The sequence below is a fragment of the Dreissena polymorpha genome, chromosome 2 (genome assembly GCF_020536995.1).
Source record: "Dreissena polymorpha isolate Duluth1 chromosome 2, UMN_Dpol_1.0, whole genome shotgun sequence".
Taxonomy (NCBI): domain Eukaryota; kingdom Metazoa; phylum Mollusca; class Bivalvia; order Myida; family Dreissenidae; genus Dreissena; species Dreissena polymorpha.
Window position 1 is genome coordinate 140,802,392 of NC_068356.1, and position 121,098 is coordinate 140,923,489.

The 121,098-nt window shown below is 35.5% G+C and overlaps 2 protein-coding genes and 1 long non-coding RNA gene across 3 annotated transcripts in view; all 3 read left to right on the forward strand.

The window, feature by feature from the left end:
- The first annotated feature begins 3,087 nt into the window (after positions 1-3,087).
- LOC127869224 (uncharacterized) lies at positions 3,088-77,577 on the forward strand. The gene is made up of 16 exons (XM_052411601.1): positions 3,088-3,313; positions 20,477-21,044; positions 37,482-37,625; positions 52,183-52,295; positions 53,503-53,561; positions 55,216-56,396; positions 58,005-58,630; positions 59,503-59,573; positions 59,912-60,069; positions 66,282-68,653; positions 69,028-69,095; positions 69,848-69,990; positions 70,216-70,385; positions 70,900-70,974; positions 71,594-71,785; positions 75,522-77,577. Exons 2-16 carry the CDS (start codon positions 20,837-20,839, stop codon positions 75,639-75,641), a joined length of 5,700 nt encoding a protein of 1,899 aa, XP_052267561.1. The 5' UTR covers positions 3,088-3,313; positions 20,477-20,836; the 3' UTR covers positions 75,642-77,577.
- An 8,170-nt stretch (positions 77,578-85,747) lies between these two features.
- The window catches only part of LOC127869229 (ras-related protein Rab-27A-like), a 39,020-nt gene continuing 3,669 nt past the window's right edge, over positions 85,748-121,098 (forward strand). The window contains exons 1-5 of the mRNA XM_052411610.1: positions 85,748-85,822; positions 94,798-94,869; positions 95,828-95,934; positions 115,699-115,784; positions 120,142-120,369. Coding sequence (XP_052267570.1) covers positions 94,806-94,869; positions 95,828-95,934; positions 115,699-115,784; positions 120,142-120,369 — 485 coding nt within the window. The 5' untranslated portion in view covers positions 85,748-85,822; positions 94,798-94,805. The remainder of the gene's footprint in view (positions 85,823-94,797; positions 94,870-95,827; positions 95,935-115,698; positions 115,785-120,141; positions 120,370-121,098) is intronic.
- LOC127869230 (uncharacterized) lies at positions 103,518-105,225 on the forward strand. The gene is made up of 3 exons (XR_008044481.1): positions 103,518-103,808; positions 103,967-104,141; positions 104,529-105,225. It is a non-coding gene; the product is annotated as an uncharacterized LOC127869230 (long non-coding RNA).

Genomic DNA, 121,098 nt, shown 5'->3' on the forward strand with positions numbered 1-121,098 from the left:
AATAATGGAGCTCCAATACTAAGAGAAGCTTCGAATATCGATTCCAAAGTGCAAAAACATTATCACAATTTTGTAGAATCTCAATCATGTGCAATTTTGATTTCAACTGTTTTATTATGGTTGTACATCGGCTAATAAGGTAAGCTCAAACCTATTTTTCCACTGGATAGCAACGAAAGGTAGGGGCTTATTAAGACGCGCTCGAGTCCATTTCCTGGATAGAGCAATTAGAAGGCGTCATCGGGGAGATCTAAAGAACGTCACTTAAATGGGGTTTGAAAGCTGGAAAATTAATTAGTTTAAACCTATTTATTTTAGTTCGATTGCATTGAAAGTACAACTATTTATTGTAAACGCTTTTTAGTCCGTTTCCTGGGACTAGAACCCGTACTTGGTGTATATGGAGGAAATCTAAAGAACGCTCCCATAGTGGAGATCGAACCCTAGACATCTCGATCGCTAGGCGGACAGCATATCCACTTCTCCACGGCAACCTTCGCGATTTTGGTGCGTTCCGTTGTGTGCATTTAGACTAGTCTGCTTTTGCTAATTCAAATTTATCAGAAGTCGAAACTTTGTTTATTTAACGACAAACAACGGTGCATAGAAAGTTATTTATATTATAACATATTATTTAAATGATAGCAATATATACATTATACAATATATCAATATATAACATACGTTTGCAAATTTGAGGGCGATAGTACACTTTGTTCCCGGAGAAAAGTAGAACAAGAGACAAAAATATTTAAAATGTACAGTTGTAATTTTAATTTAAAAGTCAATGTTTACAATACAGAGGTATGATCGATCAGAAGTCAGTGGTTGTTCAAACACGCCCGACGACTTCTGTTGTGTGTATTTGTACGGCTACTGAACACAATGCAGGATTAATGAACGAATGCCCAAAGCGCTATCAATACCTGAACCGGTTTTACTCAGCCGAACTTCCAACCTTACACTCGATTCAGAGTGTTTAATCTACAAGAGATTCTTCGTTCCAGCTTGTAATTTAATTGAACCAACGCAGAGAATATACGATCCCCGTCTAGGAAAACTGGGCTTTATTCATGTGCGTCAAGTTTCGGCCCAGATTTGCATGTGCAGTATGCACAGATTTATCTCGGTCGACACTGTCCGACTAAACTTGATTTCGCTAAGAATAGACTTCTTTAAACAAAACAACAACAACAAAATAAACGCGAAAAAGTGTCGTCCCTGCTTAGCCCGGCGGACTGATAATACACTGCCTGCATGTATATTAAGCCCCGTTTTCGCAGAACTCGATTCATATACTATGTACTGGGCCTCACGTTTTAGCCTCTCCAATGTATGAGCCTGTTTGATGAAGCATGGGTTAAGCATGAGTTCCTACCCATGACATTGGTCTGTTTGAAGTAGCATGGGTTTAGCATGAGTTCCAAGCCATGACATTGGTCTTTTTGATGAAACATGGGTTTAGCATGAGTTCCTACCCATGACATTGGTCTGTTTGATGAAACATGGGTTTAGCATGAGTTCCTACCCATGACATTGGTCTGTTTGATGTAGCATGGGTTTAGCATGAGTTCCAAGCCATGACATTGGTCTTTTTGATGAAACATGGGTTTAGCATGAGTTCCTACCCATGACATTGGTCTTTTTGATGAAACATGGGTTTAGCATGAGTTCCTACCCATGACATTGGTCTGTTTGAAGTAGCATGGGTTTAGCATGAGTTCCAAGCCATGACATTGGTCTTTTTGATGAAACATGGGTTTAGCATGAGTTCCTACCCATGGCATTGGACTGTTTGATGTAACATGGGTTTAGCATGAGTTCCTACCCATGACATTGGACTGTTTGATGTAACATGGGTTTAGCATGAGTTCCTACCCATGGCATTGGACTGTTTGATGTAACATGGGTTTAGCATGAGTTCCTACCCATGGCATTGGACTGTTTGATGTAACATGGGTTTAGCATGAGTTCCTACCAATGACATTGGTCTGTTTGAGGTAGCATGGGTTTAGCATGAGTTCCTACCCATGACATTGGTCTGTTTGATGAAACATGGGTTTGGTTGAAACATTTTTATTATAGAATGTGTGTACAAGATATTTTACAAACATCTTAAGTTTATAGGATTTGAACGGTAGCAAAGCTAGTAGGGTTCCTTTCCCCAGTAATATATTAACATATTTCGAGGTTTAACAAGTATGTGAGTATCATTGGAATCAAAATTGTTTTTTTTAAATATTGAAACAGTATATTTAAGAAAACAAAGTAGAATCAAAGAAATATTTGTTAAGAAAAGAAAATGTAAAAAAAATAGAGAAGGGATAGTTATATCATCCCGAACCTTCCCGAGCCTTCGATCAAACTATGGACTGCATCAAACACAGCTAAATTATCTATAAAGGAAAGATTATCATCGCCATACAATAATGTGCGCAATGCTATATCCGTGTATTGTTCTATAGTTCTCACTAAAGTTAATCTTACATTTACATGTAAAGGACAGATCAGAAAAAAGTGAGTAGTGTCTGCTATTTTTCCGCATTGACAAAGCGACGATGGAACTAGCATGGGTTTAGCATGAGTTCGGTCTGTTTGATGTTGCATGGGTTGTGGTTGTAATCCCAGTATCTTACAAACTAAACAAAGAATCCGCCACGTCCATGACCAGCAAAGAACTGGTTTAACAATTGCACAAAATCGCATATCCGCGTAGTAAGCTGATGATTAAATGCAGCTCAACCTTATTAAACCTTTACGTGCTCCCTCGCAACGCACGTATTTTATACTTCAATCGCATTATGGTTTACCAATAAATCGGAAGTTTGGTAGAGTCATTCTGTGGCAATTTATAATAAAATATTGTATTGAACGTATTACTCAAAACCGATGATCCATGACCGGTCATGAATTGTTTAATATCGGTTTTTTCCGTAACAGAAGTCGTTAATTTCCGAGACCGGTTTCGCTTGAGAAAGCATTCAAAGTTCAATCATCGACGGAAACGCACGAGTGGTTTGTCGTAAAGCGGGACTACAAGATTGTCGTCTGAACTCATTAGGCCTTGAGAAATTTTCTCAATGAAATCTCGTTAAAAGATCTCAAAGATTTCAGGATCTGAACGAGACTTTGAAACAGGTTTTGTGAATGACACGCCTTTAGATATTCAGGCGGTTGAAGCTTTCCAATTTAATTTCGTTTGTACATGTTTCCCTAATACAGAAACTGGAATTGGGATAATTATGTAATTGGATTTTAAAGTTGAATACCTATTTGAAATTTACTGTGCTCTTGGATTTACACATTAGTTCAGGTAATTATTCATTTTGTATTTTGTTATATTTTTTATTAATTTATATATAATAGTTTACTATGTTTTATTGTATAGCGGTATACACATATCCGATATTGACATTGTTAACGCTATCAGTAACTGTTATTATTAAATCCTAAATTGCTTCATGAAGCGTGGCTTTTATTACGTTATGAAATAAAGATCAATATAAAACTGTCACATTATGTGAGTATAACTTCGTGGGAAAGTTTTAATTTGTATTGGGCTGTTTAGTGTTATAGTATACAAATGCCTTTTTGATGGATGATGCGACTTATTTGAGAGCGGGGAAATTAAGTCATTTATGTCTAGTAAGGCATTTAGTGATGATTTAGGTGCAGCGAAAAGGACATTAATTATGTATTTATTTGTTTATGTAATTATTCAGAGCTAGTACTAAACGCAGTATAATACGCGTATACATGTATTATATTAAATAGGTTTATGAACGGGTAGAAATGTTTAGCGAAAGGGAAATATTTGCATATGATTTTATTACAGCACACAACACGTATATTGCGCCATTTTCGTTTAGAGAATAAGACTCCAAATTGGATTTTGCATCGAGTAATCGCTGGTCAATCTGTGCGGACTGCATAGGCTAATCTGGGATGAAACCTTACGCACATGCATTATGCTACGTTTTCCCAGAACAAGGCTCAAATGAGTTGGCGCGACATTTTCTTCCTGAAGAGAACGAGGAAAATATAAAACAGTCGTGAACAAAGTAGACTTGTTAAGGGATAAGAGATATCCATGAGATCGAAATCATTTGGTAAACACTCATATTACATTTCCGCTCTGGTATTAACTGTTCATTTAATACCTGACCCGTTCAATACTGCTTATCGGTTAAACAATACATTTCTTTAACAATACCAAATAACTGCCGTTCGTAAATTACTGTCCTATTTGCACAGTGTTCACATAAGCCAGTGTAAGCCGTTATAAATTCGGGGTGGTACGAGGAATGAAACAGTTCAATGTGTAATAACGTTTCATTTACTTTGAAAGCGAAGACAGACGTAAGATAAAATTGAATAATTGCATGAAGATTGAATACGAATTTGTAAATCATTAAAGCGGAGATTGAACATTTTATGAAGTTGTTTCTGTATAGAATTGTCTCCTTATTTAAGTGCATGTATACTTCGACATATCTACTGTTTTGTAAGTGATAACATAGAATTTCTCTTCAAAGCAATTAGAATAACACCGGAGCGTTCACAATTATGCTGCTTTTTATCATAAATATTTTGTACAGTTGCACATAAGAGATACTCATGCAAATGAAGGTGAATTCAAATTCAAAGTTTATGACTCTTTTTTTATCTAGATAGTCGTTTTATTATGCAAATTTCTTTCGTAAATGATATGTCTCGCCTTTGTCATGATAACTAAGATTTTGCGAGTGCTATGAAAGAACACGCTAGTCACCACTGATTTAATAACTTTACAGGAAATTCCTTTTTTATGAACATTTATATAGTTTTAAACTTCCCTATATATTGTGACTTTGCACTTATTTGTTTTAACATTTTTAACTGTCTGACGCTTAAACATACATCTCAATTAAATCGTCATTACAAGTTTCTAAATTAATAAGTATGTACTGATATAGCAGGCGTAAAACAACATAATAAACATGTTGTTTTGCGCCAGCTGATCTCACCGCGTTAATCATTGTTTGACGATTAATTGATGTTGCAGCTGTGTTTTATGCGACATATGCTGATAAAGATGCTATTGTTATAACTATTGGTGCTGTTGCTACCATTACCACTCTGTTCACAGTTCGTTACGTCTGATGGAACGGAAAGAACATATCAAATGTAATGCTGTATATCTAAAGCACTCATAAGATGTAACGAAGAATTATTGTAATGGTATCGTTGGATTATTGCAACCAGAAGGTAAAATGAAATAACGTTTAACTATGCTGGATGGATGTGTGGGATGAGGTTGAATTTTGAGGGGGGGGGGGGGGGGGGTGATGGTGTTTAAACGGTCGGGCTGGTATTTAGCTATTGTGTAACACAATGAAAACATTCGGCCACTATATTTTTTTTTAGTTTGTTGTACTATTATATCAATAAACATTCGTTATTTTTAATAGGAAGTCATTGTTGTGTTAAGAATATCAAAAGCCTACTATTGTTCGTAATGCTTGCACCGTAGGATTGGTGCTACGTGTGTGTATTGTTGACACGCCAAGATTGGTAAGTTATATCATAACTATGTCTCGTTCTGAGACAATGGAGCTTAATGCATGTGCGAAAAGTTTCGTTCCATATTAGCCTTGACATTCCGCACAGGCTTATCAGGGACGACAATTTTCGCTTTTATGAAGTTTTTCATTTCAAGAAATATATTCTAAACGAAAATCGAGTCAAGACTGAGCCGACTGCACATGCTTTAAGCACCGTTTTCCCAGATCGCGCATCATTAAAAATGTTTAATACGGTCGGTATATCGCTCAAGTTGACCGGGTGAAAGTAAGTCGAGTGAATGGAAAACAACCGTTATGTATAGTTGGTAGTTTGCAAGTTTGAATCATTTGCTAAAAAGTCCAATTTTCGAATCGATCCAACCAACACAGGCGACTTTTGTAATTGTCTGTGGCTGCAGGGTACAGCTCAACAGAGAATACCGTTAATGATTATCAGATGGTGTTTTCCATTTAGTGGAATCACCTTCAATCTTAAACTTTAATGCTATCACTTAGCAGCAATCACTGCCACATCAACGATAATTGCTTGACAACTATAGATTTTAGTCATACTCTGTTTATTACTATAAATGAATTATTGATTAGGATACTGGCAACTTCAAGTACTGCCGTTTGTCATATCATTAATGTTAAAAATGTTTGCATTCTTTCATTTTTCGAAGGATATGAATTCTAATGGTGACTTTTTACACAATGAAGAATATTATTATTATAATCTTAAATCAATGGCATGTTTAAATGACGTTGTAATATCTGTTGACTGAGTTCATGGCGGACGCGAGAACTTTACATCAATGAAAGTCTTTTTATGGGTAAAGTAACAATTATTGCTTGCACGTGCTTATGATTTTTAAATAAGGAATTCGGTTTTGAGGAAGTAAGCAATATAAGAACGTGGTATAAAACATATTATTCGATCACTCAGGCTTACATTAAATATATTTAGCCGATTTTCATATTCGGTGACCACTAGGTATAATATATTACATTTTGTTGGTATTTTATTCGGTGGATCTTTTCAAACAATGTACGTATATATACTCGAACTATTGCTTATTCTATTACTATCGCAATGCCCGGTAGTTTTCGACAACAGGTAAGAGGGCAAAGCTAAGTTTGATGATTTTAAATAATAAGATAACTATCCAAAACTATTTATAAGGTACCACGACTTACGCGCATAATACGTGCACTTCAAATAAAACACGATGGAGCCACTTAAAAACATAATAAATATGGTTACAACTTAACACTTAAGTAAAGGTTCTATAAATATGTACGCGTCCAAAGACAGTTTTACGAAAACCATGATTTATTTTAAATATGTGAAGAGCCAAATTACAACACTATAAGCCGATTAAATTTTGTAAACATTTAGAAGTTCCAAGTCAGTCCAGTGTTTAGTTGTTTGAACTGAGGCGGGTTTAACTCCATATTAGCCGCGTCACGCGAAAATGGGGTTTACGCCATACATATCAACGCAGTCTTGTCTTGAGCTACACTGCCGCTATAAGATCACGAAGGGTTTCATCGTATCAATCGAGGACAGGGTTGCCTCTGACCAGACTGCGCGAATGCGTGAGTTGGTCTTGATCTACGCTGGTCGCATATGACATAACCGCAATTTTGCTTTGACGCGGGCCATATAATATTAAAATATTGAAGGTGTACTGTTATTATGTCCCCCACCACTATAGTGGGGACATATTGTTTTTGCCCTGTCGGTTGGTTGGTTTGTGTGTTTGTTTGTTCTAACTTTATAATTTGCCATAACTTTTGCAATATTGAAGATAGCAACTGCATATTTGGCATGCATGGACCGTATCTCATGGAGCTGCACATTTTGAGTGGTGAAAAGTCAAGGTCATGGTCATCCTTCAATGTCAAAGTTCAAATATATGTGTCAAAATCGCTCATTTAATGTACACTTTTGCAATATTGAAGATAGCTACTCGATATTTGGCATGCATGTGTATCTCATGGAGCTGCACATTTTGAGTGGTGAAAGGTCAAGGTCATCCTTTAGGGTCAAAGGTCAAATAGATGGTGGCATAGTGTTTCACAAACACATCGCTTGTTATAAGTTGTATTCGTCATGAGATGTATTTATCAAATTAGTGATCAGCTGTATTTTTTTGCTACTTTATTAAGACGTCGCATATCAGATTAAAATGTTATGCCAGTGCTGACTGACACAACAATTAAACTGCGCTCCGTTCGAAAACATTACTAATTTTCCAATAAGACGTTCCAATAAGAAATTCACTGAAACCCAATTTAATGTAATCTGACACCTATGTTTTAAAACTTATTAAGTGTTTTATATTCAGAAAGCTTAAATTTCTTATGCACACGTAGTATTTTGTGTTATCGATATTCCGCTCATTGTCCGACAGAGTGTCAATGTGTCTATACTGTTGTTAATGAAGCAGAATCATGTCATGACAAATTCAGTGTCAAATTTACATTGAATGTTATTGCTTAAAACAGGCTGGGTGGTATATAGCTACGTTGTACCACAATTACGAAACTTTCGGCCACTACGTTTTTTGTTGCCATGATAGAAGCTTGTAAATGCACAAGGCATTGATTGTAAGATGGCAACAATGAATTTCTCCTCAAATCAGTTGAATATCACAAGACCGTTAACAACCATGCTGTTCTTTTATAATAAATCGTTTGTACAGTTGCACATAATAGATAATTATGCAAATGAAGGTGTATTCAAATTCAAAGTTTATTACACTTTTATCGCTTAGATATTCATTTTATTATGCAAAGTGCGTTCGTCAATTTAAATGTTTTGGCAATGTGTAGATATCCGATATATTTTGCGAGAGCTATACAAGGACATGCAAGTCTTTACTGGTTGATACAGATGACAGGAAGTGCTTTCTTTATATACACGTATATGTATTTAGTTCGGAACGGGCCTATGTATTGTAACTATGCACTTATTTCTTTCAACATTTTTAACTTTATGATCCAGGTGTTAATGTTACGTTTAGGCTTAGCTTCTGGTACCCTTAGTTTGGGATATTGTTAATTTTGGAACCCGCATATTTTTTTATTGCAGTTTTGATGATTCAGATGTCCGTTATCCCTTATAGAACTGCATCCAATAACCATATACTTTCGGGAGCTATAAAATCGTTTCACGTCTTCTTAATAAGTAAAATATATCAGCTCAATTAAATCGTCAAAAAAAGTTTCGCCATTAATATTTATGAAGTGATATACCAGATTTAAAAATCCAACTTAAGGTAGCTTTGAACCATCTCGTGTAAATCATGGTTTGCCGATTAATTGTTGTCGCAGCTGTGTTTCCTATAACATGGGACATAAACAAACTTACAAGCCTCGCTCTGTGAAAACCGGGCTTAAAACATTGTCCTCCCTGATTAGCCTGTGTGGACTTCTGTGTAAGGATAGCAGAACCATGGACGTTTTCGTTTAAAACAAGACTGTTTTAAACACAAATCCCGTTTGGGCGGAAAGTGTCGGCCCTGATTAGCCTGTTCCTACCCTACAGGCCTATCTTGGACTACATTCTACGCACACGCATTTTGCCTTGTTTTCCAAGATCGTTACTCATTAAATATCATTTATACGAACGGTATTTGGCGCAAGTTGACCGGGTGAACTTAAGTCAAGCGAATGTGTAACAATAGTTATGTCAAGTCGGTAAATTTCACGTTTGAATCATTAATTAAATGTCCAATATTCGAGTCGATCCAAGCACTAAAGACGATATAATAATTTCATGTGGTTTCAACGTACAACTCAACAGAGAATCCCGTCTATGTTTATCAAATGGTGTATCCCTTTTAGTAAAATCAACTTTTATCAATCAATTTTTATGCTAGCACTTAGCAGCAATCACTGCTTCATCAACGCAAATTGCTTTTCAACTATAGATCTAAGTCATACGCTGTTCATTAATATATATGAATAATTTATTAGGATACTGGCAAGTGTCAATACTGCCGTCGTTCATATTAAACAACAACAACAACATACTATGCCGCTTTTGCTTCTAATGCTCGTCTACTATTCTAATGCTTAATTGTAATATACTGGTACACCTATCATTACTATGACGATACCAACAGCAGCAATTACAACTTTCGTGCCACTGACGTTGATTGCTGTTGCAACGATAACCGCAACTACTTCTTGATCTACGACTTATTGATGATTGAGTGTTCTTGTTATGTCTGCTTATTAGTTCTATATGAGATACAATAGCTTCACGCTTTGCCATCGACATGGTCATGTTTATAAATCGAAAACTTGACTTGCGCACCATACTTTGAATTATACGATTAGAATGCCTTGGTAGTGAACAGTTGTCGGGCTTTGGTGCAACCGGATGTGCAATAATAGCCGATAACTTTGGGTAATAATTAATCATTCGATGATACGGAACATTTGGAACGAAGGGACACTTGCAAAACGATTTGTGCTAGTGATCAATTTTAAGGGAAAGGCTTTATTTTAAGAATATTTGGTTTAAAGAAAATGGGTGTACTTTGAGGATAATTGATATATGGAACGCTGTGCTGCTAATTATAACTTAACTGAATGTGTAAACGAAGAATATATAATCATGCTAATCTTATCGCAATTGAATTGTTAAGGGGTTGTAATGTCTGTTAATTGAGGTCATGTCGAAAACGAGAAGTTAATATTGATGAAGACGCTATGTGATAGACAACATAAAAGTATAGCTTGCACATGCAAATTATGTATTGACAAGGGAAGAGGTTTTGAGGAAGCTAACAGTTTAAGGAATTAGTACAAACAAAACTACAAATATATTATTCGATATCATTATGGCTTGACTTATTATGTGAATATGTTGATGTATTTTCAGTGGCCGCTAGTAATAATACATTAAATTTCGTGTGCATTATATTCGATTGATCTGCTAAAACCTTCTACGTGAATATACGTGAAAAATGTTAATTCCATCATTATCGCACGTTCCGTTAGTTTACGGCAATGTGTATGAGGACGACGCTATGTTTGCTTATATTTAACCAATTAGATAACTACCATAAATAATTTATAAGGTAACTCGACTAACGTGCATGTTAAGCGCACTTCAAAATTAAACATAAGAGCGCCACTCGAAAACCTAATAAATATGTTTACATCTTAACAAGGAAGTAAAGGTTCTATAAACCTGTTCGCGTCCAAAGACAGTTTTTCGAAAACCATTATTTATTTTAAATATGCGATAAGCCAAATTATTTCACTATAAGCAGATTAAATTGTGTTAACATTTAGAAGTTCCCAGTCAGTCCAGTGTTCAGTTGTTTGAATCAAGTTGTCTGATTTACGTCAATTGGTCTAATTGAAGCGGGTTTAACTACACATGAGCCGCGTCATGCGAAAATTGGTCTTATGTCATATACATCCGCGCAGTCTGGTCTCGAGCTACCCTGCCCGCTATAAAATCACGAAGGGTTTCATAGTATTAATCGATGACAGGGTTGCTTCAGACCAGACTGTGCGAATACACTGGTCGCATATGGCACAACCCCTATTTTGCCTTGACGCGGGTCATACAATATTAAAATATTTAAGTACAAACGTTATACTGTTATTATAAGTTGATTTCGCCATTGGGTATATTTATTAAGTTAGTTATCAGCTGTAAAGTTTGCTACTTTTTGTAAAGACGACACATATCAGATGTTTACATTTGAAGTTAGATGTGACTGACAAAACTATTAAAATTTGCTCCGTTCGAAAACATTAATATTTTCCCAATAAGATATTCACTGAAACCCAATGTAATGTTATCCGACACCTAGGCAATATGTTTTTTTTTTTAAACTTATTAAGTGTTTAATATTCAGATAGCTTAAATTTCTAATGCACACGTAGTATTTTGTGTTATCGATATTTCGCTCATTGTTCGACAGAGTGTCAATGTGTCTATACGGAATTTAATGAAGCAGAATCATGTCATGACAAATTCAGTATCAACTTCGCAATGAAAGGTATTGCACACATTGAAATCTTTGTTTAGATAGTGTTCTGCAACTCAACTAGATATAATGTGGTAAGGTAGATTTGCCCAGTGGACTCTTAAATGCTTATATGACATAGACACCCCTGTGTGCTGAGGGAAATTAAAATGAGCCGTGCACTGTAAAAGGGGGGTTTCTCGCATGTGCGTAAAGCGTCGTCCAAGATTAGTATAGGGACGACATTTTCCGCTTTCATGATATTTTTCATTCAAAGAAAGTCTCTTATTTGCAAAAATCAAGTTTATACGGAAAGTGTCGTCCCTAATAAGCCTGTACGGACTGCACATGCTAATCTGGGACGACACTTTACGCACATGCATTAAACCCCCTTTTCACAGAGCGAGGGTAAGTATCCATAAGTGTCCGTCTTGCGACCAGACGGTTCCTTGTTCGATCCCCAAATTGGAAGCGTCCTTAAGCCTTTCCCAGATATATTAATTTGAACGTGGCTTAATGCATGTGCGTTTAGTGTCGTTCTAGATTAGCACTGCACGGGTTCTATTGATATTTAACACAAGGGGTAACTCCACATTAAGTAGCTTTGACCAGAGACTCGAAATTCTTGTATCTTTAAGGTATTCTCATCAAACGAGGATTTTTAGTGGAAGTGTCAAAATACAGTGTAAATACTTGAATGTTCTATGGGTGTAAGAAGATTCATATTAGAACAAGTTAAAACTGTTTTTCTGGGGACCATAACTACCTACCCACTGTTAATCTTTTGATATATGTACATAATTTTTGTTTAATGGTATACATGCATAAATTATATATAGCGTGGTTGAATTGTTGATGGAAATAATGCTGATGCTAGGGAAAATTACAAATGTGGTATTTCTGCTGCTGCTGCTGCTGCTGCTGCTGCTGCTGATGATGATGATGATGATGATGATGATGATTAATAAAATGATCATGCCCATGATCATAACGATGATAATGGCAGTTATGTTGCTACTGCTGATGGTGATTGCGATTATGTAGATGATTGTTTCATTTATATAAAAGACTTTCTAATAGCCCTTCTTTTCTTTTTTTTTTCAATGAGAAATCTTGACGTCACTGCTATATTTTTATTATCATCGACATATTATTCTAGAGTTTCACAATGGCAACATGTGCTGTTTGACAAATGAAAGGAAATTCACGAAGGCGACACAAGTTGGCAACGCGGGTATGTTGGGTTGATTTAAATATGTTTGCATTACGATAATATTCCCCTTTCGGTATATGTAATAATTGTGGAAATTCTCCACTCGCAAATGTAAGTCTTTTTTTATCTCATTTTCGATGGTTCTTTAAGGATTGTAACATACAAAATAATAAGGACAAAGATGCGATTTGCGTGTGATTTAAGCCAAGGACCAAGTAGAAATTGGCGTGTGATATAACGCGCATGTTTACATTACATATTTCTAGTTGTGAATTGAACGTTGCGTGTATATTAGTCCGTTTTAAATATACAGTTTTAATCTACATATGTTTCTAAATATAGTGTTAATAGTAAAAACCAAATGTGGTACGTTTTCTTAACAGGTCACCACACAAATCATTATGAAAGTCCAGCTGTAATCTAGAAACACGCTGGAGGGTAGAACAACAAATTAACCACCATAAACACAGAAATGAACATTTAACAAATAAAACGGATTCATGCAAATAATTAGACCATCAGGTATTTTGTTAGCTTTTGATTAACATCAGTGGTTTTTTTGTTGTTGTTTTTTTATAATTCTAATTAAGATTCGAACAGACACAATTTATCATTAACACTGTTATCCATGCGTCATGCAAACTAACTTGAAGACAAACCATATACGTAACTTTCTGCGTCCTTTTGTTGTTTTATACTACACTGACTCATACCTTTAAACATATTTTTCTCAATGTTCTTCATTTATCCGCATGCCACCACTATTTGCATGTCAGTTAGTTAATCACACTGTATGTATCATAAAATATCTCCATTGTACATTGTTTAATAAGAGACATGTACTGTCTGCATACTGAGGACTTGCCTAAACCCTTACACTACGTGAGTGTAACTTTCATATAAGCCGCGCTCTGTGAAAAGGGGTTAAATGCACGTTCGTAAAATGTCGTCCCAGATTAGCCTGTGAAGTCCACGCTAATTAGGGACGACACTTTCCGCTTAAACTTATTTTTTGCTAAGAATAGACTTTCTTGAAATGATAAAACATCATAAAAGATTAAAGTGTCGTCCCTGATTAGCCTGTGCTTACTGCACAAACTAATCTGGGACGAAACTTTACGCACATGCAATAAACCCCTTCTTCACAGAGCACGGCCCATATGGAAATGCATTGTGTGGTTATGTATAGGCTGTTTTATTTAGTGTGGTAAACTGACAGCAAGCTCTTTGTAGTTAAGGTGGATTTCAACTGCAACCAAGAGTTTTATTATTTTGAAAGAGGTTATTGTAATGTGTTGTATAGCATATTACTGTTATAAATGAATGAGCAAAGCTGCGCATTTCGTTTTGTAATCAGTTCTCGAGTTTTATTTGGCGATTAATTATGAACTATAAAAAAGGCCTATTCCCTTGAATCGTCATTATGACCAAATGAGCCGTATTCTGTGAAAATAGGGCTTAAAGCAAACCACAGAGGCCCCATCAAGGACGACAATGACCACCTAAACTGGGTTTTCGTTTAGAAGAGATGTCCTTAAACCGAAAAATTCCATGAAACGAAAAGTGTCGTCACTGATTAACGTGTAAGGACTTCGCAGACCTATCTGGGATAACGCTGTATGCACATGCATTAAACCCGATTTTAACACAGCGAGGCTAAAATATTGAGTTAAGATTAACCGGGAGACGGACTCGAGCCGCGACTATAATTGAGTCGTGTTCTGTGAAAATTGGGCATAATGCATGTGCGTATTCCGCTTTTATGGAATTTTTAGTTTCAATGAAGTCCCTCCTTACCGAAAATCAAGTTTAGGCGGAAAGTGTCGTCCCTTTACGACACTTTACGCACATGTTTTCAGCCCAGTTTTCTCAGATCGCGACACAATTAATCATCTAGCTTTCAATAAAAACGAAATTGAGACCAATAGCAATAACAAGATCACCGAAGCCGTTCGCAATTATGTTGCTCTACTCTCGTTTATATCTTTTGTTAAGTTGCGCATAGAAGCCATCTCATGCAAAGGAATGTCAATTGAAATTCAAAGTTTATTACTGGTGTTTTCTACAGATGTACTTGTTATTATGCAAACTGTTGTCGAACATTAAAATGTCTCGCCGTTTTATTGATACAGACAATCGTGCTGAAAGGGCAAATAGATCATAACTGTTTGAGAAACATTACAGGAATACTTTCTTTATGTACGCGGATGCTGAATCAAATACATGAGTTGTGTTCTGAGAAAACTTAATGCATGTGCGTAAAGTGTCATCCCATATTAGCCTGTGCAGTCCGCACAGGCTTATCAGGGACGACACTTTCCGCTTTTATGGTATTTTTAGTTTCAAGGAAGTCCCTCCTACCGAAAACCAAGTTTATGCGGAAAGTGTCATCCCTGATTAGCCTGTGCGGACTGCACAGGCTAATCTGGGACGACACTTTACGCACATGTATTAAGTCCAGTTTTCGTAGAACAAGGCGCATGTATACACATGCCGAACGAAACATACACATTTACTGAACAAAACATGCACGCATAAGCATTAAAGGTATTTTTATTCCGGATTTTTCTCAGGCCCGTGTTTAGTTGTTTTTTTTACAAAGATTTCGAAAACGCCTTTTTATTGCAATAATTCAGTCGTTGATATTTAACACGTAAGCGATATTAAAAACGCCTTCCCTTTATCCGTAATTCCGTCATCGATAAAACGAAAATTATATCCGGTTTATTCGGTTATGACATATTCAATAACAATAGGCTTTGTAATTGTATATATATAATTTGTTTATATTCATATTTGAGTATAAATTACGTGTTTATATTATTGCATCAATAAACGGTGGTCATGTTTGTATAGGATATAATTGTTGTGTTACGGATATTAGATTTATGGGACATTCGGAATGTCATCACCGTGAGCTTTGTGGCATTTACTGCATACGCGCCTCTTTGAGTGGGCATATAAATTAATATATTTTAAAATAACATATTTCATTTGATCGATATTACGCATAGGTTGACTGGGTGAATATAAGTCAAGCAATAGATGGTGCCGTCTAATGAATGTTGGTTTTCGATGTAACGCAACATTTGAAAGGAATAAATAGTTGAAATATCTCATGGTTTTTATTAACGGAAAAATAAACTTACGCAGAAAGTTGTAAACCTAATACATAAATGAGAAAAAAATGAAATTTTACTAATTGAATTTTAACGTGCCTCACTGTTTGCAATATGTAAATTCAGTGAAATAAAAAAGCGGGAAGTTAATACGTATGAACGAGTTGTTTAGTCAAACGATAAGGTAATATATTGTACTTGCCATTGCTTAGGTTATTAAGAGGGTGAGGTTTTCAAATTATTACTTTTATTTTTTTTTCAAATCATCTCTTCTGTTAATGTTTATTTAAACTGTGAAAAACGTTCATGTTCTACTGAAAAAACAACAACTTTTGTCAATTTTATAATGGTATTATGGGCTATATTTACAGATTGTTGTTGTTGATGTTGCTTTGTAGTTTTTTATCCTTCTTTGTTAGAGGTGGGGATTACCAGTGATAATATTATCTTCCTTATCCAAAATTCAAATGAAATTCGACCTTTGTTTAGAGAACAATTCGACGTCTCGATCAACTCCACAATTAACTTGTTCTGTTCAATTGCGTCTTTTAATTACTGTTTATATATAAAAGTCATATTATGTATTTTAACATGTATGGTATACATTTTATCTGTACGTTGTTGGATGTTATAAAATAAGAACAATAACGTTTACGTTTCAATTTTGTTGAATGGCGAGATTTTATTATATATTGTTATGTATTTCGGCAAAATGTAGATTTCACGAGTCTGGATAATATGTCTTGTCCGTTAATATTATCAATTTTACAAGACGACGTAATTTGTAACCCAAATTATAGCAACCTTACACCGCAAAAATACATAAAGACTCTTTTAAAGTGTTCAATATTCAGAATGCTTCAAGTGATTATGCACCGGTAATATATTTTGTGATCATTTTCGCTAATTTTACGACAAGATCTAAGAATTAAAATGGAACATTTCAAACAGGATGTAAAATTTAATGTAAAATATACTTTAAATGCGCAAGTCTAGCCCAGTTTTTAGACTGCAAACACGTGTGATTGAATATGATAAATAACACAATTTATATCCGGAACGGGATGAAAGAAATAAAAACGAGATCATGTTAAAAAGTACATAAAAAGGGATTTATTTTATATAAATTATTTATCCATAATCTTCATTGTATGTATGTTGCTAATTGTTTTCGTAACATTTCAGTTTAACTTTGACACTAATGATTTAAAACACGAATATTCTCATATACAAGACCCGTTCTTGAAAAAAATGTGCTTAATGCATGTGCGTAAAGTGTCGTCCCAGATTAGCTGGTCTACCCTGGGAAGACACTTTTCCGACTAAATTAGATGTTCGTTACGGAGAAACTAAATTTATACGAACAATTCCACAAATTCTGAAAGTATCGTCCTTGATTAGCGCGTGCATTTAGCCACGTTTTCCTAGAACGATGTTTATTAGTTATACCATAACGATTGTTTCTAATTAAAAGTGGTCTATTTTGCAATGGCATTCATACAAGACAGAACTTGGTACTGATTTAACCATTATTTGAGCTGCGACTGACAACAGTGGTTCTTAATCCAAATGCGGCCAGCGTAGCTCCAGACCAGCGTTCGCAGTCTGATTATGAGCTACCCTGCTCGCTATAAAATCACGCAAGGTTTCATGGTCTCAATAATGGACAGCGTAGCTACTTTATAGACTGTGCGAATGCGACGGCTGGTATGGAGTAACGCTGGCCGCATTTTTCATAAGAAACATTTTCGCACGACGAAGGTCATTTAAACAATACAGAGAATAGCAACCGTCTTACAGCATTTTTCGCGTTTCAAAATCAGCAAATTGGATATACAGTAACATAAACCGTTCATTCGGTAATAGACAAGGCACTAAGCCCACGTATACAATTGGTTTAGTTTAAACATCTTTTATTTTAGCTCGATTGCATAGAAAGACTAAAGCTTTATTGAAACGCTCTCGAGTCCGTTTCCTGTGACTAGCACCAGTACTTGGTGTCTCTGGAGGAAATCTAAAGAACGCTCCCACAGTGGGGATCGGACGCTTGACCTCTGGGTCGCTAGGCGGACACCATATCCACTACGCCACGACTGTGTTCATGACTGGTTTACAAAATGTTTCATGGCACACATCTTTTTGTAATATTACACAGGAGGAATGTCATTTCGTCGTATTGGTTTAGGCTATCCGCTCGGTTCAACTTATTAATTAATAGTTAATGTTGCTTTATGTGCCTTGAATTAAGATTCGCCCCCGCTGTTCAAATGCTATGACTGTAAGCAATAGGATCAACTCCACTTACCGTATCTGTGACCTGTGACCTGAAATTCTTGTATTGTTAATAATATAGTGATTATCATCGCGCGTGGATTGACCTTGTTCCTGTCCGATAAGTACAAACGCGAAAATGTTATATGTGTGTCAGGGCATTAGGTAGTGAAAAGAGTTATTAAATTAAGGGGTTAAACTCGACCGCCGACTGTTAAATTCGTATACCGGTACATCTGCAGTTTTGTGTATGCATGTAAGCTACTGCTGATGATGATGGCGGCGATTATAATAACGACAATATGTGTATAGATGATAGAAATAATCAATTATCAATGTATGATATTGCTGCTGTTTTTATTCATAGTGATGGTACTGATGGCGATATAAATGCATATGTTTCAACTTGAAAATATGATAGCAAAGCTCTCATTCGATACCTGAATGAATTACAACAATAAGATAAGATCAATGTTTTTTTCGAGACAAAGGCGTGCCTTCACGATTAATTCTTATTCTGGTCGACATATTGTTGTAAAGTTTTATAGTGGTAACATGTGTTGCAAGACAAACTCCTCGAACATTAGTGAAAGCTACACAACTTTACAACACCGGCATGTAGAGTAGTTTTAAGATTGTCGGCTATACCGCAATCCTGTCCTTTTGGATATACTATTTAATTTTGGATAATCGCGATCACGTACAAATATGAGACTCAGATTATTTCTACGACGAAGCAAATGTTTATTTATAGATATTTGGGCAAAGCTAGGTTAATGGAAGTTACATAATGATATGAAATAAGATGGCCTTTGTCAGTGTCATGCGCGTTTTGAATAATAAAGTGCATGCGGATATTTGTTATATGTTCCAATGTGATTTTTTCTATGTTCCGATATGATATTGTTCATATGTTCCGTTGTGATATTAACCCCATGTTACGATGTGATATTTTTCATATGTTCCGTTGTGATATTTATCATGTGTTCCGTTGTGATATTTGTCCTATCCCCCACCATGATGTTTGTTCGAGGTTCCTATGTACTACATATTTGTTAAACTTAACTAACTTAAAGAAAAACTGTTTCAATCAAACACCATCTCGGTAATGTTCGTAGTCCCTTTTTAGCGTTGAAAATGAGACGCGTTCTTGGAAAACGGGGCTTAATGTATGTGCGTAAAGTGCCATCCCAGATTAGCCTGTGCAGTTCGCACAGGCTAATCAGGGACAACACTTTCCGCTTTTATGTTTTTTTTTCGTTTAAAGGAAGTCTCTTCTACACGAAAATCCAGTTAAGGCGGAAATTGTCGTCCCTGATTGGCATGTGTGTCCAGTTTTCTCAGAATGCGACTCACATATTGCACCGACTGATCAATTTAACATTTTTCTCCACATGTTGCCATTGATTGTATGACAGCTATTTAACCTCCTAGATTGTTGCATAATACTTCGCCATTGTTTATTGTGTTATCAGAGATTTATTTCCTTCATACATGCGTTTTCCTTACAGTAAGTGAATAACGCTTTCATATTTGAGAATTAAATGTACTTATATACATGGCTGTTAGAATAAATCAAATTTGAGTAAGTATTTATTTACAATGGAATGCCTTTTAATGTGTCGGGTATAATTTTCATTTTTAATTATTAAAACAGTTCTGGACAATTTTAATTAAGACGTCTGTACTCTTACTGTTTAAATATGTGTTGTTGTTGTTGTTTATTTCACTTACAATTTTACTGTGAAGAATGTAAAACATTTGAAATCATCCACTTATCATGCCGAGCTGACGTTGTCATTTCCGATTGAAGGCACAGCAGGGGTGGTGGGGAATATCTCGCAAATGCAGCAGGCTGCAATCGTTGTCTTCTAAAAAGTTGTAAAAAACAAACACAAAATATCATCAATACCAAACAGCCTTCTGTAATCCTTTGACAGCTCGCTCATTGTGTCCGAACTAAATTGATTGCACTATAAACATTTCTAACCATGCATTTATGCCATACTATGCAATGCATTGTTATCCACTCATTGTAGGCGGGCCCACCACAGGGACATGTCTGTTAAAACTGGTGAATCAAATCAATGTTGTTAAATTATTACGTTACATGGGTGTTGACTAGCACATAACTACACCCACATCTTTTAGCTGGGACGTAGAATAGACCAGTGGTCCTTTCAATTAAAAGTTGTGACGGAATTTGAAGGCGGAAGTTTGTCACAAGCAATAGCGTGCATTCAACCTAGATTGCGTTTATTTTATTATACAATACGGGCATTATCATATCAATTGTCGCATGCATTATCGATTATGTGTTCAATTTTTCAGGTACGGATTAGCGCTAATACATAACAAGCCTGTTCGACCAAGATACCGACGAGGCCCAAAACCGTCGAATTAATCCTTTAGAAGAGTAACTTAGCTACTTAGTATGTCAACTATGCGATGAAGAAAGAAAGGTGTAAACGTTTCGACACTTTAAAGTAGCAAAGTTTACGTAATTATTACTGGTAGTTTTTACTTTCTTCGTTTAATATTGGTCGACGAGTTTGTGATTAATAAGTGTGTGTTTTTTTCGTGGTAAAACAAGTAGATTTATTAACGTGTGATACAAGTGTTCACGTGAGCGGGAAGTGTTAATCTAGAAGAAGACACCCTTCTCAGAAAGTGAGAAGCTAAGTATATGAAATGATGTTGCATTGGAAAACTCAAGTGGCGAATTTTCGGACAGAAATGAAGTCGACTTCAACAGGTGCGTCAATGTCAAAATCAAGGACTACAGTGTCACCTTTGACCCCTGACTCAAGGTCAGGGTCAAGGTCATGTAGGCGGAGAGCGGTGATAGTGCTAGTATTACTCGGATTATGTGCGAATGTGCCACACTCAAATGCTCAAGGTAAGAGTGGACGTTTTTGAAGATTTTATTGTTAAATGTTGTATCTGCATAGTACACTAAACTAATGATGGTATACCAGTTAAGATTCTCGTAAAATTTCAGTTCACCTAATGTCGATAGGACTTTTAAATATGTGTCGCCCAGCTTCCACCAACATCAACAACTTAAAATGTATCATCTTTCATCACAATCATACTCATAATAATTGTAATGATCATCAGTATTTTCGTCTTTGTCATAACCCTCCTCTTCAACTTCTTCCTGATCATCAACATTGCCATCGTCATCATCATTATAATCCTCATCAACGATATTATTATCGATCGTCTTAATAATTGCCACCACCATTGCCACCAGATCGGGTTCGATCTAATGTCCGAAGACTGATCCAAGAAAAAGGGCATAGTCTTCTATTTTGAGAAACAATTTTCCAATGAAGCATTTTTGTACAAACTTGAGATTTGTGGACAAATGGCATCCCTTGACCCACAATCTTGGTTGGAGGACCTTCATTCGGTCCATCCGAATTAATGATAAAAGCCAAGGGTTGTTATTTGGTGTTTCTTAAGATGAATACAATACCTCTACATATCCTGGCTTTTGGGTTTCTCTCATTCGTCAAAAAGTTAAGTAGGCAAATTATCGCTATCTAGAAAATCAGTTTTGATAAAAGACTTGTGTTCTGTTTAAATACCGTTTGACAAAACTTAGTTGTTCGCAGTCAATATCCCAGACTGTATCGAATATCGATATTAAACGTTTGTAGGTCATTTAAACGTTTTGTAACAGTTATAGTGGATTGTAACTTATACTGGGTTATCAATTGATAATTTTTGTTGACAGTAGTAAGAGGGTATTTGCGTTCAGGGAAACCGGCCTTAATGCATGTGTGTAAAGTGTCAATCCAGAACACTCAGTCTTGCGTGTATAGTTGTTTGAAGAGACTTCCTCTAAACGAAAAGCACATCTTACTAGACCTCTGGCTTAGAAAGATTTGTTTATAATAAACGTTAATCACGTGAAAGTATTGTCTAAAATTTATCATTCTCTGCAACACAAATCTAGGAAATACTGCTTCAATCAAACTCCATCAATCAGTTCAAATATCGGCTACACGGTTTGATTGAAACCGGTTATCTGCTGTTACATATTGATGTATGGAAAGACATATTAGAACCTGTAAATATTGATACTGATAAGGCCAAGATTTACGATAACTTTAATGTCGACATGCGGGAATGATTGCAGAGCGTTTGCTTATAGGTGGTAGCACCTAATTTGATTCCATATTTTAATATTTATCATCCCCCTCCTTTTCATTCTCATTCTCACCATCTTCATCCTCCTACTCATCTTCTTCCTCCTCCTCATCATGATCATCATCATCAACATCATCATCACAACGATATTGGCATAACAGAGGCATCGACATCATCATCCACAGCAGAAGCAGTAGCAGGAGCATCAACCTCATAATAATGATCATCATTACAACTCTCTTCAAAACATATTCACCCAAAAACAACATGACTTTAGGTAACTGCATTGGGCAAATAACGAATTTCGGCACATTGTTAATTTGCAATATTTCAATTACTCATCATTAAACGATCAATCATGTCTCACACAAAAAGTACAATGAGTCACACAACGCTTTTTACAATCCACTAAACCCTTTTCAATTGCTAATTCTACACATCCTTTTAGCTGCAAAAGCACCTTAAAACCCCGAGACCTTTCCATTCACGGGCGAAGCAACCAACTGCGAGCCATTGTCCCTTTATGCGCAGCATTTTAGACCACAGATTAATCACCGTACAATTTCTGCTTTATCCTCAAGGTGGTTTTGTCTAAATTTGGTCACTTCTTATTGTACTAAATCACTGGAGATTTCGGTTTAAATCTGTTTTATCAAAAATGTCGGGGATTTGTCTCAATTTGTACAAGATCGTTAAAAGATTTAGAATTTATATCTCTAACCGCATCATCGCCTAAAGAAAACCAAAAACATCGCTTTGGGATGAGGTTTGTGTTGAAAAGTCTATTCTCCTGCTGCAAATGTAATTTGCACATTGAACCGAATTTGAAACTAGGCTACTTAAATGATGAACATACACGTATAGTTACGTCTTTCGTTCGTGAAAACATAACGTTTGACACATATATATTTGGCAATGTGTTTGCGACATCCAGTTGTTTTGGCATTGTGACATCAACCGCGTTTTAACTAAATGTAGATCTATTGCTGTCAGTACATATATCGACGTGTCGTAGTCCTGTGCAAAGTTTGTTGAAATAGATGAGCCGTGCTATGTGTTAAAGGGGTTTTATCCATGTTCTTAAAGTGTCGTCCCAGATTAGCATGTGCTGTCCGCCCAGGCTAATCAGTGATGACACTTTCCCCCTAAACTGGATTTTTGCTAAGAAGGGACTTTGTTTAACCGAAAAATATCAAACAAGCGGAAAGTGTCGTCCCTGATTAGCCTGGGCGGACTACACAGGCTTATCTAGGACGACACTTTACGCACATGCATTAAACCCCCTTTTCACAGATCACAACCCAAATATGTAAGACATAATGTAATGCCGGTCAAGTATTTTTTGTCTAATATATAAACGCCAATAATCATGTTTACATCGATCAATATTTTAATGATCTTAACAAATATGAATCTGTATATAAATTATGTTATATTTTAAGGCAGAAAAGGCGGATGCGTGTGGTCTTTTATTTCAAGGAATTTCAATGGGAATTTTTACCAGAACTTTCAGTTGACTTTTTAGGACTTTAAATAGGTATTCAATACCCCTTTATTTTACTTTTTCAGACTTTCAATAGATGACTTTTAAAATTTTCAATAGGTATTGACTATTTAAGTCCTGTCACAGGACTATATGGACATTCTTGGATGTTCAATATACTGTCAATGGACTTTCAAGGACTGTCAATGGACTTTCAAGGACTGTCAATATAATATAGAACTTTAAATGGACTTTCTAGGACTGTGATTGGATTTTAAAGGACTTTCAACAGAATATAGAACTTTAAATGAACTTCTTAGGACTGTAAGTGGACTTTCATGTACGGACTTTCTTGAACAGTTACTGTCAATAAAATGTTAATGGAATTTCTTGGTCTGGCATTGCGTTTTCTAGGAAGTTCAATAGAATTGAAATGGGCTTTCCTGGATTTTCAGTGGATTTTCAAAGGACTTTCTTGGTATTTCAACGGACTTAAGGGGATTTTGAATGACTTCAAATTCACTTTTTTAGGAACTTCTTGGACAAAAACTGTACCTTGGAGGACTTGGACAAAAACTGTACCTTGGAGGACTTGGACAAAAACTGTACCTTGGAGGACTTGGACAAGAACTGTACCTTGGAGGACTTGGACAAGAACTGTACCTTGGAGGACTTGGACAAGAACTGTACCTTGGAGGACTTGGACAAGAACTGCACCTTGGAGGACTTGGACAAGAACTGTACCTTGGAGGACTTGGACAAGAACTGTACCTTGGAGGACTTGGACAAGAACTGTACCTTGGAGGACTTGGACAAGAACTGTACCTTGGAGGACTTGGACAAGAACTGTACCTTGGAGGACTTGGACAAGAACTGTACCTTGGAGGACTTGGACAAGAACTGTACCTTGGAGGACTTGGACAAAAACTGTACCTTGGAGGACTTGGACAAGAACTGTACCTTGGAGGACTTTCAATTGAGTCTAACGCTTATTGAACGCATCTTTTGACTTCAGTTTGCGGACGTTATCTTCACCCATCATCTAATGATGCTTGTCAACCATTGAGAGATTTGTGTTAATAAAACGCCCAAGGTATATGTGCAATGTGCATCCTTTTTAATATATTATCATTGACCCAGCTATCATGACACTAATATACCACCTACGTGCAGTACACTGACCGTCAGAAATGCCCGAGTCCCCATCAACCATAACTCGTTTCTGACCAGTCAAATGGTCGCCAAGAATAGAGGTAGCCGGGTATGGGCATAGTAAAAATGAGCCTCGTTCAAGGAAAGCAGGGCTTAATGCATGTGCTTAAACAGTCGTCTAAGATTAGCCTGTGCAGTCCCGCCCATACATCATTGCAGAATAACCCACACTTGATTTCCTTCTTTGTCTATAGAAAACAAGTCGCGTGCCGTGTTAGAATTTAAAGTAGCCCAATACTCTGCGGAAAAATAATTTTCTATCGGAACGTAATGTCGCAATCTATGAGATCTCGGACGGTCATCAATAATTTACGATTTTTGTAAATATCATCATTTTTGTTTTCATACACAAATGTTGATGTATTATGAGTTTTTTTTCTTGCATGCACGCTAGATGACGGATTTCATCTTAAAGTCATTCGACTCGTAGCGAAAGCAATAAATTAGAGAAATTCAATAAAAAAAGATATTGTCTGTCTCACCCTGATTTTATGGCCAGTTTATGACCAGCAAATACCATAAATTTCCAACAAGAAAGTAGTTAAATCGACGTGACCTGTTTAATTATAAAATTAAGTCATGTATGTACGAGTGTTTTGCATTGATAAAATTTATCGTTTTTATCGATTTTATGACATTTTTCTGAACATCTTGCTACCTGGTGGACTTAACTACTGGACATAGCTCCGATGTTTTCCATAATCGGGAACATTGCATATGAAGAGGATGATAATGTCTGAAAAAAATAATTTCAGTCGCGTTCTGAGAAAACTGGACATAATGCTTGTACGTTAAGTGTCGTCCCAGATAAGCCTGTGTAGTACGCACTGGCTAATCAGGGCGACACTTTCCGCTTTTATGGCATTTTTCGTTTAAAGGAAGTCTCTTCTACACGAAAATCCAGTTAAGGCGGAAAGTGTCGTCCATGAATAGCCTGTGCGGACTGTACAGGCTAATATGGGGCGACACTTTACGCACATGAATTAAGCCCAGTTTTCTCAGAACACGACTCACACTTTAGCTGCGTTCTGGGAAAACTGGGTGTTAACCCTTTGCATGCTGGGAAATTTGTCGTCTGCTAAAATGTCGTCTGCAGAATTTCTAAAATTAGCATTTTCTTCGATTTTTTTCAAAGAATACTATCAGAATAGCAAACAGTTTGGATCCTGATGAGACGCCACGTTTTGTGGCGTCTCATCTGGATCCAAACTGTTTGCAAAGGCCTTTAAAATTCAGCTCCAGCGCTTTAAGGTTAAAGGTCAGACGAGAGGGCGCGTCTGCTCTCACAAGTTGTAACAGATTTGTTATGTAACCTGTTATGTCATGAGCACTCAATATTGACAGAGATATATTGTTTGTTATGTTTCTATCATGGTTGACCGCGTGGAAAAAGTATGCAAGATAATTTTATCATAATTTAACGATTTACTATTATATTATATAGACCTTTTACGACGTATGCAGTGACAGATACAGATGCGACAATTAACTATGTCTTTATAATTAATGATTTCCCCCACTCTAAATAAGTGTTGTTTTTACCACGGACCTATAAAAACAATCGGATCATAACGACAAAAGATGTTTATTGTTTTATTTACAACCAAAATGCGAACCCTATTTTGAATCTTGACACATTACAATATATTCTCAGATCGTCGGGAATAGCAATAAATGTATAAATCAAAAAATAATTTATATAAGAATAAAATTATCTTTCTATAATAAATTCCCCGACATCATACCACACCAACGCTGAACCAGCGTAGTGCGTGTATAAGGAAACAGCATCTAAAATTAAGTAACCGGTACTGGGGTAATGTGTTGTGTTCAGAGAGTTAAATGAGCCAAAAACAAGTTTAACAACAACTTATCTAATAAAATCAAATCAGAGCCTTTTTGACAGTCGGAACTGCTCCAGTGCTTTCGTTACCCTACTTTTGTTTTGAAGGTTATTCATCACTGATATACAAAAGCAATGAGATACGCCAGTGATACGCTGATACCATCTGAAAAAGAATTTGTCAAGCAGACCAGGTCATTGCATTTCTTTATTTGAACAATAACCTTTACTCATAATCGCACACTGGACAAACCGGTCATAGGTTACACATCACGAAATATATATACACAATCTTAAAGGGGCAAATTAAGTGAATACTGTCTATTGAAAAATAGAATTCTTTTGCCAAACAAAATTAATTATTGTTTTGAAAAAAGGGGCGAAGACTCGCTTGCAAACGTCCGTTTTGTTTGTTTGTTTGACATATTTAAAAGTGGTCTGAAATGTGTACTATTATTCGTTAAGAACAAAATACTGTTACTGGTTTGAGAACCAAGTCAACGGCGCTGTGTGCGGAAAAAAATAAGACTTAGCTTAAGTTATACAATAATTTAATCGCGTATATATAGCGCTCACAAGTTTGTTTTACACATATTTTTTACGTATCGTCTATTTATGTTATTATTACTGTAAAATAATGCATGTAATACATACTGTTGCGACATTCAATTAAACACAGGACTTTATACATAAACAGGCTTTTTCCGCTCCATTTTGGGAAAACGCCACACTGGAATTTTGGGAATTTCGCGTCGTGAAAACCCCCATTTTGGGAAAAAAATTAATCGCAAAATTTGCTCAATTGGGAAAGATTATCGCATGTACATAGTGTTTCTTATATTTCAAAGAAGCCGTTAACTGGTAAATAACGACTTTTTTGATAACTTATTATTAAAATTTTACAAAATATTATGAACATGTGTGATAAGTGCACGTTTTTTAATCTGAATTTGGGGAAAAGGCCTGGTCTTTTTTTAGGTGAAAAAAATTGCGCGAAGCGCCGGATTTTGAGGAAAATAAGGAAAGTCTTAAATAATCATTAACATATTTTATTGTTTTTAAAAACAAATTCAATGCAACAGATAATTAAATTATGCAATACTTTCTATTTTCTACACCGGATCAGGTTAACTTACATATTTAAAGGTTAAAAAAAAAAAAAAAAAAAAAAATTTTTTTTTTTTGGAATTGGGAATTTTTTTTCAATTGGGAAAAAAACAACCAGATTTGCATTGGGAATGGGGCCGAATTTCGGACCCGTGGCATAGGGCGGAAAAAGCCTGATAAATACAATAAAAATACATGTATAAGATACCAAACAAATAATTACATTATCATATTTCAGATAGCTCTACGCATTGTTTCGCATATTTTCTTTGCAAACATGGTGGCTAAGTAGCTTTGTATGATATGTTGAATAAAGTGCTGACAAGCGATACACGCTGTATTTGATAATCATGATCGATATGGAAATACCGGACTTGATTATATCTATAGTTAACTATTTGTAACACATTGTTTATTCCGTAAATGTCATTGTTTGAACACCGCGTGAATTCACGTCGATATTTCATTAAAAGTTCGAACATACATAAAAATGTAGTATCGATGATTTTAGAACAGAACGTTTGGAATACTCATAGCTAGTAAAATATTGAATAACTAAGCAAAAAAGAAAAAGGAAGGAAAAAAAGAGACATAACAATCAAACAGCTTTATATTCAAAATTACATCACACCAAAACGTTACAAAAACATGAAAATTAAAAAAGCTGTCGAATGGAACATTTTAATAATTTTTTTACTAGTGACTATCTTTGTAAAACCCTATATAAATATCTCTTGGGCAAAGTTTATCTGTAACGCAATCCCTCATTTGCTCAGCTGGCGAATTGTCCATACTAGGACAAGTTTACACTATATTTCCAATGGCGAATTGTCCATACTAGGACAAGTTTTCACTATATTTCCAATGGCGTATTGTCCATACTAGGACAAGTTTGCACTATATTTCCAATGGCGAACTGTCCATACTAGGACAAGTTTACACTATATTTCCAATGGCGAATTGTCCATACTAGGACAGGTTTACACTATATTTCCAATAATAACTAATCTTTTAAAATGACATTAATATTGTCCTCGCTCGGGCAAAAAAAACGGGTTTAATGCATGTGCGTCAAGTGTCACCGCAGGTTTGCCCGTGCATAGTGTGCAGTCCACACAGGCTTATCAGGGGGACACTTTCCGCATTCGATGTATTTTTCGGTTAAAGGAAGTCTCTTCTTAGCGAGAATTCAGGTAAGGCAGAGGGCTTCGTTCCTTATTAGCATATGCAGACAGCACAGGCTAATCTGGTACGACACCCTTCGCACATGCATTAAGCAAATTGTTCCCATAATGAGGTCAATATGTTCAATAATAAATACTCTTATGAAATTATGTAAACAATACACATGGAAATAAAAAGCTCACAATTCTTCCAAATGCAGTAGCGGTTTCGTTTTTGTTTTTTGTATATGAAACATTTGTCACGCTTTTTATACAATCAAATACATTGAATCGAATCTCAAAGTTATTTTAGTTGCAGGAACCATTCAGGTTTAGTAATGCATATTAAACATGCTTAACTCTACCGGTATTCAAACAATCTTATGCATGTTCAGCTTTTATGCAAACCTCATGTAAATAGTTAGGTTAAGAGCCGTGTCTGTTTTTGTGCGCAAACGCTTCCCGCTTTCATGCCTGAGAAATTCTGAGATCCGAAATAGATTTCATTATTATTATGACGAATAACGTACTTTGAACGGCCTATTGCGTGCTTTTCAGTGTTTATATACTTTATTTTTAAGATTTGTTATATCAATAAAAATGATTCATCTACACATATATAGCTTTAAAAAAACGATTTCCTATTTTGCGTTATTAATGAAATGTGTCTCTTTTGATGATAATTTCAATACGTCTTAAAGAGTGCATTTCCTGTTCAAGGATTTGTGAAATGTAATTGCAAAACAATAATTAGATTTAAACATGATATGCATAAGTTGGCACGTATTAAAAAATAACATAATAAGGAAATCAATTTTTAAAGCGCTTTATATGATATCAAAAAGTGTTTTAGTCGCTTTATTCGGTAACGAAATAAATGAGTGACTATTATTAACGAATATATTTACAGTCGTATTAAAACATTATTGTTTTAGACTTTTTATTCCAATACTTAATTTTAATATGTTCATTTAAGATCAAGAGCATCGAAAGCCTTTTTCCTTATTTAAACGTCATTGAGTGCGTTTCCTGGGTGGAACCAGTACTCGGTGTCTTTATCGGGGAGAACGCTTCCACAATGGGGATTACACCTGTGATCTCCCGGTCACTAGACGAACACCATGTTCAGTTCGCCACGGTTTCCTCCTTATTTAAAGACTAAGGTCTAAGAATTGATAGTTGAATACAGTCTCTGGTAAATGCGCGTGGAAGATGATACTAACATTTAACTACACAGCCAACTTAACATGTAATCAGTATGATTCCGTATGCGTTTAATTGTGTATCCTTTAAGTATTAGGGATTGTTCTTTTCTGTTAATTCTAAACCTCAACGGGAGCTTTTCTAACGGTAATTTGAGTATTTACTAAATTAACAAATACCGAATCTTGTGCACACACGCATTCAACGGCATTCAGCGTATCGAAATATTCCCATATCGCATGCTTTCGTGCATATTATAGTAAATTAACGTTGAAACGTGTTTAATTTATGTCCTGTTTACAATGTAAAGATAATTGCCATTTGTACAGCCGAAATGGTAACTTAAGTCGATTCGATTTTTTCCAATGACTAAATGCATAAATCATGTGAAAGACATCATAAAAAATACGAAATTATTCATAATCACATTGTGAGAAATTTCGAAATGGCGATTCTATCACGTTCTTTATGGGATTGTTTATTACATATTATGTTTACGGGTTCTTTCCCTACTTATTATATGTGTATGACACTCCTTTACGTTAAAATGACTGGACAAACAAAACGAAAACTAATAAAAGGCAACACCGTTGTTTTGCCCGGGTCAATATATTCAATCGCTACCGTCTTCGTTCAATGTTTTGTGTTTTGATGATATTTATTTAGGATTGACTGCTGATAATCCATGGCTTTTGTATTGCTCGAAAGTGTTTTACAGTCCGCACAGGCTAACCAGGGACGACACTTCGTTTTTATGATATTTTTCGTTTCAAGAAAGTCTCTTCTTAGCAAAAATCCAGTTAAGGCGGAAAGTGTCGTCCCTGGTTAGCCTGTGCGGACTGCACATGCATTACACCCTCTTCTAAATAAGCACGGCCAAAATGTACTCAACATGTGATGATAAACAAGATGGCTCTCTATGATGTCTTTTCAATTCTACCACTGCTATTTAATTGTTGCTACTGAAACGTTTAACTTTTTATTCTTACTGCCAGTCAAGCTTGGGCTATCACCCCTACCTTTCACCATCATCACCATCGCCGCCGCAACAACTATCACCAAAATCACCACGAACATCATGACGGCCCACCACGAGCGTCAAACCACCATTGAAGAAATCACTACCATCATCAGGCCATCATTATCAACAACACAAGTGACATTTCCGCAACAACAACGACCCTCACCACTACACCATAACAACAACAACAACAACAACAGTGAAAACAAACTTACTTAAATATCGCGTAGTATCGCTACGATCCACAAAAACTCGTAACGACAATACGAGTATTGTTTTGGGAAAACTGGGCTTAATGAGTGTGCGTTAATTGTCGTCCCAGATAAGCCTGTGTAGTCGGCAAAGGATAATCACCGACGACACTTTCCGCCTCGACTGGATTTTCGCTTAGAATTTTAAGTGACAACATTTTCATAAAAACGGTAAGTGTCGTCCTTGATTAGCCTGTGCGGACTGCTAATCCGGGATGAAACTTTCCGCACTTGCAATACGTCCAGTACCCCCAGAACAAGGCTCACATATGCGTACAGGCGTCCTTGAATCGAATAAAACACGTCATGGCCACGGTGTTACCCAAATGTCACACACGAAGGGAGTAGTTATTCGTTTTTCGACACTTATCGAGCCATATTATCCAATTTACGCAATTATGTTAAGGCACTATTAAGGAAATCAAGATCAATCTGCCATTAAAACGGCCATTATAACGGCGCCACTGTCTATCCTTCAGTCACAATTTTGTCTCGTCAATTTATGATCTGAAAGAGCTCAATATTTTGAAATTAAATTATATTAATCGAATTTGTCTCATTTAATAGGTTATTCGATGCTTATATTTATAATCGAGGCTCGGTTTGGGAAAACTTGGCTAAATGCATGCGCGTAAAGTGTCGTACCAGATAAACCGGGAAAGTCCACACAGGCTAATCAGGAAGTCTCTTCAAAACGAAGAAAAAGATGTTTGTAGATACACAATGCTCGTTTTTATTATTGTTTTGCATATTTTTATTTCAATTTTAATTTCTCGCAACGATATCTATTCATACGACACATGAACACTAACATGGTACCATATAAGTGTTCGTGTGTCGTATGAATAGATTTATTCGCGGGAAATTAAAATGGAATTAATTGTGTCACAAATAAATAAAAACGAGCATTTTGTATCTACACAAATCTATGTAAGCATAGCACATCTAGCGTTGAAATTGTGGCTATTGCTATAAGGAACACTGATTATTTAGGTGTTAAGTTTATATTACGAAATCCTTTACGAAATTGTCGTTGATTTTGAGCGTTATAGAGACTTTAAATCAAAAACGGATTGTAACGATCAAACCACTGCAAGAACTGCGAGAACTTTAGACACGCTATATGTGATCAGATGCCGCCCAGGCCGTATATATACTACCACATGTACTGTCGATATATTAAAACAATATGGTCATTGTGCATTAATATGTATACTTTTGTGTTACTAATATATGAAACTGAAATATGTTGGGGGATGAAGTATAACTTTGTATGATAATTACCGGTATAAGGAGCTTAATGAATGTGCGTAAAATGTCTTCCAATAATATCCTGTGTCGTCCGCACAGGCTAATCAGGGATACACTTTCCACTTGAATGAAAATTTCCGTTCAAATGATTTTTCTCCTAAACGCAGCCCAACTCTAGGCGGAAAGTGTTGCCCGGATAAGCCTGTGCGGGCGACACTCTATGCACATGCATATATCCTATTTTAACTCGCCATAAAATCATCGGGAAGTCAGCTGATGTTAATGTGAGAGTGCTGTTTCAAAATGACACTGCTATTTTTTGTTTACGCATTAAGTTATTTTATAGATAATAAGTACATACTCGAAACTTAACCCTTACAGTGCGGGAACTGAGTTGTGAAGGCCTTTGCAAACAGTTTGGATCCAGATGAGACGCCACAGAACGTGGCGTCTCATCTGGATCCAAACTGTTTGCTATTCTGATAGTATTCTTTGAAAAAAAATCGAAGAAAATGCTAATTTTAGAAATTCAGCAGACGACATTTAAGCAGACGACAAATTTCCCAGCATGCAAAGGGTTAAAAACAAACACATCATGATCAACCTCATACCCTACAGCTCATCTTAACACGTGCATGTTTCAGATGTTTAAATGAGGCTTATCAAAAATAATAAAACCCTTCCTTGACTGGCGGCGTTTTGATTTACTTTTATCGGTATTTATTGCCATTCCAAAATGCCAAAATCGTCTCGTCACATCCTCATGTCTTCGGACATCTATTGAAGTTTTAAGGCGAATCTTCCGTTTGGTCACATTCCAACACTCAGTGACCTAAATTCGCGCCAGGTCAGGACAACAACTGGGCGGTTAGAGTTTTAATAATTTATTTTTATGACTTAATTTATGGCGGAAGCATAATGTTAAATTTGATTGTCATTCCTTGTTCTGTCATGTCCCTTGTGTTGGGTGGGGTCAGAGAAGAACTAATCTTGCTCATATAAGAGCCTCGCACTGAAAAACAGAGCTTTATTCATGTGCGTACAGAGTCGTAGAGCCTCGCACTGAAAAACAGAGCTTTATTCATGTGCGTACAGAGTCGTAGAGCCTCGCACTGAAAAACAGAGCTTTATTCGTGTGCGTACAGAGTCGTTCAAACAGAGCTTTATTCATGTGCGTACAGAGTCGTTCAGCTTTATTCATGTGCGTACAGAGTCGTTCAGCTTTATTCATGTGCGTACAGAGTCGTTCAGCTTTATTCATGTGCGTACAGAGCTTTATTCATGTGCGTAAAGAGTCGTTCAGCTTTATTCATGTGCGTACAGAGTCGTTCAGCTTTATTCATGTGCGTACAGAGTCGTTCAAGATATAGCGTGTGCAGTCCGTGCTTGCTGATCAGGGACGACACTTCCCGCCGAATCTGGATTTTCTTCAAGATAATTAAATATAAAAAAAGCGAAAAGTGTTGTCGCTGATAACTTCTCTGGGACGACATTACATGTACATGCATTAAGCCCCGTTTTCATCGGACAAGGACTTAGTGTGGTGTACATCTAAGGACATTATTGGAGAGTGCAACGTACTCACTTAAGCTAAACAACAACAGCAACATATGTTCAGCAATAAAGCTTACAATAAAGCTTCTAGCCTACAATGGTGAATATAAATGCATGTAAACGTTAGCAGTGAGTTTTGTCATTTAAATGATAGTTTTATAAATCTCACGATAATTGATATTGCGTATGCTTGCTGAAATTGCAATGACTGTCATTCACACAATTCAGCTAATTGACATAAACATGGGCGACAGCTTTTAATAAACAATCGAAGACAACCAACTTCTACAACAGCTTGTTTGCCACGCCTTTTTGATAAATAAAACAATATGTGGGCGAAATGATTCATGTGGTAATAGGGATTTAACTAACAATGCATGCTCATCTCTCTTATAAAATATCGCGGATTACATAATACATTATCACCGGGCCGTTTAGTACAGAAATGTTATACAAATGATTAAACATTTCTGTCAATAACTGACATTAATTTTGCGAAAAGCATTTGTAGATGCCGGGAAGCATATAACTACTGGCCTATACGTTTTAACGACCGTCCGTCCGTTCGAGGTTAACTAAAATGAAAAGTTCCGTCTTTCATTAATACTGCTTGCTTCACCGCTCTGACACTTGGATGGATGGTGTCTTTGAACACTAGCAAAATAGCAGCAGCATCTGACCTCTTTTTAAACTTGACAATTACATATTTGTTAACTCAAATTAATTCAGAACGTCTAAAGTGATGCTTAAAAAAAATGACGGATTTCATTAATCATCAATAATGCTTTCTACAAAACTTTGATACTTGCATGGATTTTATCTATGAACACTTAACAAAGTCACATCAACAGACTTTATTGTTGACATTGAAATCGATCTACGTTTGGACTTTTATAGTTATACAACGGGCCAATGAATCGTACAAGTATAACATACCATCTATTGCTTTTGCGACTTAAGCATATATATTCTTATTTTAAACAACACTATATCCTTGTTAGCAGTTGTTTGGAACAACAAAACAAAACAATTATCGTGCCTTAATATGAATAACCTGTTGTATAGAATCTTTATATAAACATATATCAATCGTATATTAAAAAACAACAACTAACAAATAATTAATTGTATGATCGAGTAATGCATCAACACAATTATGAACATACTGATGTAAATGAACTTAGACATGTACATAAAATGTGGTAATCATTTGCACGAATTAGGGCGTGAACTGTGGTTAATACTTTTTATCAAATCAATTCGATGCGTATCCATAGTGCATCGAGCAAATCATAATTGATGCATTTAAAATTTCGTGTTGATTTTAAATTTGACAGTCGCTTTGGGAAAACGTAGCTTAAGACACGTGCGTAATAAGTCTTCCCAGATTAGCCTGTGAAGTTGAAGCGATCGGGGCATTAAGCCCAATTTTCCCCAATGGTGCCTCATTTACGTGTGATGTCATATTGCGTTTTACAATTTGCCACTGGTCATAATAATATTTTTATTCAAAACTGTATTTACGTTTTACAACGTACACTTATTTTACATGCACTCTTAAGGTGGAATGCAAATATAAACCTATTGGACGGTTTAATATTCTTTGTAAATATTTTATATCGCAAGACTTGATGTTTGTCAATTGCTTTTTCACGTGCCTTTCGTACTTTTGTTCAAAGGTTAAAAACTTGCGTAGTACTACGCTCCTATAAAGTAGTTAACCGCAAATATTTTATTATGTTTCACCTCGTATAACATTTAAAATACCTTAACCGTTCCTCGCTTCATCGGATTCGATTAATTCCATTCAAGAATAAAAGTGTGTTCAGTGTTTATTAGGATTGGAACCATTTCAAAAAGAAATCTGTTAACCATGGAGCATTGAATAAGACGCATTCTTTTGTGGCATTTATTGAATGCGCGCCTAAAGAATGAAATGCTTGGAGTAATTTGATTTTAATTCAGCGTTAATAAAAATCGGAACATATTTGCAATTCATTTACGCCCATCCTTGATATTTTAGTCACTTAATGCGATCAAAAGAGATCAATATAATTTAACAAAAACATGTTTATGAGATTTTGTCAGGTATTTGCATGCCCATGAATTCAATTTCAAGCTTCGTATTTTTATTCCAGGTCAGAAGGAGGGCTTAAAATGAGAACATGTTGAATAACACCAATATTGATTTAGTAATAAGATTTCTGTCGGGTAATGAACCCCTTGCTTGTATATAGAATTGAATGCGGTTAAATAACATAGGTTTTACATATAGACTCATTATGTTTGAATGAGCAAGAGTTTCAATGATTTCAATACTTTGATTTTTTTATAATTGTAAAATTACACATAGTTTGAAGATTGTGATTGCATTCTGGAAATTATGAAGACTTTTGTGTATTTTTAGCTATCCGGTAATATAACAATGCATATATTTGCTAAATAGACAATAGGTTCATTTTTGAATTTCGTCATTCTCTTTTTAAATGATGCATACACACATAGATTTATGCCCCAAAGTATAAGTAAGGCGCAAACGTGAGTACGAACTTTTAATTGTATACCTCTGTGTATAACTACTTTGACCTGTCGTGTGTTTAACCCATTCATGACTAGCGTCCTGAAAAAAGGACACTGCAAACACCGTAAACCCAGATGATACGCCGCATGATGCGGCGTCTCATCTGGGTCTACGCTGTTTGCTTAAAGGAAATTCTGTAAGAATTGTTCTAAATAAAGAAATAAATATACAAGACATCCCTAATTTTGGAAATAAATTGATCCAACTTAGAAGGATGGGGGAGTCCACTAGGCATAAATGGGTTAATTACGTTTTGACCTCGACGGAACTTGAGCCTATCTCTTGGACATTTTATTTTTCGTATTGTTGTGTTTTATCGGTACAAAAACGCTATGAAACATCAGCGACTATCTCCTGCCCCGAAAGTTTTATGATACGCGGATCAGCAAATTGTTGTTCATTAGCCGATTGCCAACTTTTAAAATAAGATTAATGTCGTTGTCTCTAACTGTTGCAAAATAGTTGCCGAATCTATTTTAACTAAAAATAAGTTTCTTGTTTTTTTTCAGATATTTTAGGAAATTGTCCGCCATCTTCTACCAGTGACGTCACTTGCATCAATACTCAGACGTGCACCGACACTTCATCACAGTGCGCGCGCAACTTGCGGTGTTGCGCAATAGACGCGTGCGCAGAGCGGAGATGTGTAGAAGGTAAATCAACCACGTTGAATTTAAAAATAGATAATAAAATCAGTGTGTTTTTTTAGCTCGGCTACTTTCGGAGAAAACCCGAGTTATTGTCATAGCCAGCTCGTCGTGTCGACCGCCGTACGCCGTTTGCCGTCAGCCGTCCGCCGTAGGCGTCGTGCTAAAACCTTAACATTGGCTCTAAAAGCAAAGTGCTTCCACCTACAACTTTGAAACGTCATATGTAGATGCACCTTAATGATTTCTACACGCCACACCCAGTTTTGGGTCACTAAGTCAAAGGTCAACTTCACTGTGACCTCTTAAAAAAATTGACAAGCTTTCGCAGCCGAGCGTTGGCAGCCGTTATGCGGTGCTCTTGTTTATACAAGCAATAGTTTTAGAGAATTTTATAAGAAATTCATCCATACTTGTGTGCGTAACCTGTTTTACTGACTACTTTTAAATTACCACAAATGTAAATCGACAGAAACTTAAGTTCTTACTTCAATATCCGAAACTCGGACATCTTAGATATTAGGCATGTATATTGACCTCAGGTCAGGATACAATGGCGTGTACAATTTGTTGGTAGACAATCCTTCGATTCAGGCGAGATGTCATACAACATCCCGCCATTTAAGTGGGTAATTCATCGATTGTAAGTGATAGACACGGTTGGATGCTTTAAAAAAAACTCTGTTTAAAACTTTCTCACAGGTTTTGAGTTCATACTTAAAACAGCCTGTTGAAAAAACTTGTGGTTGATATGGGTATTAAAAAATGTAATACTTTTATTTGTGCACAGAGATCATTAGCCCTTTGCATGCTGGGAAATTTGTCGTCTGCTAAAATGTCTTCTGCTGAATTTCTAAAATTAGCATTTTCTTCGATTTTTTTCAAAGAACACTATCAGAATAGCAAACAGTTTGGATCCTGATGAGACGCCACGTTTTGTGGCGTCTCATCTGGATCCAAACTGTTTGCAAAGGCCTTCAAAATTCGGTTCCCGCACTGAAAGGATTAGATTTATTTGACAGCGTGTTGCTTGGTAAATTCAAGATCACCCGTTCTAAGTTGATGCAATTTATGCATTTTTACATCTATAACGAACTTACTGTAAACTCATTACATTTCGCTAGAGATAAATTATGTAATTTTTTATGAACGGCTAATTAACTCTCAGATATTAATTATGACCGAAGAGAATATATCAGGGCGTAGTAAATATCATACAAAGTAAACAAATAAAATGTTAGAACTGAAAATACGTGTAAATCTCCATAGAAATTTTTTAACATCCAATTGGAAAAGACTGTACGATTGCTTCCTTAAACATAGACCACTCATTTTACAAGCATATTTTAGCGTGACTTTAACAAACGTGAGAAGTTCCTTTTAACAAAAAACAATGGCTCCCTTTGGAATGCTGTTTGATTGCGCTAATAAAATCTATTAACATTATTACGTCGTTATTTAATGTTCACATACATCCACTGGATGCGACGCACGTATCACTCTGACAATAAACTGCACTTAGGGTTATTCAATGCACAAATGAAACAAGTAATTAATTTTTGCAACACGCTGTGTTTCGATTTATTAATATGCTATTAAACATTCATTATTTCATCATTGAAACGACCAACAGTTTAATAATTTAAAAGCGTTTTAATTAAGTGCCGTTTTGTTACAATATCGATAAATATGTATACAGCCTGTTTTGCGCTGACGATTAATTAAGTATGCAGACGATGGTCATTTGAACACTAGAGCACACTGCTGAAAAACGATGTGATTTTCTTCGCAGCTTAGATCGATTATTTATTGAACAAAGATGAACAAGAAAGACCATTAAAAAGGGAAATAACTCGATGTATTTGATTCACGGAAGCCTCTAAACAAAATATTTAAGTGACTTACGGATAGGAACACATATGCATTTTTTTTAAATTAAACTATGTTTTTATTGTTGTTTATTCAAACTTCACTTGTTTAACAAACAGGTTTACTATTGCTTACATGGGCAACGCTCTGGTCTTCAAATTAAAGTATTTTTTCTTCTAAAGGGAACTAACTTAAAATAGTATTAGTAAATCGGCATAACAAATTAAGAAACACTTTTACGTTCATATGCCATATGCATTCCAGAACTTTTATATATGATCCTCACTCTGTGAAAATGGGCCTAAATGCATTTCTGTTTAGTCCGCACAGACTAATCATTGACTTCATACTCCGCCTTGACTCGAACTTTGCTTTAAAGATACATCCTTGAAAGGAAAAAATACCACAAAGGCTGAAAGTGACGTCCCTGCTTAACATGTGATGACGTCACGTGTATTTATCCCTGATTTTTTTTTTCAGAGCGTCTTTAATTTATAAACTTGAATTATACGAAGCGTTTGATGTTATAAAAACTTAAACATAATAAAATTGTGTGGAAATATATGTGTGAGACACGCTCTGGGAAAAGGGGGTTTAATGCACATGCGTAACATGTCATTCCATATTAACATTTGCAGTAAGCACAATCTAATTAGGTACGAAACTTTCTGTTTCTATTGTATTTGGTATTTTTTCGTTTGAAGGAAGACTCTTCTGGACGGAAATCCAGATAAGGAGGACATTGTCTTCCTTGATTAGCCTGTGCGGACTTCACAGGCTAATCCAGGACGACACTTCACGCACATGCATTAAACCCCCTTTTTCACAGAGCGAATCTAACCCTAACCCTACAATCTTATTGTAAATATTTTTTTTTATTTAGTTCTTATATCACCGGATTTTGAAACGGACGCGAACTCTCACGATCAAGAAATCCTCTACGCGTAAATGACACGTGCGGGTTTGTTGTTCCATTTTATTTCTGGCGCCAAGTTGAATATACGGCGTTTGAACATTATGTTATTTGTGTAGGAATGGCACCAACTGACCAATCAAGTCTCACGTATCACGCGTGTTTTGCAAGTATCTGTTGCCATCTTTTTGGTTAACAAGGAATGTGTGTCGGTTATCCTACTTTTTAGAGTTTTAAGTCCATGATTCAACCAGAGTTTATTTAACCCATTTATGCCTAGCGTCTAGAAAAAGACTTTGACAAAGAGCGTAGACCCAGATGAGCCGCCGCATGATGCGGCGTCTCATCAGGGTCTGCGCTGTTTGCTTAAAGTAATTTATGTAAGAAATATTCTAAAGATAGAAATAAATATACTAGACATCCCTAATTTTGGAAATAAATTGATCCAATTTAGAAGGATGGGAGAGTCCACTGGGCATAAATGGGTTAAATGGGGTTTGTCTTGATAATTATCTTAGACGATAATAGCAGTATTTGTGTGTATCATGCAGTTAAGGCGAAACATTAATTAAATTTAGCAATGAGAAAAAGGTGTTTGGTTAAGTGTTAAACGTGTTTTCTTAATTTAAAAATAATCTACAACAAATGATAATGATAGTTATATCAGAATGTATGTTGGATATTAAGCAAAACGAGTTGACAACAATATTTTAGATGATGCCTACGTTATGCAGTTATGAACATAGACAAGCAAAGTACTGACAGTACTGGTGTGACGATGGTTTTGAAGAGGATGGATATAAAAGCATCAATTTAAGTTTATCTACATCACCACAATTATGTATGTGGGTAGGAAACAAAATTGGTTACGAAAATTTTGGGTACGAAAAAATTATGCCAAAAACATATGGGAACGAAAAAAAATTGCGTACGAAAAAAAAATTGGGTACGAAAAAAATTTTAGTACGAAAAAAATTTCGGGTACGTAAAAAATTGGAACGAAAAAGAATGAGTACGAAAAATATTTGGGTACGAAAAACAATTGGGTACGAACAAAAAATTGGGTACGAACAAAAAATAATTACGAAAAAAGATGGGTACGAAAATTGTTGGGTACGAAAAAAATGGGGATTCGGGGAAGTAGTACCCGAGGGGAACTTGACCCATTCAGCGAAACTGGGTGGCGGGTTACATTCTCGATCAAATCTAAAATAACTACATTTGGGGTTTTCCCAGCGACACAGCGTGTGAAGTGCCACCTGGCAGTTTCGTGTCTGGTTCCTGTTCCGAACCTCTCGATAAAATTGAGAGATGACGGGAACCAAGCTGCCTTTACCTTTATCAGTGATACTCAGCGAGGTATGCCGATTAAGAAAATTTATCTTACTCAATCGGACTGGCTCGGTCTTTTACATAGGTCGCCATTGTGAAGAATTTTTTCGTGGTATTACTTAGACGAGCTGCTTCGCTGAAGCAGCATCGTCAAAAATAAGGACAAATAAATGAGACAGACATCGCCCCACGAATGGTCGGTGTTATCTCTGTGAGCACATCCCAGCCGTCCGTGATTTGACTGCGATATTTGAACCTAGTACTTGATCAACTCAAGGTTTTTACGTAATTCAATCATGCGTGCATTCGTCCGAAATTGAAGTTTCGTAAAGCATTTTAGCGACGTTTTTTTTTGTCGCGTATGAGTCAGTCATGAATGTTTTGGTTTCGTTGTCGACTGTAGGCAGTACACTGTAATGCACCCGTGCACGATTTATTACTCACAAGACGCCGTGCGGACTTTGCACATAAAACGATTGATTTATATAATGCAAGTTGTTGGCGATACCAATGATGCGTTGCAAAGGAAAACTTGCGGCGAAGCTACTTTTTGCTAATGTCCTGTTAAGTGTATTTAATCATTTCCGTTTTGTTTTCAATGTATACGTTTTTTATAAGATTTGCAATTAATTTAAATTGTTTGCTTCTTACATATATTGTTGAGCGTTTCTGATTCCACATCGGCATTGTGGTGACTGGTCTCATTGTACAAATTTTGCCTATTCCGGAAAAATGATAACCTACCACTATAATCATAATGTCCACGATCATCGTCAACGACTTCGTCCTAATTCTTATCATCATCATCATCATCATCATCATCATCATCATCATCATCATCATCATCGTCATCGTCGTCGTCGTCGTCGTCGTCATCATCATCATCATCATCATCATCGTCATCATCATCGACTTTGTCTTAATTCTTCTTATCATCATCGTCACCGTCGTCGTTATCATCATCATCATCATCATCATCATCATCATCATCATCATCATCATCATCATCATCATCATCACCATCACCATCATCATCATCATCATCATCATCATCATCATCATCATCGTCAAAACATCCATCTTGATGTAATAATCCCCATTGGTGTGGTTTTCATCCAAAATGATGCAGAGTTGGTTATTTAACAACCATGTTTTGTCATGGAAGGATTTTTGCTCCAAACAAAGCAAAATGTTGTTTCGTGAGAAATTTAATTTGTGAATGCGTTAATTGATCATGAAACATGAACTATCCGATCATCAAACAATCATGAATCGAAAACCAAAAATAAAGTACTTTAATTAAGCGTGCATTTATGCCGACAGCTTGTAAGTTTGGTAAGTGCCCACTGGTGCATTGAATGATTGACTCATCGGGAATACAAGTACATAAACTGTCTGCATCTGTGGTGCATTGAATGATTGACTCATCGGGAATACAAGTACATAAACTGTCTGCATCTGTGGTGCATTGAATGATTGACTCATCGGGAATACAAGTACATAAACTGTCTGCATCTGTGGTGCATTGAATGATTGACTCATCGGGAATACAAGTACATAAACTGTCTGCATCTGTTAACAGTCAGATTGTAAATGATAAAAGCTGTCGTTTAACGTGAAGAAAATGTCAGTCTCTCCCATAAACAGAGTTATTTTAACGTTTGATTCGTCTTTAAAAAATCTAAACATCAATTAACGGTTTTAAGTGATTCGAAGGCGTATAATATAAGAATGTTGTTGCGTATTCAATAGCATTAAGTATTTTTGGGACTTAATATGCCTTTTTAAGAAAGTAAGCTTCCAAATATTGTTATGTTTTTATATTGATTCGAAACATTAAGTCCCGACCAATTAGATAATCAGTTTTGAACATTAATTGCTGCTGATCTTTACATTCACGGCGACATAACTGTCTCAACAGAGTAGTTGTTGTAAACAAATTTTCATAAAACCTTCTATTAATTGATGTTATTCCAATCTAAAGTAGTATACATATCCGTAAAAAATTCATTTAGCGATTTGCTATGGAAATGCGCGTTCATTCACACGCTGATTGAAATAGTGGCAATGACAGAGAGTATATATAGTAAAATAGCGCCTTTCGAGGGATTAAGATCTGTATTTTTGAAAAAACTCTTCAAGTGAGAAATTGTACTCTTTTTTTCTTCTTATTTATTTGCCATACTGTGTGGCCCCGTAGTACTACGCTCCTTTATAAATAGTCAACAGCAAATATTTGATCATGATAATTCAAATGACCTCGTATAATATTTGAAATACTTCCACATTCTCACTTCATCGGATTCGATTCACTTCATTCAAGCATAACATTATAATAAGTGTCACTTGGATTGAAACCATTTCAAACAGAAATGTGTCAGCGATGGAAGTTCAACATCGAATGAGATCATTCTTTGACAGTATTCAATGTTTAACCGTATAAATTAATTCCACATAAACGTTAATAAAAATGTGGAAATATTTGCATTTCGTGGCGTAATTTAATCAAATAAACGAATAATAAAACATGTTTGTGAAATGTTGTCATGTACTTGCCATGTTTGCACGATCATGAAGTCTTGTTCAATTTCGTACATATATATACATTTCAGTCAATGGCTGTAGTTATAAAAGGAATATTTGACCATTTAAAATAAACAAATATAAAATAGTATTTTTGTTAACAAATATACAAAGATGATTCGATTTCGGCATCAAACTTATCTTATCTATAAAGAATAAAATAATTATATAAAACATGTCTTGTATGCACATTTTTATGGTATTAATCGTCTACATAAGTTAAACTATGTATGAGTGTTTTCAACTCAATTACAACGAAAGCTAGCACGAATGGTACAACCACATCGACCGTTTCCTAAATGCACCTTCCCCATTCGTATGATGTCCATTTAAATGGTAAGTGAATGATTTGCAGTGAGTTTACACCAGATGCAGTTCAAACGCAAACTAATTTGCCGTGTTAATCGTAAAATTTTTCGCAATCTTATTGACTATCGCTCAATAAAGAAAACCTCAAAATAAAATTATTTTCTTAGTGTTTATTTGTTGCAAAACCTTTTCCAAAATCATATTGAGAATTAAAGATATAACCTTATACTTGAGCGGAAACTCGTGATTTATGCATATGCTTAAACTTTCGTACCTTATACGCCTGCACAGTTATCACAGGCTCATCGAGTACGACACTTTCCGCTTTATCATTATTTTGTTTAAAAGAAAGTCTATTTTAAACGGGAATCCCGTTTAGGCGCAAAATGCCGTCCCTGATTAATCTTCGCGTACTTTTTGCTGAGGCTAATTAGGGACGCCACTTTACGCTCATGTTTAATGTCCCGTGTTCCTGGAGCGCTGTTCATATGAGCCGTGCTCTGTGAAAAGAGGATTTAATGCATGTGCGTAAAGTGTCATCCCAGATTGGCCTGTGCAGTCCGCACAGGCTAATCAGGGACGACACTTTCCGCTTTTATGATATTTTCTGTTTAAAAAAAGTGTCTTCTTAGCAAAAATCAAGTTTAGGCGGAAGGTGTCGTCCCTGATTAACCTGTGCGGACTGCACAGGCTTATCTGGGACGAATCTTTACGCAAATGCATTTAACCCCTTTTTCACAGAGCACGGCTCATATGGAAATACCATTTCCTCGAAACAGTACACGAACAGTAGCTATCGTCGACATCAAGGACGTTAGGGTATAAATAATCCGGACTATGTTGTGAGTGCAAAGCGGTATCTTAATTGAACGTTTTCTTTGTAGAAAAATCCTGTGATTAAGACTAGATGACAAACACTATGCCGTAATTTAAGTTTATGTAGAGGATAATTCATTGTAAGTGCTATGAATGCCTCAGCGGTTCTTTTGTCACTTGTGGAGGTCGTGTTGAAAGCAGTCCGTGGCTGAATCTCGTATACGAGATTGGTATAAATACAGATGAGATAATTGTGTGTGCAAATACCAGACATGAAAACTTGAGATGGCCTTGCGATTAATTTAGTGTTCTACCTGTATTTACGCCTTATACAGCTAATACTGGTAACTCATTTTATTTTGAGGGAATCAAGTTTGCACGTTATTGTTTAAGGGTTTAGTAAACTGATCGGAAACACATATGTAAACCACGACGATATTTATAACATACACAGAAAAATAAATAATTAGCAATTTTAATACATGTTTATCTTCAGAGATAAACATCCAAATCGAAATGTTAAATCATCATGATTTTATCCTTTACAGAAGAACACTCATTTATTATTTTCATTGGGGAAGCTGTAATGCTGTGATCCCGCTCAGAAATTTCGTATCGAGTAAAGTCGAGATTTAGAGTGAATATTGATACGAAATAAACGCTTATAACTCACTTTCTTGCTGATATGGCTGGAAAGTGAGCGGTATTTAAACAATAATAATAAAACGGTATAAAACGGCGATAAATAGCTGTCTCGGCATGGACGTCACTGCATTGACTTCCTTGAGATCATCCTATTACTATCCCCCTCTGTTTAAGTTACGTGTTCATTTCCGCCACGCATTTGTCATGTAGGAGTCCATCATAAAGCTGTGCTTTCGTTATCGACTGAACCCACTGCATTATCTGTGCTCGATACGTTACCTACAAAACGCACGCTGGACCTTAAACATAAAACGCTTGATATATATGATACGACCTGCCGGCAAAAACTATTTTTGTCAAGTTTATTTTGAGTGTATTTTAACATTACTATTTATCAAGAAATATATAAAAAAAATGCTATTTGAATTCTTGAGCGTTTCTCCTTTCATATAGACAGTGTGATAATCTGTACAATCGTCATCTAGGTTTTCCTCTTTTGCCTCCTCCTCCTCCTCATCATCATCATCAGCAGCAGCAGAAGCATCAATCATCATCAATCATCATCATAACACCCACCACCATCACCACCACCACCATCATCAGCATCATCATCGTCGTTGTCATCGTCATCATTATCATTGTCATCACCGTCTTAATAATCATCGTTTTATTTATTCTTATAACCTTTATCATAACCTATATCAACTGAATCATAACCTAATACCGCATTTTATGGTATTATTATTATTATTATTATTATTATCAAAATCACCATCCTGTTATCATTATCAGCGTTCTCGGCGTAATTATTATATGAGCTGTTGTTTTGAAACGAAATGATTCAGAATCGGTGTTTTAATAGCCATGTTTTTGTCATGGAATGATTTATTGCTCCAAACAAAGCACAATTGTGTATACTGAGAATCTATATTGTTCAACCGTAAATTGATCACGGAACGTGATATATCCGATACTTAAACAATCATGAATCGAAAACAAAAGTACTTTAATTAAGTTTTTGTTTCTCATGACCAATATTTGATAAGGTACGTGCGTACTCGTGCATTGAGCCGTTGATTAACCGGAAATACAAGTGAATAACCTTTCTACTTCAGTTAGCTGGGAGATCGTATATGATGAAGGTGTCGTTTTATGTTTGAAAAAAGTCATTCTGACCATTTTAATAGTGTAATTTACGTTCATGGTTTACCCTATATACATCGTATATTTAATATGTACTTGGATCACATACATAGATTGTGTGCACAGAGAGGTCATGGCACTTCTTTTCAACAATTTTGCCAAAACTTCGTTAATTATGTAATATCAAACAAAATGATGTAAAACAAGTATTAGCTCGATGGTAAAACGTGGTTTCCTCATAGTCCAAACTTGTACATTCCTATCTACTATGTAAGACGTTGTTTACCCTCAACGGAGGCTAACATTTGAAGTGCGACGGGAATTAGTTGCACATGAAAGTCGTGTGGTTTTCTAAATATTGACATACGCTTACCATAACAGGTGTAAAATTTTAATTTTACTTGGTAATTTAAAAATGTGCTATAAGTAATTGTTTGGGGAAATATGTTCATGCACTTTCCCGCCCGGAATGCTGCTTTCTATTATATTTTTTGCATGAGGTGTTTAAAATGTCACACAAGTGTTCATTTGTAAGGAGAAAATAACTGTCTTACGTAGCTTACTGGTCGTGTACGTAATTCCGGCCTGTACGTAAAAAATCGGCCACCTGTGTTTAATCATTTTCATGGTCTAAACACACATGTTTTGATTATTTTTAGAACAATCAACTTGAAAACCAACCCTATTTTCAATATTTTGCAAATTAAAGAAGCATATCACTGTAAACGTTTGCATTAAAATGTCTCAATCATAACACAAGATATTTCTCTCATCGGAAAAGTGACGTCATTATCCATTGCAAAAATTATATTCATATAAGAAACAAATATATTTGATAAAATTATTATTATTTCTATCTGATAAACTTTAATTAAGGTATTTTCAATTAATTGTATAAAAACATACATTTAAAACAAAAAAATCTGGACCTAAATATAAACTTTAAATATATAAATTACCTTTATTTGAATATTAATAGTTTACATGTTGTAAAATTAAATATAAGCGTTTATTAAAAATCGACACTAAAGTGAACTTTTTAAACAAAATGTTTTTACTTTCTTAGCTATGTTAGTAAAAATTGATTAAAACTATTAAAAATAAATATTTTTTATGAATTTGCAGTTCACCATTAACCGTGCAGGCCTGTTAATATTTTAATATTTATTAAAATAGATAGGGGGAGTAACTGGTATAATAATGTCGCATATATTTTAAGTTTCAAGTCAAAACTTTTGTTTGTGTAAACCTTTATTAATACTCTTAAAATGAGGACATTCGTGTAAAGATATTGCTTTGTAATTGTACCTGCAGATTTAACTGAAAAGAGGCCGATTTTTTAAGGTACAATTGCCCTACGAAAATTGATAGTTTATATGTCATTAATTTCTCTTCATAAAAGTAACATACACTGATCTAATTCTATTAAATTTTTTATACTAGGTGAGTTTTGAACCCAGGATTATATATGTGAAGTTTAGTTTAAGCCAGTTGCCTAAAACAAAAGATTTTGTTAAAATAGTCCCAACAGTGGCTGGAAGTACGTACACGACCAGTAATTAGTTTCATAAGTGGGTTATGGCCTTAAATGGCATTATGAATTATCAGAAAAGGTCATTCGTTATTAGCTCCGCCCGTCCGTACATCCTTCTATCTGTTCTTTGGTTTTAATTCGCACCGGGAAACGTACTTGATCATCCGAAAGTTATCATATTTGGGATTAATGCAAATGTGGCCTCGCTGTCTCGCAAATATCGATATTATCACGTGCCAGTCCGCGTGTCTGTACGAGACGCGTTTTGGGAAAACTGGGCTAAATGCATGTGCGTAAAGTGTCATCTCAGATTAGCCTGTTTAGTCCGTACAGGCTAATACACGACTAAACTTTCCTCTTTTATGAAATTTTTCTTTAAAAAAAAAGAAATGTTCTTACCGAAAATCCAGTTCAGGCGTAAACTGTCGTCCCTGATTAACCTTTGAACACTGCACAGGCTTATCTGGGACAACATTTTAAGCCCAGTTTTCCCAGAACGAGGCTCATATGTAAGAGTACACACTGAACCTGCTGGTACAGGTTAATCACCGTGTCACGCCGCGATTCGTGGACGCGCTTCTTCGTACCTAGCTCAATTAATATTCGTTCTTTCATCGCACCGTGTTGCTCCTTCATTAAGGATGTTTGAAACTTCCTAATTGGAGTGTATTCAGCCGGTGGAAGTGTTGATCTTGGTTGCGATTTTTTTCATCCTAATTAACATCGCTTTGAGGTTAGACAAGGCTGAACGCGATTTAGAATTATAATGCTAAATCATTAAATACTCGCAGTTTTCGACAGAATGTATTATTGAACCACATCTTTAAACGACGATAAATCCTAAAACGACTAACACAACTTAACGATTTCTTTCATATAAGTCATATTGAAACGTTATGACGGCCCCGTCACATCAGAACAACACATTGTTGTTTTTATCCCGTTAATCGAATATTATTTGTTAAGGTTTAGTCATATTCAACACGACGTTATTCTATAAGTGTTACATAAACACGGGTTAAGCCGGTCAACAAGAAGGGTTTGCTGACTTGCGTCTGACCTCGGCTTCAATAAAATCTAAATACTATGGAAGATTACTTAATAATACAAACCATATATTAGTCTACATGACCCGCTGACCCGGTTTGTGTGTGATGTCTACCAATTTTATGTAATGAACTTGAAGCAGGATTAGATGTTTGAAACTACTGTCAAAATGTAATAACATTGATACAGAATTAGATATTTGTAACTTCACAGTCTGTGCTTGATCATAGCCAGTCTTTGAATAGATCTGACTATAAATGTAAAATAAGTAAAGACAACGTGAGATACCAAATCAGTTAATATGATTATTTAATATGAGAATGTTTTGTTTGATGGTACTACGAGATTAGTTTTCTTCGTCTTTTTATTCTTCTGCGTCCGTATGATCATCTTCATGATCATACTGTGCATAATTATTTTCATGATCTTAATGATTCTTATCATCGTCATCGTTGTCATCGTCACCGTCTCATCGCCTATTTTGGTATGACGGTAGGAAATTATCTATGCTCTGTCAACTTAACTATCAGTGCTGATAATACTAGTTTAGAAATAGCACCACTTGACCTTTGCGTTGATGGTGTCATGTCCTCAGTTAAATAGTATAGTAGCTTTTCATGCATGCGTCATGCACTATCATCTTAATAACTAATTTGCATTTCATGCCGCTTTCAGCCAGCCTAAATTAACCCTGATGCAGCAGTCAAGAACGTTCCAAATAAATCAGTTGAGACTTTTTGCAACTGTTTTAGGGAACAATTTATTCATTCGTTTGACAGACTAGTAATCTACATGGCATTGTATTTTGTTGTTTTTGCTCTGTGGATTTATTGCATTTGTCTAAGATTCAGACATTGTTGAGCAAAATAAATATAGCATCCTACTTTCTTAGCAACACAGCCTTGTTTGTACAGGAGATGTTCAAATCGTCTATTCCCAACGTCACGATTTACAGATTCAATGCTGCGCCATCTTGCTGCATCTTTTTGCATTCATAAGGCCAAACAAACTGGTGCTCGTTTCCACTAATAACTCGAAAAATGGGACTGTTAGACCGGCCAATCGTGTTTCATTGACTTTTTGAGAATACACAAATTATTACCGACTTTCATATGGTTGTTAAAAGACAGAGGTCCTCCAAATCGCCATTCATTATTTCCTTATACAACGATGGTATTGACGCGAAAATCATTAAATGAAGCAAACTGATCGAAAAGTCAGGATTGAACACGAAGTAAATGAAATATAAGGTTCGGCACCAAGCATTCGGTCTTTGTCGGTTTAGCGAAAACAAACAACTCGTTGAGGCCTAACTGAAAGTTTTTGTTAAGCTACTGCAATCAAATTCCGCCCGTCTGAGTTGATTTTTTCGTGGACGTTTTGACAGCGGTTGCACATCATGACAGTGGTGACAGGTTGTGAAATCAAATTGAAATGAAAATTTATTGTTTAGCCTCAAGAACTGTCACTCCACTCAAATTGTCAATAAATTATAAAAATGCTGCCTTAAATACATGACGATTTAACATGCATAAGTGAGAGTGAGGTAACCAGGCAATATTACAGCTTTATTGGTAACATAACGTAGCGAAATTTTTTAGAAACTTTACATACAACATAAAAAAATCTGAGATAGATTCAAGGCATTCAGTGTTTAAACTAAAAGCAAGGAACGAAAGCGAATACTTAATAGTACATGTCTCAACTAGCGACTGTTTGCTTCTTATAACATAAAGAGTTATCAAGCACAATACATATTTGCCAACGGATCTTTGAACGCTCGTCCGTCTTCCCGTCCGCACACCCGCAACCACATTCTTTCCACTTTTCAGCCTACACCTGGCAAACATGAACAAATGCTTATGACGTGAATGTGAGTCTGTGCAACACTGATGATCGAACTTAAAGTATTGCCCTGTTTTGCATGACTCGGCATATACTTTAGGGTATTTTGTGTTGATGTTTTTTTGTTGCGTGGGACGTCTGAGTTCCTTATCACCTTAACATAATAAACGAAACATATAAAACAAATATCATACGATTTCATATGTTAAATTATACGCCCATTTAAAAGAGTGGCGTATGATGTAAACACCTGCGACGGGAAGGTAGTCAGGTGTACTTGCGTCGGGTGGGTGAGCGGCGTCTAGGAAAACGTCGTCAGCTCTCTATTTCCATGGTTTACACGGGATCATCATGATAATGTTTGTGCGCATAATATATATTCCAAGTTCGATAACCAGTCAGATCGCCTGCAGTACTTCTGAATATATTGCGCTTAAATTATTCAAAAGTGTCCATAATAGTCCAGACCTGGGAAAATGCTTCTTTTGTGACAACATCACTTGCGGGCACTGTTTGTCTATTTGCAGCACTATTCACTACGTTCGACGTTCGAGCACAGGCTGCCGCAAATTGGACGGACCAATTCTACAACGAATCATCGACGGAATATAGCGAACTGGCATCGAAACTTGTCTTTTTTGTAAGTATGTTATTGTGCCTGTAGTGTGTTGCCCGCGTGTCGAGCGAAAGTAACGGGATTACCTGCTTTCAATATGGGCCACGCTCTGGGAAAACGGGGCTTAATGCATGTGCATTAAGTGTCGTCCTTTATAGCAGTTTTAGTTTTAAAGTATCTTAGCGAAAATCTACTTTAGACAGAAAGTGTCGTCCCTGATTAGCCTGTTCGACAATCGACGCACATGCATTAATCCCCGATTCCTCAAAGCGATGCTCATGTTATTGTGTCTGCAGGGCATTCCACGTGAATCGAGCGCATGCTACGTGATTCTCCGCTTTCAATATGGCTATCGCATCGGTGAAGATTGGATAAATAGTTTTTTTCCGGGCGTAAGTGCAAGATACGGGAACCAGTCGCCATTTTCCAGAAACGGCCCTGGCTATTGTATCGCCCGATTTCGTCTGTTAAACTGTACCTCTTTTCATAGTTCAATTAACGAAATACAACACGTTTTCTTCTTAATGAAAGGGAAACAACTCAATCGGTATATGCATTCGAATGTCTGAAAAATGAGCGCTACAGCAGGCTGTATGTAACACATTATCATTTCCAAAATACGCAAGGGACCGAATGCAGAATCTACATATGTAATCCTATTTCCAGCGAAACAATACCATGCACGATTTGTATATTTAACAGTTCCGCTATTTCGGTCAATGGCGTGTTCAGATTGGTAGATTCGTTTGAAGAAAAAGATATAAAGAATATGTAATAAAGAGAGTAGTAGAATAAACGGACAGCATTGTTTTAAAAGTTAAAGCATTGGTTTTCAATGCTTCTATTTAAACTTAATAATTGACTATTATAAACCACCAGTTAAATTTTATATTCACTATTAATTAATGCCCAATCTAATAGAAGGCATTTCAATTCAGTGAAATTTATTTGATTCTTGCTATGTATGATGGGGATTCAATGCATGTGCGTAAAATGTCGTCCCAAATTAGCCTGTGCAGTCGGCACAGACTAATAAGCGACGACATTTTCGGTCTTAACGGGATTTTTACAAAGAAAAGACTTTCTATAAACGAAAAATATCATTAAAACGTTAAGTGTCGTCCCTGATTAGCCTGTGCAGTCCACACATGCTAATCTGGGACGATTCTTTACGCAAATGCATTAAACCCCGTTTTCATAAAGCGAGGTTCATTTGATGTTTTTGTTTCAGTTCCAATGCGGATTAAATGACTTTGACCCAGTAGCCGAGGTGGATGTGACTGGTTTCAGGTATAGTGCATGTTTTCGCATTTAAGCCTCGCTCTTGGAAAACGGGGCTTAAGTCATGTGCCCCAAAGTGTCATCCATTGAGTCGCATAATGCTTGTGCGTAAATTGTCATCCCAGATTAGTCTGTGCAGTTCGCACAGTCTAATCAGGGACGACATTTTCCGCTTTTATGACATTTTTCGATTAAAAGAAGTCTCTTCTTAGGAAAAATCCAATTTAGGCGGAAAGTGTCGTCCCTGATTAGCCTGTGCGAACTGCACAGGCTAATCTGGGACGACACTTTACGCACATGCATTATGCCTAGTTTTCTCTGAACATGACTCCATGATTAGTTCGTGCAGTCCACACTGGCTATTCAGAGACGCCACTTCCCGTATTTACGGAATTTTTCGTTTGAAGGAAGTTTCTATTGAATACAAAGCCAGTTTATGCAAACAGTGTCGTCACTGATTAGCCTGTGCGAACTGCACAAGCTAATCTGGGACGACTCTTTCGCACATGCGTTTAGTCCTGTTTTACCAGACCGCGGTTTATTTGTATTGGACTATTCCCTCGATTATTTTCCTTAAAACCAAGTGTTAAAAGAATAGTTTGAAAACATAACATTTATTTGCAAATTTTAATCCAAATGAGAGATTATGTGTGTAGACATTTCGATTAAAATAATTTTAAAAGTCTCATCGAAATTTAGTATATTTTATATAACCATAATTACAATTTCTGTCACATTCAAATGAATGCTGGATTCTGATTGAATAATTTGTTAACGTGGCCGGTTTTTCATTTTCCGATGAACCCGCTTCGAATGCAAATTTAAACGTGAATATTCATGGCGCTACTTTCTGTTCATAAACAAATTGCCCAAATGACGTTATGTTTTGCGCGAAACTTAATAGCGTTGATTTTATTTGTCAATAGCGAAATTACGTTATATTTTTGGCGCGAACTTCAACGATATACCCGTTTGACGGAGATGAAACCGAAACTGAAAATAGATTCATACGCTTGATTAAAAATGACTTTTATGACCCTTACCACGATAGAATTTCAGATTTAGGATCATATTTTGTTGTAATTATAAGAATTGAATAGCATTTTTCTATGCCGTTGGCGTTTATGCAAATTAGGCGTAAATTTTCCGACAGTTCATACACCGATGAAATGCAGAAAAATGCTATTCAATTCTTAATTGGCGGTTGAAAACTTACGTCATACACACGTAAACTCATAACCTTTTTCAAGCCTTGAATAGTATCCAAGCCCATGCTTTGTGTCTTCAAAACACTATGAGATACTGATATAGCTTATTTTTAAAACTACATTCATTTCTTTCGAATTTTATTCTGAACAGTTGAAATGTCTTGATCAGTACGCCATTCCAATGAAAACTATCTCAGCGCATGTATCATTAAATGACCGGCCTCGTGCAAACATTGGTCTTTTGTCCTGTGACAATTGCTGCCAAAGCAGTCGCGCAGTTTGGTCAGGAGCTACGCTGTCCGTTAATGAAACCACCGGACACTGCATGAGTTTCAAGCGGACATGGTAGCTACACTGACAGCATATTTCATAAGATCAATTTAAGTATTGCGCGGTTTTAATGCTGTATAAATGTTCCAAATCACCGCTGAACACTTTTATTGATGTATTTTCAGTCCAAGTTCCGAAACCGGTTACATTGTGGTACATTTCAAGATGTCGAGATTTTCAGACCCTCGGACTGTGTCGGAGCTTGATGGCTACTTTACCGATATCCAAAAATTGACTAACAGAACGTGTTATTATGAGGTCACAGATTACGAAATCAACGGAACGTCCATAGCAACCGATGGGTTACCGGCAACTTCAATAGCTCCCACGATGTCTACAACTATGACGTCAATAATTGTTGATTTAGGACCTTCATCGGAAAACACCGCTACTTTTTCGTCTCCTTTTGAGACGTCTTCCTTCACAGGAACTTCATCGTCCTCAGTAGTAATGCCGACCTCATCCTTAGTAACACCAACTTCTTCTTTTAGTGAGTCTGATTCAGAGTCGAGTTTGACAGAACTAGCGTCATCTTCCATGATAATGACGCCATCATCGACAGTAACGACGTCATCATTTGTTACAGAACCGACGTCATCTTCGATGGTATTGGCGCCATCTTCAACGTTGCTGACGTTATCTTCTTCAATGCAAACTTCCTCTTCGACAACTTCCTCGTCGCCATCGGTTATTGAAACACCATCTTCTATTGAAACGTCTTCGGTTATTGAAACGTCATTCTCAAAATCGTCTTCAAGTGTACTTTCGTCTACATTCACGATTTGGGAGGATTTGTCGTCTACGATACTTCCTACATCTTCGTCAGGATTGCCTTTTGCATCGTCGACTGTTTTACCTTTCACATCTTCCGAACTGTCTTCCTCGCCATTAGATACCCAATCTTCAATGTTAGCTACTGGATTTTCAAGTCCGACAACCTCTTCAAACTTGATGACGTCGTCTGTCGAAATGCCAACAACAATACTTACAGCGACCGAAGAGACATCCGTTACAATATCGTCTGAAATGCAACCGACTTCAATTAGCTCACCGACGTCTTCGCCTGTTGATATCACTTTTACACCTACTATTTCATCATCACATATTTTGATGGATTCATCCAGCATGCCAACCTCTCCTTCAACAACAAGTGCCTCTTCATCAGCATCACAGATGCCATCTTCAAACTCTTCAATCGAAATTATATCAACGACTTCGTCTTCCGACGTCGAACAATCGACTTTAAGCATGCAAACGTCATTGTCATCGTCGTATTCCAGTTCACAAACGACGACGACTGACCCAGGTATAACTTCATCACCTAGCATAGTGCACACATCAGCAGTAGCTGATAATTCTTCTTTGTTGCAGTCAATTACTTCTAGCACGTTTTTTCACGCATCAAGTAGCTTGCACACATCTTCTGCAACCGATACACTATCTTCAAACGTTTTGTCGTCACTTGTAACGATTTCAGAGTCTGTAGTATTTACGCCGGCTTCATCGGCACCATCTACAACTGTTTCGAGCGCGCCTCTTTTATCTTCTTCGATGTCTACGTTTTCAACAAGTCTACCGATGTCATCCTTACCAAGTCTTACGTCATCGTCAATAACGTCTTCGTCATCGTTAGAAATGCCTGCTTCATCGTCAATGTCGACGTCACTGATTACATTGGAAACGGCATCGTCACTGATCTCTGCGTCATCGTCAGACATGCCTTCTTCATCGTCACTTATATCTACGTCGTTGTCATCAGTGTCTACGCAATCGTCAGAAATGCCAACGTCAATGTCGTCAATTCCTGTTTTGTCGTCAGAAACGCCGACGTCATCATTAATAATGACTGCGTCACCATCACCAACGCCAACGGCATCGTCGCAACTATCTTCAACATCGGCACTCATTATTGATACGTCATCATTAATGATGGCTACGTCGTCATCAATTACATCTATACCATCGTCCTCAGATCCTACGGTCACATTACTTCTACCTACGTCGTCGTCACCAATGTCTACGCCATCGTTAATAATGTCAACGTCATCGGCCCCATTGTCTATTTCATCGTCGGTAATGCCTATTCCATCTTCACTCATGGATACGTCATCGCCAATAATGCCTACAGCATCGTCACTAATATCTACGTCGTCGTTATTAATTCCTATGTCATCTTTACCAATGTCTACGTCATCGCAAACAATGTCTTCTTCGTCTTCAGCGATTGCTTCATCGTCAACAATAGATTCATCATACTCAACAATACCTTCCTATACAGGTATACCTACGTCTGTGTTAACCATGCCTTCATCTACAACGGCATTGTCTTCATCACTCATTGATATGTCAAATTTGGATACATCTGTATCAGATTTATATACGCCGTCGTCAAGCACGTCGTCATCTTCTATGTTGGATTTACCAAGCATGTCTTCTCAAGTCTCCAGCACTCATGCATCGTCGTCAGACTTATTAACTCGATTATCCAGTATGACCTCATCGGATATCGCATTAACAACATCGGGAGTCATGTCTTCGCCCTCGTCATCAATCGAACCTTCTACAACGTCAAGTGAGGAAACTTCTGCTCTCATTGCAACAGCGTCAGGTAGCATTATAACACCATCTTTTTCTCAATCTATGTCGTCAAATATTGTGTTTTCTTCAGCATCGACAATACCACTGTCGTCTTCAGTAACAATGTCAGACTTGTTAACATCTTCCAGCACCTCTTCTTCATCACAGGTAGATCTTCCTTCGTCTTTAAGCATACCCATGGTAACGTCTCTTTCTCCTTCGTCTTCTGCAAGCACTGTTATGCAATCTTCTGACACGACGCCTTCATCACAAGTTTTACCTATGACTTCATCTTCATCAATATTGTTTACTTCACTTGTTATTCCCTCTCCATCAGCTGGTTTGAGCTCTTCGTCATCAGAGATGGTGAGCCTATCTGCTACTACGACATATATAGATCCGAGTGTGTCCTCGTCTTCTTCAGTGATGTCATCGTATACTACATTCCCGGGTTCAACACACTCACTTTCCTCCATGACGTCACCCGTGATGCCATTTACAACGTCAACAATAACGTCTCAAAGTGATCAAACAATTACATCAATATTTCAATCTTCAACTTCTTATGAAGAACCACAATCAACAAGCGTTACGACACACACGCCAAGCTCCTTGCCAACAGAAAGTTCCACACTCAGCGTTTTGCCTACCATGTCTTCCACAATGACGTCATCTGTCGAACCAACGTCATCCAGTTCGGTAGAATCATTATCGATCTCTTCAGTTGTTGAACCAATGCAAACAAGTTTTCACCAAACGGCGACGTCAACGCAGGTGTCGCCTCTTGTGACGTCATCAATGATAATGACGACATCAAGCAGCATCGTCACAACAACACCGAGGCCGGCTGTTATTGAAATGGCTGGTAGTCTGCGTATAACGGATGGCGCGATGTATAAACCTGAACTTGAAGATACAAAAAGCATCGAATATGAACAATTACGGAATGCAATAGAACAACAGGTATGATTTCCCAAATAGCATACAGTAGTTCGAAATTCTTCTCATAAGATTTCGTTGAAAGACTGTTTAATTAAATTTGTTAAATAATGATACAGGGTATTTCCGAAGGGTATTTTCAAAATTGTTGCATACAATATAGAAAACAAAGTAATTAGTATAAATGCTATGGTTAAATTATTCAGTACTTCGTATTTGCTTAAGATTTGGTTTTAACGCTATTTCTATGTCATACACAGGTTCCCTGTTGTGTGTGTTTGGCGCATAAGAGCATAACGACCTCTAATTAAGCTTTGTGATAGACATTTTAGCCTCGTTCCGGGAAAACTTTACTTATTGCATGTGAATTAAGTGTCGTCCAATATTAGCCCGTGTAGTCCGCACAGGGTAATGAGGAACCGAATTATCTGATTTCATGGAAGTTTTCGTCTTTTCTTAAAACAAAATCCAGTTAAATGATCCCTGATAACCCTTGCGAAGCACGCGGGCTAATCTGAGATGAATCTGTATGCACATGAATTAGCCCAGTTTTCCCTGAACGTGGCTAATTTGTTAGTCGTCCGTCGTGCGTTGTTACCTTTTAATACATCTTGTTTCCCCTATAGATATCACTAAACATGCACACCGAATGATATTTTGCCACAGTTGGAAACTGTGCGATATGGGATTAAAAGCTATGGTAATAGCGGTTGCCAAATCGTCATGAAGTTTAATAAGAGCGCTTTATAATGACCATATCCAAGCGAGCAACCTAAGTACCTAAAGGCCCTCTTGTTAAACTTGTACATACTAGTAACAAAATTACTCTAAAGAAAATAATTCATGTTTTGTGAGTATGTTTACTACAGTAGTTAAATGGCATGTTTACTTGACAGATACGAGCAATCATGAAGAGTAACTCGAAGTTATCTGATAGATTCATAGGAATCAAAGATATGAAATTCCGGTAAGTATTATTTTTCATTCGTATTTTACATTTAAGTTCAATATAAGCATTTTATATGTACGATAACCAATGGACAATAAATAAAGGAATACAGAAGATTAAAGTATTGTGAGTGAGTAGATACTTGTTATTTTGGAAATTGCAACGATGCTTTATTTGAATAAAACTTTAAAGACGTATTAATTTCAATTCATTGTAAAAAAAACTAGCTAATTATTTTTTTGTGATTACGAGAGGGTGTTTCAGTTTTACAGAAAGCAGACGTGTAATTCATTATGATAAACAATAACTTTCTAAATAGATCAACCGCTTGCACTATGAACTTTTTTAACCTTCAGTAAAGGTAGTGTCATTGTGGATTTCACGCTTGAGTTCACATCGGACACCACGGAACCCGTGACCGCTAATGACGTCAAGAATGCTATAACGGAGGCTGCAACGTCTGGTGCTGGTGCATTTGGAAACTTCACCGTGGATAGCCAAGTTACAGTTGATGGTACTAGTCCGGTTATTTTAACACTGTTAATTAAGTACGTTTCTGTACAGCCTTATATTTTCACTATTCCTTATTTTAACACACAACATCTAAATACAGGATTCTTCACCTATTTTTATCATGTTAAAAATCTTCATCAATAAAAAGTTTTTATAAAAATATTAAAACGCGTGAAATAGGGGGAAACGGTACTTTGCTTATAGCTCTTTGTTTGGAATAAAATGTCATCATAAAAAAGAACCTACAAAATAGTCGTCCATTTAGGGGAAAAAATAATCGACATAACTCAAAAAGGGGAAGAATTCCCAAATAAGTTTGAAATTTGGGGAAAATTGCATCATTTCAAAGAAATTCTCCTTGGGAAGGGCATGCTTAAAATAATATAACGTGTGTCGATCTTTTGGGCAGTGTGTTTCGGATCCTATGCTTGTGGTATTTCTTATCCCACTCGAACTCTTCCTCTCTTGTGAAACGGCGTAACACCTGCAAATAGACAATAACAAACTCAATCGAATCGCGTAAATACTCCTTCGTAACAGTCACTGTTTGATATCGACTCGTATAAAATTGGTGTCGCATTGAGTGCGGCGACTAGTATGTAATACGTTTTTTTCGCTTATGGGAGGAGAAGTTATTTTACGGATCAATGTATATATTTTTGTTGTCAGAATATCTTGCATAGTGGTGATTTTTTGTGTAAATTAGTGTAAATAAGTACTGCATTTGTGCCTATTACATTTACATGGACCCTTTAGCATTATCCGACCATTACGTCCATAGTTATCTTCCGTAGAATTTGAAAATTTTTGAAATCCTTGTTCAAAGTCCAAAATTTTCATCCGATTCTTTCCAAACTTGCACAGGTTTTTTATCAATGAGGACCCAACCCAAACCTTATATGAGCAATATCGGACCATAAGTCCAGAATTATGTCTCTTTGAATTAAAAAATAAAAGTGAAAAACTGCTTGGTTAGGTGATTATGTCAACATTTTTCATCAGATTCTTTCCAAACTTACAGTGTCTTCATATCAATTAGCATTTTTACGTCATTTAAAATGAGAAACATCGGGACAATAAGTCCAGATTTTTTTTCTATAAATTTGAGAAAATAAAGAATGTCCACTTGTTTAAAAGATTTCACAACTTTCACAAAGTGTTTTTATATCAGTATTACTCGAACCCTATTGAAAATGATGAATATCGGAGCAATAAATATATTATGATATTTTACTGAATTTGAAAGTATTGTGAAATGCAGCTTCTTTATGCAATTTACAGTTTTCATTCATTTTTTTTTTCAAACTTTTACAGTGTTTTCATATCAATGAGTACTCAACCCCTATAGACCAGTTGAATGTTATTGTTTACATTCGGGATTTTCCGCGCATGCGCACTGGCTGGTTGGCAAAAAACACTGGTTACAGTAACGTAAAACATGTATACATGTCGTTTGTTTAGTCAATAAAACGATACAAAAAAACGAAATAAACTTAAAAACTCTTAAATAATAGTGCAAAAATATAATATTTAGTACCAATAAATGTATTTTCATAAATATAATTACCTCTGTATAAAAATACGAATTAATAATATTAATACATCAGACTAAAAACTGGCAATCCAACAAAACAAAACAATAAATATTCTTTCCTATTCTTTGTGATTGTAAGATTTTGGTAAATTATATTTCAAAGATAATAACACATACATTTATTTGATTATAATTATAAGTGGTGCAGATATTGTTATTGTTCATAAGCGAGCGAAGGTGCAAGAGGGGCATTTAATCAATTATAAAACGAAGCCCTAAAAGCGGAATACATTACAATTTATAAACATTGTAGTAATTTTATTTTACATGGAATGAATTACCGCTTCGTTTCAATCAAATGACAATATCATAAAGTTTAGCATACATATGAAAAACAAGAACTGCATATTAAGCAAATTAAACTGTCTTTGCGTGCACTCTCTTTACTGGTGATAAGGAGTGATAACAATCTAGCATTTTATGATAAATAAATCTATATATTTATTTATTTTACGCAAGTATTTTTTACCCTTTAGTTGTTTGCTTGTTTTCATGTCATTTCGTACACTACAGAAACGTACAATCTTAACATGAATAGCCGAGTTTACATTTGCCGGTACTCGTTAAATACGTTAATTGTGTAGCAATGAAATTGCACAATATTTTTAATTTATAGTTATTAACACTCTATTATTATGATTAAACAGGCTTATATATACATACACTAATTCCTGTTAATCCATTTAGGACAAATATCTTCATTTTTTAATATGTTGAAATATTTTATTAAAGCAACTGTTTCGTATTTTGGCTTTACAATTTTGCTTAGATGATCGCTCAATATGCCAAGAGATGACATGGAGGTATCATAAATGATGTTTAATGACCAGACACTTTTATGCAACATGTGGTTTATACAGGGGCCAAGAATAGGTCCCTGGATTTATCACACCATGTGTTCTTTATAATTGTTTGGACAGTATCCGATCATAACGAGATAATCGCTTTATGATGAACAAAGGTGCAATAAAACACCGGGTTAAAAACACTGAAACAAAGAGTGTCAAAATTGGTGTGAATAATTAAATAAAAACAATTACATTTATCAAGAGAATTTATTTAATGTGTAACAAGGCAAGTTTTTACAGGCATGTTCAAATCAGTTACTATATGTTGCGTACATAAAGTCGATCTATTTGCTGTTTGTTTACATCCTTATTTTTGTTCGTTCATTAATTTTGATTTATTCTGAAAGAATTTCAATATCAGAGAATTTTTTATCTAAAAAATGGTCGCGAAGATGTGCCAAGTAGGGATTTTTATGGTAACCGCATACCGCGCTCGTATATTGTGTTCCACTCCAGATTTCGTTTATAGTAAAAATAAATAATAACAACAATATAGTCGTTCCAAAAATGCATTTCCTTGCACGCTTATGTTTAATTCAGACATAGTTAGTAAAATTATATTTGATATAGTGCATGATTATCAATAAAAACGATTATTATTTCAACTTTCTCTATATGCGCTTATATGAATTTCACCTCTTTTTGCCAACCAGTGGGCGGAGTCTAATATTTCCATTGCGCGTGACGTCACTCGTCAACTGGTCTATCGTAAATGAGCAACGTAAGAATAAGTTCAGAATCATCTCCCCTTGAAGTTGAAAAAAAATATGAAATTACGCTTACAAGATGAAGCAGATTTTTTAAAACCTACACAGTTCTGTTCCATTAATGAAAACTGCACATGGATGCCAGTAAAAAAGGAAACCAATGTAAATAAAATGAACTATGAAATATTTGGTGGTTACAACACAAAATCATAGATATGGTTATTTGGGGGTTATAACACAACATCATAGGTAATGGTTATTTGGGGGTTATAACACAAAATCATAGATAATGGTTATACCAGTATCTTTTTTCTATTTTGTTTAAAATAATCGGCCAATATATTTATATTTACAGTAGAAAAAAATCGTTCCATGTAACTTCATTGAGTGCCTTTTACACTGAAATTCCCGACGCCCTTTGATGCTTTGCATCAATACATATCTTGAACTACACATGTAACACAGTGTGAAATCGACCCGTGTAATACTCCATATGTAACACTTACAGTGTGTAATCGATTCGTGTAGTACTACACATGTAACAGTGTGTAATTGACTCGTGTAATACTCCAAATGTAACACTTACAGTGTGTAATCGACTCGTGTAATACTCCATATGTAACACTCACAGTGTGTAATCGACTCGTATAATACTCCATATGTAACACTTACATTGTGTAATCGACTCGTGTAATACTACGTATGTAAAGCTCACAGTGTGTAATCGACTCGTATAATACTCCATATGTAACACTTACTGTGTGTAATCGACTCGAGTGCTAGTCCACATGAAAAAGTTACAGTGTGTAATCGACTCTATAATACTCCACGTGTGACTCTCAGAGTGTGGTATCGACTCGTGTAATACTCCACATGTAACAGTAACAGTGTGTAATCGACTCGTGTACTACTCCGTATGTAACATTAACAGTGTGAAATTGACTCGTGTTATAGACTACATGTAACAGTAACAGTGTTTAATTGACTCGTGTACTACTCCACATGTAACTTTAACAGTGTGTAATCGACTCGTGTAACATACATAGATGATGACGTCACTACGTTATTGTCACGTCTATACTAAGACGCATTACATTCCCCTGGTTTGGGGAATTATGCTTCCGCCAAAGTAGTTCTGCGTAGGAATGAAAATGTTTATAATGAAAGAAAAATCTTTTTATTGTGTGTTTAAAACGGTAAATTGTTTAAAGAAATGTCATTTAATTATGTTAAATTGTGATTTTGAATCTCTCTTAAGACTGATAGCGATTATCAGAAGCACGATTACCTGACCTGCTTTCGCTTTCACTTTTCATTTGTAAAAGAAGTGCTACCAACAATTCCTTTCGCGTTAGTACACAGGTCAGTAAGACCGGTGTGTACACAATGACTCATGTAATACTCTATATGTAACACTAAAAGTGTGTAATCGACTTGTATAATACTCCATATGTAAAACTTACAGTGTGTAATCGACTCGTATTATACTCCATATGTAACACTCGCAATGTGTAATCGACTCGTATAATACTCCATATGTAACACGTACAGTGTGTAATCGACTCGTGTACTACTCCACATGTAACAATAACAGTGTGTAATTGACTCGTTTAATACTCCACATGTGACACTCACAGTGAGGTATCGACTCGTGTAATACTCCATATGTAACCGTAACAATTTGTAATCGACTCGTGTACTACTCCAAAAGTAACAGTAACAATGTGTAATCGACTTCTATAATACTTCATATGTGACACTCGCAGTATGTAATCACTTCATGTTTTACTCAACATGCTACAGTTACAGTGTGTAATCGACTCGTGTAATACTCTACATGTAACAGTAACAGTGTGTAATCGACTCGTGTAATACTCCACATGTAACAGTAACAGTTTGTAATCGATTCGTGTAATACTCCATATGTAACGCTTACTGTGTGTAATCGACTCGTGTAATTCTCCACATGTAACAGTAACATTGTGTAATTGACTCGTGTAATACTCCACATATGACACACAATGCGTGGTATCGACTCGTGTAATTCTCCACATGTAACACGTACAAGCTGGTATCCACACGTATAATACTCCCCATGTAACACGTACGATGTGGTATCGACTCGTGTAATGCTCCACATGAAACAGTCACAGTGTTATCGACTCATGTAATACTCCAAATGGAACACTCAAATTGTGGTATCGAATCGTGTAATGATCCATATTTAACACTCACAGTGTAATCAACTCTTGTTATACTCTATATGAAACACCCACAGTGTAATCGACTCTTGTTATACTCCATATGAAACACTCGCAGTGTAATCGACTCTTGTTATACTCCATATGAAACACTTACAGTGTAATCGACTCTTGTTATACTCCATATGAAACACTTACAGTGTAATCGACTCTTGTTATACTCCATACTAATAACTCACAGTGTAATCGACTCTTGTTATACCCCATACGAAGCACTCAAAGTGTAATCGACTCTTATTATACTCAATATAAAAAAAACACTCATAGTGTAACCGACTCGTGTAATACTCCATAATTAACACTCACAGTGTGGTGACCTTTATAAGCTGATATGATATATTATGTTGTAGCTAAAAACAGCACCAAGCAATGCCAACTTGGCTGAGACATAATATGGCTGATATTAAAACAACATAATCATTGAAAACAAGGAGCTAGTCATTCATTTAAATACCCATTTAAGCTGTAGTCAATCGATTTAAAATAGACTTTAAACAATCTGGAAGACGCAGTTTCAGATTTTACAATCCAAAATAAAATCAAGCGCGTAGGTAATCTTTATTCATATTGTCAATATATTTGTCAGTTTGTGATGTCTCTGTGAACATTGAGCATATGCATTAATGTAAGTAAAATGTTTTAGGTAAATTGAACATCATGAAAAGTTCCAATCACTAAAACGTATCTCGCTTTAATTTGAAATAACGTATTTATCATAAAGACAGAGGCTATGTCGATTTTAATTAAAGGTACATGTTTATAATATGGACTCAATCTTAAAAGTTACTTTTTTACACTTGCAGAAATACCAGCTACGTCTACACCTATGATGACATCAACTACAGTCAATGTTGGTTTGACGTCAACATCATCAATACATCCGACGTCGTCTTCCGTGTCGACGAGTTCATCACTGTCTTCAAGCGAACCAGTAACGTCATCTGAAATACCAACTGAATCAACGTCGACCAGTGTTATAACCTCGTCGTCAGAAACAATAACGCAATCTGCAATCACGACATCAGAATCTTCATTATTCACGACAACGATGTCTGATTCGTCAAGTTCCTCAAGCGCTGTCGAGTCATCTCCGCCGCTTCAAACAACTTCAGACATGCCATCATCGTCATCAGATATGACTTTATCTTCATCTATGTCATTATCATCAGGTTTCCCATCGTCTTCGTCAGTGACAACATTGCTATCGACAAGTACTCTCTCGTCTACAATGTTTTCTTTGTCAGAGACTACAATAACATCAGTTTCGTCATCATCATCAATAACGCCAACGATAATATTAACAGATTCGCAAACTTTGTCGATTTCAGAAGCATCTTCGTCCTTTCCCATCAGTTCGTCTGTATCATCAGTTACGCCATCTTCTTCGATTATTCCGGAATCGTCATCGACACTTTTATCGAGTTCATCCGTATTTCCGACTTCTTCAACCCCTCATTCCTCCTCGATGGTTATTCCTACATTAGTGACGTCGACCGAGAAATATTCTTCCTCGTCAGATATGAAAGATTCAGAAATACAAACCTCTACAACGAGCATCATTCCAACTTCCACAGCTAGTTTAATATCAACAGATATGGAAACGTCAACAGTAGACCTTACTTCATTTTCATCTGTTATTTCGACGACATCTTCTGAAATTTCTATCCCTTCGTCAATAATTTCGTCAACTATTTCAGTAATGCCTACGTATTTGTCAACAGAAATATCAACTTCAACATTAACAACAGCGACCACTTCTTCGACAATAATTCCAACATCGTCGGAAACGACTTTATCTTCTTCACTCGTACCAACGTCCACTTTGTTCTCATCAGTAATTTCAACCACTTCCTCAACAATTATGCCAGATTTTACCGATGAACACACTTCAACTACGGCCTCCTCTACGTTGTCCGTTACGCCTGAGCTATCGTCGCCAATAATTACAGATTCACCATCTCTCATCGGGTCCTCTTTATCGTCTATGACAACTTCTTCAGTCATTGAAACTTCATCGTCAGAAACAATTTCGAAGACGTCAGTTCTTCCTACACTTACACTAACAGATAGTTCGACTTCAATTTTGCCAACCTCATCAAGTAGTTTAGCGACTACAAGTTCTATGCTAGAATCTTCTTTAGCTCCTTCGGTTATATTAACATCTACAGTTATGTCGTCGTCGAGTATACTGACAACATCGTCATCAACTCTAGTATCAACATCAGTTGAACAAACGATGTATTCTTCTTCGATTGATTTAACGTCGTCAGTTACTCCACTCTCAGCGTCAACTATTCTGTCGCCATCATCACCAGTTGAAACATCGTCAATTGTGGCTTCAACAACAGTTGTCCCAACTTCACCGGTTATTGTTACATCAGTTTCTCCGACCACATCTTCGACTGAAATGTCATCGTCGCCATTAGTTACAACTTCCTCAACCGTGGTTTCCTCTACTATAGAAGTTACGTCTACGACATCGATAACTTCCACATCATCAGTATCTCCGTCAACAACCGCGATTGTTATGTCATCATATGACACGCCAACGTCAACTGAAATCATGTCAACATCATCATTTATGACAATGTCAACATCAAGTATGTCAACGTCAATAGTAATTACAACGTCATCTTCGTCAGTGAGTTTGACGCTAACCTCATCTATTATTCCGGATACATCAACATTGTCAGCAACATCGGCGATGACTTCATCGTCTTCTTCCGTAGTGCCAGTAACGTCATCAACAATTATCAGTTCATCGCCAACGCATGCGTCCTCGACTAGCATTCCAACTACGACAACATCAACGTTGTCCACATCCACACCAACAATAGAACAAACAACGACGATTCTAACATCTTCGTCCTCATCGTCATTATCATCGTCAACATCATCGCCGACAATGTCAACGACGTCATTCACGCCATCCTTCGCATCCACGTCAATTTCTACCACCACGACGTCACCATCGTCGTCAACGATTGAACCGACGTCCACGCCAACAGTGACGCCATCCAGTAGCGTGACGCCATCTGCCACTACACCGACACCAGTTACAACCGTGGAAATGAAAGGTTCTCTAAGAATAACTAACGGAACAACTTATACGGAGGATCTTAAGAACACGTCGTCGCCGCAGTATAAGGCTCTAAAAGACGCCATCGTTTTTGAGGTAGGGCGTTCAGTAAATTGTATGGCATACATATATTACGTTACTAGTACAGATCATTGTCGTGTAATACACGTGACGTCTAACGCGTATTTAGTGATTAATTTTACATTAAAATACACACATATATATATATTAGTAGCTACATAGTGTATATCAAAGTACATGTACATTTTATATTGCTGTTAAAGGTATATAAAATATTTTTATTTGATAAATCTGATATGGGTGAAAACACGTTTTTGCAACATTTTTTCTCGATGAAAAATAAAAACATCGCACGTATTAGTTCAAACTTAAAACTCCCTGCCCATGACCTGGCGCCTAAGTTTGCATACATTTTCGCATTCTTGCAAAAATTGTCTATTGTTTCATAGCTGACGAAAGTGTTTGCGAATTCACCCCTTAACGGAAAATGGAAGGAGATGAAGGACTTCACGTTCAGGTAAATATTTGAGCCGTGTTCTGAGAAAACTGGGCATAATGCATGTGCGTACAGTGTCCCAGATTAGCCTGGACAGCCCGCACAGGCTAATCTGGGACGACACTTTCCGCTTGTATGACTTTTTTCGTTTAAATGAAGTCCCTTCTAAGCAAACATCCAATTTAGGCGGAAGTGTCGTTCCTGCAGTCCGCACAGGCTAATCTGGGACGACACTTTACGCATATGCATTATGCCCAGTTTTCTCAGAACGCGACTCATCTAAAGATCCATTCAAGTGTGTTTTCACAGACTTATGTTCGAAAGATGAGTCTAATCTGATGTTACTTTGGCAATCATATCTGTCACAAAAGTAATTAAAACAAAATTATAACTCATTTCACGTGAAAACAAACAAAATCACTGGTGTTTCAGATCAAATGTTTTAAACGATAAACCGTATATTTCATGCTCTCAAAGTGCTACAATAATGATAATTTTCGCAATATTTATTTATTATAAACATTTTAAATGATCTTAAAATTTCATAGCCAGAGACATAAAGAATGTTAAGATTTAAGGAAAGCGGAAAACATTTGTTTTCTCATATAATATGTTATCTGAAATGTTCACTGAAGAACGCCGTACTTTAAGAGTTTTGATTATCGAACTTGGACTTTACCAGAATTTACCAGAGACATAAGGAATTGATTGTACATGTATTTCAATATTTCCTTGAATTAGTTTTTGGAATACCTTCCGTTGTATGTTTTCAGTGAAGGGAGCGTGGTTGTGACCTACACATTGGTTCTCAACGCCACTGAGGCAATCAACGGCAGTGTCGTCACGTCCGTTGTCAAGGATGCCTTAAAAAACTTTGGGAATTTCACTATTGACCCGAACAGTATCACGCATGACGGTATTTTTCCTTCTTGAGAAAGATTTTATTTTACAACCATTTCTTTTTAAGTTTAAAATTACATGCATTTACTTTTGCTGCTTTGCGTTCAAAGAAAGAAAGTAGGGACAACCTGGAGTGCTAATCCACAACTCATTTTACATTTTGTCATAGTTCAGAGTTCATGTTGTGTATATAGCGTGTGTTATGTAACGGTTAAAGATATATCATTGGTTTGTTCTTCAGTCGTTCAGCCGCCAACAGAGACAACGACACCAGAGCCGGTGACGACGACGACGGCGTCCACCACTGACAAGATAATCGCCGACGACAAGAAACTCCCGAACTGGGCCATCGCCGTCATAGCGTGCGGTGGGGCGGTGCTGGTCTTCCTCATCTGCATGGTATACGTGCTGGTAAGGGATAGGCCCAAGTTTATAAAAAATAGCCGCGCACTGTGAAAAATGGTCTTTAAGTATGTGCGTTTAGTGTCATCCCAGATTAGCCTGTGCCGTCCACACAGGCTAATCATGGATGAAATTGTACGCTCTTATGAAATTTTCTTTTGAAGGCGGTATCTTCTAAACAAAAATCCAGTTGAGGCAGAAAGCGCCATCCTTGATGTGTCTGTGCGGACAGCACATGCTAATATGAGAAGTCACTTTACTAGCATGCATTAAGCCCAGTATTCCCAGAGCGCAGCTCAAATGTTTCCTCAAATGTTTCCTCCATAAAGTTACTCATAAAACAGAAAGAAAGTCTGGATCCTATGCAAAGTGGTGTTAAAATATAATTCACATTTTTAGTCGTTGTCCATTGACCAACGCTAGCTAACGCCCCCGTGATTTCATTCTTTCTCATCATAACTGCAAAATATGTGTTAATTAACCCATAAACAGCGATAAAAAACATTTCTCAAATCTATTTTAGTGTCACCGTCGTCACGTGACCCACAAGTACGCGCTCACGGATGATCCCGATGACCTCGGCTACAATCGCTCATGGGTAAGTACTAAGCAGGCAACTGAAGGGACTCGTTCATACAGTAGTGTATATTTTGACGTTTGAATTGAATGTCTTAACGACGACGGACTTATGCATAGAAACTAAATGGTTCAAGTGAAATAACAATTAATAAACCAATACATTTATTAAGATTATTAATTTATTTTTAAAATGGTCCAATTATTATTTTAAAGAACGCATAATACATCCATGTGAACGCAAAATACTGCAAACTAATGGTGTTTAGATATACTGATGTGTAATGAATGGAATATACATTTGTCCGTCTTATTTATTATTATAACTGCTTCTTCAACATTTGATCTCAGTATGACATCAACATCATCTTCTTTCCCTTCTTCCTCTTCAACTTCATCATCAAAGTTTCGTCCCAGATTAGCTTGTGCAGTCCGCACAGACTAGTATGGGACACATATGTCCGCCTAGACTGGATTTTCGCTCATAAGAGACTTTCTTTAATAAAAATACAATTCAAGTAGAAAGTTACGTCCCTGATTAGCCTGTGCTGACAGCACAGGCTTATCTGGCATGACACTTTACGTCCATGCATTAAGCCCCATTTTCCCAGAACGCGGCTTATATTCCTTACTGCCTACAGGCCCTGAATGACAGCTCAAGTCCGAAGTCTGAGTTCGCGTACGACAACAAGGTCGTCATCTCCACAGAGAAGCTACCTGGCCGACCGGAAGTGAACCATCCGGCGCCCTTTTATAGCCTCACCGACGCCGACCTAGTTGACGGTGCGAATGGAAATGGCGGCTATAGCGGTACCATAGAATCTGCTGATCCGGTAGGTGATGGTTTTCATCGTTTTTAAGCGCATGTAACTGTATTGATTGATAGGTAATGAAAGGAAACTTTATATATTTGAAATGATCGTTTAAAGTATAATGGATTGATTAAAGTATATCGCCATTTAAGTTTGAATAAAAACCGTATAAATTTTTATCGAACAAAGTCATGTTTAAATGGTTAATGCATGTGTTATGAAAAAATGTTATTGAAAGCAAGCAAACAAATGTCTTTGAAGTTCATTAGACCATTTAATGAGTAAAATCAGATCCTGTAACTGACTGTCGTCATTTGAATGAAATCCTGTTAAATACGGCGAACAAATTCACATGAACACAGCTGAAGCTTCCAAAGATTTAGTGTAGGGCTTGCAAGAATAATTGCTAATGGGGATGACGAAGATGATGATGATGATGGCAAGGTTGACGGTGATGATGATTTGAATAATGTTAATGAAGATGATTTAGTATGGTTCCGATGAGAATAACAGCGATGATGAAGATGATGTCAATGATGTTGATATACATAATTGAACAAGTAGCAGTAACTGATGGCTCATTTTCCATTTTTTCCACAGAATAAAGTTACGGTCCTCTGACGAAATAAATAGTGTAGTTTACTTAATCAATTATAACAAATTGTAAGTATGAAAACTAGCACGTGCATTTTGCCGCACAGTTGTTGTTGTTGTTGGTTTGTAGTCGATTAACACCTCAATGGATACTAATATCGCGAAAGCATTTAAGCTCCTTGAAAGTATATTATCTTTATAGTATCGGTATATATTAAAGAACTCGTACAATTGGCATGATTTGAATGCGTAGTAAATATGCTCTAAGATATAAATACTCTCTGTGGCGTTTAAAAAAAAATATAAGTTACTGCTAAATGTATTATTTTTAATCATATATGTAATTATTGATTAATTCAAAGTTCAATACCCACATTGTATATAGTTAATGGTATTTTATTATATCTAAGCATTTTGAAATGCATATTCAAACTTGCCCATATTGTTCCTGTGTGTGTGTATGTATTGTTTTTGTTTTTGGTCACTGTGTACATGGTACAATCTGGAATAAAATTGTTTTTGGTCACTGTGTACATGGTACAATCTAGAATAAAATTGGACGTACACTGCTATTGCGGAAATATGTGAATATATAATATGTAAATACAACGCATGGGAGCTAATGTCAGTACATCATATCTTATAGCAAATGGTAGTGTCTGTACAAACTTGTTTATGAATGATGTTCTGTTGATAAATTTGCATCATAAGTATCCTTTATCACCCGTAAAGACAGTCTATAAGGCAAAACGCCCATTACATAACCATTTGAATCATGAAATTATGTATAAAACATGTATACAAAACTACTGTTTCTATGTCCAGCTGTTAAACAGTTCTTTTTGTTTTCTTATATACACTAATCGCTTAGCACCATTATACATCCATAGCTTGCCTGATCATACCATTGAATCTAACATGGAACAAGTAATAAAAATTAACATTCATTTTAACATGAATAATTACAAATTATATTGTAATAAACTTTCCATGTTGATACCTCGTGCGCTTTCTTATTAAATATACATTATCAAAATAATAATGTGGTCGCTTAGATGTCCCAAGGCTGAATGGCAAAACCGGCACACGAGCTCGAAAACCTCGTGCTCTTAAAACGACACCTATCGGACAAGACATAAACGAGAAAAATTAATTTTCATCTTATTCGCTTCCCTCAAACGCCGAAAATTACAAATATTTCGATGAGCCCTTAATGGTTAAAATGTTGTGCATAACTAATTTATCATATTGCAAAAAATATTTAGCGAATTGTAAGCCCTAACGTATACATAAATGCTGAGTCGCGTCATACGAAAATGGATCTTATACGGCCAACGTAACACCAAACCAGCCCGGACAAATGACTATTTTAATATGACGGGGCTCGTTTAATGCGCTAAGAGGCTGTGCCATACTCATTACTAACTGGGTTTCATCGTTGTACTAATCTTTTATATTTTATATCCTTCCCCAATTAACATGTAATTTCTTTTAACAATCCCAAAATAGTGTATTCAGACTGTATAAATCCCTTCCCTTTGTATATCTAACACGTATGCAGTAACTTTCTTAATGTAACCGATTTGGACTTTTTCTTCAATATATATAATTTATCAACCACTTATAGCTGAAATTATAATTACACAGCTATATGTACAATACGGTGATATGTTTGGTCGAGTACACCGCTTACATACCATATTGGAGTACACCGCTTACATACCATATTGGACGAACTGATAAGCGAGCCTATATGCGAGCTATGAACGAGTCCAAATTTCAAAGTGTTGTACACAATGCTGTTAAATAACCATGTGTTTATATACTTATTCTTTTTTCAGTTTTTTGCATTAGTCTTTTGTATTTATACATTACATTAAAAGGCCTCGAAATACCGCTCTGACGTTGTGTGACGTTAGCTATAAAAGCTGTGTTTCGAGAAAAATGACCTTAGAGAATACTTAGAAATAATATGTTTTTGACAAAGTTTATTTAAAGAAGATCTGCTTTAAACAAAATGAAGATTCTAAAAAAAAAATACGCGGTCGACCTGAAATGTTCGTTTAAACTTTAACTGTCCAATACGGGCTATATGATATTCATTGGACTACACGGTATATACTAACTCTAATTATATTGTGGTCTGAAACCTTAAAGAAGATTCATGTACTAGAATCCTCATGTAATATGCATGTATGCTGTACCAAATAAAATATGTCTACATGGTCAGTGATGGTACGCAAGCCTATTTAAACTCTGTATTATTGTGTATAATTCTGTTTTATAATTCTGATTTATTTCTTTGTATAAATCACAATGGTATGCCATATTGTATAACTTAATAATCAATGTATATATTTTAATTTATTTGCATATTTATAAATTTTTATATCATTGTCACCATGTGCAGTGCGTCTTTAATTTATTATAATCCTTGCTTACATGTATACCCCATAATCAACTATATGCATATAATGCACTTTTTGTAATTCTACAATTACATTAAGTGCATGTATGTATGGTTGCAAATGTGAGCCATCTCGTTTTTGGCATGTTTGCGGGTTTGAAGAAGTTGCCCAACATGCCAGCACAAAAGCGCGACAAATATAACCATCAGAACGACATAAAGGGCGCCCATACGACATTTCTGACATTTGTATTCCTTTGTGTCGTCCTGGCGCTTGCACTTGTCGGGTTAGTTCTTTGTCGTGTTAGGGACCTTCAAATTCGTCAACACTGATCACGATTTTATACAGAGGGGATAATCACGTGATAGTCAAGATGGCAACGTTCATGCCGAGACCGGTATTTTTCGCCGTTTTATACCCTTTATTACTTGTATTTATTGTTTAAAATTCGCTCACTTTCCAGCAATATCAGCAATAAAGTTACTAGCGTTTATTTAAGGGGAGTAAAGTCGAGATATAAAGCGAATTTTAATACGAAATAAACTTTAATCACTTGTTTACTGATATGGCTGGAAAGTGAGCGTTATTAAAAAATAAAACAGAAGTAATGAAGGGTATAAAACGGCAAAAAAACTGTCTCGGCGTGGACGTCGCCATCTTGAGTATCACGTGATTACCCCCTCTGTTAAAGCAATAAGCCACCATATGTAACGCAGTTATGTATTAACTTATTTTCGTCCGCATTTTGTTGGCAGGATACAGAAGTTTGGCCACCGCCCTGTAATGGTGAGACAGATCGCAGAATTCTGTATTTCTACGACAACGCGAAGACATTTTACGATCCTGAGAAAGACACATGGGAGACCTATATGTAGTATCATGTTGTTTTTTTAGAAAGTCTATTTATAGATCGTGTTCATCATGGCTGAAGGGGAATACTTTTGGGATTATCGTTACAATTTATAGAATGGTTTCGTTACAATGCGAAAAAAAATGTTATCACTAATGAATTTTTATCTGTGTATATATTATAGATAGGAATTTGTGTAAATGATGTAAAGTGTTTGTATATAATTATGACTTACTATTCGGAAAGCTGCGGATCATAACGATATCGTGTCGATATTGAAACCGTACACATATTTAAATTGCCTTACTTATGAACTGTGAACATTACTGTGCTGGTGTATGTTAATCTGGTGTATGTTTGTATATAATAATTTTGTAAATATTAAAATTGAAGCATATATTTGATATACAGAATAATAAATGTTCGCGAGCAAATTTACGACGAAAATATTCTGTACACCACCTCTGTATTAATGTTGTACTGATGTTAATGTTTGCTTTTTCTTTTTCATTGGTTTATCAGAAAATGCTTGTGTTAAAAGACAAGCATTTACTGTCTTTAGACGACCATATGCTATTGTCAATCATGATAAATAATCGGAGATGGTTTCTGTAATGTATTAATTTTATTTTCGTGGGTAAGATAAAACATGTAAACTGTATATAACACGGCCGTTTAAGAAAATTGCCAATGCATTCCATTTATGTTTTATATGATGTTTTACCCATAATTGTCAATGCTTTGTATTAAATGACATCGGACAACATTCCATTCAGTTTGAAGCGCAGTACAGCATTGGTTTGTGTTTATAAGGTCATGATATGTGTTTGATATGTGTTTGCATTATTCTCTTTTTCTTTTATGTTATCTATAAGGATTTTTCGTTTCAGCACAATTACAGGATTGCAATTTGCCCTCACATGATCGCACGTACGGCTAAGACTATATAATCTAAAATAAAATAACATCAACAGAAATATTTTAAAATACTTGCTTATTACCTGTCATTTGTTTATAAATAATCGACTTAAAATGTTGATAAAATACCATCCATTTGGTTCACATACATATTTCCTTCACGTGCAGCATTTTTGTAATAATAAGAATGAGAAAATACAAAAAGGAAATTTGATTTTTATCCGAAATGTAACTAATCGCAGTGTTTACATGTACATTTGAAGTATATAGAGTTTTGTTGATTTATAAATTTGCATCTTCTTGCAATATTACTTTTTGATATTATATTTTGTGTTGTAGCAAATTAAAATTGAGAATTTAGCACATTTACATTTATGAAGTAAGCATTAGTGTACACAGATGCACATTTTATTAAAGACATTAGCTAATTTTAGCACATGCGAATGAATATTTGTAAAAGAGTAGTGTTTTAAATAAGTGTCCACTTTTTTATTTATATGTATACATTTAGTCGTGTTCTTTGAAAACTGGGCTTAATGCATGTGCGTTCAGTTTCGTTCCGGATTAGCCTGTGCAGTACACACAGGCTATTCAAGGTCGATTTCTTTCTCCAAAACAGGCTTTTTGCTAAGAACAATCTTCCCTGAAACGAAAAATACCATAAAAACGGAGAGTTTCATCTCTTATAAGCCTGTGCGGACTGGACAGGTTAATCAGGGACGACACTTTACGCACAGGCATTAAGCTTAGATTTCCCAGAATTAGGTGTATTTATTGTAAGTTTATTTGTACGCCTTTCAAGTCGGCCCGTCTTCACATACTTTGCAAGTGCAGTCTCTACACTTGCGTTTTGAATTTGTTTTACTATATGATCCAACAGATTTAAAACATAAATTCAAATCGATATTTATTTGTAACATAACATATTATACTTAACATGCAATTTTATTGTATTTATGACAACATGACTTTTATTTATCATGAATCTTCGTCACAAGTAAATGTCCCAAAAAAGGTCAATTCAGTTTCAAAGATTGCCATGTATCAAACACAGGTGGTTAGCGTGTGGCTATGATATTAATTAGTGAAAACATCATTTTGAATGATAAATAATCATATTATAACGAAAAATTAACTTTTCTGAAAAAAAATATTTCACTATCAAATATATATATAACAAGGTATGCAACTCAAAATCAGCCCAAAACGGGGTGCATCGCTTTGAACAGCCATATCTTCATCAATTTTGCAGCGATTTTCACGATCTCGGTCTTATTCAACGCAGAAATGAATTTCCTTTCTGGAAATGTTTATGTCTTGCAATATTTTTACAAATGCTGGGTCAACTTTTAAGAAATAACACGATACACAACACGCATGACCCAGTTGACAGTGATCATGCTGTCTTTAAGACTGAAATCTTCACGGAGTAAAGGGCAACTTCCCTATAAAGTTCATGTAGTTCGATACCATAATTCAATAAAACGTATGAAAAAACATTATTACCGTTCTTGTCGTTACATTCTGCATCAAGACTAACTGTCCAGCGCCGTTTGAAACCTTTGTTTACATTCATTTCAACTAACTGACATTTTAAACATACGAGTGATTTCATTGGTCCAATGCGGAGGTGTGTCTTTACAACTGGAGATTTCATTCATAAAGAATACATGATCACTGTCAACTGGGTCATGCGTGTTGTGTATCGTGTTATTTCTTAAAAGTTGACCCAGCATTTGTAAAAATATTGCAAGACATAAACATTTCCAGAAAGGAAATTCATTTCTGCGTTGAATAAGACCGAGATCGTGAAAATCGCTGCAAAATTGATGAAGATATGGCTGTTCAAAGCGATGCACCCCTTTTTGGGCTGATTTTGAGTTGCATACCTTGTTATATATATATTTGATAGTGAAATATTTTTTTTCAGAAAAGTTAATTTTTCGTTATAATATGATTATTTATCATTCAAAATGATGTTTTCACTTATTAATAGCATAGCCACACGCTAACCACCTGTGGTATCAAATGTACCTTTTATGTTTGTGTACAGTTTTCTCATTACATTTATATAAATGTAATACTGCCTTATAATTTTTACTTGAGCAATTGGTTGACTGCGATAGTACATAACATGATGTTGTTTTTCATATATGAGAACAAAACTTTTGTTAAGTCATTTGAAATATTGTGACAGTTTCTTTCTGAATGTGAAATAACACATTATCTCGTAAAACGTGTATCTAAGAATGATTTTATACTCTCTATTTTGCTTATAGAGCATATCTATAATCATAGATTTGTATCTAATACATAATTTGTATGTTGCTTTTATCCTTTATCAACTCTGTAACGTGTTTATTTAATTAAGAAAAAAATACGCAAAGCATAACAGTAACTTCTAGTATAATGTATAAGTATACTATTTATTTTACAGCTGTGGATTCTAAGTCAAAGAAGTATTTGTCTCACGTGAGTGTGATATTAATTTTAGGTCTTACAGAGTGTTAGGCTCATATTTATATTTCCTTAAATCTGTATTTACACGATTTGAATGAATTGTGCTAATATGTGAGCAGTGCTTATAGAACAGGGTTTATGCGTCTGCGTAACGTGTTATCCCAGATTAGCCTGTGCAGTCCACACTGGCTTATTAGAGACGCCACTAACGCTTTTATGCAATTCGTTGTTTAAAAGTCTTTTGTAACCGAAAATTCAGTTAAGGTCACCTGATGCGGGATTATATTACAAGTCTCTGTTTCCAATGTGTGTATAAAATATATAATTTATAATAGGGCCGTGCTCTGTGAAAAAGGGGTTTAATGCATGTGCGTAAAGTGTCGTCCCAGATTAGCATTTGCAGTCCGCACAGGCTAATCAGGAATGACACTTTCCGCTTTTATGATTTTTTTTCGCTTAAAAAAGTCTTTTTTATCAAAAACCCAGTTAAGGCGGAAAGTGTCGTCCATCTGGGATGACACTTTATGCACATGCATTAAACCCCATTTTCACAGAGCACGGCCCATATATTTATTAAGATAATGAAAATCGACAGAACGTTTGATTTCTTGTCATACAAAATAATGTGCTACAATAAGCTATTGTCAATATTTGTATTGCGGTGTAAACATGTGTCATTATTTTGCTACAACTGCGTATTGGGTAATAAGTAAAACGTTTACGTATTTAGGAAACAATCGGTATATTCCCAATTTTTACGCACGAAATGCAAACATTACTATGCGTACTTGGAATTGTTTACGTTTGAACACGGAATTCACCGAATGTTTCCGAAATATGTAAGATGAGTGCTGATATGTTTTTTACCAAAATGTTCACTCTTTTTTATATAAGCATAGAATTTGCATGACATAATTCTTCTTGCTTATGAGTATTCATGGTTTGTACTCGCATAATATGTTATGTTTATATATATTTTTAATAATCTCAGCAAAAAACGTGTATATTTTTGTACTTTATTAAATACAGAGATGAGATCATTTTGCTGTGCCTGCTGATCTATAAATGTTTTCCATGTCTTATAATATACATGGGGTTATGGATGAATGCAATTATGTACATTGAACGTTTGTTTGCTGAAATGCTGAACAGTGATTCTAATATGTAAATATATAGAGGATATTTGTTGGATTCGGTAGATTATCGATTTTAATTCACGAGTGATCATAGAAAATTATATTTTCACGAGTGGCTGCGCCACTCGTGAAAATATATATTATATATGATCACGAGTGAATTAAAATCGATAATCCACCAAACCCAACAAATTTTCTTTTTATTTTATGCTTTTTTTTACAGTTAATATACATTGTTAAAGAGTTTAACTAAAGAATTTCGCTGGGAAAATGACGTCATTTCGTCAAAAAAATGACGTCATTTAACATAAACAGTGAAAATTATCGATAATTTTCACTGATAATTTTCATTGTTTGAAACAGTGAAATTATCAGTTTTAATTCACTAATATTTCTCTATAAACCACCGAAAAGCATGAAATAAATTATTATTATATTGTATATTAATGTATGTGTGTATACGATGAAACATATCAAAAGAATTATATATATTTATTACTCACCGAATAAAATTGTCAAACGAATTTTGCATTACTACTGTTGAAAAATACAAAAAACAAAAACTATCTACTCGAGATATAAAATAGCTTGGTGAATTTATTCAACTTAACCCATTTATGCCTAGCGTCTAGAAAAAAAGGCCTTGGCAAACAGCGTATACCCTGATGAGACGCCGCATGATCCGCACGGGCTAATCAGGGACGACACTTTCCGCTTTGATGTTTTTTTTCGTTTAAAGAAAGTCTCTTATAAGCAAACAACCAGTTTAGGCGGAAAGTGTCGTCCCAGATTAGCCTGTGCGGACTGCACAGGCTAATCTGGAACGACACTTTGCTCATATTCATTTAATTGTAACCCCTTTTTCACAAAGAAAGGCTCATATTTATGAACATTTTGTGTCCTACTTTCCGATGGAAGAAACTGTAAATCACATTATGATGAAAGCGCAGCGGAGATCCTGTTATTGAGGTATAATAACATGTTAATTTTAAGCGATAGTCCAATAAACATATACTTGAATCAAATACTGGTTTTAAAACATTTGAACAAATACATGGAGATTGTGAACAAAACAAAATATTGTATGCAAACGATGCGGTTTTCCAACTGGTTTCAGTTAAAGACTTATACCCCAATGGTCAGTGGTTCGAGCCAATTTGAGGAATTTTTCTTTCTTTAATTTTATTCTTGATTTTTACATTAGCTTTATAGTTTCATTGTTTACATTCATCATTTTCAAGCATTTAATGACAATCTTCAATCCATACCAAAATCTGTCAAAGGGTCTCTTTAATACCAGACATGTGTTATGGGGTCATTTTCAAGACATTCAAGTACAAATATATAAATTATTATCGATCATCATCGTGTGATTTGCGGGCGTGTTTTTGTTGAGCTTTGCTTGGTACAAGACAAATCTCTATAGATATTGTTTCGGCATATGTAACATAAGATGGAGAACATGAGGTAATTTTGTAAATTATCAAATTAAATACAATGTTTTTATTTCAATCAAATAAAATAGGTAAAAGTACTTATGGGATAATGGGCACCATGGCATGTTTCCTTATACCATGATAATACAAAAAGAGCAGCACTTATTTTCGTGGCCCTCGTTGTTTGGCGGCACGACGAAGAGAGGCTAAACATGTTTTTACATAATTTTACTAAAGAAAGCTTATGTAAATTACTATATATTTGACTATAAAATAAATTGATGCCATGTAAAATAAAATCAAAATACGTCACACAACCACTATGTTAAGAGTTAGAAAAGAACACACAGCTACGGGCAATCTTGGGTTAAAGCTGTGTTATGTTTTACGCAATGGATGGAGATCGTTAAAATGCGCATGCATAAAGTCTTAAACATATCTCCGGGGCCTTATCTCGGACGAACAGCGATTGTCTTGACTACGAAACACATTAATACATAAACACACACTTGGAATAGGAACAGTCCTGTAGTAGAGCGCCGAGATAGTGGTCCGTCGTTCGTGGGTTCGGGTCCCGCATTCGCTCTGTGGGCACGCTGCTCCTTCGCTTTAATTATTGGAGTAAAATATCGTCTGGAGTTTGTCCAAATGCTTTGTACTTTTTTGTTGCGTATCATGTTTAAATTAAAAAAAAAATGTTTTCATATGCAACAGGACGTCGATTTTAATGACGTCACAGAGACTTGTTCACTTATAATTTGACTGGATATTTCGAGCATAATCTCTGAAAACATATCTCACCAGAGAGTACAAGTCAACCATGCTTGTGCTGTTGAAACAGTCCCATGTACACACGGCCTCATTTTTGAAACGTCATATCAACAACATTAAGAATTTGGTTATTATTTTTCTGTATTATAATTTAATTCAATTGAGAATTATCAAAACACTTGAGGGCCGCAATTAAATAAGAAGAGTTTGTTAGTGTGGAGGCCAATACATAGAAGCCTCGCAATGTTGAAATAAAAAACGTTTGTTTAAAAGACAACTTTTTTTCAGACATGCCTTTTGTGATAATTTCTTATACCCTTAGTGATTTTGCAACATTTAAGTCTCTCTTATCGAAGGTATCTACCTTTTGTGTGAATAGCTGTTTTTGTTTCGATGGTAAGTTTGTTGAATAAAGCATTATAATTGCAACTGTTTCAAGTTCAAACAATTATTTTGTACTTCTACATTTACTTAGATAATCCCCGCATTGAAACATATTTTGAGACATCGTGCTGGTTTTATGCTTAATTAGCATTTTCTGCTGCTGAAAATAAATATCACATGTTCACACAATTTCATGGCATTAGCTCTAAAACTTTCGATGATATGCACAAATCAATGTGTCATAATGGGTACTTTTTCAACTGTCTGCCTTGGCGCAGTGCATAATGGATATGCACTACTTTCAAGTTAGACAACAACAGCCCGGACGCATTGTTCCGTAAAGTTTCTTTACATTAATTAAATAAACTTTGTAATGTTGCTTTAGTGTTTTATGTTATTGTCTATATCCTTAGATGGAAGTTTAATGCACAAGACCCAACAGCGATTGATTTATCGTAACACGTGTGTGCACTACTGCTATCAGAGGGCAACTAACCACAATAAAGGCATACGATATACTGTCAGCTTCTATTCGCTTAGCGGGACAGAAGCCAGATACATCGCTAACCATTACACACTTACCGGTAGTTATTGGTTTACATTTGCAGAGGGTTCATTTAAAGCTCTGACAAAAAAAAAATCAAGCTCAACTCCCGCCTACTTTTTTGAAGATAGAAAAAAAATTAAACCATGAATGTCTCCTTTCTACTAATAATCATCTTCCGTCTAAAAAACGTAATGTTATTCCTGCACGCGCTGACTTATAACATGCAAGTATTAAGACTTTTTGAATAATATTCACTTTTTTACGCGGACCATGACCAGAGGCGTTGATAACATCTACATCTCTGTGATAACATTTACATCTCTGTGATAACATCTACGTCTCTGTGATAACATCTACGTCTCTGTGATAACATCTACATCTCTGTGATAACATCTACGTCTCTGTGATAACATCTACATCTCTGTCATAACATCTACGTCTTGGTCATAAGATCTACATCTCTGTCATAACATCTACGTCTCTGTGATAACATCTTCGTCTCTGTAATAACATCTACGTCTCTGTGATAACATCTACGTCTCTGTGATAACATCTACGTCTCTGTGATAACATCTACATCTCTGTGATAACATCTACGTCTCTGTCATACATCTACGTCTCTGTGATAACATCTACGTCTCCGTGATAACATCTTCTTCACTGTCAAACATCTACGTCTCTGTCATCTACGTCTCTGTGATAACATCTACGTCTCTGTGATAACATCTACGTCTCTGTGATAACATCTAGGTCTCTGTGATAACATCTACGTCTCTGTGATAACATCTTCGTCTCTGTGATAACATCTACGTCTCTGTGATAACATCTACGTCTCTGTGATAACATCTACGTCTCTGTGATAACATCTACGTCTCTGTGATAACATCTACGTCTCTGTGATAACATCTACGTCTCTGTGATAACATCTACGTCTCTGTGATAACATCTACGTCTCTGTGATAACATCTACGTCTCTGTGATAACATCTACGTCTCTGTGATAACATCTACGTCTCTGTGATAATATCTGCGTCTCTGTGATAACATCTACGTCTCTGTGATAACATCTACGTCTCTGTGATAACATCTACGACTATGTGATAACATCAACGTCTCTGTGATAACATCTACGTCTCTGTGATGACACCTACGTCTCTTTGATAACATCTACGTCTCTGTCATAACATCTACGCCTCTGTGATAACATCTACGTCTCTGTGATAACATCTACGTCTCTGTGATAACATCTACATCTCTGTCATAACATCTACGTCTTGGTCATAAGATCTACATCTCTGTCATAACATCTACGTCTCTGTGATAACATCTTCGTCTCTGTCATAACATCTATATCTCTGTAATAACATCTTCTTCTCTGTCATAACATCTTCGTTTCTGTCATAACATCTTCATCTCTGTCATAACATCTACGTCTTTATCATAACTAAGCATTTGCATGTCAAACGCAAAAACCCGATTCTGGCATATGGGGTCAGATGAAATATTTGATGTCACAGCTCTTTAACTTAGTAAATTAAGCTCGATTTGTCATTGTCGGCTCGGGTTTTACTTAAATGTACCCCGGGTACTCTTAAGTATACTTAAATGTACACCGAGTACGGAAAATATACTGAAACGTACCCGGGAATTCGGTCGTTGTTTGCTTTTTTTTCAAATTAATTATGTTCATATTTATGTCAATGTTATGTAAAATGGCCTCTATATTATCTAAACTCCTGTTAAAAAAAGCATTAGGATGAAGTTTTTTTCAAAGAGAATTTTGTTTCATAAAACTCGGGTACAATCTAAATTTGCCGGGTACGTGTTAGTATATTTTCCGTACTCGGGGTACATTTAAGTATACTTAAGAGTACCCGGCTTACATGTAAGTAGTACCCGGCCAACAATAACAAATCGAGCGTCAATTTAATCGTTATGCTATTCCTTTCTCGATCCGTTTGCTGGGCAAGCATTGATATTAACTAAAAACTCATTTTGTGTTTTAAGAATGGTAATTTCAGCGGGAAAACTAGGGCAAATGCGGGCTACAATCAACTAACGGTAGAAGGAAAAAGAAGTTGAAAGCACACAGAGAAAAATGTACACGTGTCAAGTCTTTTCTTACGTATCCCACGAAATTTCTTTTTTATTTCCGAATTCATTCTGGTTAAATTGTTCTTAAGGAAAATGTAAGATTATGGGTATCATCTCGCAAAAATGTTGACTTTATTTTTAACAAAAGTTGAAAAATTATCATAAAATTACTGAAGGATTGGAAATGGTATATTTAACTGATTTACTAGATTTTACTAGTTTATTGCCAATCTCGTATAAATGTTGTATCAATCTCTTTGCTGTCACAGAAAAGGTATGAGACAGCATGGAACGACAAAACATGATGGGAGATAGCCACTCAGCGAAGTTTGTTAGTTTCTGCTCCAATGATTAGTATTATGTAACCATTCGTGTGTTGTGTAACCTTCAACTTTTTCGTACCTTGAAATTCAGAAGAGTTAGTTTGTTGTGTTTTTGCAAATTTCAAGCGTTATTTAAAGGTAATGGTTGTTTGTTTCATCTGAGTTGTCACTTGCCAAACCATTAATAAAATCAATCATTATATTTTCTTATTTATTTTCTTATTTGGAGCTTTCATTTCTTTCGTTTGTTAATGAATTGTCTTCGTTTGACTTGTTCAGTTGTTGTACATTGTTCGTGTTGTTGTTGTGTTCCTGTCATCAGACTCGGAGTCAGACACATTGTAGGAGTTATGCATCGTTTCATACATTTCTTCATTTAGTTCCCTGATCAGAATGATGCCATCATACTTGTTTACATGATCCCAATCAAAGTTACAATCATCCAACTATAAAATATATATCTCCAGGTGGGACGATTAAACTTTACCGGTACGCAACACGTAACATCAAACAGCGTACCCTAACCCTAACCCTCAAAACCTAACACATAACAACTAACGCAACACCTTATAATCCTTTTTATCCTATCTATTTCCTTAGTATCGGGGGCTACCGCCCCCAAACCCCCGCTTTGTCGGTAGTGGTAAACAACTGTGTATCGGTAAAGTTCAATCTAGCCTCCAGGTCACTAGGACTTGCATTAGTCTCATTTATAAGACGCGCAAAGAATTTAGAGATACTTTTTATATGGGCTAAATTCTTTGGAACGTCTCAACGGTGAAGGACCCGTTATGTGGCAGGGGTGGCGAAATCTAAAAAAACTATACTTGTCCACGGACAACTATTTAGGAAATTTAACTTGTCCGTTGCTGAACTACACTTGTCCGTTAATGTTTATATAAATTATAAACGCATTTATTGATTAATGTTAAATAATGTGGAATATATCAAAATGAGTATGATTTTCTTGTTTTGTTTATAAATGTATTTCAATGGTACATTCATTAAAGCAGTATATTATAAACAATATAAAGACTTTCTCAAACTTTAAATCTTGCGAAACTAGTGTTATAAAAACATGTGCTGAACATAAATACATTGTAATCGTAACAAATTAAACTATATATATTCCAATATGTGGACCTCATCAGACTGAGGCTCCGCTACTGGTAGCAATTTGATTATATAAACTGGTAACCATTGAAAATCTGTTAGCCAAGTTTCTTGAAAAGTTCTGGTGCGTTTACTCAGATCATACTTTTTATCATAATCTTTCTTAGTTTTTTGGGAGGTTGGCTGCTCAAAGCTTCGGGTTTTGGCTCCGTTGTTGAAGATTAAAAAAAAAGATTCATCTTAACCATTAAAGTCGTCTTAAATTACAAGGTAGACCGTGTTTTGATTATCATAGATTGATAATTTTTATATCCGTTTGATTGTAAAAATAAAGAAACCAGTCTGTACACTGTCTGAAACCAGTCGGGCGGAATGTTGAAAATGCGGCATGCTCCCGGTCTCTTATAGAATAAGGGAGATCACTGCGCAGGAAAGAGCACATATTTTAGCTTGATTGCTCCGCAAATAGCATTGACAATGTAATCGCGTGTCAACATCCAGTTTTGTAAAACTTAATTACGGCTTTAATACAATGTATTTTTGTAAACCTGGACGCGACTTTTAAAAAACTTGTTGTCCACAGACATCTTAATTTAAACAAATCAGTTGCCCAGACAAGCAAATGTACGACTCGGGCAACTCGGACATTTGATTTCGCCACCCCTGTGTGGTGGACACCATAAAGTTTAAATTTTCATCATTTTGCGTAAAATTGCAAATTAACATTACCAACTCATTCAGTTTTAGTTCAGAAGTCCATTTTTACCTCAAATATCGTCGAATTGAAGTTAGAAAGGCATAAATTCTTCAGTTAAACTTCTGCTTAAATTGCAACAATATCACTGACCTCTTACCATATAATGAAACAGATTTAAATATCAACCAATCAGAAGAAGGCATTACAGTGTAACGTGTATGCGTAATTTTATTAAACATGAGCTTTTAACACCGACTTTTAACTTACTAGATCTAGTATGCTCATCTTTGTCCATTTAATAAGCATATGTTCAAAACAGATATGGTGCAGTTTCTATTCACTCTTCTAAGTTTCAGCAACTTTTTATGCATGTCTTTTTCGCACCTCTGTCTGTGTTGTTTTATGTACTTACATTCTACGTTACACAGGACGGTATACTGTACGATCTGTATCAATATTATTTATGTACGGTATAAAAATAAAAGATGTAATGTATTTCAGAACGTTTTAATTGTCACTTTAGAAATAAAACAATGCTTAATTAATCCAGAAAAGTATAATAACATTGGTTTACTATGTAACGCTCTGCACCACAACAGACGAACGCAGACTGTATTTCATGCTGTTTATTCTTCCACAATTAAACCAGATGCTTTACATCGAGGTCTTGTTATTGATTTATATCTACACAGCGAGCGAATCAAGAGATATTGAAAAATTGAATAGTGGTTGGCCTTAAATTGCTCAGGCGTGCAAATTCAAAGTGTCATTACATAATTTTTACAGAACATTATCGAGAAATGAATTATCTACACAGGTATGTAAATATTATTGCAATCTGTTGGTATTAAGTGTCTGATATCGGGGCTTGAATGTTGCGCACAAAAACCTTGCGCAACAATAGTCAATATAGACAAGGAAGGAAAAATGTCCAACATTATTCGAATGGTTCAACCATTGTACGCTCCAAATATTACCAATATAAAAAGTAGCTAAATATTTGAGAGCGTCAACAAGTTGGACTAGGACTTGCGTCTGGTAAACATTTAAGACAGCGCAATCACGCCATTTGCCATATTTTCGGAAGATCTCGAACATTTTCAGCATGGGTGCGAGAAAATTTGTGAGTTCAATCACAAGGAGTACTTTTTAAGATAGAAGCCATATCGACTTCGCCGAAAATGTTGAGAGCCGATTTACAATAGTAAATTACATGTTTCACTTTATCTAAATAAAGCCCGCCTAAAGGCAGAGCATCAGTGTGTTGGAAAATCAATATTGGCCAATTAGAGTTCACGCTTTGAATTAGCTATAGCACTTGAAGGCAGGCTGAATACCAACAGTAAAATAATGCACACAACACGTCTTGTAATTGCCATAAGTGCGTTGTTTTGTGGCAGTTTTTTGGCTTTGTTATAACTACAACACTAATAGTAATACTACCATACAGTGTAGTAACTGTACACCATCACAATTAAACAGGGCTTACTCTACCATTCGCCAAATTAGCCAATTGCTACAAATTGACTTATTTGGCTAAAGAATATTCTATTAGTCTACAACTTTGTCTTCATTAAAACCTAATAATAGCCCCAAATAGAAGAATTTTGCTATTGCAAGGCAAATTTGGCTAAACAAATATTTGAACCAGGGGAAGCCCTGTTAAATCATGGCCAGTTACGTAGGAAACTTATGATTGCAACAGGGTGTTAACCTATTATCGTTGAAAATATTACACACAACTGTGAACATTTTCAGGGGTCTCACTAGGATTTTAAAACAGGAGTTTGGAAAAAGTAGAAGTCAAAAAGGGAAAAAAAGAAGTCCCATTGAATATTGCACGTGTCTTCAAATTTGCAGCAAAAAATCCATTGAAGTAAAGATTGAATATAAAATAATATGTAATATATTTGTTGTTTAAAAACCCAAAAACAAAATCTACATTAGAATTCCCACTCATTATGTGCTCTTTATTGTTACTAAATCAAAATTATGTAGAAAAAAACCTTTTTTAAAGTTCTTATTATATATTTACATGTACATACCCCACTTTTATTCATTTACTTTCTTTTAAACAAAACATTATCATTACATTGCAATTATATTTCCATTTGAAACAACAATCAAACCAGGTAAAGACACAAGTCTTGGACAATCACAACAGAAATTTTAGAACCATTACTGCATTTGATTAACTGGATTTTAAGCAGGTGTGAGGAAATGAATTGTGTTGGCTTGAGTTTTAATAGGAGGTTGCTTTACAGGTTTTGTTTGTCAATGGATTGACTTGAAAAACCCAGTTGTGTAAAAAGGTGGGTCTTGGGGACTCTCAATTGGTTTCAAATAAGCGTCATTTTCAAATTTATGCTTGATTAAGCGTTTCCAAGAGCCCTGATGGCCTGATTTTGTTGAATTTTTGAAGGAGCATAATTAAATTTGTAATGCAAAACACACTTCTGAATTTTAATGTCAATGTGACGATAATAAATCATAATTTAAAATAAACAGTTCTCATGTTTTTCGTGTAAATCATTTGTCAGTGTCTCAATAAATAGCGGACGAAAACTATGCTACATGTATATATAACGTCATGTCATTTGCATGGAAAGCTTAGATGTATCGATTGATGTACATTTGTATTAAAACTTTGTAATGCAGAGTCCTGGATATCATGAAAGGCAGTAAACTAAATGTTTATTTCTATTTATTTAGAAGGATACAGAAATATCACTTGGAAACATATTTTCATATATTAAGTCAAGTCAGTGCATTACTATAGAACAGTGGTGTTTATTTTAACATTATTTCAGTGACCTGGCAGTATGTAATAATGTTTTAGAAAACAAACATTAAAACTAAGATGTGTAAAAATAGTATTTGATAATTGCCCCACTGTTTGTGAAAAATCCCCCGTTTTGTCCAAAGTGATAAGGGAATTTCCCCTCCCCCCTACTTTTGGATTTTTAGCTCACCTGATTGCTCAGGTGAGCTTTTGTGACCGGTCTTTGTCCGTCGTTAGTCCGTCCGTTAACATTTGTTCCTAAACACTCTAGAGGCCACATTTATTATCCGATCTTCATGAAACTTGGTCAGAAGCTTCATCCCAATGAAATCTCGGTCCAGTTCGAAACTGGGTCGTGCCAGGTCAAAAACTAGGTCACTAGGTCAAAAAAGAGAAAAAACTTGTACGCTGTAGAAGTCACATTCATGCCCAATCTTCATGTAACTTTGTCAAAATGTTTGTCTTAATGATATGTTGGTTGAGTTCAAAAGTGGTTCCAATCCGTTGAAAAACATGGCCACCAGTGGGCGGGGCAGTTTTCCTTATTTGGCTATAGAGAAACCTTGTAAACACTCTGGAAGTCACAATTTTTGCCCAATCATCATGAAAGTTGGTCAAAACATTGGTTTTTTTGATTTCTCGGACGAGTTCGAAAATGGTCCAGATCTGTGAAAAAAACATGGCTGCCAGTGGGTGGGGCATTTTTCTCTATATGTATATAGTGAAAACATGTCAACACTTTAGAAGTCACATTTTTGGCCCAATTTTCATGAAATTTTGTCAGAACTTTTGTTTCCTAGATACGTGAGTTAAGTTTGAAAATGGTTCCGGTCTGTTGAAAAACATGGTTGTCAGGGAGACGGGGCAGTTTTCCTTATATTTATATAGTAAAAAGGCTTGCAAACAATCATGAATTAAGGTCATGTAACATGCGAGACAACTCTTCTAAATATAGCATTTAAGTTTACAGTAGTTACTCCCCTTTGATTATTAATGTTTTCATAATAATACAGTGTAGTTGTGTTTCATTTATGTTTTAATTGTTATTTGAGGTTAGATGTTTTATGCCCCCTTAAATTTCGAAGAAAAGGGGGCATATAGTGATCGGACTGTCTGTCCGTCTGGCTGTCCGTCTTTATGTCACACTTTGCATTTAGGTTTCCAAAAATGCTCATAACTTCTATGTCCCTTGAGATATTACCTTCCTATTTGGTATGCATGTGTATATGGACAAGGCCTTTCCATACGCACAATTTTTTTTAGCCCTGTGACCTTGACCTTGAACTTAGGGTCCGCGTTTAGGTTTCCAAATCTGCGTTTAGGTTTCGAAAAATGCTCATAACTTCTATGTCCCTTGAGATATAACCTTCATATTTGATATGCATGTGTATATGGACATGGCCTTTCCATACGCACAAGTTTTTTTACCCTTGTGACCTTGAACTTAGGGTCCGCATTTAGGTTTTGAAATCTGCGTTAAGGTTTCGAAAAATGCTCATTACTTCTATGTCCCTTGAGATAAACCTTCATATTTGGTATGCATGTGTATATGGACAAGGCCTTTCCATACACACAAATTTTTAACCCCTGTGACCTTGACCTTGAACTTAGGGTCCGCGTTTAGGTTTCGAAATCTGTGTTTAGGGTTCGAAAAATGCTCATAACTTCTATGTCCCTTGAGGTATAACCTTCATATTTGGTATACATGTGTATATGGACAAGGCCTTTCCATACGCACAATTTGTTTTACCCCTGTGACCTTGACCTTGAACTGAGGGTCCGCGTTTAGGTTTCGAAATCTGCGTTTATGTTTCGAAAAATGCTATAACTTCTATCAAAGCGTTTATAGAGGGCATATGTCATCCTATGGTGACAGCTCTTGTTTTTAGCTCACCTGATTGCTCAGGTGAGCTTTTGTGACTGGTCTTTGGCCATCCGTCCACATTTTTTCGTCAACACTCTAGAGGCCACATTTATTTTCCGATCTTATTGAAACTTGGTCAGAAGATTTGTCCCAATGATATCTCAATCGAGTTTGAAACTGGGTCATGCTGGGTCAAAAACTAGGTCAAAAAGGTAAAAAAAAAAGAAAAAGTTTGTAAACACTGTGGTTGTGGTCTTTGTCCGTTGTCCGTCCGTCCTCATTTGGTTTGTAAACACTCTAGCATTCACATTTCTCAAGCATTCTTTATCAAAGTTGCTGAAAGATCTCAGTCAAATTCGATGATGAGCAAAATATTTTATACAAAATCCTTGTAAGCAAAGTTTGATGTTTGGTAAGGGGGTCAACTCAAAAAATAGGTCACCATTTTAAATCGTACAAAAACAAAAACACTCCCTACGCCAGAGTTTTGGTTCAATAATCATGAAACTTGACCAGGATGTTTGTCTGGTCAATATCTAGGTCAAGTTTGACATTAGGTAAAGATTGAATGAACCCCATCTTGGCCCTCTTGTTAGAATAGACATTGGTTAAAGTTTTTATACGCCCGTTTTTAAAAACAGGACGCATTATAGTTTCACCCTTGGGGGGTGGGCGGGCGGCGTCCACAGCAGTGTCCGCTCTCCAATTCAAATAGTTTTCATCTGATCTTCACCAAACTTGGTCAGAAGTTGTATCTAGACAATATCTAGGTCAAGTTCAAATATGGGTCATGCCGGGTCAAAAACTAGGTCATGGGGTCACATTTCAAGGATTTAGCATGGTGACGCTCTCTCATTGAAGTAGTTTTCATCCGATCTTCACCAAAGTTGGTCAGAAGTTGTGTCTAAATGATATCTAGGTCGTGTTTAAATATGGGTCATGCCGGATCAAAAACTAGGTCAGGAGGTCACTTAGTGCATTTCAGGCATTGAGCATGGTCTGCTCTCTCATTGAAGTAGTTTTCATCCGATCTTCAACAAATATGGTCAGTAGTTGTGTCTAAAGGAGATCTTGGTCAAGTTCAAATATGGGTCATTCCGGATTAAAATTTAGGCCACTAGGTCACTAAGTGCATTTCAAGCATTTAGCATGTTGTCCAAAACCTTTAAACGGGCGTATCTTGTGACAGTTTGGCACTCTTGTTTTTAAATAATTTATAAATAAATAATATAAGCCACATAAACTATTTTTAAGCATAAAGAAACAAGTTTTCTGACACTTAATTTTATTTTTTTTCGTGTCTGTAAATTTAGATACGAAAAATATTCAGAAAGTACAGGTGTCAGAACATCTAGAGTCAACAATGAAGGTGTCCGAAAATTATAATTATATTGATATAAATGCAATAAATCAATGTGCAATAATTTTCTTGTGATAAATTCGTATTATTTTGCTTAAAAAAATAAATACAACTTCACAGCTTTGCTAACTCTTTCCTGAAATGATAAAGAACAAAAGTAAACACAGAAAAAATTCTGTTTCCTTATTCAGATGGGGTAATCACATGATAATCAAGATGGCGACGTCTATACTGAGACGGTTATTTTTCGCCGTTTTATATCCTTTATTACTCTTGATTATTTTTTAAATGACGCTCACTTTTCAGCCGCATAAGTAAAAAGGTGATTAGCGTTTATTTTGTATTTAAATTCGCTTTATATCTCGACTTTACTCCCTGCACATTTTCTGAGTGGAGCCCTAATTAGGTCATTCTGCTAAGAAAGTTCGCACCGAGTAAAGTCGAGATATACATGTAGAGCGAATATTATTATGAAATAAAAGCCAGTAATTTCTTCCTAATATGGCTCGAAAGTGAGCGGAATAAAAAAAATACAAGTTCATGTAATACAGGGTATAAAACGACGAAAAATACCTGCCTCGGCATGGACGTCGCCATCTTGTTTGTCATGTGATTATCCCCTCAGTTAATAGGATGACACTGTTTCAAATGCTGTTGGGTGAATCCATTAGTTTCCGGTAAACATGGTTATTTACCCAATTACGCAAATGTAATGATCCATGACCCTCAGGCATGCATCTGCCTGGTAATTTTTACCCATTGTGTGTATTGTGTTTTTCAAGTGTGTTGACTAATTGGCTTCGTTGTTTCAAACACTCATTAATGGTTATTCGGTCTCGCTTATCCGCTAATCTTACTTGAACTTGTCAATGTCATACAATAATAAGGGCCCATTACTATCACCTGATAACAAAATACTATTAAATTGGCATGTGACAAACAGGACCCCCAAGTGTCCTCCCTTTACTCCACCACAATATGTCGCAACCACCAAACTGGGCTTTATCGTGGACATGTCTTACAAATGAATTGGATATAGACTGCCACTTTTTTCTCCAAATCACTCATTGGTAAATTTAAGTGCTGACAAAATAGTCGTTTTAAGAAAAATGACGAAATTTCGTGTTGACAAAAATAAATGGTGTCATAGTATGTATAATGTTTTATGAAAACTGTTTATAGTTGTTAAAAACTTACCAGTCTTTGCCAAACTTATTTCTTTGTTGAGACTGTTGATGCTGTTATGGTATCTTGATGTAGACTCTGACTCTGTTAACTGAATGTTTCAATATTTCAGGTGCCAGTATGACTGACTCCCCTAACCATGGTCCGTCTGACTATGACTACCTCGTCAAATTCCTTGCCTTAGGTAACTATGATCACCTTTAAGCCACACCTAAATCAAGTCCATTAATGCATGCTTTAAAAGCATAATATTGTTTTTGCCCTGTCTGTTGGTGGTTTGCTCCAACTTTAACATTTTGCCATAACTTTTGCAATATTGAAGATAGCAACTTCATATTTGGCATGCATGTGTATCTCATGGAGCTGCACATTTTGAGTGGTGAAAGGTCAAGGTCATCCTTCAGGGTCAAAGTTCAAATATATAGCTTCAAAGCAGCGCAGTAGAGGACATTGTGTTTCTGACAAAAATGTCTTGTTTATTAAATAAATAACTTTCACTTAATTTGAAACTATTTTCTTGTTTGAAATACATAAAATATTGTTTATTTTTGAAAGTTGGTGCAAAGATATGTATACTTTATGTAAGGTAGTAAGTTTACTTACTTGATTTATTCCTGAGGTATTATATCACCCACTCTATGTGTACAGAAACTGTGCTAATAATAATTGCCACAACTGAATGATTTGACAGATTTAAATATTTTATTATTGTTTTATTGTTTGCTTTGCAGTGTTTATTTCCCCTTTGTGATAAAATTGGCAAAGCCCTTGGAATTATTTAATCACGGAAGGACAATTATATATTTTTAATCATGAAGATTGAAAGTATAAATTCTTTTTTGTTATAAAACATTGATTCACTGATTTTGTTTGAACCTATTTATTTAAGCTAAATTTCATCAAAAGCCTAACTTAGTCTTATTCAAAGGCTCTCAAGTTTGTTTCCTGGGCAGAACTTGGTGCCTTTTGGGAACATCTCAAGAGTGGGTGTCAAACACTTGAACTCCCAGTCCCTAGGCAATGGGGACATCTCAAGAGTGGGTGTCAAACACTTGAACTCCCAGTCCCAAGGCAAGTAATTATAGAAGAAAAATATATGCATGTTGCCTTTTAAATCCATACATGTTGTACTGGTTTCCCAGGTGACTCTGGTGTGGGGAAGACGTGCTTCCTATTCCAGTACACAGACAACACATTCACTGGGAAGTTCATCTCAACAGTGGGAATAGACTTCAGGGAGAAGAGAGTGGTAAGTCGTTAAACCCGTTCCTGCTCAAAAGCAATGTGACAATGGCTATATGCAAAGAGCATAAAACCAGAATAGCCTGCGAGTAACAGGCAGTCTGTTTAAGTTTATGCTGGCTACCAGCTACTGCTCATCAGTATCTAAGGATTGGACAAGTTTGTATATGAGTTGGAAAAAGTTATTTAAAAAAAATAAGTATAGGGACAAAGGTGTTGCCTGAGTTTTTGGATGCTTCCTTTGGCCTAACATTTTAATGACCAAGTTTGCTTATTGGCAAATTATCTCTTTTTGGCTACTATATGGATTTTTACAAAAATAAAGATATAGCTCAATAGAGTTGTCTTTAGCCTTATGGATCAAGTGTATTTTGCAAATGGCAGAGCAGGGTTCGCACAGACCTTGAGAAGTGCTTGAATTTCAATGTTCTCCTTGAAAAGTGCTTATAAAGGCTGTGGAGTGCTTAAAAAGTGCTTTTTAGGGCTTCAAAAGTGCTTGGAAAACATACAAAGGGTTAAAATATATTATTTCATATCTTTTCCACGAGTCTGAAGTCGTAGTTTTTTTCACGATTAATGACGGTTCCGATATGTTTATGCTGGCAGGAACTGGATCGGTACGGGTTTTAGAATGTAAGGGAGACAACTACTACTAATTTTCCGCCTATTGGTCTACTTCGTGTTTTTTGTACGCATTATGCCATTACAATGCTGACAAGTTGAAATATGCCAGGGAATAAGTGCATTTTCCAGAAAGGGTGGCTTTTGAAGTAACCTTGGGTTGTTGACAACGCCGATTCTTAAGTCAAAGCATCTTGTAAAGTATGCAGAAAAGATTTAGAGATCGCTAGTATGAGGGAATCCGCATTGAAAAGCCACCAGAAGAGTGAACATTTAGAATACATATTCAATACAAATAACAGGTTATGTGTTCGTATGTGTAATGCCTTTGGTCAATTACTATATCATAATGAAATATCTTACTTTTGATTAAACAGTTGTGACTGTAGCAGGGTAGTGCAGACTGTTGTAAGTCACATAGAATGTTAAGCAAGAAGAGATCAATTTAGCGAAAATGTTGTCACTATTGGACACAAAATAATATACAGTGTCAGTAGGTCAACTAAAAAAGTGCTTGAATTTGGATTTTTTCCCTTGAAAAGTGCTTTAAAAATGCTTGAATTTCATTAGAGATAATTTGTATGAACCCTGCAGAGAAAACACTCGAAAAACCTGCTCATGGTGAGCTTTTGTGATCGCCTTTTGTCCGTCATGCGTCGTCCGTTGTGAACATTTTGCCTTGTGAACACTCCAGAGGCCACATTTATTGTCGATCTTCATGAAACTGGGTCAGAACATTTGTCCTATTGATACCTTGACTGAGTTCGAAACTGGGTCATGCTGGGTCAAAAACTAGGTCATTAGGTAAAAAAAAAAAGAAAAACCTTGTGAAAACTGTAGAAGTCACATTTAATGCCCAATCTTCCTGTAACTTTGTCAAAATGTTTGTCTAAATGATATGTAGGTTGAGTTCAAAAATATTTTCGGTCCATTGAAAAACATGGCAGCCAGGGGGCGGGGCAGTATTCCTTATGTGGCTATAGAGAAACCTTGTGAACACTCTAGAAGTCAATTATTGCCCAATCATTATGAAACTTGGTAACACTCGGTAAAAAAACATGGCCGCCAGAGAGGGGGGCCATTTTCCTTAAAATTATATAGTACAAAAATCTTGTGAATACTCTAGAAGTCACATTATTTGCCTAATCATCATAATTTTTTTCTAAACATCAATTTTATAGATATCTCGTACGAGTTCGAAAATGATCATGATTGGTGGAAAAATATGGCTGCCAGGGGGTGGGGCAGTTTTCTCTATATGAATATGTATATAGTGAAAACATGTGAACAGTCTGTAAGACACATTTTTTGCCAAATCTTCATGAAATTTGGTCAGAACATTTGTTTCCTGTGTAGAAAAGTTTGGTTTTATTATGTCATTATTATGTAACATTAGTTGTATTATTTAATTTTTCATAACACAGAATTTTCATTATTAACATAACTGTTTTAGTCATAAGCACTAATGATAAGCCTATCAACTAAGAGAAAGCTGAAAGAAAGACAACATGTACATACTTTCGCAGTAATTATCTCCCTTGTTTAACCTGGTTCAGTAATCTATTTTTAGTTCTGCTCTGGAATTTGGGAAGATATTGATCATTGATAAATGGACTGTTCTGAGGGAAAATAGACTCTTCTGCCATTGCTCTCAGAACTGTATAACATAAGCTGTTTTGGCTGATTGAATCACCTCTTGATGCTTTCTTGAAAAGGTAACAGCACTTGAAAAAGGTTGTAATTTTGAAATAATTAAACTCTAAATAATTGCAACACCAGCATCAAGACATTTTAGCTTTATTTTCCAAATTATTCTTATTATTTAGATTATAAGCTCACCTGAGCACTATGTGCTCATGGTAAACTTTTGTGATCGCCTATTGTCCGTCGTGCATCGTGCACGGTCAACATTTTGCCTTGTGAACACTCTAGAGGCCACATTTATTTGTCCGATCTTCATGAAACTTGGTCAGAACATTTGTCCCATTGATACCTGGACTGAGTTTGAAACTGGATCAAAAACTAGGTCACTAGGTCAAAATAAAAGAAACACCTTGTGAACACTGTAGAAGTCACATTGAATGCCCAATCTTCATGTAACTTTGTCAAAGTGTTTGTCTAAATGATATGTTGGTTGAGTTAAAAAATGGTTTCGGTCTGTTGAAAAACATGGCCGCCAGGGGGCGAGGCAGTATTCCTTATATGGCTAAAGAGAAACCTTGTGAACACTCTAGAAGTCACCATTTTTGCCCAATCATCATGAAACTTGGTCAAAACATTGGTTTCATTGATATCTCGGACGAGTTCGAAAATGGTCCAGATCGGTGAGAAACATGGCCGCCAGGGGGCGGGGCAGTTTCGCTTTTTTTGGACACTCTAGAAGTCACATTTTTGGTCCAATCTTCATGAAATTTGGTCAGAACATGTGTTTTCTGAATATGACTATTGAGTTCAAAAATGGTTTGGTTCGGTAAAAAAAAATGGCCGCCAGGGGGGGGGGGCGGCATTTTCCTTATATTTATATATTAAAAAAAGCTTACGAACACTCTTGAAGTCAATTTTTTTGCCTAATCATCATATTTTTTTTCTAAACATTGATTTTATAGACATCTGGGACGAGTTCGAAAATAGTCATGATGGGTGGAAAAACATGGCCGCCAGGGGGTGGGGCAGTTTTTTGTATATGTATATAGTGAAAACATGTGAACAGTCTAGAAGACACATTTTTTGCCCAATCTTCATGAAATTTTGTCAGAACATTTGTTTCCTGGATAAAACAGTTGAGTTCGAAAATGATATGGATCGGTAAAAAAGCATGGCCGCCCGGGGGGGGGGGGGGGGTTCCTTATATTTATATAGTAAAAAAGCTTGTGAACACTCTAGTTTCCTGTTTTTCTGGCAGTTTTGTATGAGCTTTCCTCTTCCTTCCTGCTTGTTTACCTCTTCCAGACATTTTGTGATGCTTTTGTTAGATACCGGTATCTAAGAAATATCTCTGCAGATTAATGTAGATTTTTTAATTTCGATTTTTAGATGGTTGCTTAGCGACCGTCTAAGGTGGTTAGTCTAAAATTCAGGTCGATACGCCTTAGCTACTAGGAGCCCAATACCCGCTTACGACGCGTATCCGCGCGAGAAAGAGTTGTATAATTTATGCAAGAGGTTTGAGTTCTCCAATTATATTCATTTTCAAATGGAAACATGATATTAATATCGTGTTAAATGCAATAGTTTCGAATGGTGCTTTTATAGAAAAGAATCAATAAACAATGATCATATTGTACGTGTCACAGAGGAGATTGTTTATAAATGAAATAAATAGTCCACTTTCTGCAGCGTCTTCATGACGCAGTATTTTTGCTCAGTCCATTCATGATATGAGGCTATTAATAGATGCGCCTGTCGATAAACAAAGGAAAGTTTACGGGCTATAATAACGCAATAGGTTACGCTCTCACATACACCTCAATGTCGTAGTACAGGTCGTAAATTGAGGCTATTAATAGATTCGGAAAAAGTTAACGCTTATTTATATTCTCAATTTATAAAACGTTGAACATAAGTTCAACAATTACTTCAGCGATACGATAGACAGAAACAAAAAAATGTTTCATAATCGCTAAACCCGAAAATAACAAACAATTTATACTAATAATACAAATGGCCTGTTTTGTAACCTCGTTCATGCTACTACAGCGGGTATTTCTGGAAAACATTCTTTGGTTCTCAACAGATACATGTAGTGGCAATCTTTTGTATGTACGGGTGCAAGCAACGCAATAGTAGAAGGTTAGTAGAAGGTTTAGCTTGTTTATATTCACAGTTCTCAATACATAGACAGTTGGATATGAGTTCATCAATTACTACAGGCATACTATAGGCAACCTCGAAAATGCTTTATAATCGCTAAAACCGAAAACAACTAAATATATTATATTAAATATATTTAAAACAATAAATATCTTTTAAAAATGTAGTCGGTGTATACGCTGACTTTGAAATAAAGTTTGCAATTTACTTTTCTAAATAAATAAATATAATTAAACAAAAGTTTAATTATTGTGTTGTGTTTTTCACTTGTAAGTTGCATATTCACAGCATGAAATGTGTGTTGGCATTGTCAAACCACACATTAGTGTGAGTAGATAAAAAATATACTACGGGAGAGCACTTCATATGTGTCATAATATGCCTTGTTATGAGTATCTTTCTTCACTATCGAAATATATCGTATGTTGATATTTGATTTAAAAGCAGTTTTCTTTCGACACATTTAAATCACACGTCAATAGCGCCGTCATGCGAAAATGGGTCTTATGCGTTTTGGCAAGCATTTGTTAAACCCAACATGTGCTTTTGCGCAGTCAGGCCGAAGGCGATGCTGTTCCTTATAAAATCACTCAATATGTTATGTTTCTCCTTACCAGAAGGAGAGATAGCTGAGTGGGCTATTTATATGATGAGCGCATATGGAATAAGACCCATTTTTCGCATGATGAGGGTCATTACAAATCTCATTGCGCATTGAAAATGCCACATTTAAGAACAATGCTTTTTGATACAAAATTGAAGTCAAAATAGCAAACTTGTTAATAATGGCAGCCTATCCACACATTAAGGAATGATTTCCAGACGTGCTGACCAAGTACGGCCAACATTGTGGTAGGATAATTAAACGATTATCTCTTATCATGACACTATACTATTTTGCTAATGATTGTTTTATCATCTTGAGGCAAAAGTAAAATTCTGCGAGATGGATTGTAACGCGTAATTGTAACAGGGCCACAATTTGTGTCGCTTGAGCATACAGAGAGTAGTCCGGAATTCCTTACACTGAACAGTGCTACATCCTTTGAATTGAGCACATACGCAGTGATGTAGCAAAAATTCAGAGGTTGTATCTCGAATCAGCTTATTAAATATTCGAAAATATTCATGCGTGTCTGTTGGCGTTATGTAAAAGTCACTAAGATGAAAACTGAGTAAAACAGCTACGCCTAAAAGCGCATTAGTGCTCTTTACCTTTATAATGTTTATGTCAGCGTTGTTGACACTGTGTGAACTGCTCGGGTAACAAGTAAAGCATAAACAGCAATGTTTATATACTTTTATTCCTCCATATACAAGATACGAAGATTATTGTGTATTTTGAATTTGTATATGGTGTCAAAAATCAAAAGTGTTGTACACGGAACTTTCATTATGAATTTATATTCTTGGTGAGATAGTTATTTGATATAAGAAAAAATATTCCTTTAATATGATGGTGACTGCAAATTTTCTTTATATTAAGTTTTCATTACCATTTTCATCATACTTTCTACCCTTGTCAAAAAAATAACCCACTTTCATACCAAAACACACTTAAACCAACATAAAACTGTGTTTTTTCTGAGTCTTTCTCAGCGGAAGTTGGTTTTTGCTATTAAAAGCGAGTTTTATGTGCGCTAAACTGTGCTTAACTGAGTTTAAAGTTGGTTATTTTAAGAAGATGTGTGTTTAAGCGAGTTTTTTTCTGTAAGGAGTCAGTTTTTTGTGTGTCAAAAGTGAGCCTTTTTATTTATGAGTTGGTTTATGTGTGTTTAAGTGTGTCTTTTTGTTTTATAAGCGAGTCTTTTACAACAGAAGTTGATCCTTTTTAAACAGAAGTGGGTTTAAGCGAGTTTAAATTGGTCTTTTTGTAAATAATTTGAGAGCTGTAACTAGGCTAAAAGACTCACTTTAACACACTTTTCAATTAGTTGGTCCTTTGTTTATAAATAATACTCATCAATAAAACAATAATTCTTCAAATAGATCTGTGTTTCATGTTTATAGCCATATATAATACAAGTCAATTGTAAAGGGGCTTTTTTACAGCTTGTTTGCCATTGTCCCTATTGTAAATGTGTGTGCTCCCCATAATTTTTGTGTGAATATTGGATGAAAATGGCTCTTTCAGAACATCACAGGTTCACAGATGGACAAAAAGTATCACTGCCAAAAACTATAAAAATTATAAAACTTAGTTTTATACCTGAAAATGAAAGAGTTTGTCTTTCGCTTTGATTTTTTTCTTTATATTTGTTTTTATTATAAACAATATCTTATGATTGTTTTATGTCTTAAAATTATTTTATTTTTTTAATTTTAAAACAATCTTATATGATTGTCTATATTTGTTTAAATCAGTATTTACTTGTTAAATCTGCATATTTAAATAATTATGGTATTGGAAACATTATTTTGGAAATAATCTATTAATTTGTGTACATAAGTTATGCAAGATTTTGATATTTTCATATGATACCATTATATCCATTTTCTTAATTTGCAATAAAATAATAAGATGCCAAACATGACCTGTGTTACATAAACAGTCAACAAAATAACAATACAATACCTAAAAACACCCCTTTTCACACCACTAACAATAAACAGATAACAATCTGTCAGGCATTCAGAGCTAAACAGGGTACTGATTATCAGGGGCAGATAAAGCTACTGATAGGGTTTGCCCAGACATAAGGCTGGAATGAGGTATAAGACTTTTGATTGGTTTAATTTTTTGCACAGGAAATTATTTGAAAACAACAACTTTTGAAAAACAAGCTGGTTTCAGCAATTGAATTGAGCTAAATTAAATTAACATTAAGACTTATAATTGTTCTGTAAAATGTATTGAAATACTGTCAGCATGAAGTATTGTGTGATGAAAACAATGTGTATTTTACTACAATTTGGAAATCAACAATAAGTTTGTTTGAAAAGAAGTTCAACTGTTTTTTTTGGAATACTGAAGAACAGTTTTAACAGGTTTGTATTGTCATTTCTTCATCCTTTTTTTTATTTAGTTTACTGAATTAATTATGATCATTTTTATATTTATGTATTGTCCACTGGGAAATGTAAATTGATAAGTTAATGTATTGCAACTTAAAGGAAAAACAACACAATTTGCAGCAAAAATAGATGAACATACACATGACAAAGTGTAAATGTTGTGTACAGGGAATTATTGTGGTTGTTTTTTATGATTATTGTCATCTTTATTGTTATTTATAGATACTTCTGGTTATTACTGAACAGATTTCTTTCCCTCATATTTTAATTTTGAAGGTTAAATTCTTGCCCCAAGAGCAAAAGTGGTAATCATACTACTTGATGTATGGACTTTTACACCAGGCTTTTACCCTGCACGAGCTGGCCAACTTGAGGGGAACTGAAGTGGGCAAACCTCGCCCTGTCCTTGAACAAGAAAGCTGGATTTGTTGAGAGGTAAAACTATACAGGTTATTGCATTTTAAAAGCGTCACAATTCTGACCAATGTGACAAATATTTTTAGAGTTTGGAATGTGATTAAGTAAATTACAAGCTTTGGAAAATTACCAATTGTAAATATTTTGTCAAAACTCCTTTCTTTTTTTGGTTCCAGAGTATCATTTAAGCTGAAATCCAGCATGAAACCAGGGAGGCGATGGCCATCGCACAGGCCATGTGCCGACTATTCACTTTTCACCAGCTTGTGACTTGCTCCATGAAGGGAGCAACAACTACAACTGGGTCACCAAGACCAAGCCTCCCCGCTGCTGAGAGAAATGCAATCATTGGTACTTGTTCTTCATCATAAAAATTTGAAGTACCAGTTATCCATATAGAAATTCAATACACATTCTTCAAATATTTTTCAGATCACTTACTGTTTACAGTCGCATAAATGATCATTTTATTTCATCATTTGTGAAAAGGGGGAGTTTTTATAATCCAAGTGACAGTTAACAATAGTTTTTTTTTATTCATGAAGACAGGGATTGAAAAACTTTGTCCGTGTCTCTAGTCACTGTCTCCAGGACAATCAGTAATAAACTCATTTGTGTTGACCTCCTTAATATGCAAATATTTAAGCTCTTTTTCTGGCTAGAGTATTTTCTATTTAAGAACAGATTTTGTTGTTTTTTGCATGTTTTTAAAATGAATAGTCTATTATATTTTTTCAGATGTCATAGCCAAAACCTTTTACAAGCCTCTGGTTGATGTTGAAGAAAAGATGAGAGGTTGTTTAAGGCATCTGCGGCTGATGCACAAGTAGACTGAAGTCTTTGTAAATAAAATGTGCTGTTAAAATGATTATTTAACCATTGTTTTCACTTTGTTATATAGATTTGCACCTGTTTCAACAACATTAACTTATTTTTATGCTCCCGGTAGGGTCTCATATAGCAGTTGAACTGTCCGTCTGTCTGTCTATCCGTCCGAAAACTTTAGCATTGGTCATAACTTTTGCAATATTGAAGAAAGCAACTTGACATTTAGCATGCATGTGTATCTCATTGAGCTGCACATTTTGAGTGGTGCAAGGTCAAGGGCATCCTTCAAGGTCAGAGGTCAAAATCCACTGGAATAAATAAGCAAAGAGAGATAATTTCTATACTTGCCAAATGATAAATAGAAATTTTATTTCAAAGCGGCGCAGAAGGGGGCATTGTGTTTCTGACAAACACATCTCTTGTTTGTATTTATTCCATACAATCTTACTTTTTTCAGTTCTTTCTTTGTGTTCAATGTTATGTTATAACACTATTATATTTTATTATAACAATGCCATGTCTGTCAAAATAGTTTTATCATGCTGTGTATATGGATATATATGTAAAGTTTTATGTTTTATCGTTTAAAAAAGTAATTAGAATTTAATTTATGATATTTTTGTTCTTATCATAAAAAAGTTTTTCAGTTTTCAAGTGGGTGAAAAGTGGGTTTTTACTGAGCATTTAACAGGTTTTAAAGCTAGTTTTAACTGCGTTTAATCTGTGAAAAGCACACATTTAGCTCACTTAATGCTCAAATAAAAACCCACTTTTAACTCGCTTAAGAACAGGAAAAACCGACTTGATGTGTAGAAGCGGGTGTAAAAGCCAACATAAAGAAGGAAAACACACTAACTATTAACCAACTTAAGTTGGTAAAACTCGGTTTTAAAGCGTGTTTTAACTGCGTTTAATCTAAGTTAAGCACACATTTAGCTCACTTAACACTCAAACAAAAACCCACTTTTAACTCGCTTAAGAACAGGAAAAACCGACTTGATGTGTAGAAGCGGGTTTAAAAGCCAACATAGAGAAGGAAAACACACTCACTTTTAACCCACTTAAGTTGGTTTAAGTTAGTTTTAGTTGGTTTAAGTTGGTATAAGAAGGTATAAGCGTGTTGGTTTATGTGAGTGAAATCCAGGTTTTACCTACAAAAAACCAAGTCGGTAAGCAAAAAGTGTGTTTAAAAGACACGCTTTGACCCGGTGCCAATACCGCAGGGTTTAACACGGTTTTAACACGGATTAAAACCGAGTTTTGCCCACTTTTTTGACAAGGGTATGCTTTCCGAAGGTCCAAAAAGCTTGTTGTTTTTATTTTGTCTAAGTTATTTCTTTGAAATAATAAGGATGATAAAAAGTGCACACAAAACTCGACCCGTGGGCTATGACACACACTTTATAAATTTGAATGGCGTATGTTCATTTCAAACTTGCGATTGATTTTGAAAAATGAATTGCGTGTTAAATTATGCAATAGCGAACATCTTCAGTGCCTTCAGCGCTTTGATTTCTGTAGGTTTAATCCTTGGAATCCAATGCCAGAAAGGAAGTAATCTCAGAACTTTCTCTTTATAGAATGGGCAGTTACTCTTACTCAGATATTTGAGAGAACTCTATTCATCAAGATACTAGTATGCTCAAGATACTCTCCCTTGAAAGGTCCACATTTCTGCTAAAATAAAATACAGCGAGTAGTGATGTTCGGCTGATCGCAGCTCCTGTGTAAATTGCCTTTTATTATAGGAAATAGTGATAGTACATAGTTAAATTCGGTATTAGGCAGTAGGTAATTGTGTCAATAATACATGGAATAAACTACTGACTTCATAAAGTGGACGTAAATGGTGATTTTTAGTGAAATTGTGGAATCTTCTGTGTCGTCAAATTGGATTTTGTAGTGCATTAGTAGTGCATTGAGAAGACCCCTGGTCATATTGAAGCTATTGAACCTATTCAACAAACAAAATAACTAATCGGATTAACATCTTTACCTGTAGACAGTGAACCGTTTAATAAAAGCAATTCTGGCTGTGTAACCTTCTACACTGATTGGATATTAAATTACTACAATCTGCAATACAGTGACAATATAACAATATCCATTAACTATGAGTAGTAACAGTAAACTTGAGCAAACGAAACTTAATTTCAAAGGAAAAAAGCCCGAGACAAAACCAGCTAACAAAAAACAACGCGCTGACTCAAGCAATAGTACAAATACGAGCATGGACGACCTGTCCAATATAAATACGCTGCTCGAGAACATGACTGAGGGGTTAGCGGAATTGAGGGAAGATTTCAAAAGTATGCTAAAGCGGGAAGAGATAGATGATCTTAGAAGAAAGCAGTTTCCACCATCATGAACAAAAACGAAGTTACAATGATTAAAACAATCGAAACTGAAGTCACATTAACAGGACCAAGACATTAAATGAAAAATTAACAGGTTTGGAATTCGAAAATGAACAATTGAAGCAAAAGGTTCCGATCTTGAGAAAAATATCACCAAGTCAATTACTCAGAGCAACAAATACAAATTGAGAAACATTATGAAACTAGCAGAGAAGCGCTAAAACTTGCAAACTACAACGAACAATACTCGAGAAAGAACAATGTTAAAATCATGAACATCAAGGAAACATCCGATGAATCTGAAACCAAACTCATTCAAACAGTCTCAAACATATTGAAAACAACAGCCGACGTTGACCTGAAACACGAGGACATAATGGCCATACATCGCATACCATCTAAGATGGGGACAACCAGGCCAATACTCATTAAACTTAAAAACAACAATGCAAAGTCAGCCATCATGAAGAAACGCACTCCAATGAAATCAAAAGGGTACAAACTTGTAGACGATGTGACGAAACGAAACCAAGGACTAATAAGCAGGTTATTTCTTCATCCCGATATCAAAAACGCCTGGTTTTTTAATGGTGCAGTATTCGGGCAAACCACCTCGGAAGAAAGAATCAAGTTCGATATATTTGACAATATAAATGACACAAGCAGCTAGTGACTTCCGAAACAGGAGTAGGAAGTTTTAGACGGCAATCGGTGTTTTTGGAATGATGACATTATGTTATCATAAGAGTATCCTACAAACGTTGGAAATTTTACTTGTCTACCTTTTAATCGGTATGTAATTTTGTTCTTATCCAACTGTCTACTATACTGTCTCTTACAATGGAATTAAATAATGTTTCGCTCCTTACGTAAAATAAACTTATTTACCATTCTGTTATAGAGTAGAACTAACTTGAATTCTTGTATGCTATTTGTAACATATTTTCTTTACAAACCCAATATAGAAAATACAAACATTGTTTTTGTTCCTAATTAAAAACAATACTTCATTATATATCTCGTAACCATCTATGACCGTTCGATAAAATTTGCATTGTATCATCTTTTCTCTAAAAAAACATACTTATATAGACAATAAATGTACAGACGCTCAGTCTTTTACGTAAGAGCTTGTATTTTATGTGTCGCATATTATATTGCATGTTCGTCAAAAAGTCATTTGTTGTTAAAACTATTGCCGACTCTAACCTTTTATCTTGACTTATATATCTATTAAAAATTGAAATGTAAATCATGCAAAATGACGAGAAATTCATGGCACACGGCGATTGTTTTTGCACAACCTTCTGATTTATCAAAACATTATATTCTTTAGGTGTTAATCCCAACTGTTATAAACTAAATGACTTGCTAATCTTGCACTCATATACAGTATACTTCCTAATGTTCCCCGTGGTTCCCGTGAATAGCTTGTCAGTTGAGATACTGTTAAATTATGGCTGTTTTAAACGATTTTTACTTAACAAGCTTGTAGTTTCAATAATTATAAAGTACGAAACGTCTAGAACATTACAATACATACTATATCATTAATTATTTCTTAGCTAGACAACATCATATATCGGTTGTTAAAAAATACATTATCAAGTCGTGATATTTGATTATCTGCAATCATGTGTATGTTTTCTCAACGAATTACGAAATGGAACACCTCCGCATGCAATTACCACAATTTACAAAAACGGTAAAAATATTGGGCGGGAAATCAATAGTCTGCGCTGTTCAATTAGTTTTACTTGTTTTTCCACCTCAATGCTAGAGCGCCTTTCCGATATCTTTGGACTTCTTCTCTATTTATTTATTGTTTAATTTATCTGAATAATTTTTCTAAATAATCATTGAAATTATATAGCCTATATGGTATTCATACCCAAAACGCTTTATTGACAACACATTACAATAATTATTAGAATAAGAATAGTTAATTTCTGCACGAAAGTGTTTTTTTTCTTATCTCCGAAAAACAGAGTCGAGATCGATGCGAAGTATACTAATTTTCCTTAATTGAGGTAAAAATACATGCCCACCTGAATATTATAGCCTGTTCCAACTGGAAAGCAAATATCACCTATTAATAGTATGTGGTACGTGTATACATGTTGTTGTTTGATGTATAGATTAGTAATGATTTCATACATGCCTTTTTGTCGCTAGTCTTTTGGCATACATAAGCATTCATTCTATCTGTTATACTTTTTTACTTCTGATGTTAACAAAAAGCTGACTTTGACTAAAAAGCTTTTTTTAGGATTAATGTTTACCATAAAAGCGTGAAATTATTGATCTATAAAATAATGGTAGTGATATTTTACGTTTTGTTAAAACTAAGCACTTTTAAAACAAATCATTTTATGCTCACAGCATATGATATATACACAGTGTACAATAATATTGTAGTGAACTAATACTTGTAAAACAGTATCTGAAATACCATAAAATGTAATTGTATTGCTTAATTGTCTAACTTGTCTGTTGTTTACAACTGTCTAACGTGTCTGTTGTTTACAACACTTACGTTGATATTTTTTTTTTTTGACCAACACTTGTTAAACATACTCCTGTATATCACCAACTGTATTTGTATTGTTTTCATGCTTAAACTTTTACTTTTACAAAACTAACTGGTAAGGTTTTCATAAATACTTGTTTATCAGAACCCGGCTTAACACCAAAGGTACTTGTAATTGTTTTTTTTAACTACTCTGTAATGAATATAGCATACATGTAAATATGTATATTCAATTTATGTATAATTCCTTATATATGCTATATAGCTAAAGCATAGAATAAACATATAACATCTTTATGTATACAAAATTAACATTGATATTGTGTTTATCAATATTTGTTAATGGAACCAGGCTAACCACCAAATGTACTTGTATTGTATTTTTTAACTCTTCTGTAATGGATATAGTACAAATACGTATATACAATTTATGTATACCACAGTATAACCATATTACCTTTTATATGTATACAACATTGACATTGATATTGTGTTTATCAATATTTGGTAATCGGAACCCGGCATACCACCTAATATACTTGTATTGTGTGTGTTTTTTTTAACTTTATATGTATACAACATTGATATTGTGTTTATCAATATTTGGTAATCGGAACCCGGCTAATACCACCTAATATACTTGTATTGTGTGTGTTTTTTTTTTACTCTTCTGTATAAATGGATATAGTACAAATACGTATAAACAATTTATGTTTAAATCCTTAAGTATGCTCTTTTGTTAAAACTTATAATAAACATATTACAGTGTGACATTTAATATGAATATGCATAAACCTCAAACATATTTATTTTTTTATTGATATATTTTTTTTATTTTTATTTTTAAATCTTACATACCGAAAAGTAACGTCACATACTTAGAGTAACTTAATTACTTAAACTTAAAAAATACATTCTCCAGTGAAATTCTTATTATTTACTCATACCCACTTTTTTTTAAACTTCCGTTTTGAGAACATTAGATACCGATAATTTATGTCTTATATTTAGGGCAATTTACCTTGCATAAGCACATTTGCTTGTTTTTGTGTGTTCATATGTTTTATTTTATTCTTTTTTTTCTATGTCTCTACTAGGGACAAGTCTTTTATTGAGTTTTCTTCTTACTTTTGTGATTATCTCTTTTTACTTCTTCAAGTCTATGGAATATTCATCTTTTTGTAATCCTAATTTTTGTTTTCTTTTTTTGTTTGTATGTATGGACATCTTATGTCCTATAAGAGAAACCAACTGGACATATTTTAGAATAGAAACTTACTGGACAAGCACATACAATTACCATTTACACACCCTCCACCTACTTAAATGATTAAATTATGTACTTTAAATCTTAAAGAATTAAACAATAAAGACAAACGAATAAAAATCTTCAAATGGACATCCGATGAAGCCACAACGTTAGGAATTACATTCACAAATAATGAAAAGGATACAGTTCTTAAAAACATACTACCTAAATTACAGAATTTTAAAAACTGCTTAAAATCATGGCATCATCGTAAACTTACACTGATCGGAAAAAACACAGTATTGAAAACGTTTGCACTTCCTAAATTAATATATGTATTAACAGTTCTCCCAAATCCACCAAATGATGTTATTAACGATATAAAATCAGCAATATTTAATTTCATATGGGACGGTGAACCTGATAAAATAAAAAGAACTCAGTTAATTCAATCTGTAGAAAATGGAGGTATCCAATTAACGACCATTGACTCATTCTTGAATGCAGTCAAATGCAGCTGGGTTAAACGATACCTAGATAATACCAATACGAGTAAATGGAAATTATTCTACCAGAAAATCCTAAAAAATATGGTGACTCCTTACTCTTTGAATGTAACATCAGCAATATCTTATATGAAATTGCAAACGAAAACATATTTCTGTCTGATGTTCTATCAGCGTGGAGTGATGTCACTCATAACTTAGAAACCCAAACCAGCAGTAAAACAATTTTATGGAATAATAAAGACATAACTTCAAACAATAAGACGTTTTTCTATAAAAACTGGTTTGAACAAAGCATTAAATATGTCGACCAATTATATGACTACAGAATTAAGGATTTCTACTCTTTTGATAATATATGCTACATATACGGAATACCTTCAAATAATTTTCTGAAGTACTACACACTAATCAAAAGCATACCCATACATATTAAATCTGAAATCAATACAAATAATACACCACAGTACTCAAACAACATTTGTAGAAAACATACTTGGAAGAAAAAACAAAACAAACAAAATATTTTACACACTACAAATTAAAAACCCTACAGAAAACTCCAAAATCCAAAATAAATGGCAAGTCCTTTTTTGAGAAAATGAACTTAATTGGAAACATATATTTACCATGCCATATAAAGCAACTATTGAAAGCACACTGAGAAATTTTCAATATAAATACATCCATAAAATTATAGCTACAAATAAATATCTCTTTAAATGCAAATTATCTACATCAAATCTGTGTGACTTCTGCAGTGAAAACATTGAAACTATAGAACATCTTTTTTGGGAGTGCAAACACATCCAGCCTATTTGGAATCAATTTATATCTTTTCTTGAACAACATCAACTAAACGTTAAACTATCTTTCTTAAATGTAAGTTTCGGAATTAACTCATTGAAATCAATAGACTGTAATAATATTGTGAATTTTATGGTTATATTGATGAAATATTTCATCTTAAACATGAAGTACAAAAAACAAGTACCAAATTTTAATTGTTTTGTCCATAGTCTTAAACTAAAAATCCAGATTGAGAAAGAAATAGCCCTCAGTAATGACACATTACAAATCTTTGAACAAAAATGGAATCGGATTAAATTCTCATAATGTTTTGTCCACTTATATACATTCCACTCTAATGTTAGTTTAACTCTCTAAAATAGTTTTGTTTATTTTTTTATTTATATTTTTCAATCTGACAAGATCATTGTGAATATACAACAAAACACACAAGTCCAGTATGCTTTCTTCTGACTTTATACAACTCATCTTTTTTCATAACTATTCCTCTGTTGTTCTTTTCTTTTCTCTCTAAAAAAAATATATATTAGCATATCTTGTATAACATGTCTGAACTTTATTTCTATGTACAATCACTATGTTGTATGATCATATACATGTTTACATTGTATGTATGATATTGAATAAAAAAATAAAATAAACTGGGTTTTATTGTTTAATACAATAACCCACATTATCAAAGATTTGTGTTTTAAAACAGATTTATTGATTTTTTAATTAGAAATATAATTGAAAGGTGAGTCTGAAAATAGTTCATTATTGTTTATAAACAAGGCTCTCAGGGGTGGTGGTAGTTCAACGTGCTCATGGTGAGCTTTTGTGATTGCCTTTTGTCCGTCGTGCGTTGTGCGTTGTCCGTTGTGCGATGGCAACATTTGCCTTGTTCACTCTCTAGAGGCCACATTTATTGTCCAATATTCATGAAATTTGATCAGAAGATTGGTTTGAATGATATCTTGGATGAGTTCGAAAATGGTTACGTTTGCTTGAAAAACATGGCTGCCAAGGGGCGGGGCATTTTTCCTAATATGGCTATATATGGCTATAGTAAAATCTTGTTAACACTCTAGAGGCCACATTTATTGTCGGATCTTCATGAAACTTGGTCAGAAGATTCATCCCAATAATATCTTGGAAGAGTTTGAAAATGATGCCGGTTGGTTGAAAAACATGGCCGCCAGGGTGCGGGGCATTTTTCCTTATATGGCTATAGTAAAACCTTGTTAACACTCTAGAGGCAACATTTATTGTCCAATTTTGATGAAATATGGTCAGAAGATTTGTCTTAATGATATCTTGGATGAGTTCGAAAATGGTTACGTTTGCTTGAATAACATGGCCGCCAAAGGGCGGGGCATTTTTCCTTAAATGGCTTTATAAGGCTATAGTAAAATCTTTGTTAACATTCTAGAGGCCACATTTATAGTCTGATCTTCATGAAACTCGGTCAGATGATTCATCCCAATAATATCTTGGACGAGTTCAAAAATGATGACCGTTGGTTGAAAAACATGGCCACCACAGGGGCGGGGCTATTTTCCTTATGGCTAGAGTAAAACCTTGTTAACACTCTAGAGGTCACATTTTTTTTCCGATCATCCTTAAACTTGGTCAGAAGATTTTTCCCAATGATATCTTGGATGAGTTCGAAAATGGTTTTGGTTGCTTTAAAAACATGGCCACCAGGGGCGGGGCATTTTTCCTTATATGGCTATATATGGCTATAGTAAAACCTTGTTAACATTCTAGAGGCCACATTTATTGTCCAATCTTTATGAAATTTGGTCAGAAGATTGGTCTCAATGACATCTTGGATGAGTTCGAAAATAATTATGTTTGCTTGAAAAAAAAAATGACTTCCAAGGGGTGGGGCATTTTTCTGTGTATTGCTATAGTAAAATCTTGTTAACACTCTAGAGACCACATTTACTGTCCGATCTTCATGAAACTTGGTCAGAAGATTCATCCAGATAATATCTTGGATGAGTTCAAAAATGATGCCTGTTGGTTGAAAAACATGGCTGCCAGGGGGCGAGGCATTTTTCCTTATATGGCTATAGTAAAACCTTGTTAACACTCTAGAGGCCACATTTATTTTCCGATCTTTGTGAAACTTGGGCAGAAGATTTGTTCCAATATTATCTTGTTATCTCAGGTGAGCGACTTTGGGCCTTTCAGGCCCTCTTGTTTTGTATGTCTGTAACAATTGTGAATACTTTTAGTAACATTTTTAGTTCAATCTGAATGACACTTGCTGAGTGCAAATGTTGTTATCATATCTTGATTTAGTTTACTCAGTTAGTTTTAATAATATCATCTTCAAACATGGTGACAATTTTTATGAGCATAATATTTTTTGCTCATGGTGAACTTTTGTGATCACCTTTTGTCAATTGTCTGTCTTCCGTTGTGCGTCATGAATATTTGCCCTGTTAACACTGTAGCGGCCACATATATTGTCGGATCTTCATAAAAATTAGTCAGAAGATTTGTCCCAATGATATCTTGGACGAGTTCAATAATGGTTCAGGTCTGTTAAAAAACATGACCGCCAGGGGGCCATTTGTTATTCATTCTTCATGAAACTTGGTTAGAACATTGATTTTGTTCCATTGATATCTTGGGCTGCAAAAAACAGGTCATTTTTTTTTTATCTCAGGTGAGCGACTTTGGGCCTTTAAGGCCCTCTTGTTATGCCTTCCTCCCAAGAAGATTAAAAAAAGCAGTCAAGCTTTGACATTTGACCTCTAATTATGATCTTGCACTAATGCATTCCATCATTAGATGACATGTCTTGTGTCTTCTTCAAAGGTTAAGGTCAAACTTAGAGTTCAAATTTGGTCCTAAAATATCTTGTCATGCCTTCTTATTTGTCATTTATCATGCTCCTTTTTAAAGAAATTACTGCTAGACCACCATGTGGATAGCATTTCATATGCAGGATCTAGTGTCTCCCTTATATAGAGGTCAAGATCATTGAAAACTCTTTTCTTACACCACCAGGATCAGGGCTGTAGTATTTTGTGTGTTAAATCATTAGGTGATTCTTGTTTAATTAATGTCTTATGGGGAAAAAATGACACACATTAGGGATAACATTATTTACGTAGACTTATGTAGAAATTAATTTTACAAATCTGCTTTGAAAGTGCACAAGTAAGGGGTTTAATGATTGGTGTGTAACACAAATGGTGGTCCTGTACAAAGTTTGTTCAAATATTGCGCCTATATATCTCATCAAGTATCATGCAATAAAATATATTAACGTAGTGTTTACCTCTTGATAAGTGCATATCATTATTTACCACAGTATTATTTGAGTGAAAACTTTGCTTAATGCATGTGCTGAAAGTGTCATCCCAGATAAGGCTGTGCTGTCATCCCAGATAAGGCTGTGCTGTCATCCCAGATAAGGCTGTGCTGTCAACTCAGGCTAATCAGGGACGACACTTTCTGCCTACACTAAAGTTTTCGTTTAGAAGCAACAGTCTTCGAATGAAACATTCCATAAAATGTGGAAGGTATAATCCCTGATTAGCCTGTGCAGACTGCACAATCTACTGTGGGAATGACACTACATACAAACATTAAGCCCAGTTTTTCTAGAACATTTCTCATATCACTGCAGCTGCACAGGTCTCCAGGCCCGGACGGCTCGTATGGTCGCAGTCAGCGCATTCATCTACAGCTCTGGGACACGGCTGGGCAAGAAAGGTCAGGGCTTGTAGCTATAGAGATTCTTAGATTCAACAGTGATGTTTTGCCCAAAATTACCGCCGATATTCGGCTGCTTCCTGATTACAAAAGTCAATGTTTTTCCCCCAAATCTGACCGAACTTCCCCCCAAAATGCCAAATTTTCCCGATAAACCCAATAAGATTATAATGTTATACAAGGATAATGTCGTAGAACGACTGCCAACCGAACGTCAAGGTGTCCCCGAATGACAACTTTGCTTTGCAAATTTAGCCGAATTTATATGATTTTACGTTGCTATCCCCACATCCCTATATTGTAGAGAATACCAGAGTTAGTCGAAGAATCAAGATTGACCACGCTTGATTTTACGTTATCGTCCAAGATGTTGGCAAGCAGAAGAAAAATTACGATTAACAGCAAAAGCAAATAAAAATCAAATTAACCTCAAATGTCATATGGTAATTAAGGGAAAATGTCATGCGTATGTCCATTAACGATAAAGCTAGGTTTTAGATACAAACATCAATTATTTATTAGAAATCTGCACAGTGAATGTGTGTCACGGAAACCAGTGTTAGAAAATTTGAGTTCAGTCTACTCGCAAAGAGAAAGCATTTAAAACAAGTAATGTTTGAGAATGGAAAAATGATTTGATTTATATGTTAGTGGATCTGTGTATAATCAGATTCATATGCATATTCTGCTTTATTATGCTCCTCCAAAATTTATTTTGGGGGGAGCATGTAGTCGCCGCTTCGTCTGTCCGTGTGTGCGTCTGTCCGTCTGTGCACAATTTGTGTCAGGGCTATTTCTTAGCAACTAATCACCGAAATTCAATGAAACTTTATGGGAAGCTTCTCTACCAAGAGGAGATGTGCATATTATCAGCGGGTTCTGGTCGGATGATTTTTCACAGAGTTATGGCCCTTTGAAATTTTTGAAATTTTCCATTTACTGTACATATAGTGCAATTCTTGTCCGGGCTATTTCTCAGCAACTAATGACTGAAATTCAATGAAACTTTATGGAAAGCTTCACTACCAAGAGGAGATGTGCATATTATCAGCAGTTTCTGGTCGGATGATTTTTCACAGAGTTATGGCCCTTTGAAATTTTCTATAAAAAAATTATTGTCCCCCCAACTACAGTGCCCGCAAGACGTTTCCTTTTATCTGAATATATAGTGCAATATTGTGACAAAAAAAAACTTTCGGGAGCATCACCCGTCTCCGACGGTTCTTGTTATGTTTGTCACACTGTATAGTTTATTGAAATAGCATTGAACTAAAGATGTCGAATCCAAGATATTGAAAGGTAAACAAATTAAATATGTTTATTTAACTCCATTTAATACATCATTAACACAACAAGAACACTAAAGCGTGTTTGTTAATATATGTAAATGTTTTCCCAAAATGATATTTGATATAAACAAATTCTATATTCAACTTAATGCACTGAAAGATGCTATGTTTTAATGTTGTATTTTAGAATCTATAGATTATTGTAAGAATAACCTATTTATGCCTAGCGTCTAGAAAAAAGGCCTTGACAAACAGGGTAGACCCAGATGAGATGCTGCATGATACGGCGTCTCATCAGGGTGTGGGCTGTTTGCTTAAAGGAATTTCTGTAAGAAATATTCTTAATATAGAAATAAATATAATAGCCATCCCTAATTTTGGAAATAAATTGATCCAATGAAGAAGGATGGGAGAGTCCACTAGGCATAAATGGGTTAATATGCATAAGCAATTCAAAGTATTCAAACTAAAAATTGGCTCCATTGTAAGAAGAAATTAAAACAACACTTTCCAATATAAAACTTATTGTCAAACATTAGCTTAAAAACAACAATTTTAATTCTGTTAATTATAACCTGTTTCTTATAATCATTATATAATAATGCTTCATTTCCCCACTGATTTCATGGTTTATCGCGCAATTTTTTACAATTTCATGGTTTATCGCACTATTTTTCCCAATTTTAAGGTTAATAGGGCTATTTGTGCCAATTCAAACGACACATGCTGTAACAAAAAAATGCAAAAATAAGCACTGCTCAAGGTTGAACATTGTGCTATAAAGTGAACTAGATGTAAGTTTGACATATCCTCTATTGCTCTGAAAGGCATTTTAATCCATTTGTCGCCTCTTAGAATAGCAAAGTAAACCAAAACCTTTCTTAATAAATAAATTGTTTAAAGGCTGTATTTCCAACCCTGAAATACCGTGAACAGCAAACAGCATAAAACCTAAGCAGACTGGGAATTACTTGCTTCGATACTTCATGGATGTTATCTTTGAACACTGTCAATAACTGTAGACTTATTTAAAATGTGCCTATAATCAATACTGACAAGTGCTCCAGTTGGGGCATGTGTGTTTATTAAACACATGGTCTTGTTTTAAATTCTATTTTCTTTCGAAGCACGACATTGCACGGCTGTGCAAGAGAGGTCATGTCTGGAAGAAAAAAATGTCTTGAACTTGTAATTATAACGCATCTTAGACTGGTTGAAAACTTAAACAAGAATATTCATTGAATTATTATCCCCTGCCAAAAATTAATATTCTGACAGACTGACGAACATCACCAATTTTATATCCCTCTGCCTTTGGCGGGGGTTCATAATAATGAGAGATTGCCAACAGTTTAAAGATTTAAATTTGGTTAAGCAGTTGATTGTTTCCAGGAAAAATTGGCCGAACAATCTGCAATCACAGTGTTAACATATTTAAATGTGGAACAACTTTTGGTGGAATGCCACATTTCTTTATGGAAAGTAATTAATGAACCATGTCAGTTAAGCATTTTTAGGAGCTGGTTAGGAGATAAAGCCTTTAAAACTTGAATCTAGTTAGAAAGGTCGTAAATTAAATTTAACTTTCTGAGGGACTACAAATGTGTCAAAATACATATCTAAGTGGTAAAGGGTTACCAGCAGGCTTCACTGATTTTACAGACTTCAAAACAAGCTCTATTAATTCATCAAACAGTTAAGCATGTTTCAATGGTTGATTTTAAATGCTTTAATCAAACCTTCCTAGTAGGCTTCACTGTTTCATTATTGAGGAGCAAAGCAACAAATCTTTCGTCATGTGTAACAGATTTAAATGGTTAATTTTTAATGGATTTAAATGACCAATTGTTCATCCAATTTGTTGTAACAAGCTTCATTGTTTAACCCTTTCAGTGCGGGAACCGACTTAAAGGCCTTTGCAAACAGTTTGGATCCAGATGAGACGCCACAGAACGTGGCGTCTCATCTGGATCCAAACTGTTTGCTCTTCTGATAGTATTCTTTGAAAAAAAATCAAAGAAAATGCTAATTTTAGAAATTCTGCAGACGACATTTTAGCAGACGACAAATTTCCCAGCATTCAAAGGGTTAATTCAGTAGGCTTTGGATGATTCATGTAAGTAGCTGACTAAACTGTTTGATATTTCAGGATTGGAAACTAACGTTTTGACTATGGTTGCCTGTCCTTATTCTTTATAAACTTATTATGCAGAGGAATGCCAGGTTTAACTTGATGACATTTCTGGATTCAAAAGAAGCCATCTTGCAGCTAACATTTCTAACTTTCTTAACTGGTTGGTATTAATAGGGCCTCATTCTGGGAAGACTGGGCTAAATGCAATAGGCACAGGCTAACAAGGGATGAACTTTAAGGTTTTATGGTATTTTTCGTTTAAAGGTAGTATTTTTATGCCCCCGGATAGAATGATCAGGGGGTATTTTGTTTTTGGCCTGTCTGTCTGTTTGTCTGTGATTGTATGTGTGTGTCTGTCTCAAAACTTAAACCTTGATCATAAAATGAAAACTCTTGGGTTTATATTCTTTAAACTTCACATGTGCATGCATCTCATTGAAATCTACAATCAAATATGGTTTGAGGTCAATAGGTCAAAGGTCAAGTTCACTGTGACTTTAACATTCAAAATATAAACTTGTTTCTAAAATAGCTGCTGTTCTGCTCCAAAGCACAGTAGGGGGCACTGTGTTTCACAAACACAGCTCTTGTTAACCCTTTCAGCGCGGGAACCGAATTTTGAAGGCCTTTGCAAACAGTTTGGATCCAGATGAGACGCCACAGAACGTGGCGTCTCATCAGAATCCAAACTGTTTGCTATTCTGATAGTATTCTTTGAAAAAAAATGAAGAAAATGCTAATTTTAGAAATTCAGCAGACGACATTTTAGCAGAAGACAAATTTCCCAGCATGCAAAGGGTTAAAATTAAAATCCAGTTTAGGGGGAAAAGGTGGCCCCTGATTAGCATGTTAAGACTGCACAAGCTAATATGGGGTGTCACTTTAGGCACATGCAAGTCAACTTTTCCTCAAACAAGGCTCAAATAAATTTCAGGTTTCGAAGCCTAACAACGGCTTTCTTCAGAGACGCCATGGGTTTTCTTCTCCTGTTTGACCTTACCAACGAGCAGTCCTTCATCAACATCCGTAACTGGCTGACACAGCTGTCAACGCACGCCTACTGTGAGAACCCAGACATCGTGCTGTGCGGTAACAAGTTTGATCTGGAGGACCAGAGGCAGGTGTCTGAAGAGCGGGCTAGAGAAGTCGCTGAGAAGCATGGGTATGTGAACATTGGACATAAAGTACTTCTCTTAATTAAGCCAAGAGTTCGCTGAGAAACATGGGCAGGTAAAAATTGGACATAAAGTATTCCTTTAATTATGCCCCTACATTAAGTTGGAGGAAGAGTGGAGGGCGAAAATAGCTTTGCATTTGTGATTTTATTAGCAAGGCTGTTTTCGGAGAAAACCCGAGGTATTGTCATAGCCTGCTCGCCGTCCGCCGGCGTCGTGCTAAAACCTTTACATTGACTCTGTAATCAAAGTGCTTCCACCTACAACTTTGAAACTTCATATGTAGATGCACCTTAATGAGTTCTACACGCCACACCCATTACAAACATATGAATTTGCGCACCTCCATAAATTTCTTGTTTTTTCTGTGGCCCGGATTTTATGCCTCAAGCATCTACAGTTGGTTGAAGACATTTATAGCAATTGGCCTGTTTGTTTGCTTGTTTTTAATTTTGTCCCTTTCAAGGTTAATAAAAAACTGATGCTTTTCGGCGGCCATCAATAATGCCACCTACAAAGCTTTGATACTTACACGAATTTTATCCATGAACACTCTCAATTCATTCATTTCACCTGACCTCATTATGACCTTTACATTGGCCTTCTTTTGGAGTTTTAAAATGGCAAATGAATAAATATTGATTGAGGCTTTAAATTACAGCATTTAAAACTTCACACATTTACTCTTTTATTAAATATTTCGGCCAAAGGCCTTC

Bases quoted from the DNA above. Each gene is read 5' to 3' on its own strand.
- LOC127869224 (XM_052411601.1), top strand. From the start codon at position 20,837: ATGATGTTGCATTGGAAAACTCAAGTGGCGAATTTTCGGACAGAAATG. The intron at 53,562-55,215 runs GTATAGTGCATG...ATGTATTTTCAG, and splicing joins GTGGATGTGACTGGTTTCAG to TCCAAGTTCCGAAACCGGTT. The intron at 70,386-70,899 runs GTAAGGGATAGG...AATCTATTTTAG, and splicing joins TCTGCATGGTATACGTGCTG to TGTCACCGTCGTCACGTGAC.